Source organism: Macaca thibetana, chromosome 10 (genome assembly GCF_024542745.1).
Source record: "Macaca thibetana thibetana isolate TM-01 chromosome 10, ASM2454274v1, whole genome shotgun sequence".
NCBI lineage: Eukaryota > Metazoa > Chordata > Mammalia > Primates > Cercopithecidae > Macaca > Macaca thibetana.
The window spans coordinates 860,684-963,147 of NC_065587.1; the positions used below are offsets into that span (position 1 = coordinate 860,684).

A 102,464-nucleotide genomic window follows, 5' to 3' on the forward strand; every position below is an offset into this window, starting at 1 on the left:
TCCCTGCTTGTACATCCTTTGAATCACTGAAGAGGGGCCCATAGGTGGGACCCCTGAAACCCACCTGGTCACGTCTTTAGGTTCTCGCCCGAGGGAGGGGGAGGGGGAGGAGGAGGGGAAGGGGGAGGGGGAGGGGGAGGGGAAGGGGGAGGGCCCTCCCCTACTCCTCTCCTCCCCTCCTTCCCTCCTCCTCTCCTCCCCCAAGCGGCACGTGAGTCCTGTTCAGGGACAGCAGAGCCACCAGCCCAGGACCAGACCTGCTGCCTCTGCAGACCTCGGCAGCCCTGGTCACCTCCCGGCTCTGGCAGGACAGGTGCAAACTCAGTGGTAAAGGTCTGTCCTGATTAATGAGACAAACCCATACCCGTTCTCCTGATTACCTTCAATGGTCAATTTTATTACAAAGAACTGTATCAAAATATACAAGTCTGTTTAAGAACCACCAAGAAATGCAGCTGTTTAAGGGCCAAATGAGAATCAAACATTAGAGACCAGGCAGCTTCTCCCTCCCGCTGTCCACTGCAGGGGACACATCCTCGGGGCCACATTTTCCACAGGACGTCCTTCTGAATAATTTAAAGGGCAAGTCTAGCACGTTACAGGTCTTCGTGGGCGGGCAGCTGTGTCGGGCTTTCTTCTTCTGTGGCTTCTGTCAGAAAACAAGCACAGGTCGTCAAAGCTCGGCACGAAGGGCCCTGGGGACGAGGCCTTTCCCAGGACAGCAGCAGGTGCAGGGACTGCCTGTCCAGTCCTGGCTCAAGGCCCCAGACGCAGTGGTCCAAGGGCAGCTCGTAGACCCCCGGTTCCCCCCACAGCAGATGAGAGATGAGGCAGAACGAACGGATTTCAAAGCCGCCGCAATGCCTTGGGTGTGGAGGATGCGGAGATGGGAGCGGCAAGGGGTTCCTTGCAGCCCAGTAGAATGGGAGCCTGAGCAATGGTGGTGGGGGGAGGAGAAAGAGGGGACCCAGGGTGGTGGTAGGAGGGAGGGGCAAGAGGGGGCGGAGGGGGGGGGGGGAGGGAGGGGCAAGAGGGGACCAAGGGTGAGGGGAAGGAGGGGCAAGAGGGGACCGAGGGTGGGGGGGGGAGGGAGGGGCAAGAGGGGACCGAGGGTGGGGGGGAGGGAGGGGCAAGAGGGGACCAAGGGTGAGGGGAGGGAGGGGCAAGAGGGGACTGAAGGGGTGGCAGACAGCCTTGTCCTCTTGCCTGTCTGTCTCTGCCGACCCCTCAGTTCTCCTGTCTTGCTGTTGCTGTTTACTACGATGCTTCTAGAGGTGGAATTGCTTTTATTTGTCCTGCTCAGGAAACAGCTTCTGGAATCTGAATCCTGCCTTATTCATTCTGAAAAACCGTTAGCCAACATCTCCTTGAATGCTGCTTCTTTCCCACACTCTGTATTCTAGACTTCTGTGAGGACTGTTGTGGGCAGAGCTGTGCCCCCCAAAAGATGCTGAAGTCTTTACTCCCAGCACCTGGGATTGTGACCTTGTTTGGAAATAGGGTCTTTAGAGATGGCTAAGTTAACACGAGGGCATTAGTGACGAAGAGGGGAGGTTTGTAGACACTGCATGGGACTATGTGAAGACATGGGGAGCAGGTGGCGTCCCCAGGCAAGGACAGAGGCCCGGAACAGATGTGCCTGCCCAGCCTCCCAAGGAAGCAGCCTGCTTGCATCTGGGCCTCTGACTTCTGGCTCCAGATCTGTGAGAGGCACATTTCTGTTGCTGGAGCCCGAGTCCCTGGTTCTTGGTAAGGCAGCTCCAGGAAACAGGCATGGGGGACCTGCTTGCCCTTCACCACTTCCTGCCAGTCCCTGTCTCTGTGGCACCCTGGGCAGCTTCCCCAGATGACTTTTCCAGATCCTCAGCTGCCTCTTCTGTCTGCTCCTCCTTGCCTGCTGAGGTTTGAGGTTCAGAGACTTCCCTTTTCATCGCCTTAACTTCCGTGTGAGCTGTGAACCTGGGGGCTTCATCCTCAGGAAGCCGGTACCTCTCTGTGCAAGTGTGCCCACACAGAGGTGTTATGCACCTGTCTTCCGGGAACCCCCCTCTCACTATCCCAAGGCCACTGTCTGTGTGGATTTCAGACCAAGCAGCCAGTCTACCTGCAAGCCCTGAGGTCCAGGGGAGGCAGCCCATGTTGGGGGAGCTCATGTGGAGAGAGCCTGTGTGGAGGGAGCCTGTGTAGGGGTCAGTCTGTGTAGGGGGAGCCTGTGTGGGGGGCAGTCTGTGTGGAGGGAGCCTGTGTGGGGGGAGCCCGTGTGGAGGCGGCCCGTGTCGGGGGAGCCCGTGTGGGGGGAGCCCGTGTGGAGGGTAGTCTGTGTGGAGGGAGCCCGTGTGGAGAGAGCTCGTGTGGAGGCGGCCCGTGTGGAGGGTAGTCTGTGTGGAGGGAGCCCGTGTGGAGGGGGCCCGTGTGGAGGGTAGTCTGTGTCGGGGGAGCCCGTGTGGAGGGGGCCCGTGTGGGGGGGGGGGGGGGCCGTGTGGAGGGTAGTCTGTGTCGGGGGAGCCCGTGTGGAGGGGGCGCGTGTGGGGAGAGCCCGTGCGGAGGGGGCCCGTGCGGAGGAGGCCCGTGCGGGGGGAGCCCGTGTGGAGGGAGCCCGTGTGGAGGGGGCCCGTGTGGGGGGGGCCCGTGGTGGGGGAGCCCGTGGTGGGGGAGCCCATGGGGGGGGGCCGTGTGGTGGGGGGCCCGTGCGGGGGGAGCCCGTGTGTGGGGAGCCCGTGTGGAGGGGGCCCGTGTGGGGGGGGGCCCGTGTGGAGGGTAGTCTGTGTCGGGGGAGCCCGTGTGGAGGGGGCGCGTGTGGGGGGAGCCCATGTGGAGGGGGCCCGTGCGGAGGGGGCCCGTGCGGAGGGGGCCCGTGCGGGGGGAGCCCGTGTGGAGGGGGCCCGTGTGGGGGGAGCCCGTGTGGGGGGAGCCCGTGTGGAGGGGGCCCGTGTGGAGGGGGCCTGTGTAGGGGGAGCCCGTGTGGGGGGGGCCCGTGTGGGGGGGGCCCGTGTGGGGGAGCCCATGAGGGGGGGCCGTGTGGTGGGGGGCCCGTGCGGGGGGGGGCCAGTGCGGGGGGAGCCCGTGTGGAGGGAGCCCGTGTGGAGGGGGTCCGTGTGGAGGGGGCCGTGTGTGGGGAGCCCGTGTGGAGGGAGCCCGTGTGGGGGGAGCCCGTGTGGAGGGAGCCCGTGTGGAGGGGGCCGTGTGGAGGGGGCCGTGTGTGGGGAGCCCGTGTGGGGGGAGCCCGTGTGGGGGGAGCCCGTGTGGAGGGGGCCGTGTGGAGGGGGCCGTGTGGGGGGAGCCCGTGCGGGGGGAGCCCGTGTGGGGGGAGCCGTGTGGGGGGGCCCGTGTGGAGGGGGCCCGTGTGGAGGGGGCCCGTGTGGAGGGGGCCCGTGTGGAGGGGGCCGTGTGTGGGGAGCCCGTGTGGAGGGAGCCCGTGTGGAGGGGGCCCGTGTGGAGGGGGCCCGTGTGGAGGGGGCCGTGTGGAGGGGCCCGTGTGTGGGGAGCCCGTGTGGAGGGGGCCGTGTGTGGGGAGCCCGTGTGGAGGGAGCCCGTGTGGAGGGGGCCCGTGTGGAGGGGGCCCGTGTGAGGGGGGCCGTGTGGAGGGGGCCGTGTGGAGGGGCCCGTGTGGAGGGGGCCCGTGTGTGGGGAGCCCGTGTGGAGGGGCCCGTGTGGAGGGGGCCCGTGTGGAGGGGGCCCGTGTGGAGGGGGCCCGTGTGGAGGGGGCCGTGTGGAGGGGCCCGTGTGGAGGGGGCCGTGTGTGGGGAGCCCGTGTGGAGGGGGCCGTGTGTGGGGAGCCCGTGTGGAGGGAGCCCGTGTGGAGGGGGCCCGTGTGGAGGGGACCCGTGTGGAGGGGGCCGTGTGGAGGGGCCCGTGTGTGGGAGCCCGTGTGTGAGGAGCCCGTGTGGAGGGAGCCGTGTGTGGGGAGCCCGTGTGTGGGGAGCCCGTGTGTGGGAGCCCGTGTGGAGGGAGCCCGTGTGGAGGGAGCCCGTGTGGGGGGAGCCCGTGTGTGGGGAGCCCGTGTGTGGGGAGCCCGTGTGTGGGAGCCCGTGTGGAGGGAGCCCGTGTGGAGGGAGCCCGTGTGGGGGGAGCCCGTGTGTGGGGAGCCCGTGTGGGAGCCCGTGTGTGGGAGCCCGTGTGGAGGGAGCCGTGTGTGGGAACCCGTGTGTGAGGAGCCCGTGTGGAGGGAGCCCGTGTGGAGGGAGCCGTGTGTGAGGAGCCCGTGTGGAGGGAGCCCGTGTGTGGGAGCCCGTGTGGAGGGAGCCCGTGTGGAGGGAGCCGCGCCACTCACCAGCCTCTGCCGGCGGCACACAGGCATCTTCAGTTTCTTCGAAGCCGTCAGGACACACGCAGACGTAGCTCCCTGGAGTATTGTAGCAGTTTTCGTTTTTCCTCACACAGGCTTTTTCTGCTAGTGAGCACTCATCTACATCTAAAATTAAAAGACTCCGTTTTAATAATTACTCCACTTAGCAGATGTGCAGCAGACTGTGAAACTCATTCATTCAGATTCACTCACATAAAGAAAGCACAACAATGACAAACGTCATGTTACAGAAAGGAGCAAAGGTCAGGAAAGGCTTCAAGAGGGCAGAATTTCATGTCTCAAAGTTGGGCCCTCAACTGGTAGAAAATGCAGAGAAGAGACCTCCAGGTGAGGCCAGAAGGCTGGCATGTGCCCAAGAAGCCCACTTTCTTTTCTTTTTTTTTGGAGACGGAGTCTCACTCTCGCCCAGGCTGGAGTGCAGTGGCGTGGTCTCAGCTCACTGCAAGCTCCGCCTCCCGGGTTCACGCCATTCTCCTGCCTCAGCCTCCCAAGTAGCTGGGACTACAGGTGCCCGCCACCACGCCCGGCTAAGTTTTTGTATTTTTAGTAGAGACGGGGTTTCACCGTGTTAGCCAGGATGGTCTCGATCTCCTGACCTCGTGATCCACCCGCCTCGGCCTCCCAAAGTGCTGGGATTACAGGCATGAGCCACCGCGCCTGGTCAGGAAGCCCAGTTTCTCCACCTGGATTCCAGCCACGCCCAGGCTCACCCAGGCAGCCCACAACCATGGCAGGCCTGGCCTTAAGCCTCGAGGCAAGCACCACCCAGGAGCTGGAGAGAAAGCAGAGGCTCTGGACCTGGGGAACGAGGCCACTGGGGAGAGGCTGGTGCAGCAGTGCCATCTACACCAGGATCGGCCATGCAGAGCTCATCCCCCACTCCCACTGCTTCTGCATCTTGTGGACCTCAGGGTGAGTGCGCAGTGACCCTGGGGAGCTGCGTCTGCAGGACGGGTCTCAGCTGCTTCCCATCCCTGGCAGCACCTCCTGGGGCCATTCACATCATGGTCCCTTGGGAAGGGTCCACCTGCGTCCAGCACAGACCCCGTCACTGACCTGCACACTGTCCATGCTCCCTCGCGTAGCCGGGGATACACTCTTTACAGTTTCCTGGGCCTTCCCCTGTGCAGCCCACACAGCTGGAGTCACACTCTGCAACAGGGAGCCAGCGTCAGACCCCCACACGCCGGGGAGCTGGTGTCAGACCCCCACATGCCGGGGAGCCTCTAGCATGGGACCCCCACATGCTGGTGAGCCTCTAGCATGGGACCCCCACATGCCGGGGAGCCGGCATCGGACCCCCACACGCCGGGGAGCCGGTGTCGGACCCCCACATGCTGGGGAGCCTCTAGCATGGGACCCCCACACGCCGGGGAGCCTCTAGCATGGGACCCCCACATGCCGGGGAGCTGGCATCGGACCCCCACACGCCGGGGAGCCGGTGTCAGACCCCCACATGCTGGGGAGCCTCTAGCATGGGACCCCCACACGCCGGGGAGCCGGCGTTGGACCCCCACACGCCGGGGAGCCTCTAGCATGGCTTCCAGTGTAGTGGCTCAATGAGGGTCCTGCTGTCTGCACTCCCAACAGTGAAAACTGCCCGGGGCTGTCACAGAGGCTCCTTCCTACTGCTGGGACTGGGGATCGGCACAACTCTTCTGGGGCACTATGGCCCTAAAAGACACATTTCCTTGACTGAACGATTTGGAAATTAATCCAAAGAAAATCATAAGGAATGTGAAAAGTTTTACCTTCAAGAGTATTCACAGTTGATAACAGTTGAAAAATTGTTATGACGTAAATGTCCAGCAATAGACATTGTTTTAAACGTATGAAACAATGGCATGCTCCAAAATCATGAACATGATGGAGAAACCACAGGACACAGGACAAGCTGCTGGGTGGAAAACACCGATAGGTGCTGTGGAAAATCACACAGGGCACGTTGTGGGGGCGCTGGGGGGCACGAGCAGGGTGCGCTCTCCAGGGAACTCGTGGGTTTTTAATTTTCTTTAACTTACTTAAATTTTCTGATTTTCCTACAGCAAATACCTATGACTTATTTTGCCACACTAAGTGTTCTCAGAGCAGGCAGGAGGTATATAAGTGATGCTAAGAAGTCATAAATGAATGTTTACAAAGACAGCAATGAAACCCAGGAGGGACCCGGAGTGCAGGCCCGCCCGCTGGACCCACCTTCGCATGTGTAGGAGCCGTTGGCATTCTTACAGAACTGTGCAGCGCTGCAGGGCGGCGTCTCGGCCGCACACTCGTCCACGTCTGGAACAGAATGGCACAGCTGTGAGCGGCCCAGGACGGCCTGGCCAGGGAGCAGGAGGAATGATCATGGCCTGATACAGCCCACGGCCAGGACCGGCTGGGGAAGGGCAGGGAGGAGGGCAGCCCCTGGGGGGATCATCTCAAATGTCCTCCTCGGAGGTCCCACGTGGCAGGGGAGGGGATAAGGCGATGGCCAGGCCCTGTCCTTACAGAGTCAGTGCCAACTGTGGCAGGGGCCCCGTGAGGATGGTGACGCATCGCGTGAGGGTGAGACAGTGAGAGCCTCCACACCTCACGCCCCCATATCCCTCTCCCTTCTCCCCAGAGCTGTGGAACCTGCCAGGGGCTGAGCTCCAATTTTTTTTTTTTTTTTTTGAGATAGAGTCTCGCTCTTTTGACCGGGCTGGAGTTCAGTGGTGCGACCTTGGCTCACTGCAAGCTCTGCCTCCCAGGTTCACGCCATTCTCCTGCCCCAGCCTCCCGAGTGGCTGGGACTACAGGTGCCCGCCACCACGCCCGGCTAAGTTTTTGTATTTTTAGTAGAGATGGGGTTTCACTGTGTTAGCCAGGAGTGTCTCGATCTCCTGACCTCGTGATCCACCTGCCTCAGCCTCCCAAAGTGCTGGGATTACAAGCGTGAGCCACCACACCCACTCGGCACCTGGACTGCGGGAAAGCCACAGCTAGTCCCAGACCCTCCCCATGAAGCCAGAGCCTTTGGCTTCTCCAGAGCTCAGAGGCGCTGCAGGGCTGGCTTTGTAAGTGCTGTGCCCATAGCCAGGCTGGCGGGAAGAGACACAGCTGAAGCAGGTGATGCCCACCATGTGGGGGACAGGGTGGGGTGAGCATAGCACAATGCTGGAGACGTCCAGACCTGGCACCACTTAAAACCTGGAGGCCTGTGTTAGGAGGTGACGTCCCCCTCCTGGCTGAGCACTGCCAGGCACGGAGCTGGCTTGTCACACTGGTGTGAGTAGGGGGCCGTACCCCTCGGACGGCAGGAGCTCGTGGGCAGCCCCCTGCCACCCTGAGCTTGCCGTCTGCGGGAAAAGGCAGTTTCCATTGCACATGCCAGCAGCACGGCCCTGCCCTTCTGCCTGCTCCCAGACCTGGCTGTGCCACTGTGCCCTGCCCTTTCCCACATCCCCCGGGACCCACCAGCCTCTGCCACCATGGGTGCAGCCAGGACCACCCTGATATGCCCCATCCGTGTGTCTTCTGAAACCCGCACAGAGGGATACAGCTGGCCCCTGCCGGCGGCCTCCCACCCAGGAACACACTCGGATGAGTTCCCAGGAGCTGTCAGCCGACTCGGGGCAGCTGGCACCACAGGTCCACAGCCCCAGGGCCACCTGACAGCAAGGACACTGTGGCCCCGATGCCTGCCCAGTCCAGAAGGTACGAAGGAAGTCCCATGATCCTTCCTGACCCGTGCGTGGTGGGATCACAGGTGTGGGAGCCTAGGGGTCCCCTCAACGATCCCCTTCCCATGACCCAGAATGAGCAGAGATGGGGAGGGCCGTGAACCAGGAGCAGCTGGCGGGACGGGGACGCAGAGGCTGGGCAGAAGCGGACCTTGGGGAGCCCCCACCCCCGGACCCCTCCTCACCCACGCAGGCGCCCTCCTCCAACCCCGGACCCCTCCTCACCCACGCGGGCGCCCTCGTCCACCCCCGGACCCCTCCTCACCCACGCGGGCTCCCTCGTCCACCCCCGGACCCCTCCTCACCCCCTCACCCACGCGGGCGCCCTCCTCCACCCCCGGACCCCTCCTCACCCACGCGGGCGCCCTCGTCCACCCCCGGACCCCTCCTCACCCACGGGGGCGCCCTCCTCCACCCCCGGGCCGCTCCTCACCCACGCAGGCGCCCTCCTCCACCCCCGGGCCGCTCCTCACCCACGCAGGCGCCCTCCTCCACCCCCGGACCCCTCCTCACCCACGCAGGCGCCCCTCGTCCACCCCCGGACCCCTCCTCACCCACGCGGGCTCCCTCGTCCACCCCCGGACCCCTCCTCACCCCCTCACCCACGCGGGCGCCCTCCTCCACCCCCGGACCCCTCCTCACCCACGCGGGCGCCCTCGTCCACCCCCGGACCCCTCCTCACCCACGCGGGCGCCCCCTCCTCCACCCCCGGACCCCTCCTCACCCACGCGGGCGCCCTCGTCCACCCCCGGACCCCTCCTCACCCCCCCTCACCCACGCGGGCGCCCTCCTCCACCCCCGGACCCCTCCTCACCCACGCGGGCGCCCCCCTCCCACCCCCGGACCCCCTCCTCACCCACGCGGGCGCCCTCCTCCACCCCCGGACCCCTCCTCACCCACGCGGGCGCCCTCCTCCACCCCCGGACCCCTCCTCACCCACGCGGGCGCCCTCGTCCACCCCCGGACCCCTCCTCACCCCCTCACCCACGCGGGAGCCCTCCTCCACCCCCGGACCCCTCCTCACCCACGCGGGGCGCCCTCGTCCACCCCCGGGCCCCTCCTCACCCACGCGGGGCCCCCTCCTCCACCCCCGGGCCGCTCCTCACCCACGCGGGCGCCCTCCTCCACCCCCGGGCCGCTCCTCACCCACGCGGGCGCCCTCCTCCACCCCCGGGCCCCTCCTCACCCACGCGGGCGCCCTCCTCCACCCCCGGACCCCTCCTCACCCACGCGGGCGCCCTCGTCCACCCCCGGACCCCTCCTCACCCACGCGGGCGCCCTCCTCCACCCCCGGGCCGCTCCTCACCCACGCGGGCGCCCTCCTCCACCCCCGGCCGCTCCTCACCCACGCGGGCGCCCCTCCTCCACCCCCGGGCCGCTCCTCACCCACGCGGGCGCCCTCCTCCACCCCCGGGCCGCTCCTCACCCACGCAGGCGCCCTCGTCCAGCACCCAGCCCACTTCGCACTCGCCGCAGTCTCTGTTGGTCGGGCCCGAGCACGTCTTGCAGGACTCGTCGCAGGCTGGAAGGCAAAGGCGGGCCTGGGTACGAACCCCCCTCTCAGGTACCAGCTTGTTTAAAAGTGAGGAATTTAAGGGGAAAAAGCAACATGGGGTTTTCAGTGCCCATGAATTTAAAATTCTCAGCAAATCAGGACTCCAAGGAATTTTTAATAACCTGGAGAAGGCAGCTATCCGTACTCTGGAGCTGTAGCCTGGCTGGGTGTGCGTGTTCCGGATCCACACGTGCCCCATGCCATGCCAACATCCAAGAGACAGACGGCAAGGGGTGTAAGAACCAGAGAGGCCGGTCCTGACTGGCGATCCACAGGTCTGTCTGCCCAGAATAGCCTAGGGGGCTACCGGCCAACCATGCACTCATGTCCAAGATGTCAACACACCCAGAGTTTTCCTACGTATCAGTGACAACCAGGGAGAAAACGTCCTTTAGAAAGATGCCACTCATAATGGCCTGCAGGGATTTGACAGGTGCTGCTCTCTGGGCCGGTGCACGGCCCACATGGTACCTCCAGGACCTGTGCACTGTGTGGCCCATCACAACTCAAGGTCGGGGCAGACCTCGAACTAGAGAGGAAGGTGAGTAGCTTCTCCCTTCTAGGGGCTGTTATGGGACAGGAAGCGCCCCTAACAACCCCTGCCTCTATCTTCTGACGTTTTAATTCATCCTTCTGGGCCCCCGAAGCTTCCCTGGACATCCGGGGTTAGGATATCAGCAGGCCCCTGTTCCCATCTAGGCAGGCAGCTCCAGCAAGCGGCTGTTGTCATCCTGCCTCACCCCGGGGCCGGCCCAGGCGTAGCCCGTACCTGTGCAGACGCTGTGGGTCTCGTTCCGGAGTGAGCTGAAGTAGCCGTCCATGCAGTCAGTGCACAGTGGGCCCTGGTACCCCACGTGGCACCGGCAGGACCCGTCACCCTGTCTGCTGCCGTCTCCGCTGCAGTGGCCATTCCCGCTGCAGGGCCTCTGGGACCCACCCTGGCACGCTTTGGGGGACACAAAACCATGCTCAGAGTACACCTGGTGGTGACTGGTGGGGTATTCTCACACAGAGAGAACACACTGCACCCAAACCCTGTACAATTCTGAGGACGTACATGAGCCTGCAGGCTTGTAGTGGGTGTTGGGGGAAACTGATTTCCTGGGCTCTGCAGGGCTGGCGGTGGATGGCCTGAGTGGAGCAAACCACAGGCTCCTGGACTTCACTACGGCCACGTGCTGCATGATGACGTTTAGGTCAACAAGGGACCCTGCATGGCACAGCTGTCCCCTAAGATGATAATAAAGCTGAGCAGCTCCTATTGCCTAGTGACATCACGATACGCCTTATTACCTGTTCTATGTTTAGATGTATTCAGGTGACACATTCTTACCACATGTCGCAATGGCCCACAGTACTCAGGACCCTCACGTGCCACGCGGGTGTACGGCCTGGGAGCAGTAGGCCCTGCCAGGCAGCCTAGGTGCGGAGCGGCTGCACCACCTAGGCGTGTGGAGTGCACTCTGCCATGTTGGCACCATGACAAAGTCGCCTAATGATGCATTTCTCAGAACATGCCTGGTCGTTATGCATGACTGCACTTTGTGTGGCTTTGGGCAGCCTCAGCTGAAACATGGTGATGGGGACACAGATGCATCAGGGGCGGAGACTGCAGGGAGAGTGGGAACATCAGCTGCAGCCTCCAGTGTTCGCCAGGGATAGACGCAGAGGCTGGCAGGAGGCTGACGGGGGGCAGGTCGGGGGTCTAAACCTGAAACTTCTGCTACCTGATCCTGCTTGACCACGTGATTGCCTTTTATAAACGTTAAACCGTGGCTTCAGTTTCTGCACACTTCTTCACAGAAGAGCCCTGTCCTGCAGCACCCATTAAGGCTCAAGGCCGTGCACCCAGCCTGATAGACACCTACTGCCCTGGGCTCTCTGCAGTGGCAGCCACAGAAGCCGTGGTGTGGTCCCCTCTGTGCACACAGGGAGAAGCCCCTGGACAGGTCAGTCAGGACAGACTCTCAGGTGAGTGGACTCAGCTGTGAACAACCTGAGTCAGTGAACCCCTGAGTTAACAGCACAGCTGGGATGACATACTCTGTTTTACACTAAAGCGTGAGGTGAGTGGTGAGGCTGCAGCGGGAGGGTGTGAAGTGCTCCAAGTTGGGTTGGGGATGGGGGAGGCAGCCGTCCGGCAGGGTCCCAGACCCTACAGAAAGCTGAGGTCCCCCAGGTCCCCTCTGTGCTTTCATCCCCCAAGAATTGTGAGAGGAAGAGGGGAAGTGACGTAGGAGATGGGATTTCCCTAAGCAGAAACGCACCGAGACAGTCAGGACCGTAGGTTCCTGGAGAGCAGCACAGTTTCAGCGTCTTCACACAAAACCACTCGAATAAGTCAGGATACTCGTTCTTCCTGAGGATGGAGGAAAACATTCACTGAATCCCACCAGACACAGCTCTTTAAAACAAACATGCAGCTGAACATAACATAGGCTCTAGAGTATTGCAAGATCCAGGAAACAAGAGTCTAGGTGTGGACAGAGTCTTCTCGTTAATTTCCTGGTTTTGATCACTGACCCTGGTGATAAAAAACAGTAATGCAGGGGTAAGGTGGGTGCGAGGCAGGTGGGAGCTCCATACTGTTCCCGTATCTTTCTAAGTCTGAGGTTATTTCAAATTCTAAGTTGGAAAATAAAAGTATCTTCTAAGAGGTTTTAAGGCACTCACAGCTGCAGCCACCAGGCCTCCAGGTGTTCCTCCTGTGCCTCCAGCATCTGGTTGCATTCGAAGTCGCTGCTCTCGCACAGCCCCTCCAGAATCTCCAGCAGGCGAATCTCGCTGAAACACAGGCCCACGCGGGCCCACGGTCAGCGCCACAAGCCAGTGAAGAAAAATCCGAACCAACACACCAGCCCGGGTGCAGGGGAGGGGGCCGGGATTCCAGGCAGAGAGAGTAAGGGGACCCCACTGTCAGGGGGCCAGGAGCGGTTCACACAAGTGGGGCTGGTGTTCCAGTTTACATTTTAAAAAGCCACTGTCTGTTGAGGGGGTAGGGACCAGAGCAGAAGCTGGAAGGCCAGAGAGGATCCAGCCATTAGTCCTCAGGCAGAAGCCAAGGCAACTCAGACAGGTGACTGGTGCCTCGGGGGCTGTTCTGTCTCCCTGTTATTAACACAGGCACCAAAGGCAGGACACGGCTTCCCAGGACAGGGTCAGGCCAAGACCCACAGGGCTGCTCCAGAGCGCCCACCTGGACTCATACTTGGACAGCGTCTTTTCCTCCCAAGCCGTGTTCCCGCCGCCAAAGTTCTTCTTTGCGGTATCCACCAACCCCTGCGAGGAGACAGTGCCCATAGGGCTTGGTACCACCTGACCCCCCGCCCAGGGTGAGGGCGACCCCAGGTCGAGGGTGAGGGGACCCCAGGCCCACGGTGGGGTCAACCCTGGGTCCACGGCGGGGGTGGATCCTGGGTCGAGGGTGAGGGGGACTCCAGGACTACGGAGTGGCGGCTCTGGATCGACGGTGGGGGGACCCCAGGCCCACGGTGGGGGCGACCCCGGATCCAGGGTGAGGGGGGCCCCAGGTCTAGGGTGAGGGGGACTTCGAATCCAGGGTGAGGGCGACCCTGGCTCCAGGGTGAGGGGGACCCCGGGCCCAAGGTGGGGCAACCCCGGATCCAGGGTGAGGTGGACCCCGGGCCCACGGTGGACGACCCCGCCCGGCCCCTGCCCACCTGGTTAAACTTGTCCACCAGCCCCCGGCACCGCTGGCAGGGCGTCGGCTTCTTGGCGGCCTCCGGCGCGGGCAGCAGCAGCAGCAGAAGCGACAAGAGCCCCAGCGCGGCCCGGCGAGGCAGGCGCATGGCGGGTAGCACTGCGGGCAGACGCAGCCGGAGCTCCAGGTCCTGCGGCCGCGCGGCTCCGGCCTCTCGGCCGCCCACCCGCTCCCAGCCGCGCCGGCCGGTCCCCCTGGCTACTTGACGGTGCCGGCGAGGCCCCGCCCCGCTCGCCAGCCCCGAGCCGCTATTGGTCGATGGGACCCGCCCCGGCCTGATGTGGACCAATCCGAGCTCGCCACGAGAGGCAACCAATGGGAAGGCCCCGGGTCAGCGTCCGCGGGGAAGCCGGGGGCGGGGCGTGCATGTCCAACCCCGCCTCCCGCGCCCCGCCCCTTGCGCGCAGCCCGCGGCGGCCATGTTTACTCAGGGCACAGAGGGTCCTCGCGGCCGCAGCGGCCAGGGTTGCGGTGGCCACTTTAGATTCGGGCAAAGGCTTCGCTCTGTTCTGTTTCCGCCGTCCCGCTTCCTGCCGAGGCCGGCCTAGGCAGCCGCGTTCCGAAGGACGCCGCCGGCAGCTGCGGAGGTCAGTGCGCGCTGCCGCGACCGGGGCCCTCAGGCGGGCGCGCGGCGAGACCAGGGAGGAGGCGGGCGGGGGCGCGACCCGAGCTGGCGCTGGCGTTGGATTCCTGAGACCTCACCGCGTATGTCCACGCGTCACAGCCCGGTGCTCCTGGGGCTGCACCCCTCACTTGGGGCCGGGCTCCTCACCTGGGGCCGAACCTGTCACCCGGGGGCTGGACCCCTCACCTGAGGCCGGGCTCCTCACCTGGGGCTGGACCTGTTACCTGGGGGCCGGGCCTCTCACCTGGAGCTGGACTTGTCACCTGGGGGCTGGACCCCTCACCTGGGACTGGGCTCCCCACCTGGGGCCGGACCTCTCACCTGGGGCTGGACCCCTCACCTGGGGTCGGGCTCCCCACCTGGGGTCGGACTCCCCACCTGGGGCTGGACCTCTCACCCGGAGGCTGGACCTCTCACCTGGGGCTGGACCCCTCACCTGGGGTCGGGCTCCCCACCTGGGGCTGGACCTCTCACCCGGGGGTCGGACCTCTCACCCGGAGGCTGGACCTCTCACCTGGGGCTGGACCTCCCACCTGGGGGATGGGTTTTTCACCTGGGGGCTGGACTTTCCACCTGGGGCTGGGGTCCACTCAGTGTCTTTGGGGGCTGGGGATCTGCATTTCTACAGGCGCTTGAGGTGATGAACACTCGCTAATGTTCAGGAACCCCTGGTTTAAATTAGGGGAAATGTGCAGTGTCTGGATTTCACAGAACTCCTGTCTGGAAGGAAGGAGTGCAGATAACATGGCTTTTTCTGGTCTTTGATGGGCAGCAGCTGTGATTTGCATCAGATCATTTGTGTTTCCTGCTGAGAGGCTAATGATTATTATTAGCAATAGTAACATCTGGGCCAGGCGCAGTGGCTCATGCCTGTAATCCCAGCAATTTGGGAGGCTAAGGTGGCCGGATCACCTGAGGTTAGGAGTTCGAGACCAGCCTGGCCAATGTGGTGAAACCCTGTCTCTACTAAAAAAAATACAAAAATTAGCCGGGCGTGGTGGCACATGCCTGTAATCCCAGCTACTCTGGAGGCTGAGCCAGGAGAATCACTTGAAGCCAGAAATTGGAGGTTGCATTGAACGAGATCATGACACTGCACTCCAGCCTGGGCAACAAGAGTGAAACTCCGTCTCAATTAAAAAAAAAAAAAAAAAAAAGGTAACATCTGATTTGACCAATTTCTTTTCTTTTCTTTCTTCTTTTTTTTTTTTTTTCTTTGAGACGGAGCCTCACTCTGCCACCCAGGCTGGAGTGCAGTGGTGCAATCTCGGCTCGCTGCAACCTCTGCTTCCCAGGTTCCAGTGATTCTCCTGCCTCAGCCTCCTAAGTAGCTGGGATTACAGGCACCCACCACCAGGCCCGGCTAATTTTTGTGTTTTTAGTAGAGACAGGGTTTCACCATGTTGGCCAGGCTGGTCTCGAACTCCTGACCTCAAGCAATCCGCCTGCCTCAGCCTCCCAAAGTGCTAGGATTACAGGTGTGAGCCACCATGCCTGGCCTGATTTGATCAACTTCAGTAGAGGCCTTAAAATCTGGATTGATGGGGCAAGAGAGCCATTGCAGGTCATTCCCTAATCTGAAATGCCATTGTTCTGTAAACCACCATTTTAAAGTGTCATAGCCAGCTGGGCGTGGTGGCTCACACCTGTAATCCCAGCACTTTGGGAGGCCAAGGTGGGCGGATCACTAGGTCAGGAGATCGTGACCATCCTGTCTAACACGGTGAAACCCTGTCTCTACTAAAAAATACAAAAAAATTAGCCAGGCATGGTAGTGGGCGCCTGTAGTCCCAGCTACTCAGTAGGCTGAGGCAGGAGAATGACATGAATCCGGGAAGCGGAGCTTGCAGTGAGCTGAAATCGCGCCACTGCACTCCAGCCTGGGCGATAGAGCGAGACTCCGTCTCACAAAAAGTAGAAAATAAATAAAAAATAAAATGTCATGGCCTGGGCCTGTTTTAACCTGTAGGTGCTCCCGAGGCACCTGTCACTTAGATTAGCCACAGCTGCTGACCAGCTGCCGAGCAGAGTGGACTAGTGCAGGACAGCGTCCACTCACCCTCGCCCAGTGGGGGGGTTGGTCATGGTTTTCACGCTTGCCAGTGTCGACTTGGTCTTTCCATGTTTCTGGCAGAGAATCTAGACTCACCCTTGGTCTTCTCATGCCTTCGAAAGTTGAAATCAAAGCACGAACATATTTTTTGTTGGAGATGGAGTCTCACTCAGTCGCCAGGCTGGAGTGCAGTGGCGCAATCTCCGCTCACTACAACCTCTGCCTCCCAGGTTCAAGCAATACTCCTGCCTCAGCCTCCTGAGTAGCTGGGACCACAGGCGCACGCCACCACGCCTGGCTAATTTTTTGTATTTTTAGTAGAGACGGGGTTTCACCATGTTAGCCAGGATGGTCTCGATCTCCTGACCTTGTGATCCGCCTGCCTCGGCCTCCCAAAGTGCTGGGATTACAGGAATGAGCCACCGCTCCCGGCCGCTGGAACATATTTGTAATAAGCACGTGGGCTGGTGTGATGAGATCCCTGTGTAAGAGTTTTTACCTATTTCTTCTTCGGCAGCCTTGTTGAGTGCCTACTGTGCGGCAGGCTCTGCTGATTCAGCGGTGAGTCCACCAAACAAGCCCTGCCCACAGGATGAGTCTAGCAGGAGAGGTGGCAGAGAGGCAGCCTTCAGGCCACAGAGGCTGGCCTCTTTCCCACCAGTGCAGTGCTGAGGCTGCACTGGTGGGAAAAATAATCCAGCATCAAAAACCCCCCACCGTCATAAAGCTTGTGTCTTAGCAAGTGGGAGACAGCTGAGTGGTGCTCCCTCATCTGGTGGACAGTGACTCTTAACCTAGTTCTTCAGCCTTTCTCTTTGTTTGATACCAAGTTTATTTTTTTAAGTTTTTTATTATTTATTTATTTTCTTTTTTATTTCTGAGGCAGAGTCCTGCTCTGTGGCCCAGACTGGATTTCAGTGGCACAATCTTGGCTCACTGCAGCCTCTGCCTCCCGGACTCAAGCGATTCTCCTGCCTCAGCCTCCAGAGTAGCTGGGATTATAGGCACGCGCTACCACGCCCAGCTAATTTTCGTATTTTTAGTAGAGACAGAGTTTCACCATGTTGGCCAGGATGGTCTTGATCTCCTGACCTCGTGATCTGCCCACCTCAGCCTCCCAAAGGGCTGGGATTACAGGAATGAGCCACCACACCTGGCCCCAGGTTTTTATATTTGGCAAAGGAAAGAACTGCATACCATTTTAGTCATTGTAAAATTATTAAAACTTTCTTTTCTCTTTCTGTCCACTCCCTGCCCACCATACCAAATAGGGTTCCTCTTCCTTCTAATCTACAGATTTTCTTTTGGTTGCCATCATTGTAGACTTCTTAAGTCTCCATTTGATCAAAAGGTAGTTTTGGCTGGGCACGGTGGCCCATGCCTGTAATCCCAACGCTTCAGGAGGCCAAGGTGGGAAGATTGCTTGAAGCCAGGAATTCCATACCAGCCTGGGCTACAAAGCAAGACCCTGTCTTTATAAAAAATAAGAAAACTTAGCTGAGTGTGGTGACCCACACCTGTAGCTGCAACTACTCAGGAGGCTGGGGCAAAAGGATCCCAGGAGTCTGAGGCTACAGTGAGCCACGATCACGCCACTGCACTCCAGCTTGGGAGACAGAGTGAGACGCTGTCTCTTAAAAAAAAAAATTTTTTTTTAAGTAGTTTTAACAAACGATAAGCGCTGGGGCTCTCTCTCCCTTTGCTTCTGGCTCTTCTGGTTTGGACTGAATAAAATCAAACGTGTTTTAAAAGAATCCAGAAACGTGAAGAATTTGCCCGCTTCCCTCCCTCGGCCTTTCACGTGTAGCAGCTGGACGTGTTGCTGGCCTCTCAGGAAGCTGTGTGCCATAGGCCCCTGCAGTTGTCCTGTTAGTATTTGGGGGACCCATTGCCAGTCTCCCCAGGCTCACACACAGGCTCATGGCCGGTGCGGTGCCACCTTTGGGAAAGCCTGCCATGGCTTCTCCCAGCCCCTAGGGTGGGGTTCGGTGCAGGCATCCACAGCCGCATCTCGGCATCCACAGCCACATCCCGGCATCCACAGCCGCATCCCGCCATTCCTGGGAGTAGGGGCTTTGCTGACCACTTGAGCCCTGTGTCCCGGCAGCTGTACTGCGTTCAGCCTCCCACCCCCCTGGGGCCCCCGTCTGCCACCCTCCAGCTTTGTGCCTCCCACTCAGCTAACCAGCCCCCGTCAGCCTCCCATTCCGTCTTCCTCAGCCAGTTCCCTCGGGGCCGAGCCTGGGTTTTGCTGACTCTCCTGCCTGATTTAGACCGGAGGGCAGGGGCCATTTACCAACCTCCGTTGCCCTGGTGGCCCAGGCCTGCTCGGACTCAAGGTTCTGCTGCTGAGGTCCTTCTCCCCCAAAAAACATGCACAGAGCTGAAAGTGTCAGATCACTGGTTGCAATATGAAAGCTTCTCAAGTGTGATTTTTTTCCCCGAACTTTCCATCTTTATGCGTTTTCAGATTTGTGGTAATGCAACTAAGACAGTAGTTCAGAGAATTCCTGCTAACTCTTTACCCAGATCTCACAAACGAGCACAAGCATGACTTTCAAAACTCAGGAATCTGTTTTCACTTTTCCAGCATGCATGGAGTGGCAGTACTAACGGCTGGTGTCTCGCACCCTGCCCTGTGAAGGTACGTGAAACTGAAAGCCTGGAATGGCTGGAAAGGGGTCATCAGGCAGGCGTCCCCTGCTGCTGGGGTTGCTGGTGGCCGTAGCCACTGTCCACCTGGTCACCTGTCCCTACACCAAAGTGGAGGAGAGCTTCAACCTGCAGGCCACACATGACCTGCTGTACCACTGGCGAGACCTGGAACAGGTGAGGGGCCCCTGCTGTCCTTGGGGAAAACCTCATGTTACCAGCTGGCAGGGCCCCGGTGCACTGACCTGCCCTTCTCCTCGCAGTACGACCATCTCGAGTTCCCCGGAGTCGTCCCCAGGACGTTCCTCGGGCCAGTGGTGATCGCGGCATTCTCCAGCCCCGCCGTTTACGTGCTTTCGCTGTTAGAAATGTCCAAGTTTTACTCTCAGCTAATAGGTAAGGGGGTCTTCAACAAAGGAGGAGGGAGTGAAGACCATGGTGCAGGTTTTACTCTCAGCTAGTAGGTAAGAGAGTCTTCAACAAAGGAGGAGGGAGTGAGGGATCATGGTGTCATCAGGTGACCTCAGCGAGGCCGCGGTCCCCCCGCCCAGGAACGCTGTCTGTTACAGTCTTGCCTGCCCTCGATCACCGTGGCATGGCGGCTCAGAGCAGGCACTCAGGTCAGGCTGGGACATCTGAGCCAGCCCCTCTGTGCCTCCACACTCTTGACTGGGAAATGAGGGATGACGGCACTCACTCCCCAGGGCAGGTACAAGAGAAGTGCCGTGTGTCTGTGACGCAGCTCTCCTGAGCCTGCTGCTCCCGCCTCACCTGGCGAACCCCAATGGGGTCAACAGCCTTTATTCCTGCAGAAACAGCACCATTTGCCTTGGGGAACGTTACAAACAGAAACCTCGCATTCCCAGAGGCCGCCACTGCAGGGCCCATGTGCAAATCCTGGGTCTTTCTCTGTGCCCACATGAGGACTAAAAAAAAAACAATTTTAGGACATTTTGTACATATTACATATTGTTCTGAAAACCGATTTTTTTTTTTTTTTTTTTTTTTTTGAGACAGGGCCTTGCTGTGTCACCCAGGCTGGAGTGCAGTGGTGCAATCATAGCTCACTGCAGCTTTGAACTCCTGGGCTCAAGTGATCATCCCACCTCAGCCTCCCACAGGCGTGAGCCACCATGTCCAGTCACACAACCTGAGTTTTTAAAGTCAGCAATCACCACTTTTTCATTTCGGTACATTTTTATTGATTTAATACCCAGACATGCTTGCAGTGAGTCTGTCCAGCCTGCATGGAGAGCGTTAAGAAGCAGCACATTCCTGGGGAAGCAGCAGTTCTGCTTCTTGAAGGGCAGATTGGGAATGGAAACCCACCATGGCATGGGGACAGCTGGACAAGCCGTGCGTGTCCTGTGGAGGCATCAGGGAGCCCCAGATGGGGAGGAGTTGGGGGGCCATGAGCCAGGGAAAGGAAGTCCACAGGCAATCCCAGGGCTGAGTCCACATTCCCCTGGAAGCTTCTGCGTATTCCAGGGGTGGCAGCAAGAGGCCGGGAGGTTGGGCAGAGCTGGGCAGACTCCGGCTGGACAGAAACTCGGAGGGCTGCAGCTTCAGCCAGTGAACGGGAGCCCACCCTGGGTCCTTCCTGATCCCACTAAGATGACCTGGAATTGCTAGTGCCCCGCCCCCGCCAGCCCCTGCCACAGGCCAAAATCCTTCCTCTCTGGATGAAGAGCACGTCATCCTGGGACTGAAGGTCATCCTGGGGCCGAGGCTGATCCTGGGGCCGAGGCTGATCCTGGAGCTGAGGCTGCCCTTGTTGGGCACGGCATTGAGATTGCTGGGCATTTGGGAAGATGGAAAACCAAGAGAAGAGACGCAGGGGATGGACCTGATGGGAAAAAGGGGAAGTGGGGCTTTGCTGGGGTCTGTGAATTGTTTAAAAGCCCAGGGGGAATTCCAGCACCAAAAATGCAGCAGCTGGAGCCAGACCCACTCCTGGGTATCAGGGAAAAATGTCCTGTTGAGACATTCAGGCCAGATGCGGTGACTCACGCCTGTAATCCCAGAACTTCGGGATGCCGAGGCAGGGGCATCACCTGAGGTCAGGAGTTTGAGACCATCCTGGCCAACATGGGGAAACATTGTCTCTACTAAAAATACAAAAATTAGCTGGGCATGGCAGCGTGTGCCTGTAATCCCAGCTACTCGGGAGGCTGAAGTAGCAGAATTGCTTGAACCCGGAAGGCAGAGGTTGCAGTGAGCCGAGATTGTGCCACTGCACTCCAGCCTGAGCAACAGAGGGAAGCTCTGTCCTTAAAAAGAAAAAAGAAAAAAAAAAAAAAAAGACATTTGCAGTCTGAATCCAGCAATCAGTGAAAAGAAAATGCCCGGTGTGCTTACGGGGTGTTCTGGGAACAGCAGGTCCAGCGCTCAGACGTCTGTGGCCCCCTTGCAATGCCTGCGTATCTCAGCCTGTTGGCCCCCACAGCTGCCTGGACCCAGTTGCCTCTCACATGGGGGCTTCGAAGTCCCTCTGGCCTTCCGGAAAGGTGGCGAGAGATACCCAGGAGTTCATTTTTCTTCCTGTTTTCAGCCTCTCTTGGCAGCGGCTGACAGGCCAGTCCACGGTGAGGATGTGTGGTCGGCTGGGTACTGTCCTGGGCACACCTGCCCCCTCACCGCCTCCTCCTCAGACCACCAGCCCAGAGGTGGCTCCCGCTGTTGAATGGGGAGAGGGGTCCTGACCCCCTTCCTGCCTGGGAGCCTGTGTTCCCGCCACGTCCCACCTCCTCACGGCTGCTGGTTAGAGCAAGGTCTGAGCCCGGCCCTTGCAAACGTTGCCCCTGGAGATGCCACAGCCCGATGGGGTCTCTGGTTTAGTGTGGGGCTCAGCTTGTAGCACCCCCAAGTTCCTCCCTCATGCTTCAGAGAGCAGCCCCCACAAGAGCCCTCGTGGCACCAGGCTTGGGCGTTTCAGTTCCCGACAGGAGCGCAGGGGGCCTGGGGCCAGACGTCTGTCTTAGACATGGAGACAATGCCCTCAAGGCTGCTTTGCCTGACATGGCCGTCAGCTGGCGTTGCAGCAACATAGAAAAATCCATATAGAAAGATATGTGTAGAAGGATCCACATAGGAGGACTCACGTAGGAGGACCCACTGGATGCTCCTCCGCGACAGGCTCACGTGCTGTCACTGTCTTTGTTTAGTTAGAGGAGTGCTCGGACTCGGCGTGATTTTTGGACTCTGGACGTTACAAAAGGAAGTGAGACGGCAGTTTGGGGCCATGGTGGCCACCATGTTCTGCTGGGTGACGGCCGTGCAGTTCCACCTGATGTTCTACTGCACGCGGACACTGCCCAACGTGCTGGCCCTGCCTGTAGGTACGTAGCTGCCGGCTGTGCCTGCACGCCCACGGTGCTGGGCAGGGGCTCCCCTGAGTCAGGGGCTCCCCGGCTGATGACAGCGCCTCCCTTGTGATGGCCACTCCCCGCTGGGCTCCTCAGGATGGTCCGTGACCTGAAACCGGGCTCTTTGTTTTCCCTGCTGGGTTGGGATGCACTTCCTAGCCAACAGCGTGGGTGCGGGGGGCGGCTCTGAGCAGTTTGTTTTCTGGGATATTTGTGTGACTTTTATGATAAGAAAAGGAACAGCTGCTGGTTAGAGCAAGGTCCCTTCGCTTCCCAGGGTGTTTTCTGGGCCAGGTGGGCCCTGTGTCTGATGGGCACCCTCCCGCGCTGTCTTGCAGTCCTGCTGGCCCTGGCAGCCTGGCTGCGGCACGAGTGGGCCCGCTTCATCTGGCTGTCAGCCTTCACCATCATCGTGTTCAGGGCGGAGCTGTGCCTGTTCCTGGGCCTCCTGCTGCTGCTGGCCTTGAGCAACCGAAAGATTTCTGTAGTCAGAGCCCTTCGCCACGCCATCCCGGCGGGGATCCTCTGTTTAGGTAAGTCAGTCGCTGCGGGATGCTTCTAACTGGATTTTGTTTTGCCTTGTTTTACAAAGGTCAAGAGAAATTTGGGACGTTTTCATCCCCATGAAATAAAATGACTCTAACTTTAGCAGTGTTAAAACATTTCAGTCCTAAGCCTCCTGCCCGGGGTCTCCAGGGGGCCCCACTCTGCACCTTGGGAGCCCCCGTGCACTGGTCTGTGCCTTGTCCTTGGGCTGGGGGAGTCCACAAGAGCAGAGCGTGGCTTGTCCCTGCGCCAGGCGGTGGTTCTGGGCAGTGGTGTCCTCAACACAGCTGGCGTCTTTTTTCTATTCTTTGTTTTAGAGAGAGCTTGCTCTGTCACCCAGGATGGAGTGCAGTGGCGTGATCGTGGTCCATTGCAACCTCCAACTCCTAGGCTCCAGCAATCTTCCCACCCAGCCCAACCTCTTTGCTTTGAAAGCAGCTTGTAGTTTCTGTAGTGATGGGGGCTGCACTGTGGCGGGATGTTTACTGATGGCTGTGTTTGCAAGTAAGAAACTATTTTATTTTATCAGGACTGACGGTTGCCGTGGACTCTTATTTTTGGCGGCAGCTCACGTGGCCAGAAGGAAAGGTGTTTTGGTACAACACTGTCCTGAACAAAAGCGCCAACTGGGGGGTATCCTTCAGTGTCCGTGCAGGAGGGCGATGGGTGGGACCCCCAGCCACACCTCCTGGGCCTCCTTGGGTGGTGGAAGCAGCTGCTTCTCCCTTCTGTGCAGCCTGGCCGCAGGGTCAGGATGGAGCCCCTCCCTCCCACTTGCTCCTGGGAAATGCTGACCATGGGCGGTGAGGTCCGGGCTTCCCTCTCTCAGTCCTGTGGAAACAGCCCCGCCCCAGATTAACCCAGCCTCTCTTCTGCTCCTTGGACAATCTGCCCTTTTTTTTTTTTTCTTTTTTTTGAGACCGAGTCTGGCTCTGTCGCCCAGGCTGGAGTACAGTGGTGTGATCTCAGCTCACTGCAGCCTCTGCATCCCTGGTTCAAGCAATTCTCTTGCCTCAGCCTCACGAGTAGCTGGGACTATAGGCGCGCGCCAGCATGCCTGGCTAATTTTTGTATTTTTAGTAGAGATGGGGTTTTACCATGTTGGTCAGGCTGGTCTTGAACTTCTGACCTCAAGTGATCTGCCCACCTCGGCCTCCCAAAGTGCTGGGATTACAGGTGTGAACCACCACACCTGGCCTGGACAATCTGCATTTAAAAAGCACTTTCTTAGGAAGTATGTCAAATGTACATGCGTAGATGGAATAGTATAACAAATCCCCAACATGTGTGTCACCCGTGACCATCTGTTTTTGTTTGTTTGTTTGTTTTTTGAGACAGAGTCTCACCCTGTTGCCAGGTTGGAGTGCAATGGCACGATCTCGGCTCACTGCAACCTCCAACTCCCTGGTTCAAGTGATTCTCCTGCCTCAGCCTCCTGAGTAGCTGGGATTACAGGCACTTGCCACCACGCCTAGCTAATTTTTGTATTTGTATCGGAGATGGGGTTTAACCATGTTGGCCAGGATGGTCTTGATTCCTTGACCTCGTGATCCGCCCACCTTGGCCTCCCAAAGTGCTGGGATTACATACGTGAGCCACTGCGCCTGGCTGACCATCTGTTTTTAACAGTGAAGAAAAGGGTGCAGAGACCGAACATCCTGCGGCCCTTTCTGCCTTGGTCCTGCCTGGAGGGGGCCCGAAGCCCAAGTGGTATGTGTGCACCCATGCCGTGGCCTGGGTGTATCTTTCAGGAGGGGGCCTGGGGTCTGAGTGGTGTCTGTGCACGCGAGCCATGGCCCAGGCTGCATCTCTCAGCACAACTGTCTTCAGGCATCTTCTCTGCCTTGACCCCGCCACCCAGCCCGTGGGCTCATGTGTGGACAGGTGCATGGCCTCCTTAACCCAGCCCGCAGACCTCCCCACTGCTGTGGTACTTCTACTCAGCCCTGCCCCGCGGCCTGGGCTGCAGCCTGCTCTTCGTCCCCCTGGGCTTGGTGGACAGAAGGACGCACGCACTGACGGTGCTGGCACTGGGTTTCGTGGCGCTCTACTCCCTCCTGCCGCACAAGGAGCTACGCTTCATCATCTATGCCTTCCCTGCTCTCAACATCACAGCTGCCAGAGGCTGCTCCTACCTGTGAGCACTCTTTTTGTGACATGCATTTTTAGTTTCATTGGAAACAGGTTCACTGATTTACTGTGTGGGGGGTGTATGTGTGTGTTTAAGTTTTGAAACAGGGTCTTGCTCTGTCACCCAGGCTAGAGTGCAGCAGAGCGATCATGGCTCACTGCACCCCTCAACTCCTAGGGAGTCAAGCCATCCTCCTGCCTCCTCTCAAAGTGCTGGGATTACAGGTGTGAGCCACCGGGGCGGTTTTTTTTTTTTTTTTTTTTTTTGAGACGGAGTCTTGCTCTGTCGCCCAGGCTGGAGTGCAGTGGCCGGATCTCAGCTCACTGCAAGCTCCGCCTACCGGGTTTACGCCATTCTCCTGCCTCAGCCTCCCGAGTAGCTGGGACTATCTCAGCTCACTGGCGCCCGCGCCACCTCGCCTGGCTAGTTTTTTTGTATTTTTAGTAGAGATGGGGTTTCACCATGTTAGCCAGGATGGTCTCGATCTCCTGACCTTGTGATCCGCCCGTCTCGGCCTCCCAAAGTGCTGGGATTACAGGCTTGAGCCACCGCGCCCGGCCTACCAACTATTTTTTAAGATAAACACAGGGCGTGTTGAATTAGGTGCTTATGTCAAAAGAGGGTGGCCCCAGTCCTCTCTCCTCCCTGAGGTCTGCATGGGATGGGCCGGCCTGGCGACCTGCTGACAGAGGGCTTTGCTCAGGTGGTCTCTGTCTTGGGTTAATTTGGTGACTGGTCTACATATGGTGATGCACCAGCGGTCCCCATCTCTGTCACAGGGGAGGGACACTCACACAGGTATCGACGGCAGAGGGCAGGGGCAGCCAGGCCTGGGAGGCTCTGAGGGCGACAGGTTAGGTGGAGGAAGGACGTTCATGGCCATCCTGACAGGGCCTCAGGGTTGAGGGCATTTGTCAAGGCAGGTCATCTGGCTGGAAGAGGGGGATGGTCAGGGAGGTGCCTGTGGCTGGGTACAGAGGGCCCAGTGTGGCCCAGGCTCGGGGTCCTGTGGAGGGTGGGCAGGCTTCCTGGGGGGAGGGACTGAAGGTAGCAGGTGATGGAGGTGGAGCTGGGAGCCTGCCAGGGCCTGGGGAGGGCACTGCCTGGGCTGAGGGTGGGGTGGTCTGAGTGCAGCTGCCACTCAGTGTCGCAAGCCTCAGGGAGCCAGGCGAGTCCATCACTGCTGGGCCCTGTGGGTGCTGGGGAAGGACCTAGGGCTCAGGTCCAGGAGAGTCTATCACTGCTGGCCCTGTGGGTGCTGGGGAAGGACCCGGGGCTGAGGCTGGCCAGCTCTGTGCCCATTCAGAGCTTGCTGCCTTGATGGGAACAGAAGGCCAACTCAGGCCACACTGGACATTGAGGGGTAAAAGGGCTGCGGGCCAGGAGGGCTGGGGCCTGAGGTGCTGAGAGGTGCCCACTCTGGCTGGAGAGGACGTCCCACAGCACGGTCCCTGATCCCAGGCAGCGGTCAGGTGCTTTCCGGTGACACCTGTTACAGGGGACGGGGTGGTGCCCCTCAGCTCCCACTGCTCTGCACTGCCCTTGGGCCTGGGAGCTCCTCTGGCTGCTGTGACTGTTCCTCGCTAGGGGTTCCTCCAGCTGCCGTGGCCGTGCCTCCGTGGAGCCCCTGGGAGCTCCTCCAGCTGCCATGGCTGTTCCTCACTGGGGGTTCCTCTGGCTGCATGGCCGTGCCCAGGCTGGGGGGCTCCTCCAGCTGCCGTGGCCATGCCTCCATGGGGCCCCTGGGGATTCCTCTGGCTGCCGTGGCCGTGCTGGTTTGGGGGCTCCTCCAGCTGCCATGGCCATGCCTGGGTTGGGGGCTTTTCCAGTTGCTGTAGCCATGCCTCAGTGGGGGCTCCTGGGAGCTCTGCCTCTGCTTTTCTGTGCCTTTGGCTCCCTCTCGTCCAAGGGGTCGGCTCAGGGCTAAAGGGGGAGCAGACCCCAGCCCGAGTCATGGAAAAGAGGGTGGGAAAGACGGGGAGAGTGGCGCAGATGTATTGTATTTGGTGACAGACTTTTCTAGCAGGGAAGAAGATCCAGTGTGAACTGGACCCAGCTCTGCTGAAACCAAAGGCAGGAGTGTCCGAGGCCTGGTGTGCTGGGCGTGAGGGCTGCTCCATGCAAGGGCCCCCGCTCTGCCAGTCGGCCTTATCCGGAGGAGGACAAACTTGGGGTGTCTAAATGAGGGGGTGCAGGGTAGAGCAAGTCCCCCTCCGAAGTCAGGTCCTCAGCCCGGTCACCCTGGGAGCAAGAGCAGGCCATCCCCCCCGGCGTCAGGGCCCAGGGCCTTGCCACAGTCCTGGGGGTGCAAGCTTTCCGCAGTGACTGCCTGCTCCAGCTCTGGGCGGGAACAAAGGGCGAACGCCCTGGCAGTGCTGAGCTCTTTGGGGCAGGCACTTAGGAGGCTGGGGTCATCCTAGGAGCGGCCTCGAGCTCAGGAACGGCCCCAGAGTTTGTTCACGGGTGCACTAGTCTGCTCTCGCACTGCTGTCAAGAAACACCGGAGACCGGATAATTTATAAAGAGGAGGCTTCATTGGCTCGCGGTTCCGCAGGCCGCACAGGATTGGCTGGCGGTTCCGCAGGCCGCACAGGATTGGCTGGCGGTTCCGCAGGCCGCACAGGATTGGCTGGCGGTTCCGTAGGCCATACAGGAAGTGTGATACTGGTGTCTGCAGCTTCCGGGGAGGCCTGGGGAAACTTTCCATCATGGAGGAAGGCCAAAGGGAAGCAGGCACGTTTTGTGTGGCCAGAGCAGGAGGAAGAGGGACAGGGGAGGCATCACCCATTTTCAAACAAGCAGACATCTCGAGAACTCACTCAGTATCAGGAGAACAGCATGGAGGGGATGGCACTAATCCATTCCTGAAGGCTCTACCTCCATGGCCCAGTCACCTCCCACCAGGCCCCACCTCCAGCATTGGGGATCACAGCTGGACATGAGATTTGGTGGGGACGCAGATCCAAACCATAGCAAAGGGCAGGGCATGCAGAGAAGAGGGCTCCGAGGAGCCTGGTGGGTTTGGAAGAGAGCGAGTCTTGATCAGGGGTTCATGGCGTTTAGACCAGGGTTGGCAAGCTTTTCCGTTAAGGACCAGCTAATAAGGAACCTCATCTTCGTGGGCCACGCAGTCTCTGGCAGCTGCTAACTCTGCCGTAGGAGTCTGAGATTGGCACAGTCGATTGTGAGAGAACTAGCGGCGCCCTGTGCCACAGAGGTCACTCACCTGCTGGAAGTGGGCTTGGCCACGCGGGTGACACTCTGACCTACACAGTCACTTGGGATTGTTTGAAAATATATTTTTAGGCTGGGCGTGGTGGCTCATGCCTGTCATCCCAGCACTTTGGAAGGCTGAGGCAGGCAGATCACGAGGTCAGGAGTTCAAGACTAGCCTGGCCAACATAGTGAAAGCCTATCTCTACTAAACATACAAAAATTAGCTGGGCATGGTGGCGGGCGGCTGAGGCAGGAGAATCACTTGAACCTGGCAGGCGGAGGTTGCAGTGAGCTGAGATCATGCCACTGCACTCCAGTCTGGGTGACACAGTGAGACTGTCTCAAAAAAAAAGAAAATATATTTTTAAAAATCTCATCTAGGCCGAGTGTGGTGGCTCACGCCTGTAATCTCAGCACTTTGAGAGGCTGAGACGGGCAGATCACGAGATCAGGAGATCGAGACCATCCTGGCTAACACGGTGAAACCCCGTCTCTATTAAAAATACAAAAAATTAGCCAGGCGTGGTGGTGGGTGCCTGTAGTCCCAGCTACTCTGGAGACTGAGGCAGGAGAATGGCATGAACCTTGGAGGCAGAGCTTGCAGTGAACCGAGATTATGCCGATGCACACCAGCCTGGGGGACAAAGTGAAAAAAAAAATCTAATCTAAAGTTTAATTTGGCATCTTAAGTAGAATTTCACAGACAATTCTTGAGGCAGTATCTTAACTACTTTTACCGGTTAATCTGTTTATTTGGTGGTGAACTCTTTGTTATGACTTGGAGAAGTTGAACAGCAGGTTATGCTCCTACTATGTTTTGTAGATAGATTAACTTTATTGTCACCACGTTCTGCCTATGATGTGTAACCATTCTTTTCTCAGGCTGAATAACTATAAAAAGTCTTGGCTGTACAAAGCGGGGTCTCTGCTTGTGATCGGACACCTCGTGGTGAATGCCGCCTACTCAGCCACGGCCCTGTACGTGTCACATTTCAACTACCCGGGTGGCGTCGCGATGCAGAGGCTGCACCAGCTGGTGCCCCCCCAGACAGGTGGGTACTGGAGGCGCTGCCTGGGGACCATGTGGCTCCGACCGCAGGGCTGGGCTCTCACGGCAGGCCTGGTTTTCCTAGACGTCCTTCTGCACATTGACGTGGCAGCCGCCCAGACAGGCGTGTCTCGGTTTCTCGAAGTCAACAGTGCCTGGAGGTAGGAGTCACACATAGCACGACCCTCCTGGAAGCCATGTGAGGGCCCCTTGGCACCCGGGGTGGGGGATGGGGCGATTTGGGGCCCTGGGCAGGACCACTGGCTCTCATCCCACAGGTATGACAAGAGGGAGGATGTGCAGCCCGGGGCGGGCATGCTGGCGTACACACACATCCTCATGGAGGCGGCCCCTGGGCTCCTGGCCCTCTACAGGGACACACACTGGGTCCTGGCCAGCATCGTGGGCACCACAGGTGTGAGTCTGAACCTGACCCAACTGCCCCCCTTCAACGTCCACCTGCAGACAAAACTGGTGCTTCTGGAGAGGCTCCCCCGGCCGTCCTGAGGGGGACCAAGCAGCCCCCAGCAGCCACAGGCCTTCCAGGAGCTGAGTGTTCTGGCACAATTCCAGCACAATTATGACAATTCAGACAAGCAAGTCAAAGGACTGTGCACCTGCCTCTCACAGACACCAGAGCAGGGCCAGGGCCTCCTCCACAGCCTCACCTGGGGCTCGCAGCACCAGAGAACAAGGGGCCCAGGTCTTGTTGGCACCCCGGGAACCACTGCCCAGGGTGATGGTGGCATGCTCAGGGCTGGTGGGCGACAGTCATCTGTCATCCAGACCGGGTGCCATTCATGACTAATGAGGAGCAGCGGGCTCACCTGGGCACCTGTCTGCCCAGAGGCCACGTGTGTCGTGGCGTGCCCACCCGGGGGGAGCAGTAGTTTGGCAGCACCCCACGCCTGCTGCCAGAGGGCCTCTTGGGGCACCTAAGACAGCACCCCCTCTCAGGGGAGACCATGGTGGCCCCTGCCGCCCCCCTGACCTGCTGCCACCACTGCAACTTTTTTATTCACAGGCATCCCATCTCCATCACAGATAAAATTTTAGGAGATAAACACATTCAAAAAGGAATGAGAGAAAAAGAGTAAGACAATAAATGTTGATTGGAACCTCTCAAGATTACAGAAAATAATGAGAATGAACTTTTAAAAATGTTTCCTATGTGATAGCTTACCACAGGTGACTATTCCAGGTGTTATGGTAAAGGGACAGCTTGGTGCTGTCAGCTTCACTGACCATGCATTTATAAAGCTCCAAAGTACATGTGATGCTGCTGGGCACTGGAGACAGGGGACTAGGTGCTGCTGCACATATATGCACACATACCACACACATGCACACACAATGCACATGTGCACACACCATGCATACACACTACACACATGCACACAACATGCATACACACTACACACATGCACACACCATGCAGACACACTACACATGTATACACACACAATGCACATGCGCACACACCTTGCATACACACTACACACACATGCACACACTGCACACGTGCACACCATGCATACACACCACACATGCACACACACTGCACATATGTACACACCATGCATACACACTACACATGCACACACACTGCACATATGTACACACCATGCATACACACTACACACACATGCACACATACAATGCACACGTGCACACACCATGCGTACACACAACACATGCACACACAATGCACATGTGCACACACCATGCATACTATACATGCATGCACACACTACACACATGCACACACTGCATGTGTGCACACACTACACACATGCACACAGTGCACAGGTTCACACACCATGCGTACACACCACACATGCACACACAATGCACATGTGCACACACCATGCGTACACACTACACACATGCACACATACAGTGCACAGGTGCACACCATGCATACACCACACATGCACACACAATGCACATGTGCACACACCATGTGTACACATTACACACGCACACATACAGTGCACAGGTGCACGCCATGTGTACACACTACACTCACATGCACACATACAGTGCACATGCACACACCATGCGTACACACCACACATGCACACACAATGCACATGTGCACACACCATGTGTACACACTACACACGCACACATACAGTGCACAGGTGCACACCATGCATACACACCACACATGCACACACAATGCACATGTGCACACACCATGCGTACACACTACACACACATGCACACAGTGCACAGGTTCACACACCATGCATACACACTACACATGCACACACAATGCACACGTGCACACACCATACATACACCACACACGCACACGTACCATGCATACACACATGCATACACCATGCATACACACCACACACGTGCACACCCCCATACATACACACCACACATGCATGCACACACCACACATGTGTGTACACACACGTGCATAAAGACATTTCTTCCTGAGCTCTGAGAACTTGCGGCTGTTGGCCCAGGTACCCTGGGGCTGCCTGTCCACCTGATGCCTCCTGGTTTTCCCATTGCATCTGGCGAACATCTATGCAGACACTTCCTGACTCCCACAGAGGCCAGATGGTGAGGACTGGAGAGCAGGCTTCCCGGCCCCAGCATCCCACAGACATGGGCTCCCTCCCCCATCCATTCATCTGTGTGTCTCAGGTATTCAGTGGTTATCCATGCTCGTTCTCTTTTATCACTGGCCACATGGGGATTGCCTCCCGACTTCAGTGGTCTGTGAGTTGCTCCTGTCTTTAATTATCCTGGTGTTCAAAGTGTACGAGATTTGCTGGTGGGAACCCTACCACGCTCTGCCTGTGCGCCGCGCCTCTCCTTCAAGCACCTCCTCATGACCAGGCATGGCAGGGCATTGCTCTTTGGGGCTTGGCTCCCTTTGGTGGGGAACAGGGTTAGAGACCAGGATCTAGACACGAGGTGTGCTCGATGCCACAGGGTGCCTGAGCTTTAGGCCCTTTCTGTGGACAGCTAGGGAGAACAGACGTGCCGACATGCAGACATACAGGTACATATGTAATATGCCTGTACAGATCTGAAACAGCTCAGAGCCGTGCGCGGATTCTGTCCCACCTTGCACGGTTCTCCCCCGCCCCCATCTCCACCCTGAGGACCCTGGCTCCCAGCAGCAGCAGCATCCTCAGGCATCTGCTGGGGGGTCCGGCGTCCTCAGGCATCTGCTGGGGGGTCCGGTGTCCTCAGGCATCTGCTGGGGGGTCCGGCGTCCTCAGGCCTCTGCTGGGGGGTCCGGCGTCCTCAGGCCTCTGCTGGGGGGTCCAGCGCACGCCTGCTCGAGAGCTCCAGCGCAGCTTTGCCACAGGATTGCAAAAACAAACCCACCATGAAGAGGTCGGGATTGTGTGGAGTTCACTCCCTGCCCACAACTGCAGGTGCCGTAAGTGCTGTGCTCATGAGTTCCTTGGATAGGCTTCTCCACCATCAGTGTTGTGGTGCCTTCATTGGAAATACAGCTGGGTTCATTCTTCCCGTTTGCTTTCAGTCTTGTGCCTCCCACCACACCCCACGCCCTGTCCTGTTAGGTTTGTAGAGTGTGACCATCCTTCTAGATGTCAAAACTGCCCCTAAAGACAGATGCAGGGAGCCCTCCCGTACCTCCTCCTCACTGTTTGGTATTGAGCATAGTTGTCTCCTGGTTTTCTCGTGTGTTTTATTTTGTAAAGATGAACGTATACACATGTATTCCTCTTTCTTAGATGGAGCATTCTTTTTTTTTTTTTTTTTTTTTTGAGATGGAGTCTCGCTCTGTCGCCAAGGCTGGAGTGCAGTGACCGGATCTCAGCTCACTGCAAGCTCCGCCCCCCGGGTTCACGCCATTCTCCTGCCTCAGCCTCCCGAGTAGCTGGGACTACAGGCGCCCGCCACCTCGCCCAGCTAGTTTTTTTGTATTTTTTTAGTAGAGACGGGTGTTTCACTGTGTTAGCCAGGATGGTCTCGATCTCCTGACCTTGTGATCTGCCTGTCTCGGCCTCCCAAAGTGCTGGGATTACAGGCTTGAGCCACCGCGCCCGGCCCAGACGGAGCATTCTTTATATGCTCTTCTGCACTCTGGCTTTTTGGTTTGGTTTCAGAGACAGGGTCTTGCTCTGTTACCCAGGCTAGAGTGCAGTGGTGCAATCATAGCTCACTGTAGCCTCCATCTCCTGGGCTCAAGCCATCCTCCCATCTCAGCCTCCCGAGTAGCTGGGACTACAGGTGTGTGCCACCAAGCCCAGCTAATTTTTTTAAAGTTTTTGTTGTAGAGATGGGGTCTCGCTATGTTGCCCAGGATGGTCTTGAACTCCAAGCTTCCAGCAATCCCCCTGCCTTGGCTTCCTAAAGTGCTGGGATGACAGGCGTGAGCTTCCAGCCACACATTGTTTTTTTCACATAACACTCTCTCCTGGAAACCATGGTGTCGACGCAAGGATTTCCCTCACTGTCTTTTAGAACCACGTGGCTGGCGCTCTGCCATGTGACGGGCTGCAGTTCCCTCAGCTGCTGTCCTCTCTATAGTCGGTCAGGTTATTCCCGATATTTTGTAAATTCAGATAATGCTGCCATGAATAACCGAGTGCCTTTGTACTTTCAGATTGTTCGAGGTGTGTCTTTAGGGTGAATTCCCGCGTGTGGCAGCGCTGGGCCGCGGGGTGACTGTGCGTTGGTTGCATTGGGTATTGCCACGTTCCCTCCACAGGGTGGTCCTATTTTGCAACCCCACAGGGCCAAGTTTTTTTAATTGGCCAGTCTGAGGGGTGAGTGGTGGTTCAGTGTCGTTTCAAACATTTTTCTTTTTTTCTTTTTGTTTGAGACGGAGTCTTGCTTTGTCACCCAGGCTGGAGTGCAGTAGTGCGATCTTGGCTCACTGCAACCTCCGCCTCCCAGGCTCAAGTGATTCCTCTGCCTTAACCTCCCAAGTAGCTGGGACTACAGGGGCGCACCACCACGTCCAGCTCATTTTTTTGTATTTTTAGTAGAGACAGGATTTCACCATATTGGTCAGGCGGTCTCAAACTCCTGACCATGTGATCCACCCACCTCGGCCTCCCAAAGTGCTGGGATTACAGGTGTGAGCCACCACGCCCAGCCTTGATCATTTTTCTTATGAGTGAAGTTGAATGTCTTTTCATAGACTAATTTTTTGGTGTTTTTTTTTTTAGAGATGGGGTCTCACTGTGTTGCCCAGGCTAGTCTCCAACTCCTGGGCTCAAGTAATCCACCTGCCTTGGCCTTCCAAAGTGCTGGGATTACAGGTGTGAGCCACCGTGCCTGGCTGGGGTTAATTTTTTAATATGATGTGAGGTATGGATCAATTTTTTTTTTTTTTTTTTTTGTCTATGGATATCCAGTTGTTCTAGCCCCATTTGTTGAAAACGTTATCCTCAGTGGTGCACGCCTGTAGTTCCAGCTACTAGAGAGGCTGAGGCAGGAGGATCCCTTGAGCCCAGGGGGTTGAGACTGCAGTGAGCTGTGATTGCACCACTGTGCTCCAGCCTGGGTTACAGAGAGAGACCCCTATCTCTTAAGAAAAGAAAGAAAATACTATCTTTTCACCACTGAATTGCCTTTGCACTTTTCTCAAAAATCAATTCACTCGGCCAGGCGTGGTGGTTCACGCCTGTAATCCCAGCACTTTGGGAGGCTGAGCTGGGCGGATCACGAGGTCAGGAGTTCAAGACCAGCCTGGCCAATATGGTGAAACCTCATCTCTACTAAAAATACAAAAATTAGCTGGGCATGGTGGCAGGCCTCTGTAATCCCAGGTACTTGGGAGTCTGAGGCAAGAGAATCGCTTAAACCTGGGAGGCGGAGGTTGCAGCGAGCCGAGATCGTGTCGTTGCACTTCAGCCTAGGTGACAAGAGCAAAACTCCATCTCAAAAAAAAAAAAAAAATCAATTGACTCAAGAGAATAAGAAGACAAACCACAAACTGGGAGGAAATGTTTGATATTTGTGAAAGACATATCTGATAAAGAACTGGGTCAGGTGCGGTGGTTCACGCCTGCAATCCCAGCACTTTGGGAGGCTGAGGAAGGAAGATCGCTTGAGCCTAGGAGTTCTAAAATCAGCCTGGGCAATATAGTGATACTCCGTCTCTACAAAGAACAACAACAAAAAATTCATTCAGGTGGGATGGTGCATGCCTGTAGTCCCGGCTACTTGGGAGGCAGAGGCAGGAGGGATTGCTTGAGCCCAGGAGGTGAAGGCTGGGCAACAGAGTGAGACCCTGTCACACAAAAGAAAGAAAGAAAGAACTGGTATCCAATATATACAAAGGACTCTTAAAACTCAAAAAATAAGAAAACAATGTGATTGAGGCTGGGCGCAGTGGCTCACATCTGTAATCCCAGCACTTTGGGAGGCCAAGGCAGGCAGATCACGAGGTCAAGAGATTGAGACCATCCTGGCTAACATGGTGAAACCATGTCTGCACTAAAAAAATTACAAAGAATTATCCGGGCATGGTGGCATGCACCTGTCGTCTCAGCTAGTTGGGAGGCTGAGGCAAGAGAATAGTGTGAACCCGGGAGGCAGAGCTTGCAGTGAGCTGAGATCGCGCCATGGCACTCCAGCCTTGGCGACAGAGCAAGACTCCGTCTCAAAAAAAAGAGAAAAAAAAAGAAAACATGGGCAAAAGATCTGAACAGACCCCTCACTAAAGATACGCAGATGGCAACTGAGCATATACAAAAATGCTCCTCATTATATGGTCATTAGGGAATTGCAAATTAAAACAAAAATGAGACACCACTATGCACTTGTTAGGACAGACAAAATCCAAAATGGATAATGCCAAGTGCTGGTGGGGATGTGGAGCAACAGGAACTCATTCATTGCTGGTGTGAATGCTAACCGGTGTGGCTGCTTTGGAAGACAGTTCAGCAACTTCGTACAGAACTAAGCATAGTCTTACCCTGTGATCCAGCAATCAAGCTCCTCAGTATCTATGCAAAGGAGTTGAAAACTATGTCCACACAAAAGCTTGTACAGGGATGTTTATAGCAGCTGTATTCATAATTGCCAAACCTTGACAGCAGCCAAGATGCCCTTCAGTAGGTGAATGGGTAAACCGTGGCATATCTGTTATTCAGTACTGAAAAGAAGTGAATGACTAGCCCATGGAAAGACATGAGGGAATCTTAAATGCATATTACTGAGTGAAGCCAGTCTGAAAAGGCTACATAGTATATGATTCCAACTATTTGACATCCTGGAAAAGGAAAAATTACGGAGACATAAAAGACTGGGGTTGGCAGGGAGGATAGGATGAGTAGGTGGAGCATTGAGGAATTTGTGTGTGTGTGTGTGTGACGGAGTCTCACTCTGTCACCCACAGTCGAGTGCCGTGGTGCGATCTCGGCTCACTGCAAGTTCCACGTCCCAGGTTCACACCATTCTCCTGCCTCAGCCTCCCGAGTAGCTGGGACTACAGGCGCCCGCCACCACGCCTGGCTAATTTTTTGTATTTTTGGTAGAGACGGGGTTTCACCGTGTTAGCCAGGATGGTCTCCATCTCCTGACCTCGTGATCTGCCCGCCTTAGCCTCCCAAAGTGCTGGGATTACAGGTGTGAGCCACCGCGCCTGGCAGAGGATTTTAAGAGCAGAGAAACTCCTCTGCAAGATACCGTTAATGGGCTAGGTGCGGTGGTTCACACCTGTAATCTCAGCACTTCAGGAGGCTGAAGCAGGCAGATGACCTGAGGTTAAGAGTTTGAGACTATCCTGGCCAACATGACAAGACCTTGTCTCTACTAAAAATACAAAAATTAGCCAGGCATGGTGGCATGTCTGTAATCTCAGCTACTCGGGAGGCTGAGGCAAAAGAATTGCTTGAACCCAGGAAGCGGAGATTGCAGTGAGCCGAGATCAAGCCACTGCACTCCAGCCTGGGCAACAAGAGCCAAACTCCATCTCAAAAAATAATAATAATAATAAATAATAATATTACTATAATGGTGGATACATGTCATTGAACATTTGTTAAAAACCATAGGCCGGGCGTGGTAGCTCATGCCTATAATCCCAGCACTTTGGGAGGCCAAGGTGGGCAGATCACCTGCAGTTGGGAGTTTGAGTCCAGCCTGACCAACATGGAGAAACCTCGTCTCTACTAAAAATACAAAACTAGCTGGGCGTGGTGGTGGATGCCTGTAATCCCAGCTACTCAGGAGGCTGAGGCAGGAGAATCGCTTGAACCCAGGAGGCAGAGGTTGTGGTGAGCCGAGATTGCAGCACGGCACTCCAGCCTAGGCAACAAGAGCGAGACTCCCTCTCAAAAAAAAAAAAAAAAAAAAAAAAGAAAAGAAAAAAAAGAAATACGGAGACACGTGTGTGTGTACCAAGAGTCCTGAGGGGCAGCAACAGTTATACCAGCACCCAGAGCTCGGCCTCTGGACACCATGCTTCAGGGAAGGGAAGGAGGGCTCCTTGGAGAAAGGAAGATTCTGCAATTCCAGGGCAAGGGCAGAGAAGACGGAGGATGAGCGTGGGGGATCTTTTCCCCCAGAAAAGAAGGAAATGTTACGAATGATGACGACCTATCGAAATGACACGGAAGGCAGACGGAGGCCTCCCCCGCCCAAATCTGGAGGACCGGGCAAAACGACAGAACTGTTCATTCGTAAGTAATACAGGAAGCCCTGAGTCCACACCGATAGGAATCAGTAAATACGAAGTCTCTGGAGGGATGATGTGTACACTGCCTCAGAGCCTCCACACACAGTTTTTAGTGGAAAATAACTTCCCAGTGAGAAGCCTGGCAGACGCGGCCTTCACCAAGGGAACACGGTGGTTACAGCAGACGGCAACCCTGGCATAACACAGAGGAGAATGCAGTCCCTTTGGTGACGTTCTGCCAACACGCATGCCCCAGTCTAACTGTGAGGTGACTCCCCTCTTCTCAGCACGAGCGCCAAGCTCACGGAAACCAGGGGGGCGCTGGAAACCAAGGACACATGTCCACTAATGAGACACAAGCTTCGGAACTGAGGCTGTGCTAGAAGCCTGTGGCCAGGGCAGCCCATGCCATAGGCTCTGTGGACCAGGGCCTGGGACGGTCGGGATGTGCCGGCCTGGCCCTCTGCTGGGGGAGGTAGAAGTGCCCACATCCCGCAGCGGCGCCCCCTGGGTCCAGGGCCTGGGTGTTTCTGCCCCTTGGGCGTCTGAGGCTCCCCCACCCCTCCTCCTTCCTCTCCAAACTCCTCTCGCCCTCCTAACTCTGCCCCGGCGTCCGCTGGCATGACGCAGGTGCCCAGGTGCGGAGGACTCGGGCCGTGGGCATCAGGTTGGCTACTTTCCAATGGCTCCAGGGAAAAAGGTGATTTGTATTGTGCTTTCAACGTTCCTACAAGATAGAGATAAATATAAAATTATTTTTAAAAGCTAGTTTGAATATATATTTTATTAAAACTAGCTGCAGATGGGCATTTCCATTAAAATAGCCTGAACACAATGGCTCTTTTAAAATGAAAAGATGGCGATCAGGGGTCCTGGCGGCAGCGCTCACCCTCCTGGCGCTGCACCGTTCTTAACTCCTTGCTGTCTGGTCGGTTTCCGATGCTTTTGAGCTGCCTCCTCCTGGGGACAGGTCCTAATGACTTGCTCCCGCGAGTGCCACTTTGTGGAGCTTGGTATTAAAACTGGACAGTGCATTACTGAAGCATCCATATGCTCATAAAACTGCCCCAAACTGAGCTATAAATTCAGTGCCGTTTCCATCAAAATACTGTCAGGGTTTCTCATGGATCCTGATTTTAGAAATTTAAGAGAACAGGTGGGACACGGTGGCTCACGCCTGTAATCCCAGCACTTTGGGAGGCCAAGGAGGGAGGATCACCTGAGGTCAACAGTTCAAGACCAGTCTGGCAAACATGGCGAAACCCCGCCTCTACTAAAAATACAAAAATTAGACAGGCGTGGTGGCAGGTACCTGTAATCCCAGCTACTGGGGAGGCTGAGGCAGGAGAATTGCTTGAACCCGGGAGGCGGATGTTGCAGTGAGCTGAGATCATGCCATTGTACTCCAGCCTGGTCAACAAAGCGAGACTTCGTCTCAAAATAAATAAATAATAAAAATTAAGAGGACAAAGTACCAGGTAAATGTTGACAGGAAAAGAGGAAAGATATTAAGACTTCACTGATGCTGTGAGACCGAGGGCACTGTGGTGGAGACACAATGGGCTGGACCATGCCAGAGAGGAGCAGGGGACCAGGACAGGCCTGCACGAGGGCTCATGTGGCCTTGGGACCATAGACCTGGCAGAGGCTGGGGGTAGGTGGCCATGTGGCCCCTCCTCCCTCGCCAACCTCCTTAGGAGGATACTGGAGAGGTCCCCCAGGACCCGCTCTAGCCAAACGAGGTCTGCTGGGATGTTTCTGGAAAAATCTTTATTTCCTGAAGAAAAAGAGCCTCTCACGGGGAGAGCTTTAGCCACAGACGTTCCTGAGCATGAGGATGACGCCTGGGTGACAACTGAGGCCCAGGGCCCTGTCATCAGCGCCCCAGAACTCTCATGCAAGAGACAAGTGCATATTTAAGAATTGTTGAGCCACACCAGTGGGTTTCCTCTGGTCTGTTAACAGACTGTGCAGGAAGGTGCAGCAAGTCACTGAAAGGCTGACATGGACATCAGGACCAGCTCACTGGGAAGAGACGGCGGGTGGAGACCCAGCAGGGACACGGGCCCTTCCCTGGGGCACAATGCCGAGCAGAGGAGCTGCTCACAGGAGACCCCAGGAGACCCAGTGTTTGCCCTTCCCAGAACTCAACCAAGACTGCCAAGTGGACTGATGGCAGTTAAATGATGGCCCATTTAACTGCAGCTGATCAAATATTAATCAAGACTCCTTTAGAGTGATTGGTCCTATTCAATTAAAATCCACTACATTTATAAATAGAGGACATTTCTTTAAATGCTTAAAGAAAACCTGGTATTTTAATTAGTAGCCTCAATAAACTAAATGTTAATTGTAAAGCCCTAAGTAACCATAAATGGTTTTCCCTCAAGGATACAAACTCTCCTCACACCACTTTATTTATTTATTTATTTGTTTGTTTGTTTATTTTTGAGATGGAGTCTTGCTCTGTTGTCCAGGCTGGAGTGTAGTGGTGTGATCTCAGCTCACTGCAACCTCTGCCTCCCAGGTTCAAGCGATTCTCCCGCCTCAGCCTCCTGAGTAGCTGGGACTACAGGTGCCCACTACCACGCCCGGCTAATTTTTGTATTTTTAGTAGAACTGGGGTTTCGCCGTGGGCCAGGCTAGTCTCAAACTCCTGACTTCAGATGATCCGCCCACCTTGGCCTCCCAAAGTGCTGGGATTACAGGCGTGAGCCACCACACCTGGCCCACTTTTAAAATGAAGCAGAATAAAACTCCCAGTCACAAATTCAACCAAAATTACAAAATCCCTACAAAGGACCCTAACGAGAAACGAGGACCAGAATGAAGCGAATGGATGTCAGAGCAGGAGGATGGGAAGACTCACCCCTGCAAATGCCTCTGCCTCTTAAAAGCTCCAATGAGAATTTTTATGGTGATAAAATACTGAATACAGCCACAGAGCCCTATACAATAATGAAGTGGTTTTACTAACATAGAAAGATGGGCTGTAAAACAATGTATACAGCACGGTGTCACCTGGGGCTCAGTCTCCCCTCTCCCTCCATCAGCCTGTCTTGTCTGTGTCTGCCCCCAGCAGCAATGCTCCTGCCCCTCCTCCTCCTCCTGCGTTTCACTCCCACACGTGACTCCCTCCAACTCTCTCCTCCCTGCCTCAAGGGTGTCTCCCTCTCTCAGCTGTCCCCCAGGGCAGTGCCTTTGGGGCGGGTGGACATGAGAGGCCTCTGGCCTCCACACTCTGCCCACTGCTACCCTTGCTCAAGACTGCTCCACCAGGGAGGAGACGGCCGTCTGGCAGGATGGTCACTGGGGCCAGAGGGAGTGGTCAGTCAGGACACATTCTGGAACAACACTCGCTTTATTTGCTGCCGAGGCAAGTGTTCAGATTTCTCACTGTGACTGTCTATTTCTCCTCTTAGTTCTTTCTGTTCCAGCAGCATTTTGGAGCTGTGTTCTTTGGTGCTTTTATGTATAGCATTGTTGTGTCATCCTGTTAACCTCACCATTTGGTCACTGAGCTGTCCCTCCATCTCTAATGAATCCTTCTGCCTGAGGCTGTGCTGTCTGATGTGAACAGCTGTAGCACACATGTGGATGGTGCCCTGGCTTGTGGCCTCTCCATTCACTCCGCATCCTTGGACTTGATGTGTGAATCCTGTGAATGAACACAGCTGGGTTTTGTCACTGTATCCCATCTCACACACTTAATCAGAGTTCGCAATCCACTTACCTTTAACATGCTTGCTGACACATTTGGTTTAAGGCTACCATTTGCCTCTCGGTTGCCTATGTGTCCCATCTGGTTATTTTTCCTTTCTTATCTTCTTTGGGATTAGTGAAAGTAGTTATTAATCCAATTTCCTCAACATGTTTATTGCTTTTAGTGGTTACCCTAAAGATCATGTCTGATGTCAGAATCTACTTTATTTTTTTGAGATGAAGTCTTGCTCTGTCACCCAGGCTGGAATGCAGTGGTGCCATCTCAGCTCACTGCAACCTCTGCCTCCAGGGTTCAAGCAATTCTCATGCCTCAACCTCCCGAGTAGCTGGGATTACAGGCATCACCAGGCCCAGTTAATTTTTTTTTTTTTTTTTTTTTTTTTTTTTAACTAAAGACGGGGTTTCATCATGTTGACCAGGGTGGTCTCAAATTCCTGGCCTCAGGTGATCCACCTGCCTTGGCCTCCCAAGGTGCTGGGATTACAGGCACGAGCCACTGTGCCTGGCCCAGAATCTACTTTAAATCCATACTTTCACCCCTTGCAGGATGGTGCAAGCCCTTATTTCCCTCCCACCTTTTGCACTTACTGTCCATGTATCTTAAGTCTACCTGTATTTTAAACTCTAAGAGAGTTTTAGGCAGAGTCTATTATTTAACTTTCCCATTTCCGCTCCTTTCAGGAGCATTCCTCATTCCTTCCCACATCAAGTGTCCACCTGGAGAATTCCCTCCAGGATATGTTTTAGGGCTGGTTGGCTGGTGACAAATTTCTGCAATTTTCTGTTTTGTCCAAAAAATTAAGATCACCCTCACTTTTGAGGAATCTTCTCACAGAATATATAAATCTAGATTGGTAATTATTTCCTCTCAGCATTTAAAAAAAGCCACTCCAGCCGGGCGCGGTGGCTCAACCCTGTAATCTCAGCACTTTGGGAGGCCGAGGCAGGTGGATCATGAGGTCAGGAGATCGAGACCATCCTGGCTAATACGGTGAAACCCCGTCTCTACTAAAAAAAAAAAATACAAAAAACTAGCCGGGCGAGGTGGCGGGCGCCTGTAGTCCCAGCTACTCGGGAGGCTGAGGCAGGAGAATGGCGTGAACTCGGGAGGCGGAGCTTGCAGTGAGCCGAGATCTGGCCACTGCACTCTGGCCTGGGCGGCAGAGCGAGACTCCGTCTCAAAAAAAAAAAAAAAGCCACTCCACCATTCCAGCTATTTGTTTTAGAGAGTCAGCTGCCAGCTTTATTGCTCCTCTGAAGGTAAAAGTGTCTCTTCTCCCTCCCTCTGCTTAAGATTCTCTTTCTCCCCAGGTTTCAGTACTTTGCCATGATGTGCCTAGGTGCAGGTTATTACTTTCAATGTATCCACATTGGGGTTCAAAGATATTGACATCTATGGCTGATATCCCAACAGTTCTGGAAAGTCCTCAGCTGTGATCTCATCCAAATGGCGCTCCACCCTTTCTCTCTCCTCTTGTGGGACTCCCATCAGCTGTGTGCTAGTCCTTTCCCTTGCACTGTCTCTCTCAGGCACTTTTCATCTCTCTGTAATCTGCATGTTTTCTACCAGCTTGTCTTCCAATTCAGTAATCCCTTCATCTATATGTCTAATTTGGTATTAACTACATCTACGGAACTCTTCATTCATTGTTGTGTTTTTCAGCATTAGCATGTTTATAGATTCTCTCTGGTGCCATTCTCCACCTTCTCATCCATATTACTGAATGGATAAATCATAAAGCCCATGTCTGAAAACCCAGTATTTGGATCACGTGTGAGACTATTTTCTTATGATTCTCTTACTTTTCAGTCACTTGGTCTATTTTTTCAGTGCGTCTCAATTTTTTATGAGAGTCAAACTGTTTATCTGTAAAGTTATAGGAGCTCTGATCTTTTCACTGAAAGAAAATTTAGTTTTCCTCTGGCAGAAGGTGAAGCAGATCGCCTGGATGCAATCAAGGCTGAGATGGCTCAAGCCATGTCCAGACTTGGTGAGGGCTGGTCCCTCTCCAGTTTGCCCTTCAGGAGTCTCACCTGGAAACCTGAGTTTTCTCAATGGCAGGCACTGAAGTCCCAAGTTTTGTCTCCCTTGCCCAAAGATGTCTCAGCTTTCCAGGCTTTTGCTGCTGTATTTGGGTTTCCAAGCCTCTTGCCTTGAGCACAAGCAACAACCAGGAATAGGCACCTGCTGCAGGGGAAGATGGACACAGGGAATTGGACCACTTCTCTGAGGCTCCTGGCATCCCGGCCAACACGACAGCTTGTGTGTTGCTGCTGGTCTCCCAGCCCAGTGACACCGCACCAGCTCTGGTTGCCACCTTCTGTCAGGCCTTAGAGCAGGACACCAGCAAATGGCTCAACAGGAAAAAATGTTGTGAATGCAGGACTCACCTTTATGCAAGTCTCATCTCGCTAGAATTTTGTTTCCTCAAATCCTGGCTGTCTTAATTGCTCTCTGATGTCTTCAAAAAGCTCTTTTTAAAAACATATTTTATATGGCCTTGATGGTTCTTGGGAAAGGTTTGGTCTGATACCAGTTGCTGCCTCATAGTCAGAAGTGGAAGGGAAGGGAATTTTAGCTTTAAATGAAGTTCAATGTTTTATTATTGCAGGAATGGTCTTCAAAAAGTTCATGGAAAATGCATACTATGACAAAACTATGCATGGATTTCAAAATTATTTTGCACCAAAATAAACTCATACCAACTTGTTATAACATGCCTGAATAGATCTGGTTTGAGGCAGTAAGAATAAGACATCAGTTTGAAAAGGGCTCCTATCAGAACAACATGAATTCTGCAAAAACTGAAGCATCAAATCTATAGTGAACCTTGGGTGGAAGAATGGTGAAAATCACTGATGCTTTACAAAAAGTGTATGAGGACAGTGCCCTAAAGAAATCAGCAGGGTATATACATAGATACCTCATTTTAAGAAGTGACAAGATAACGCTGAAGATGACGACCACAGTGGCGACCATCCACATCAATTTGCAAGGAAAAAATCCATCTTGTTCATGCTCTGATTAAATAGGACTGATAATGAACAGAACAAACAATAGCCAAGACCATAGACATCTCAACTGGTTCAAAATTGAAGTCGAGCAAGCTTTCCATTACATGGGCACCAAAACCGTTGTGCCCAGATCAGCTGCAGACAAGAGCAGAACTTTCAATGGAAATTTTAGACGAGCAGCATCAAGACCCTGAAGCATTTCCTTGAATTATAACAGGAGATGGAACAGGGCTTTACCAGTACCATCCTGAAGACAAACCACAATCAAAGCAATGGCTACCAAGAGGTAGAAATGGCCCAGTCAAGGCAAATGTGGACAAGTCAAAGTAAGGTCATGGCAACAGTTTCTTAGGATGCTCAATGCATTTTGCTTGTTGACTTTCTGGAGGGCCAAAGAACAGTAACATCTTTTTTTTTCTTTTTTTTTTGAGATGGAGTCTCGCTCTGTTACCCAGGCTGGAGTGCAGTGGCGCAATCTCAGCTCACTGCAAGCTCTGCCTCCCAGGTTCACGTCATTCTCCTGCCTCAGCCTCCCGAGTAGCTGGGACTACAGGTGCTCGCCACCACGCCTGGCTAATTTTTTGTATTTTTAGTGGAGATGGGGTTTCACCGTGTTAGCCAGGATGTCTTGATCTCCTGACCTCATGATCCGCCCACCTCGGCCTCCCAAAGTGCTGGGATTACGGGCATGAGCCACCACGCTTGGCCACAGTAACATCTTATTATGAGAGTGTTTTGAGAAAGTTAGCCAAAGCTTTAGCAAAAAAACACCCAGGAAAGCGTCACCAGAGTCTTTCTCCACGATGACAATGCTCCTGGCTTATTCTCATCAAATAAGGGCAATTCTTCAAGAGTTTTGTTGGGAAATCATGAGGCATCCACCTTTCGCTCCTTCTGACTCTGTTTCCTCGTTTTAAAAAATCTTTAAAGGCACTCATTTTTTCTTCAGTTAATAATGTTAAACAGGCTGCATTGACATGTTTAAATTCCTAGTGCCCTCAGTTCTTCAGGGATGGACTAAATGGCTGGTGTCACAGCTTACAAAAGTATCTTGACCTTGATGGAGCTTACATTGAGAAATAAAAATGTTGCTTTGTTGTTGTTGTTGTCATTGTTGGTGGTTTTAAGAGACAGGATCTTGCTCTGTTGCCCAGGCTGGAGTGCAGTGGTGTGATCACAGCTCATTGCAACCTCGAACTCCTGGGCTCAAGTGATCCTCCTGCCTCTGCCTCCCAAGTAGCTGGGACTACAGGCATGCACTACTATACCTGGCTAATTTCTTGAACTCCTGGTCTCAAGCAGTCCTCCCACTTCAGCCTCCCAAAGTACTGGGATTACAAACATAAGCCACTGTGCCCAACCAAGAAATAAAGTTTTTATTTTTTATGTTTTACTTCAATATTTCCACAAATCTTTTGAAGTCCCTTCATATAATGACTGGTAATTTCATTCACTGAAGAGACAGTTCTGAGGCTCATATGAAGAGCTTTTTATTATCTGAGACAGACCTGAGAAATTAAGAACCTGCCTAAAACATCATTTCCAGGCAGGGAAACAAACAGCTCGCAGCTGGGGTTTTGAATGGAGAGGCAAAGTGGGAATGGCTAAGAATTAACATATTTTCTAGTTGCACCCACAGTCCCCTCATTCAAGTACAGTGAGAGTCGTGTGACTGTCAGCACTGGGCCTCTTGTCCATCTTCTTGCAGGACTGTCAGCAACTGGAGGGCACAGACGGTTTGACCATTGAGTGCCTAGTTTCAACAAACGTCCACCAACCAAATAAAGGGAATGTACAAGATAAAACGACTCTCCCAGTGTCACTCAAGAAGGGCCATATTTTCTGTTGAGTAAAGCAAGCCCTCATTTTTTCCTGCAATCCCCTTTTATACACTCACTGTTACTCAGAACACTTCAACTAAAAACACAGCAGCATGAAGATGAAAGCTTAAAACAAAACAAAACATAAAGGCAGGCTAGCTCAAGGACCAGCAAACTTGCTGTTCTGGAAAGGGCCAAACAGTGAGTGTTTTCAGCCCTGTTTGGCCCTTTCAGTGGGCCTGTGGCCTCTATCACAACTACTCAATTATCCTGTCGCAGCCTGAAAGTAGCCAAGACAACATGTTAAAAAACAGCTGTGACTGTATTCCAAGAAAGTTTCACTTAGAAAATCGGGCAGAGTGCCGGACTGGGTCCGTGGCTGCAGCTTGCCAATCCTGGATTAGACTATATGCTCTATGAGACCAGAGACTGTGTCCATGGAAATCTCTGTTGCATCCCAGGAACTAGCCCAACCCCTGGAGAAGGGAGAACACTTCGTCCCAGTCCAGTGAACGAGTGGGTACGATTCTGCTACAGTTAGTTGTGCTGGCTTGTTTTGGAGAGAAAATCCATGAAGCTCAATATCCCAAAATTCTAAGGATATTACCATTCCAAATACAATCTTAAGAAACACAGGACTGCAAGCTGGCCGTGGGCACAACTGAGCAAGAACTGTGGCTCCCTCCTATCCTGTCTGTGCACAACCCTTTCTACACCAGGATGACACTGTCCAGAGCTGCTGGCTACGGAGAGATGGGTGGGCCATGGACCCCACCTCCTCTGCAGCCTCATGGGCACTGTCCCTGACCAGCACTCCTGGGCATTCTGGAAGCAGGCTGTTCTCATAGGAACGAGTGCACAGCTACCAGGTGAGAGGGCACCAGGAAGGGCATGCACAGAGGCTGCGGCCAAGGCAACCCCTCGGAGTGCCCACTGGCTACTGCATTCTGGCACCACTTGAACAGGAGACCTGGAAAGTCATCACCATGACCGTGATCAGAACTGCTGTTGTAAGAATTACATCTCCACTTCCCCGGAGCCCTGTCTGGGGTTAAGGTGAAATTTCAAATGCTGCCCAAGTATGGGCTCTAGATGATGGACCACAAAGAATATGCCTATTTTCTTATCCTAAAAATAAAAAGCCAGTGTCTGCCAGCACTAGAAAATTGCAAATAAAAAGTTTAATTTCAGAAACTGAGTTCACCATTTATAAATACACTAAAACATAGTCAATGCAAATTTAGATTAAGCGTAGGTACAGTATTTCAACAAAACAACTTTTCTAAAAGGTCGTAGGCAAATGAGTGATCTGTCTCACCCAGAATATTTAATTGGTTTAAAATGAGAAAATGAATCTTTTTTTCTCTGAAGACATAATTGTTAAAAGAATCTGACAACTGATACTTCATTCTGATGTCCTTGGGATTCTAAAATATCCCAGTGATGGCTGCATCTTCCCTATCGTAAAAAAAAAAAAATTCTAAACACCTAAGGCTATTCTTACAACTGTAATATAACAAGCTTCTTCCCTGTTAATAAGCCATCGCTTCTAAAAAAACTTTACACAAATGTGATCAAACAAGGGACTCAGTGCACACATTTCGAAAGACAGCTTCAGAGTGTGGAGATGCTAAAGCAGAGGCGTGGGGGTTTCAGCAGGGACCACCTGCCGTCAGCGTGTCATCGAACGCACTGGCGAAGTGATGAGCACAGTTACAAACGGATCACATTTCAGAGGAGCTGATGATAAACAGTTGGGGTATCTCTGAGTTAACTGACCATGTAAAGCCTGAATGCAGAAACCTGAAATGGGAAAGTTCTCAAAATAAGCTCCATGAAACATCTAAGTTTCGTTTCCAAATGCCACGTCTCTGTCGTAGTAAACAGTTACCTTCCAGAATATTATCTGTACTCCGCGGGACACTTTAGAACCTGCGGTTAAAAACTGCTCAGTCAGGATGGCTTGCCCTCCACCTCCTATTTACAGATTTCATTTGATAGCCACAAAAGCTATTCTGTTGCAATTAAAGCAATACTTAACTAAAATACAGTACCTGATTCGTGGTTTGTACATAATTGAGTAAAAAGCCTACAGAATAAAATTGTTTACATCTTCTTTGTCATTCTAGTAAAACAAATTACTAGCCCAAAATTTTAAAAAACTTTACAGTTATGAATTAAAATCTAGTCACCATATTTCATAGTTGACAGGACAAGCTATTTCTAGTGGATGTCTTAATAGAACACCCCGCAAAACCTGGCCTGAAGGAAAAGGGGTAAGGCACGTGGAGACACTGGTGAGCTGGAGGGCGGCCCTGAGAGTGCCTGGTCTGATGTCGTGCACGGCCCTGGGCGGAGCGGGTCACAGACCCGGTACAGGCTGCTAACGCTGGGGCAGCCACGCCTCTGGCCTGGTGGTGCCGTTGTGAGTTTCAATACTGAAAGTATATTAAGGGAAGATTCACTTTCAAAAAGATAAGTTTTTCAAAATGTTCCATCATGAGCCTGGATTGGCCAAGGCTGCCGTTCTCAGTGGGCGTGTTGAACAGCTTTTCTGAAGGGACGATGCTTGGGGGGCAGCCCAAAAATCTGACGGCCAGCGCGGACAGCCCAGGCCAGGACGCCTTCTTCAGGTTCCAGTAGGTGAGCGGGTCACAGCTGTGTTCAAGCACTTCCTCCTCCAGATACGCGAGCACCATGTCTTCAGGCAGCTTTTCTCTTGGGTCTTTCTTCTTCACCTTGGCCACAAGCGACCACAGGCTCTCCTCTGCGGCAGAGTCTTTCGACGGGGAGCCAGCATCACACCTGTGGGAGGCAGCCGCGTCCTCTGAGGTAGAATTCATGAGTTCGAGTTCCCTGATTAAATCCTGCTTGTACTGCTCCGTCTCCTCCTCCGTAAACAGGGAGGCCTTGTAGCGAGGGTCCAGCAGCGTGGCGAAGACGTACCGCGGGTCGTGGAGGGTGGCAGACAGGCGGCTCACCATGGCCTCTTTCAGAGAGCGCAGCATGGTGTCAATGCCCATCGTCTCCTCGAAAAGCATCTCCACCTTCCTGTTGAGGATGTGCACCATGGGGATGACCTGGCTGAGGGTGGACATCTGCGTGCTCATCTCCCGGCTCGCGGCCTCAAAGGGCTTCAGCGCACAGCACACAGACTGCATGACCTCCCACTGGTCACAGCTGATCAGCTCTCGGAAGTTACACTCGACGGACATCTCGTTAATGGCCCTTTTCTGCTCGATGAGCCGCTCGAGCATGTGGAAGGACGTGCTCCACTTGGACGGGACGTCCTGGATGAGGTGGTGCTGGGGCAGCGCATACTCCCTCTGCAGCTCGGCCAGTTTCTCCTTCGCCTTGGGCGACCGGTGCACCCGCTCGCAGATCTTCCGGGCGAGGCTCAGCAGGTTCTGCACCATCCGCTGGCTCTTAATGGCCTCGCTGACGATCAGGTTCACCGTGTGGCTGAAGCACTGCACGCTCGAGTGCTCCCCCTCGCTCAGCGTCTTCCCGATGCTGGGGTTGTCGGTGACGGTGATGCCCACCTGAAGGCCAGTGGAGGTCACCCACGCTTCCCACCAGCACTCCAGCTGCTTCTGAATGCTGTTGCCACTGTAGTCACAGTCCACCTGCGACACGTCCAAGAGCGCCGAGCAGTGGTGGTCGTCGCAGCGCGGCCGGGCCGATGACTCGAAGGAAACCCAGTGGGCCGTGAGGGTCAGGTACTCACGGGTCTGGTTACTCATCCATATTCCAGACGTGAAGTGGATCACACCACTCTCAGCTTCCTTCAGGTGGGACATAATTATCTGCTTCACATTATCATACATACCTGGGATAGCTGTCCTGGAGAAGTAGGAAGGGGCAGGGAGGGAGTACTGAGGTTTCAAGTATTCGAGCAGCCTGTTAAAGCCAACATTGTCTACAAAAGAATATGGCTGGAGGTCAAGTGCAATCATTTCAGCTATGAGACTTGTGATTTTTTTGGCAACTGGGTGAGAATCATAAAACTTCTCATTGGTGTCATCGAAGGAGGAAGCGCCTGATAATTCTGTGCCCCGCGGCACCCGGATGTCCGGAGAGGAAGGCCGTGCCGTCTCTGAGACCTCGGTTTTCAGCACGTTGCTATGGAACCGCTGTAAATGTCTCAGAAGACAGCTGGTGCCCAAGTTAGTCGGCTTCTTCCCCCGGCTGATGGTCCGGCCACAGTGCAAGCACACGACTTTTGTGGAGTCTGCGGAGCAAATAGAAAAATGATTCCACAGTTTTGAGGTCTTTTTACTATTAACAGGAAACATAACTTGATTGTTTTTTGTGACCACTGTTGGCAAGTCAGTCAGTTTGGAAGAGGAACTTTCTGCAGAGGCCAAAGTGGCATACGGAGAGTTTGCCAGACTGGCACCCAGAAAGCCCTTCTGGCTCCCGACAACTTCTGGGTGGCGTCGGTAGAGATGTCTCATCAGGCAACTGGTGCCCACGTCACCCTTCTTCCCCCGGCTGATGGCGCAGCCGCAGTACCGACACTCGGCCTTGAGGCTGTCCGTGGGCGCCAGGGAGAAGTGATGCCAGACCTCCGACTTCAGTCTCTTCATGACCTTTTTATTCTGCTGGAAGACGGCGCCAGATTCAAACAATCTAGGACTCAGCCCGTCAGCCTGCTGCTTCTCGGGAGAGGACGCCGAGGCCTCCCCCACGTCGTCGGAAGACGAGAGGGCCGCCGCGTCTTCCATCAGCCCATCTCCAGGGTTCAAGTGAGACTGCAGGTCCTCAGTCAGCCTGTCAGGGGAGGAGGAGGCCGAAGGGGACTCTCTGACCAGCTTTACCGGAGACGAGGACACAGAGCTGAGCTCCCCCTCTGGCGGCAGCAAGGAAGGCAGCAGGGTGGGAGGCGTGGAGTACAGAGGCGGGATGCCCGTGCCCCCGTTCTCCTGCAGCACGATGGCGCGGTGTGCTCTCCACATGTGCCTGATGAGGCAGCTTGTGCCCAGGTCCTTCCCGTTCTTCCCCCGGCTGAACTCGTTCATGCAGTGAATGCAGACGGCTTTGGAGTTGTCCAGTGGTGACAGGTAGAAGTGCTTCCAGACAGCGGACCTTCTCCTAGACCCGGAGGCGCTCTTTGGAAGTGGAAGGCTCTTCTCCGCTAAGTTCTCTGCAGTTTCATCGTAATGGAGAGCAGGGAGGTGGGGAGACGCCCCTACCAGGGCTTCTTCTCTGCCGCACTTCTCTGAAACGGACATGTCAGAGGAGATTTCTTCAGAAGAAACTACAGACACAGACTCCTCTGTTATTCGATCGGGGGACGGGATCTTAGATGTCACTTTCTGGACAAGTTTGATGGGTGAGAGGATGGTGCTGAGGTCGCCCGTGTCCGCAGGCTGCGGTGGAAGCAGGAGGGAGGGAGAGGGGAACGAGGACACGGCAGACACGCTGCCGTTTTCCTGAATGAGCACGGTCGGGTGTGCGCGCCTCACGTGCCTCATGAGACAACTGGTACTCAAGTCTTTCTCGTTTTTGCCTCTGCTGAACTCTTTCACGCAGTACATGCATATTGCTTTAGTGCTGTCTCGGGGAGAGATAAAAAAATGCTTCCAGGCTGGAGACTTCTTCCTGGAGCTCATGTTCCGGCTGGAAAGGAGGCTCTGGGTCACGGCCTCCATGGCCACGTCGTAGAGGGTGCTGCTGTACTGGGAGAACAGCGCGCCATAGTCGTCCTCACTCTCTGCAGACAAGTACTTCCCTGGGGGCTTGCAGCTGCAGCCCGTCCCGCCGAGGCCCACTCGCTCCCCACCGCTGTCCGTCTGCTTCATGTCCTGCTGCTCACTTTTAAAGTCCATTCTTTCCAAACTATCAGGAGGAATTCCATCATCATCTTCCTCTTCTATTTTAAACTTTATTTTATCAGAAACGAAATCACCGTCCTCTTTGGGACAAGTTTTCAAGTTATTCTCCATGACTGACCATAACTACTCTGGCTGTGTCTTAGGTTCGTAAAAAACTGATCCAAATGCTCATTTGTGCCCCCGAATGTAGATTATCTTCACTTTTTCATCATAATTCCATCTTTCAGGATGTTCCTATAAATATGGCTAATCATAAATAGTACTGAAAAAAAGAATCTGTGACTCATGGTCTTTGAGCATAGATCACTGCTTTCCAGGAGTCCTGCTACTAAATCCTCATGGTGTAGACGACGATGTGTGCAGCAGAGACGGGCTTCTGGTCCTGAGGACAGGATCTGCCTGGTCATCTTGAGAGCATACACGTGACCCTTGTGCGTTACCTGTAAGAGATGAAATCAAATTAAGCACGGAACTAAATCACACATTTTAATCTCTATCATCATGGCTACATCAGCCTAAATATGTGTAGAAAAAAACTGTACAATGGAAAACTGGAATAGAAAAACTTGTTCCTTGACTTCCTGCAATCCATTTACGCAGTGAAAATACTCCCAAATTGTAAAATAAGCAAAAAACAGAGACATGAAAAATATGCAAGTGGCCTATTAATAAAGGATTGGGGAACATGAACTAAAACCTAGAATGGTATAAAGAGGTTGCTTCATCTAGAATTTATACCCTCATCCTTCAAACAGTTCACGAGAGGTACTCACAGCTGTTACAATCAGCAAAGCTGAATTCCTTGAAAGCAATTCATCCTACCTTGCTAGAAGACCTGATACATGAAATACGAATTAGAAAAACTCCAGCTAACGTATGAAATCATCAACCCGGACGAAAAGCTGAATATAAAATGGACTATGGTGGTTCCTGCATCTAAGAATGGAAAGATGTCCTCTGGGTATAAACCGCTTCCAGCCTGTCCTTCTGTCACCCATTCAATGCCCCGTCCCCAAGTGACGCTGCGTCGTGCTGGAAAACGCGGCTGAGAGGAGACAGTCACGGGACCCGACAGCCAAGAACCACAAGATTCCAGCTATGGTAAATGCTGGAAGTGAAGGAACATGGTGTTACAAAGACAGGAGAGAACAGGGGCAGGAGCTGTAAGGGTGTAACTGAGCTGAAGCTCAGAGGACAATGGAGTCACCTGGGGTAGAACCCAGTTTAATAAGGAACTAAAACCAAGTAGCAACAAAAACGTGTTTTCAGTAATATGGCAGCATAAATATCCTGTAATAAAGCCAGACTCTAGAAAACCTCCAACAAACTTTTTTTGAAGAGACGGAGTCTCACTGTCACCCAGGTTGGACTTCCTGGGCATGAGCCCTCCTCCCGACTCAGCCTCCCAAAGTGCTGGAGTTACAGGCGTGAGCCAATGCGCCCACCACAAACTTACTTTATAAGGTATTACTGGGCATGCCAGAAAGTGGGAGAATTCTTCAAGGGAGTGGCAAATGGGCAGGAGAGGTGCGCCATCCCCAGCCTGGCCAGCATGGGTCACCCCCACAGGGAGGAGCTGAACCTGACATTCCTCCACCATGCAGGAACCAAGAACTGAAGTCACCACATCATGTATTTTCTAAACCAGGGCATTTCTGAGAGTGAAAGGGAGCTATTAATAATACTGCTGGGGGCCGGGCGCGGTGGCTCATGCCTGTAATCCCAGCACTTTGGGAGGCCGAGGTGGGTGGATCATGAGGTCAGGAGATTGAGACCATCCTGGCTAACACAGTGAAACCCCGTCTCTACTAAAAATGCAAAAAGTTAGCCGGGTGTGGCGGCGGGCACCTGTAGTCCCAGCTGCTCAGGAGGCTGAGGCAGGAGAATGGCGTGAACCCGGGAGGCGGAGCTTGCAGTGAACGGAGATCACACCACTGCACTCCAGCCTGGGCGACTGAGCGAGACTCCGTCTCAAAAAAAAAAAATAATAATAATACTGCTGGGGAAACAGGCTTAAGCCAAACCTATCTGTGGCAAAGCAAGATGTATGGTCGCCCTAAAAAGTGTTCCAAGGTTAATAAAAACTGCTAGCTTCCACCAGAAATAAATGCAGGTTCTTTCTGAAAAGCATTCCCAATAATAAGTTCTACAAAGTATAGCCAGATAGAAAAGAAAAATAAAAGATTAACACAGGCCAGGCATGGTGGCTCATGCCTGTAACCCTAGTACTTGGGAGGCTGAGGTGGGAAGATCGCTTGAAATCACGAGTTTGAGATCCGCCTGGGCAAAAACACAAGACCCTCTTCTCTACAAAAAAAAAAAAAAAAAAAAAAAAGCCGAGTATGGTGAGCCTGTAGTCCCAAGCTACTCCAGAACTCAGGAGGCTGAGGTCGGAGGATCACTTGAGGGCAGGAGTTTGAAGACTAGCCTGAGTAATAGTGAAACTCTGTCTTTACAAACAAAACAAAATTAGCCAGGTACAGTGGTGTGTGCCTGTATCTCAGCTACTTCGAAAACTGAGGAGGCATGATGATTTCAACCCCAAAATTTGACGCTATGGTGAGCTATGATTGTGCCACTGCACTCCAGCCTGGCCAACAGTGAGATCCTGTCTCAAAAAAAACAGCAACTGTCTTTTTTTTTGAGACAGAGTCTCGCTGTGTCCCCCAGGCTGGAGTGCAGTGGCGCGATCTCAGCTCACTGCAAGCTCCACCTCCCAGGTTCACGCCATTCTCCTGCCTCAGCCTCCCAAGTAGCTGGGACTACAGGAGCCCGCCACCTCGCCCGGCTAATTTTTTGTATTTTTAGTAGAGACAGGGTTTCACCATGTTAGCCAGGATGGTCTCGATCTCCTGACCTCATGATCTGCCCACCTCGGCCTCCCAAAGTGCTGGGATTACAGGCGTGAGCCACTGCGCCCAGCCAACAGCAACTGTATTTCTATAGATTAATTAGAAAATGACAAAAAAAAAATTTGTTTGAGATGGATCACTCTGTCGCCCAGGCTGCAGTGTGCAGCAGCACAATCTCAGCTCACTGCGACCTCCGCTTCCTGGGTTCGAGTGATTCTCCTGCCTCAGCCTCCCACGTATGTGTGTGCCATGACACCCGGCTAATTCCTTTTGTATTTTTAGTAGAGACGGGGTTTCCCCATGTTGGCCAGGCTAGTCTTGAACTCCTGACCTCAAGTGATCCACCCACTTCAGCCTCCCAAAGTGTTGGGTTTACAGGCGTGAGCCACTGTGCCTGGCCAGAAAATGAAACATTTTAAAATTCCACATATAATGTCCAAAAGCATGAAAGCATGAAATAAGAGGTGAATTTTTAAAAATATGTACAAGACCTGTATACTGAAAGCTGCAAAACACTGCCGAGAGAAATTAAAGGCTTAAATAGATGGGAAAATATACCAAGTTCATGGATTAGAAAACTCAATGTTGATATCAGTATTTTCCCAAATTGACCTATAAATTCAGTATGCTCCCAGTCAAAATTCCCAAATGCTTTTTGCAGTAGCTGATAAACAGAAGTCTAAAATTGACACGGAAATACGAAGAGTCGGGAATAAATAAAATTATTTTGGAAAGAAAGAACAAAGCTGGACTCACAGTCACGTCCACTTCTAGCCATGATGAATAAAACAAGGAAACCAGGTTTACCTCAGACAACTCATAAGCCAGGCGCCGTGCACGAAGCGACGTTTTCAGACACTGGAGAAGAGAACGCACAGGACGGCGATCACAGAAGTGCGAAAGCTGAAGAGGGAGCCGCCGGCCCTCGCTCGCGGCGGGGCCTCCTGGCTTCCAGGCTGCGGGGCGGGGAGTGGAGCTCGGCAGAGCCCGCGGTCTGGAGCACGTCCCGAGCGCCGGGAGGAGGGAGCCCCGCAGACCTGCGGAGGATGCTCGTGTCTTTGGCTCAATACTGATCTGCATCGGCATTCGAGGAAACCACCTCAGAGAACCAACGGGAAAAAGAACCACCAGGGCTCCCTGGAGGCTGGGAACAGCCGGCGTTTCCACCACCGGGAGTGGACGACAGCAGGCTCAGACGGGTCCGGACTGAACAGGGGTTCACAACAACGGCCCCTCTTTTTTAGGAGCCACCCGAACACGGCTTAAACGCCAGCCTCAAGAGGAGGAAATGGTCTATGACCAACTTTACTGCAACCTAAAACAAGTCTCAACAGCATTTAAAGGGATATAACAAAATCCTGCATCCAGTAAAGTAAAATCCAAGATGGCTGACAAAACCAACTAGACATGCAATGAAGCGGGAAACACAACCTCTGACCAGAAGAAAAACCAACCAATAGAAACAGGCCCAGACACTACGCCGCAGAAAAACCAACCAATAGAAACAGGCCCAGACAGAGCCAGAGAAAAACCAACCAATAGAAACAGGCCCAGACACTGACCAGGAGAAAAACCAACCAATAGAAACAGGCCCAGACATAAGACATTAAAACAGCTATTGTAAGAGTGGATATAGTGGTATGTGCCTGGGCAATATGGCAAAACACTGTCTCTGCAAAAAAAAAAAAAAAAAAAAAAAAAAAAAAAAAACAAAAATTAGGCTGGGTTTGCTGGCTCACGCCTGTAATCCCAGCACTTTGGGAGGCTGAGGCAGATGGATCAACTGAGTTCAGGAGTTTGAGACCAGCCTGGCCAATATGGCGAAACTGGTCTCTACTAAAAATACAAAAATTAGCTGGGCGTGATGGTGGGTGCCTGTAATCCCAGGTACTTGGGAGGCTGAGGCAGGAGAATCACTTGAACTCAGAAGGTGGAGGCTGCAGTGAGCCGAGATCGCTCCACTGCACTCCCGTTTTTTTTTTTTTTTTTGAGATGGAGTCTCCCTCTGTGGCCAGGCTGGAGTGCAGTGGCACAATCTCCGCTCACTGCAACCTCCACCTCCCGAGTTCAAGTGATTCTCCTGCCTCAGCCTTCCAAGTAGCTGGGAGTACAGGCACCCACCACCATGCTCAGCTAATTTTTTTGTATTATGAGTAGAGATGGGGTTTTACAATGTTGGCCACGATGGTCTCGATCTCTTGACCTTGTGATCTGCCCGCCTCCCAAAGTGCTGGGATTACAGGTGTGAGCCACCATGCCCAGCCCACTCCGGGCTCATTTTTGTTTTTTTTTTGTTTTGTTTTGAGACGGAGTCTCGCTCTGTCGCCCAGGCTGGAGTGCGGTGGCGCAATCTCGGCTCACTGCAAGCTCCGCCTCCCGGGTTCACGCCATTCTCCTGCCTCAGCCTCCCGAGTGGCTGGGACTACAGACACCCGCCACCTCGCCCGGCTGATTTTTTGTATTTTTAGTAGAGACGGGGTTTCACCGCATTAGCCAAGATGGTCTCGATCTCCTGACCTCGTGATCCGCCCATCTCGGCCTCCCAAAGTGCTGGGATTACAGGTGTGAGCCACTGCACCCGGCCCATTTTTGTATTTTTAGTAGAGATAGGGTTTCAGCATGTTTGCCAGGCTGGTCTCAAACTCCTGACCTCAGGTGATCCACCCACCTCGTCTTCTAATTCTCTTACTAATGTATTTTGAAGAGGACAAGTTTTTACTTTTGATGAAGTCCACTTCACTCATTTTTTTATGGATTGTGCTGTTGGGCTTGTACCCAAAGAAATCTTTGCCTAATTCAAAGATTTTCTTCTGTGTTGTCTTTTAGAAGTTTTACAGTTTTATATTTAGATCTTTGAGGGATTCATTTTTTTGCACACGGATGTCTAACTGTTCCAACACAATTTGTTGAAAGAACAATCCTTTCGCCATTAAGTGCCCATGTAACTCTGTTAAGAATTGGTTGCTTGCATATGTATGGATCTATTTCTGGATTCTCTATTCGTTCCTCCAATCTCTTCTTCAGTGATTATACTGACCACATAATCCAGCTGTTCCACCCCTAGTTATTATTACTCCTAGAGAAATGAAAACCTATCTCTGTATGAAGAAATTTTTTTTTCTTTTGAGACAGAGGCTCACTCTGTCACCCAGGCTGGAGTGCAGTGGTGCGTTGGCTCACTGCAACCTCCGCCTCCCGGGTTCAAATGATTCTCCTGCATCAGCCTCCCGAGTAGCTGGAATTACAGATGCCTGTCACCACACCCGCTAATTTTTGTATTTTTAGTAGAGACAGTGTTTCACCATGTTGGTCAGGATGGTCTTGAATTCCTGACCTCAGGTGATCTGCCCATCTCGGCCTCCCAAAGTGCTGGGATTACAGGCGTGAGCCAACACGCCCAGCCTCTTCATGAAGACTTACATATAAAATTCACAGCAGCTTTATATGTAATATCTAAAAACTAGAAGACAAATTGTGATATATCCCTACAATGGATCATTACGCAGCAACAACAAAAGAATGAATGGATACATGCAACACGGATGAATCTGGAAACAATCATGCAGAGTGCGGAAAGCGAACGGGCAAATCTGTGATTGGGGGAGGAGGGGCCCCGAGGGGCACAAGACACAGTCAGTGTGTCCATGCTGCATGCAGGATGGGTTTATGGATGAGCAAGCATAACGTTCACAGCAGCTGTTTATGCATAATATATGGATATGGATATATATTTATCAGATTATGCACTGTAAATATGTGTGGTTTATTGTATATCAATTATATCCAAATAAAGCTGTTTTTTAGGCCAGGAGCGGTGGCTCACACCTGTAATCCCAGCACTTTGGGAGGCCAAGGCGGGGTGGGGATCATATGAGGTCAGGAGTTCAAGACCAGCCTGGCCAACATGGTGAAACCCCGTCTCTACTAAAAATACAAAAATTAGCCAGGCGTGGTGGTACATATCTGTAATACTAGCTACCTGGGAGGCTGAGGCAGGAGAATCATTTGAGCCTGGGAGGTGGAGGTTGCAGTGAGCTGAGATCGAGCCACTGCACTCCAGCCTGGGCGACAGAGCAAGACTCCGTCTCAAAATAAATAAATAAATAAATAATAAAGCTGTGTTTTTAGAGAGACAGGGATTGTCAGACTGAATAAAAAAGCAAGACTTCCTATATGCTGCCTACAAGAAACACGCTTTAAACATAAAGACACATAGCTTAATCCTCCTCTCGTTTAGGAAAAAAAATTGCAGCTCACTGCCAGCGCTCATTTACTTTTACATAAACACACTCTTTGAGGCTGAAGTAAATCTGACTGATTTTCAATGTGAAAATAAAACATAAAAACTGTTCTTGGAATTATTTCTAAACAGAACTAACATCAGAGTCATCTGAATCATCAGAATCATCTATTTTGGAAAAACTGGATTCATCAAAGGAATCTTTGGCCAGCAACTGAGAATGATGTTAACACCATGCGTGGGAACGCTGTGTCTTCCGGGATTTGACGCTTTCAGCAACTGAGAATCCCTATATTTTGTAAATGGAAATACCACGACTAAAAACAGAATGCCGTAAATAGAATGAGGTCTTTTGTTTCCAAAGTCGACATACTTGAGCAACGCAGAAGTCATCAGGAAAACGAGAGATTTCGTGGCAAACTTATCTCGGGGTAAACGCTGCAGCTGCAAGCACTCCCAGTGAGTGTTCTCGGGGCAAACAGGAGAAGAGTTTAAAACAAATGGATGGGAAAAGGTACACCACGTTAATACAAACCGAGAGAAAGCTGGAGTGGCGATATTAACACCGGGCAAAGATTCAAGAATAACATACTAAATACAATAAACAACATCACAAAATTACAAGGGGGTCAATTCATTCAGAGCGCATTCTCCCAAAGGGGCATCTACCTGCAAAGAGACCTTCAAAACACATGAAGCAAAGCTGACGGAACTAAAGGGAGACAAGATAAGTCACCATCACAGATGGAGATTTCCACAGAACTATTCAGTAAGTAACTGAACAAGTACATAAAAATCAGTAAAGACATGGAAGATTCAAATCAACACTATTATCCAAGTTAACCTAACGGACGTTTATTGAGCAGACCAACAACAACAGAATACACATTATTTACAAGTGTACACAAAACCTCCACCAAGACAGACTCTTCTCTAGACAATAAAGCAAACCTCAATACATTTAAAAGAACCAAAATCAGAGAACGGTTTCTGACAAGGGAACTGAATAAAAACTCAGCAATAGAATAACATCTGAAAAAACCCAAAATATTTTCAAATAAATAACACATTATGCACAGTATCAAAGAAAAAAAATCACAAAAGTAAAGCAAATTTAATCCCACAGTAAGCAGCAAGAAAAAAATAATAAAGATGTGAAATCAATGAAATTTTTAAAAAAGAAAAAAAATCAATGAAACCAAACTCTGGTTCTTGGGAAAGAGCAATAAAATGGGTAAGCTTCTACAAATATTGATTAGGGAAAAAATGGAGAAGATAGAATTTACCACTACTAGGAATAAGAGAGGGGGTATCATTACAGATCCTACAGGTATAAAAGGATAGTAAGGAAACATATAAAAAATTTTATAAAAATAAATTCTGCAACTCAGATGAAATGGACAAGCCAGGCGTGGTGGCTCATGCCTGTAATCCCAGCTCTTTGGGAGGCCGAGGTGGGCAGATCACCTGAGGTCAGGAGTTCGAGACCAGCCTGGCCAACATGGTGAAACCCTGTCTATACTAAAAATACAAAAATTAGCTGGGGTGCACCTGTAATCCCACCTACCTGAAAGGCTGAGGCAGGAGAATCCCTGGAACCTGGGAGGCAGAGGCTGCAGTGAGCCAAGATGGTGCCACTGCACTCCAGCCTGGGTGAGAGAGCAAGACTCTGTCCCAAAACAAAAAAAGAAAAGAAATTCTGCGACTCAGATGAAATGGACAAATTACTTGAAAGACAAAAACCACAGAAACTCAAGAATAAGCTGATTAGCCTTTTATTTACAAATTGAATTTATAGTTGAAAAACCTTCGGCCGGGCACAGTGGCTCAAGCCTGTAATCCCAGCACTTTGGGAGGCCAAGACGGGCGGATCACGAGGTCAGGAGATCGAGACCATCCTGGCTAACCCGGTGAAACCCCGTCTCTACTAAAAAATACAAAAAACTAGCCGGGCGAGGCGGCGGGCGCCTGTTGTCCCAGCTACTCGGGAGGCTGAGGCAGGAGAATGGCGTAAACCCGGGAGGCGGAGCTTGCAGTGAGCTGAGATCCGGCCACTGCACTCCAGCCTGGGCGACAGAACGAGACTCCGTCTCAAAAAAAAAAAAAAGAAAAGAAAAACCTTCCCACAGAGAAACTTCCAGGCCCAGATGGCTTCAGTGGTGAATTCTACCAAACATTACAGAAAGAAAACATACAAATTCTTCCAGAAAATAAAGGAAGAAACATCTCCCAATTCTTTATATAAGCAGCATTACTGATACCAAAACCAGCAGACATTACAATAAAAGAAACAGCTTGATATCCCCATGAACATAGAAAAAAAATCCTTAACAAAAATGTAACAAATTAAATTAAGCACTGTTTATCAAAGATAATATGTCATGATTTATCACAGGAATAAAAGGTGGGTTTAATAATCAAAAAATTAAAACAGGCCGGGCGCGGTGGCTCACACCTGTAATCCCAGCACTTTGGGAGGCCGAGGCGGGCAGATGTCCTGAGGTCCGGCGTTCAAGACCAGCCTGGCCAACATGGTGAAACCCCATCTCTACTAAAAATACAAAAATGAACTGGGCATGGTGGCGCACGCCTGTTTTCCCAGCAACTCAGGAGGCTGAGGCAGAAGAATCGCTTGAACCTGGGAGGTGGAGGGTGCAGTGAGCTGAGATCCAGCCATTGCCCTCCAGCCTGGCGACAGAGTAAGACTCTGTCTCAAAAAAAAATAAATAAATAAAAAAGGCTGGGCGTGGTGGTTCATGCCTGTAATCCCAGTACTTTGGGAGGCCGAGGCAGCTGGATCACGAGGTCAGGAGATCGAGACCATCCTGGCCAAAATGGTGAAATCCCGTCTCTACTAAAAATACAAAAATTGTGGTGGGCACCTGTAGTCCCAGCTACTTGGGAGGCTGAGGCAGGAGAACCGCTTGAACCTGGGAGGCAGAGGTTACAGTGAGCCGAGATTGCACCACTGTACTCCAGCCTGGGAGACAGAGCAAGACTCCATCTCAGAGGAAAAAAAAAAAATTAAAACAATACATTAGCGAAAGGAGGAAAACCATATGGTCATGTCATTCGACATAGAAAAACATTTGCCAACACTTCCACCTCTATTCACAGCAAAAACTCTGAGCAAACCAGGAATAGAAGGAAATGTCTTCAGCCTTATAAGAGGCATCCAGGAAACAGTGGGGCTCCCATCATCCTCATCAGGGAAAGAGTGAGTGCTTCCCCTCAGCATATTCTACCCAGCACTGGATGGGAGCCTGCCCAGGCAGGAGGCGGCTGTCAGAGAAAATCACAACTGCCTTGATGGGCAGACGACAGGGCCATCGATGCCCTAAAGGTTGTAAGGCCTCCACAAAACAGTACTAGAGCTAAACAGTAAGAGAGTTCAGAGGGTCACAGGACTCAAGCTCATTCTTGCTCTCGGCACGGGCCAGCTCCCCCGGGATGTCCTTTCTAATTTCAGGCACCTCTCCTCCCTGGCGGCAGCGCTGCCCCGTTCACCAGCCCTTATTTTCTCATTCCAGGATGACCTTGTCCTCCACGCTCCCTGCTCCAACCTACAGGTGGGCCGTGCACCTCTGCGGGTGGAAAAGAACCCAGCCGTTCTCTCTTCAAAACAGACATCTCGTTCTAGGTTGGTCTTGACTCTCTCTGAGCCTTTCTTGGGGCTGCAGGGTGGGGGTGAGGAGGTGGGAAGACCCGAGGCAGCACACCTCCTATCACCGCGCCTCGCTCTACTGCAACCTCCACCTCCCACGTTCAAGCAATTCTGCTGCCTCAGCCTCCCGAGTAGCTGAGACTACAGGTGCACGCCACCATGCCTGGCTAATTTTTGTATTTTTAGTAGAAACGGGGTTTCACCGTGTTAGCCAGGATGGTCTTGATCTCCTGAACTCATGATCCGCCTGCTGCGGCCTCCCAAAGTGCTGGGATTACAGGCGTGAGCCACCACGCCCAGCCAACTATATACTTTTTTTTTTTTGAGATGGAGTCTCGCTCTGTCGCCCAGGCTGGAGTGCAGTGGTGCAATCTTGCCTCACTGCAAGCGCCACCTCCCAGGTTCATGCCATTCTCCTGCCTCAGCTTCCCAAGTAGCTGGGACTACAGGCGCCCGCCACCACACCCAGCTAATTTTTGGTATTTTTAGTAAACATGGGGTTTCACCATGTTAGCCAGGATGGTCCCAATCTCCTGACCTCATGATCCGCCTGCCTTGGCCTCCCAAAGTGCTGATGAATATAAAAGAATTCTAAGCCAGGCACGGTGACTCACGCCTGTAGTCCTAGCACTTTGGGAGGCTGAGGCAGATGGATTATTTGAGCCCAGGAGCTTGAGACCAGCCTCCTGGCCAACATGGTGAAACCCTATCTCTACTAAAAAAATATATATATATGCGCCAGGCATCGTGGCACACACCTGTAATCCCAGCTGCTTGAGAGGCTGAGGCGGGAGAATTGCTTGGACCCTAGAGGTGGAGGTTGCAGTCAACCAAGCTTGCACCACTGCACTCCAGCCTGGATGACAGAGTGAGACTCCGTCTCAAAAAAAAAAAAAAATCTATCTTTTAAAAATACTTACTGAAATGTAGCTACGTGAATTATGATTTCAGGTATTTGCTTCCAAATAATTGAGTGGATTGTAACAGAAACCAAAATTGACAAGCGGGAGCTAACTAAAGAGCCTCTGCATAGCTGAACCTATCACGGCAAAGGAGACTATGGACAGAATAAACAGAAAACCCACTGAATAAGAGAAGATATCTGCAAACTATGCATCTGACAAAGGTCTGAAATTCACAATCTATAAGAAGCTTAAAAAGAAATAAAATAACCCCATTAAAAAGCGAGCAAAGGACATGAACAGATTCTTCTCAAAAGGAGACATAAAAGTGGCCAACAGACGTGAAAAAAGGCTCGACATCAACAGTCATCAGAGAAGTGCAAATCAAAACCACAACAAGATACCATCTCACACCTGTCACAATGGCTTTCATTTAAAAGAGAAAAAAATAACAGATGCTGGAGAGGCTACAGAGAAAAGGGAAACTCAAGCACTGCTGGCAGGGATGCCCATGAGTTCAGCCACTGCGGAGAGCAGTGTGGAGTTTTCTCGAAGAACTAAGAACAGAGCTACCATCTGACCCAGTGATGCCACTACCAGGTGTGTACCCAAAGAAATAAATCATTCTACAAAAAAACCCCACGTACACATGTAGATTCATCACGGCACTATTTACAATAGCAAAGACATGGAATCAACCTACGGGCCTGGCAGTGGTGGACTGGATAAGGAAAATGCGGTATATCCACGCCATGGAGTATTATACAGCCACAGAAAAGAACAAAATAACGTCCCTTGCAGCAACATGCATGCAGCTGGCGACCATCGTCCTAAGTGAACGAACACAGAAACACAAAACCAGATACCACATGTTCTCACCCATCAGTGGGAGCTAAGCACATGGTACACAGGGACATAAAGACGAGAACCACAGGCGCTGGGACTGAGAGTGAGGAGCGAGGGAGCGGAGAGGAGGGGCACGGCTGAAAAACAACCTATTGAGTGCCACGCTCACTATCTGGGTGATAGGATCATTCTTATCCCAAACTCAGCGTCACGCAATACACCATGTTGTGAACCTGCACATGTGCCTGATGAATCTAAAACCAAAGTTGAAATTATTTTTAAAAATAAATTTTTTTAAGAAGGGAGTGGAGGACACAGATGAAATGGGAATGGCTGTGAACTGGTAACTTCTGAAGCCGGGGATGCGTGCACAGGGTTTGTTATGCTACTCCTTCCACATTTCTGTATATCAGATTATTTCCACGAGAGCTATTTTGAGAAAAAAACCAATTAGATACACTGCTTACTTTTCAAGAGAAACAATGTAAACCAGGAAACAAAGGAACGACATCTTCAAAGCTGTGAAAAATGAGAACCAAACCAGAATTCAGTAAGCAGCACAAATATCCCCTGAGGAATAAACAGGAACTAAAAACACCGTCAGATAAACCACACACAGACCGTGTCTCCAAGTGACCCACATTAAAGGCCACACAAGAGTGTTCTCCAGCAGAGATGAAATAATCTGGTCTGGAGGAAGAGCGCTGCCAAAAAGGCCCGAGGCAGATAACCGCCACGCGGGTCCGAGGCAGATAACCGCCACGCGGGTCCGAGGCAGATAACCGCCACGCGGGTCCGAGGCAGATAACCGCCACGCGGGTCCGAGGCAGATAACCGCCACGCGGGTCCGAGGCAGGCAGCCGTGCACTCACTGTTACGGGTGCCTCTGCCTTTCAGCCCTTCCAGTAGAAGCGGTGGAACCCGGAAACACCGACATGCACACATGTATGTGAATCAAACCCACAAGTTCACACTGATGCCGCCAACTCTGCCCTGAGATCACGAGACCGAGCCTCCCTCTTTCCACAACCGTGATTTTTCCTCTTTTCTTTTTTTTTCTTTTTTGAGACAGTTTCACTCTTGTTGTCCAGGCTGGAGTGCAGGGGTGCGATCTTGGCTCACTCACCCCAACCTCCACCTTCTGGGTTCAAGTGATTCTCCTGCCTCAGCTTCCCGAGTAGCTGGGATTACAGGCATACACCACCACACCTGGGTTTTTTTTTTTTTTTTTTTTTTTTGTATTTTTAATAGAGACAGGGTTTCTCCACGTCAGTCAGGCTGGTCTCGAACTCCTAACCTCAGGTGATCCGCTCGCCTTGGCCTCCCAAAGTGCTGGGATTACAGGTGTGAGTCACCGCGCCCGGCCTGCATCCGTGACATTTCAGTCCACCTCTGGGAGGCTGGGCTCCCACTCTCCCAGCAGATTTCCTCATTTGCTTAACCCTACAACACGCGCACGAAGTCGCTGCAGAATTAACCCATGCCACCAAGAACACAAGCCTTCTAGCTGGAGATTACAATTAGTTTATAATTTTTATCTTTATACTTGAAGGTTTATCGTGTCCAGGAGTTTCTTGGGTCAGTTTTCTTTTCATTTTTCTTTTTTGTTGGAGGACACAGTCTCGCTCTGGTGCCCAGGCTGGAGTGCAGTGGCACAATCTTGGCTCACTGCAACCTCTGCCTCATGAACTCAAGTAATCCTCCCACCTCAGCCTCCTGAGTAGCTGGGACGACAGGTGTGTGCCACCACCCAGTTAATTTTTTGCATTTTTTTTAGAGATGGGGTTTCACCATGTTGCCCAGAATGGTCTTGAACTCCTCATCTTGGGTGATCCACCTGCCTCGGCCAGCTTTCTTCCTTAAGTGTACTTATTCACTTGAAATATAGTAAGTTCATTTGTTTGCTTGTAACACCACCTGCATTTTATTTTTTAGTTTCTCCAAATTTCTCAATAAAAGGAAAACTAGAACAGTGAAACCACAATCCTCTGATGTTATCAACAACAACAAAGACGGACACGGTATTTCCGTTAACCACCAAATGTAAGTGGAAGGGACAAACCATGAATATGGGTAAGTGGGTCCCTGACTTAATGATGGTTCAACCTATGAATCTGCAACTTTACGATGGTGTGGAAGCTACTGGCATTCAGCAGAAACTGTACTTTGAATTCTGAATGTTGATCTTTTCCTAGGCTAGCAACATATGGTGTGACACTCTTACATGAGATATTCAACACTTTATTACAAAACAGGCTTTGTGTCAGGTGATTCTGCCCAAATCTGGGTTGATGTACGTGTTCCAAGCATATTTAAGGGTAGCAACATACGGTGTGACACTCTTGCATGAGATATTCAACACTTTATTACAAAACATGCTTTATGTCAGGTGATTCTGTCCAACTCTGGGCTAATACAAGTGTCAGAGCACATTTAAGGGAGGCTAGACGAAGCTATGATGTTTGGCAGATTAGGTGTGTTCAATGCATTTTCAACTGAGGATATTTTTAATTGATGATGGGTAGATCAGGATGGAAGCCCTCAAAATCAGTATTCCAAGGCCTAGATGGTTCTGTTCAGCTGGAAAAGAAAGATGTCACCAAGCGTGTGATACACCGATAATCCCCAAGTAGCTGACAGGTACCACTGGGCGGCCCACAGAACCAAGCTGCTCAAGTGGGTGACTTTCCGCACATCTGCAAAGCAGAGGAGGGTCAGGGTCCGAGGTCCAATCTGGGGCAAAACAAAACAGCCGACACTTCTTTCCGGGGCAAAAATTCGCACAAAGAGAAGCTGCTGGGCCTACCAGGCCACCCAGAACTAGACAGAAAGTCAGCAAGAACAGAGAAGACTTGAGAACACCGTCAGCCAGCTGACCCAGCAGACCCGGCGGGGCACCGCCCCCACAGCCGCCGGCACACACGCTTCTTCAGGGGCCCGGGGAATGTCCCCCAGTACAGACCACATGCCGGCCCGTAACGTACGCATTGGGCATTTCAAAAGGACTGAAACTACACAAGTCCTTTAAACACAATGGAGTTAAATTATAAAGCAAAAGAAAGAAATCTGGGAAGTAAGCAATTATTTGGAAATGAAATACGATTCTAAATAACTCATGGGTGAAAAAGAAACTGTGAGGGAAGGCTGGGCGCGGTGGCTCAAGCCTGTAATCCCAGCACTTTGGGAGGCCGAGACGGGCGGATCACGAGGTCGGGAGATCGAGACCATCCTGGCTAACATGGTGAAACCCCGTCTCTACTAAAAGTACAAAAAAACTAGCCGGGCGAGGTGGCGGGCGCCTGTAGTCCCGGCTACTCAGGAGGCTGAGGCAGGAGAATGGCGCAAACCCGGGAGGCGGAGCTTGCAGTGAGCTGAGATCCGGCCACTGCACTCCAGCCTGGGCGACAGAGCGAGACTCCGTCTCAAAAAAAAAAAAAAAAAAAGAAACTGTGAGGGAAACTGGAAAATATTTTCAACTGAATGACAATAAAAATACAACCCACCAAATGTATGAGATGCAGCTAAAGTGGTGGTTGGCAAGAAACTGAAAGCTCTACATACCTGTTAGAAAAGATGACCTCCAGTCAATAAAGTACTCACCTAAAACAAAACACTAGAAAAAACCAGCAACCCAAACTGATGCAAGCCAAGGAACACAGGTGACCTCCTGCAGGCACAAGAGGTAAGAACGTGCATTTGCCCTGAGAGCAGCATTCGGCAGCAGGCCAGCATCTTCATTTAGCCCAGTGAGACCCAGCTCAGATTTCAGACTCCTAATGTCCGTTTGTGTGAAGCCACTTGGTTTGTGGTAATTTGTTAAAGCAGCACTAGAAAACTAATATAGTAGGCAGCAGAAAAGAATTCTGTCAAATCTCACAGAAGGGTATGAGAAAAATAAAGAGCAGAAAAACATCACTGCAGATAATGAAATATGCTCACAGAAAAATGTGACCTCAAATTAAATGAAAACAGTAACCTCCTATTACAAAGACACTAAAGAAATTAAGAGGCCGGGCTAGGTGGCTCAAGCCTGTAATCCCAGCACTTGGGGAGGCCAAGGCGGGTGGATCACGAGGTCAGGAGATCGAGACTATCCTGGCTAACATGGTGAAACCCCGTCTCTACTAAAAATACAAAAAACTAGCCGGGCGAGGTGGCGGGCGCCTGTAGTCCCAGCTACTCGGAGGCTGAGGCGGGAGAATGGCGTGAACCCGGGAGGCGGAGCTTGCAGTGAGCTGAGATCCGGCCACTGCACTCCAGCCTGGGAGACACAGCGAGACTCTGTCTCAAAAAAAAAAAAAAGAAATTAAGAAAATGATATAAAGAAACAACATAAATCAGGATAGAAAAATTCTTTTTTTTTTTTTTTTTTTTTTTTTTTTTTGAGACGGAGTCTCGCTCTGTCGCCCAGGCTGGAGTGCAATGGCCGGATCTCAGCTCACTGCAAGCTCCGCCTCCCGGGTTCACGCCATTCTCCTGCCTCAGCCTCCCGAGTAGCTGGGACTACAGGCGCCCGCCACCTCACCCGGCTAGTTTTTTGTATTTTTTTAAGTAGAGACGAGGTTTCACCGGGTTAGCCAGGATAGAGGATAGAAAAATTCTGATGTGAGATTATAGATCCCACAAAAACATTAAAAATAAAAGTAAAATATGACTTCAAGAATGAAGACCTAAAAAAGAAGAAACATGAGAACAAACTCCACAGATGACAACCTAAGACAAATGAAGGCGAATCACAATTTTTTTAATGAAACAGAAATGAGGGGATTAAAAAAGACTCAAGAGAAACAGACCAATTTAAAAGACAGGTAAAGAAGATCCAACATATGTACAATCAGAACAGCCACCCCAGAAACAGGAGGGGACAGGGCCAGAGAACAGAATACTAAACACTTAAAAACCTTTCCTGAATTAGAAATTGTCAAGCCACACAGTGAAAGGGACTGAGAAAATCCATCCTCAACTAATAACACTAATATATTTTCTAACAAAATTACTAGACTTAAAAGAAATCCTTTGGGCTCTCGGGCAAAGTACAAAGTCACTTGGAAAGAAAAAACTGTCATGATTTTGACAGCAATGCTTTATTCTAGAAGACCATAGAATAACATATTTAAGATATTTAAGGGGCCAGGCGCCGTGGCTCATGCCTGTAATCCCAGCACTTTGGGAGGCCGAGGCAGGCAGATCACAAGGTCAGGAGATCAAGACTATCCTGGCTAACACAGTGAAACCCCGTCTCTACCAAAAAATACAAAAAATTAGCCAGGCGTGGTGGTGGGCGCCTGTAGTCCCAGCTACTTGGGAGACTGAGGAAGGAGAATGGCATAAACCCGGCAGGTGCAGCTTGCAGTGAGCCAAGATCACACCACTGTACTCCAGCCTGGGCAACAGAGTGAAACTCCATCTCAAAAAAAAAAAAAAAAAAAAAGATATTCAAGAAAAAAGTGAACTAGCCAGGCACAGTGGCCCACGCCTATAATCCCAGCATTGGGAGGTAGAGGCAAGAGGGCTGCTTGAAGCTGGGAGTTTGAGACCAGCCTAGGCAATACAGTGAGACCTACAGCTCTACAAAAATTTAAGAACAACAACAAAAAAAAAGGGCAGGGTGCGTGGAAGAAAATGTGAATCAAGGATTTTATACGAAGCCAAACTGACCTTCGAGCACAATGAATGCAGAAAAAAAGATTTCAAGATGCAGGAAGCCGGGAAATCTTGTTCCATGAGTCCCCCCTGAGAAATCTACTGGAGAGCAAACCTCAACCAAAGACAACAGGAACACGAGGACCCAGTGTGAGAATTTATTTTTATTTTTGGAGACAGAGTCTCGCTCAGTTGCCCAGGCTGGAATGAGTGGCACGATCTCTGCTCACTGCAGCCTCCACCTCCCAGGTTCAAGCGATTCTCCTGCCTCAGCCTCCTGAGTAGCTGGGACTACAGGCGCCTGCCACCACGCCTATATTTTAATAGACGAGTTTTTTGGGGTTTTTTTTGTATTTTAATAGAGACGGGGTTTCACCACATTGGCCAGGCTGAGCTCGGGTGATCCACCCGCCTTGGTCCTTGGTCTCCCCCCGTGCTGGGATTAGAGGTGTGAGCCACCACGACCAGCCCCAGTGTGAGCATTTAACACACAGTCATGCGCTGCACAGCAACGCCTCAATCAGCAAAGAGCAGCACACCCCACGGTGGCTACGCAAGGTAAGAACACCGTCTGTTTACTGTGCCTTTTCTGTTTGGACACACAAATACTTACCATGGTGTTACAAATGCCTACAGGGTTCAGTGCAGTAACTGCTGTGCAGATTTGCAGCCTCGGAGTGACAGGCTATACCATCTGGGTTTGTGCACGTACGTGCACTCTATGAGGTTCACACAACACAACGTCGCTGAGTAACACATTCCTCAGATCACACCCCTGCCCTTAGTGAGACCGGGGCTGCCGTCGCTTGCAGAGCTAGGACTGAACAAGGGTTTGGGGGGAGAAACACAGCACCATAGCTGGACTCCGCGGTTTCTGACTTCACGGGGGCTTTGCTGGGATAGAACCCCACGGTCAGTCAAGGAGCATCTGAACTTAATGATGGTTTGACTCGCAGTTTTTCAGCTCCACGACGGTTTAATCAGGGTTTTTTTTTTTTTTTGAGACAGGGTCTCACTCTGACACGCAGGCTGGAGTGCAGCACACAATCTCAGCTCACTGTAGCCTCAATCTCCTGGGCCCAAGCGATCCTCCTGCCTCAGTCTCCTGAATAGTTGGAACTATACCTGAGTGTCACCACGCCTGGCTAATATTTTTAAACATTTTTTGTAGACAGGGGGTCTCACTCTGTTGCCGAGGCTGGTCTCAAACTCCCAGGCTCATGTGATCCTCCCACCTCAACCTCCCAAAGTGCTGGGACTATAGGCGTGAGCCACCATGCCCAGGCTCCAGTCAGGTATTAAGTGCATTTTCGACTTTGATGGGTTTATCAGACGTGGCCGTGTCCTGAGCTGCGGGGCATCGTAGCATGTAATGGCTGCACGCTCTGCAGCTGAGACAGTGCATAACTACACCGAATGGGAAGACTGGCCGGGCGCGGTGGCTCAGCCTGGAATCCCAGCACTTTGGGAGGATGAGGCGGGCGGATCACACGGTCAGGAGATCAAGACCACAGTGAAACCCCGTCTCTACTAAAAATACAAAAAATTAGCCAGGCGCGGAGGCGGGTGCCTGTAGTCCCAGCTACTCGGGAGGCTGGGGCAGGAGAACGGCGTGAACCCAAGGGGGCGGAGCTTGCAGTGAGCCGAGGTTGCGCCACTGCACTCCAGCCTGGGTGACAGAGCAAGACTCCATCTCAAAAAAATAAAAAAAGAATGGGAAGACTGAGGCAAAAACCATCTTCACTGTTTTCGGTAAGGATATAGGTGGTAGTTGTACTGCCATTGTTGAGACTGTGATGTTTGTAGCAAGAGATAAGACAGATGAGACATGATGCAATATTCCAATTCTCTCATCTCCACTGTCCTTGAGACCAAGACTCTCAGTGGAAAAAGAGGACGGAGACATAAGACTAAAGCACAGCCAAGCGAACGCCCTGCTGTCAGAAAGCAGCCCACACACTCCAGCAGAGGCCTAGAACCAGCGGCCAATCCGACAGCAGTAAGCACCTGTCACACTGTCACATGCAGACCGTGGTTTTGAAACATCACTTCCAAGCCATTAAAAGAAACCAAAGCTGAAGAAATGGCTTATTTTGGGTCTGGAGCAGGAAAACTACAAGACAAGCGCAGAACACACCAGACAGCCAGAAACCTCAGAGAGTTCAGGGATGATGTCAAAAGGATCCAGGAGCCAGCTTGTAAAGGCTCCCAGTGTCCAAAGAGGACAGAATTTAACACCCCAAATATGTTTAAATTCATTAGTTCATCAATATCAACATCAAATCCCTAACTGGTCACCTCTGGAGGCTGATAGGAAAATGATTAATCATTGTGAAAACTGATGAATTTAAAAAAAGAATCAGGCATTTATCTTCAGTTTTCTCCATGAACTATAACACCAGAGAGTATGGATAAGAAAAGGTTTCTCTTTACTAGTTCATCTACTACATAAAGAAGCAATAACTCAGCCAGAACATCACACTTTTTTTTTTTTTCTTTTGAGACGGAGTCTTGGTCTGTCCCCAGACTGGAGTGCAGTGGCGCGATCTCAGCTTACTGCAACCTCCGCCTCCCGGGTTCAAGCGATTCTCCTGCCTCAGACTCCCAAGTAGCTGGGATTACAGGCACCCACCACCACGCCCAGCTAATTTTTGTGTTTTTAGTAGAGGTGTGGTTTCACCATGTTGGCCAGGATGGTCTCAATCTCTTGACCTCGTGATCTGCCCGCCTCAGCCTCCCAAAGTGTTGGGATTACAGGCATAAGCCACCGCACCCGGCCTACAAAAAATTGTTTAAAACTTAGCTGGGGATGGTGATGTGCGCCTGCGGTCCCAGTTATCAGGGAGGCTGAGGTGGGAAAACCACCTGAGCCCAGGAGTGCCACTGCACCGAATTCTGGGCCACGAAGCGAGACCCTGACTCAAAACCAACCACAATCTACAGGAAACCAAAGGATAGAGGAACACACTGGGCTTCTCCAGAAGAATGCAGCAAAATCTAGTCCAACCACCAAGTTACCTCCGAAAATACTTCCACAGGAGGTGGGGTGGATAATGTAACCTGTAGATTCAGACTGAAAGGTCAGCTGGGCGTGGACACCTGTAATCCCAGCATTTTGGGAGGTCAAGGAGGGTGGATTACCTGAGGTCAGGAGTTCGAGACCAGCCTGGCAGCAGGTGAAACCCCATCTCTACTAAAACCACAAAAATTAGCCAGGTATGGTGGTGGCACCTGTAATCCCAGCTACGCAGGAGACTGAGGCAGGAGAACTGCTTGACCCCGAGAGGCAGGGGTTCCACTGAGCCAAGATTGCAACACTGCACTCCAGACTGGGCAACAGAGCGAGACTCAGTCTAAAAAAAAAAGGAAAAACTTAACTAATATTTAGAGGTACTCAATTCAGTCAAAACAACAAAGAATAAGGAAGTAGCTGCTGTAACAGTAAGATCGAGGCAGCCTCTGCTGGGAGGGAGGGGCTGGGGCGATATGCACAGGGGCTCTGGAAGCTGGCAAGCACCTCTTGACCCAAGCATCAGTTACAACTGTGTTCATCTCATCATATTACGCTGGACGTTGATTTTATTCCATTTCTGTTTCTGTATCTATGCCACACTTTAAAATAAAAAAGGTTTAAAAACACACTTATAAAGCTATACCAGGCTGGGTGCAGTGACTCACGCCCGTAGTCCCAGCTACCTTGGAGGCCAAGGTGAGAGGATCGCTTGAGCACAGGAGCTCAAGTCCAGTCCCAGCAAAAAAGCAAGGCCTCCGCTGTACAAAAAATAAAGAAGAGAAACCACCTTCCAAGTGACTTTGCAGCAGAAACATCCGGGCCGCTGCATACAGGTCCCATGCACAGGGCCAACCGCCCTCAGGGACTTACCAACAAAATGAGCCACGTGCATTCAATGATCTCAAGCGCTCCATGCTACATCCAATTTAGTAAAGCACATTTTTTTCATTTTTCACATTCAGATTGAAGCAAATTAAATGAAAACCAGTTCAAGATACCCCTTCTCACCCTATCATCCTGGCAAAAATCCAAATGCTTAGTAACGCCCTCTGTGGGTCAGGCCGTCTCCCCCAGTGCTGACGGGGCGCAGGCCTGTGCAGGGGAATCTGGCGTCTCCCCCAGTGCTGACGGGGCGCAGGCCTGTGCGGGAGAATCTGGCAGCACTCACCAAAATTACACGTATCCTCCTACCCAGCAACCGCACGCTAGGAACAGACCTGAAGACAGCCCTCACCAGACACAATGCAACACACAGCAACGTCTGTCACAGCAGCATCCGACGGCAAAGGATCAGAGTCCGTCAACAGGACCCACACATTCATACATGTGCTCAGCAGAAAAACCAGACACGCAGGGGCCAGCCACGGCGGCTCACGCCTGTAATCCCAGCACTTTGGGAGGCCAAGGCAGGTAAATCTTTTGAGCTCAAGAGTTCAAGACCAGCCTGGGCAACATAGTGAGACCCCATCTCTACAAAAAATTTGAAAAAATCAGCCAGCATGGTGGCATGTGCCTGTAGTCCCAGCTACTCGGGAGGATGCAGTGGGAAAATCACTTGAGGCCGGAGGTCAAGGCTGTGGGGAGCCAAGATCAGGCCACTGCACGCCAGCCTGGGCAACAGAGCCAGACGGTGTCTCAAAACAAACAGGTTAGGTGCAAGTGGCTCACACCTGTAATCCCAGCACTTTGGGAGGCTGAGGCTGGCAGATCATTTGCGGCCAAGAGCTCGACGCCAGCCTGGCCAACATGGTGAAACCCCATCTCTACTAAAAATATAAACATCAGCCAGGCGTGGCGGCGGGTGCCTGTAGTCCCAGCTACTCAGGAGGCTGAGGCAGGAGAATCGCTTGAATCCAGTGCGAGACTCCATCTCAAAACAAACAAGAAAGGCCAGGGCGCGGTGGCAACAGCCTGTAATCCCACACTTTGGGAGGGAAATGGTTGATCACGAGGTCAGGAGATCGAGACCATCCTGGCTAACACGGTGAAACCCCGTCTCTACAAAAAATACAAAAAAGGGTTGCCTAGCCGGGCGAGGTGGCTCATGCCTGTTAGTCCCAGCTACTTCAGGAGGCTGAGGCAGGAGTGGTAAACCCGGGAGGTGGAGCTTGCAGTGAGCTGAGATCGGCCACTGACCCCAGCCTGGGCGAAGAGCAAGACCCGTCTCAAAAAAAAAAAAAAATTAGCTGGGCGTGGTGGTGCGTGCCTGTAGTGCCAAACTAGAAAAACCTGAGACACACACAGTGTGAACCCGGAAGGCCATGGTAACTTTTGTGAAAGACAGGTGGGGAAGCCATGACTTGCCTGGGCAACATAGCAAGACTTTGTATTTTTACAACGTAGCAAAAAAAAGGGTTGCCTAGGCCGGGCACGGTGGCTCCTGCCTGTTATCCCAGCACTTTGGGAGGCCGAGGCAGGTGGAACGTCTGAGCTCGAGTTCGAGACCAGCCTGGGCGAACGGTGAAACCCCATCTCTACTAAAGTACAAAAAATTAGCTGGGCGTGGTGGCGGGCGCCTGTAGTGCCAGCTACTCGGGAGGCTGAGGCAGGAGAATTGCTTGAACCCGGAAGGCCAAGGTTGCAGTGAGCCGAGACTGAGCCACTGCACTCCAGCCTGGGCAACACAGCAAGACTTTGTCTCAAAAAAAAAAAAAAAAGTTGCTTACAAGAGTGGTGGGGATAGGAAAGGTAGCTTTTATGCAGCTCTGACCTTTATAACAGGTAATTATTTTGTACATAAAATTTTTAAAAAATCTTAAATCTAAAAATGATCTGAAACAAATGGGCAACATAACCAGAGAAAAGAATATTTGTCTTATTTCTTTCTTGGGAAAAATAAATAAAATAAAAAATAGAACAAGAGTATTTGTTAAGGAACTTTAAAACACAGCACTTTATTCATCCAAAGTGGAAGATAACTAAGGACAAAAAGAACTCAACAAAAAACCTACAAACTTAACGAAGCAGTTTTCTTCGTAGTAGTAGTATTGTAATTCCACAACCTATTTTATGTACATTTTAGCAAAAAACAAGTAATTATACAAATGGTATTAAGATTTTTCAGAATATATAATTTAAGATTCAAAGAAATTATGCAAAACTATATATATATATATATATATATATATTTTTTTTTTTTTTTTTTTTTTTTTTTTTTTGAGACAGGGTGTCACTCTGTCACCCCGGCTGCAGTGCAGTGACATGATTGCGGCTTCACACAGCCTCAACCTCCCAGGCTCAAGTGATCCTCCCACCTCAGCCTCCTGAGCAGCTGGAACTACAGGCACATTGTCATCTTGCCCAGCTGATTTCTGTATGTTTTTGTGAAGATGGGGTTTTGCCATGTTGCCCAGACTGGTCTGGAACTCCTGAGCTCAAGTGGTCTCCCCACTTCAGTCTCCTGAAGTGCTGGAATTACAGGTGTGAGCCACCACACCCAGCAAAACTACCTCCCAAAGTGCTGGGATTACAGGTGTGAGCCAGCACACCCAGCAAAACTACACAATTTTAATGAAAATTAATTGTAATTGTAATTCATATTGAGAATACCAGAATGAACTCACAACATTTTAAATACGTATTTTCTAGCTGTGTCCATGAAGAGGGCATTAAGCAATAACAAACACAGTGACCACGTCTACGGCCCGGACGTTGGTGTCCAGATGCCTTTCTGCACGAAAAGGAGCCCAGACACTCCGGAGAAGCAGCTGACACAGGCCAGGGAAAGCCGTCACCGTGGGCCTGGGACGCTGGGCCAGAAAGGATGCACTCCCAGGACCATGTGCTGAGTGAAAAGGACACAGGGGCCAGCCTGGAAGGCGCTCCCAACTGGTCACATTTATAGCCATTTGAGCATCACAAAACAAAAGGCTTTACTAGATTATGACATGTGAATAAATAAATAAAAGTCCACTAGTCCACCTTGATACTCAAAGACGACAAAGGAAAAGTAAAAACATTTGCCCCCACGGAGGTGTCTACTAGACCACCTTCCGCTAAACATTGGTAATAAAGGGAAAGAACTCAGCATTTTCTAAGAGGCAGCAAAGAAGGAAAACATAAAGATAAAGAAAAAAAGGAACAACAGCATATGAAAGTCAAGGTGTTGCTGCCCACGGGTTCTGGGGAGACCAGCAAACAGTATGTGGAAGTCTGATGGGGGGAGGGCGTCCACACACCCTGAGATACCCCCTCATCTAACTTGCCAACTGCGGGGGGCGGGCACACAATTTAAAGGGCCAGCGAGCAAAGATGCATCCGTCCTCATGGGACAGCCTCCGCCCACAGTGCAGCACACAGCATTACCTGCGCCCCAAACATGCCCCCTGCATCAAATCAAGTCTCCCATTGCCAGATCACAGGGGGTGCTCCGGGGGCTCCACACGAAGACAGACATCACAGTCACTGTGACGTGTGGCCCTGCACTCGATTCTGGTTGGGAAAAACAGCTAGTAAGGACGCTGGGGGACAACTGGGGAAGTCGGACCATGGACTGGCTACTGGATGACGCCAAGGGACACAGCTTCGTAGACGCCATCGATCGCGACTGTCGTTAGACAGAAGAATGTCCTTTTCCCTTTCTCAGGAGAAAGAACACTTAGAGAAGTGTCCTGATATCTCCAATTTCCTTCCAGACAGTCCAGCAAGTGCCAGGTGGCAGCGGGTGGCAGTCACAGTAGCTCCAGCTGGGGGCAAGGGACACAGGAGTGCCAACTCCATAAGTTAGAAACTTTACAATAACCTTCAAACAACGGAAGTATATTCGTTTTCAGCTCAGAGCACACGCACTCTCAACAGGCTGTCGAGTACACCCAGGGAGTCAAAGAGCTACATATCAGACTCCGGGCCTGGTTCAGACGGGCATATGGCAGTTTCTCCTCCTGAGGACATAAATTACCATCCGGGCTACACCTGAGAGTAGCCTTCACCTATTCTGAGGGTGCACAGCAGCATCACTGCCACAGATTCCAGCAGGAGCCACGGGCTCACAACAGCTGCTCACACAGAAGCCAACATCCAGGTCTGGGCTAAACTGAGAAGGGGGCTAGGTGCAGTGGCTCATGCCTGTAATCCCAGCACTCTGAGAGGCCAAGGCGGGTGGGTCACCTAAGGTCAGGAGTTTGAGACCAGCCTGGCCAACATGGTGACACTACTAAAAATCCAAACACTGGCTGAGCGCAGTGGCTCACGCCTGTAGTCCTGGCACTTTGAGAGGCCGAGGTGGGCAGACCACGAGATCTAGAGTTCAAGACCAGCCTGGCCAACATGGTAAAACCCCGTCTCTACTAAAAATACAAAAAAAAAAAAAAATTAACCAGGCATGGTGGCACATGCCTGTAATCCCAGGAGACTGAGGCAGAAGAACTGCTTTAACCTAGGAGGCAGAGGTTGCAGGGAGCTGAGATTGCGCCATTGCACTCCAGCCTGGGTGACAGAGCAAGATTCCATCTCAAAACACAAACAAACAAAAATTAGCTGAGTGTGTGCGGTGGCTGGCGCCTGTAATTCCAGCTACTCGGGGGGCTGAGGCAGGAGAATCACTTGAACCCAGGAGGCAGAGGCTGCAGTGAGCCGAGACTGCACCACTACACTCCAGCCTGGGCGACAGAGTGAGAAGAAATAAAAACAAACAGAGAAGGGGAACCCAAAGCTAAAGGTCAAAGACAGTGGCAAGGGGTCTGACTCCAGAAGTCCAGAGTCAGAGCTGCTCTGTCAGACCTGCTCAGGAACCCAGGCAAGGCCGTCTTGGAAACAGGGCACCTTCCAAAGCAAGCCAGCAACACACTAAGGTCAGCCGGTCTGAGTTCTGTCCCTGAAATGCTCTGGGTCACACGACAGGGTCATGTGGATTGTTCTGCTGGCAGTTTTGTGGGTCCCCTGTATTTAACACCAGCACCCTCGCCGTGTACCCGTACCATGGGGGTCCGGGCAGTCCCACTAGTGACAGGCCTGACATCGCAACTGTGGCTGAACACTGCTTGGGAGCCTCTCACTTACAGGATGTGGAGCGTGGCTTCTGTGACGGAGTAACCAGAGCTCTAACAAATGCACATGCTCCCAACCCTGCTCTCTGCAGCAAACACGTAGAGCAGACACCACCAGGTGGGCCTCGATGAGGGGCAGCTTTGGAGGAACTCAGCCCCTCAGGGTTTGTCTGTGGAGGTGACGAGGTGGGTGGTGAGGCAGGAAGGGCTGGGGGCCAGGTCCTCCTGACCCTTATCAGGGAGGGGGCTGCATCAGTCACAGCCCCACCCCCAGGGCCAGGCCAGCATCAGCTGTTTCTATTGCACACAGACTTTGCTGGGAAAGAACTGGGCCATGGCTGCTGAAAAGGCTTCATGAGAGGTGGGAAGCTGGCCGGGATTCCAGCGCGGCCTTCACCTAGAATGAGGGATGGGAAGCTGGCCGGGATTCCAGCGCCGCCTTCACCTAGAATGAGAGGAGGGAAGCTGGCCGGGATTCCAGCGCGGCCTTCACAGAATGAGGGATGGGAAGCTGGCCGGGATTCCAGCGCGGCCTTCACCTCGAATGAGGGATGGGAAGCTGGCCGGCATTCCAGCGCGGCCTTCACAGAATGAGGGATGGGAAGCTGGCCGGCATTCCAGCGCGGGTCATTTAGACTGCATGTCCCCTGAATCCCCAAACAACCTGGGGGAGCTGGGAGGTGGCTTCAGCAGCAGGCCCTTGGGCCAGGCAGGAGGCGCGCACTGGGATGCTGCAAGGCTGCCTCTGCACCTCATGGATGATGCTCTCCTGGGGCTTCTGCCATCGCCCCCAGACCCTTCAGGGCTGGACTCTAACCTCCTCTCCCCATGAGGTCTCCGGAGCACACTTTCCCGAGAAACCGGGATTACCCCTGCTCTCACCTGCCGGTGTTTCTCCTTGAAGCACCTACTGAGCCTTTTTCTCTGGTTTATGCTGCTCCTCACCACCACCATGTTCCCTGAGGCCAGGGCCTTCTTTTAAAACCACCATGGCCCCAGCAGGCAGAGAGGCAAGCACCTCTGTCTCTCTCTCCCCTCCGCCTCAGAAACAGCAAAGAGCTTATTTTATTCCCAACGATACCTCCCAGAATCTGAACTACCAAAAGCACATATCCAATGATTAGCAAGGAAGCGATCTGAGGTACTGCAGAAGGAGGACAAACCTAGATGCTGAAAAGTGGGGAGCAGGAGAAGGGCCTGGAAGGCTGGGATACAGAGAGGGCCGAACCCCCGAAAGGGGCTGAAGCCACAGAGCAGCTGGTATCCACAGACACTGAAACGGAAAGACAAAACCAAAACGCTAAGGGGTGTCACGAGCTAAACCCACACTGACTTTCTTACACAGCCAAATGTAAATAAGAGGGATTCCTACAGGTACATTCTCAGGTCCTGAGATTTAAACAGTGAAGGAAACAACGTTGGTAAGGAAGGGTCAGCTTGGCCTCTACCCCAGGGCTGGGCAGAGCCACACCCAGCAGTTTCACCTGCTCCCTCCTCTCAAAAGACAACCACCACACCAAAGAGAACCAGACCAGAAGCTAAAGCCAGGCAAAGAAAAAATGCAAAACAAAGCGAAGGGCGGCACTGACCATGGTCACTTACTGCCCGTCATGCCCCCAGCGTTCCACTCCCCAGGGATCCTCACCAGGAATCTGAGACACACACACACCTTTCACTAAAAAAGCTGCTTCTCAGCTCCTTTGCACACACAGAAGTCAGTCCGCTCCCCTAGTCATTTTCTTAGTCTTTCTCCAAGGTGTTATGGGCATACTTTGCACAGCTGAGTCACTCACTGTGTGGGGGGGAGGGGGGAGGAGGCAACCTTAAAGAGTAGCAGTTTTACACCCGAAACATCGACCACCTTATTCAGGAATTAACTGGATGAGGGTGTGTTGGGGGAGACTGTAACCACCTGTCAAGTGGACCAAAAGTCTTAGGTTTCTTTCCATATAGATTAACTGTGTCCTCACCTCAAAAACTGGGCCCCGTGAAGCTTTTTCAAGATTCACAGAATCTCTCTTAACCTGTGCAAGATCTTTTCTTGAAAAAAAGCCAGTCATGACAAGCAGATATAATCCGTTTAAGGACTACGGGAAGTGTGCATCCTTGTATGGACGTCCCATTGGAAACCCTATGGAATCGAACTCCTGTAAACTTTTCTCTTGCAAGATAACTTTGGTTTTGTTTTTTGTTGTTGTTTTTGAGATGGAGTCTCGCTCTGTCCCCCAGGCTGGAGTGCGGTGGCGCGATCTCGGCTCACTGCAAGCTCCTCCTTCCGGGTCACGCCATTCTCCTGCCTCAGCCTCCCAAGTAGCTGGGACTACAGGCGCCCGACACCACGCCTGGCTAATTTTTTGTATTTTTAGGAGAGACGGGGGTTTCACCGTGTTAGCCAGGATGGTCTCGATCTCCTGACCTCGTGATCCGCCCGCCTCAGCCTCCCAAAGTGCTGGGATTACAGGCGTGAGCCACCGCGCCCGGCCAAGATAACTTTGTTTAGTAACTGAAATTAATTGATAATCAAAATGTGGCTTATTCATGGCAGTTAAAAAAAAATCCCAACCAAATCCTTCCTAGTCTCAATTTTGTCACCATGACATACACAGAAAAAAATAAAAAATATTTCTATGTAAAAAGTCGCAGGTGCCCTTGCTTTACCAAACTGGCCTCATTATAAGGTCTGAATGGATTTCTAAAAACTATGCACATAATCTGATCAGGGCTAACTTCAAAACAAATAACTTCCCTTTTGACCAACACCAGAACAACAGAATCTTCTGACGGCTCAGCTTGGCCGGGACGTTTCCACAGCGGTGCCCGGGTCTGCCAGGGCCACCCGGAATACGAAGGCGCAGAAGGGAGCCCGAGGGGCTGCGATTCTCTTAGCAATGAAGACCGTGTGGGTCACACAACGGGACAAAAGAAGAAACAAAACTGACTGCGAGCTCATTTGGGTGTAGGAAAACCACTGCAGTCGAAAAACATTTGAAATTATGGTTCGCAAGGCAAGTTATGTTTTTATTCATTCAATGTGAACGGTCATCCCCAGAACCACGTACAATAACCTGCCTCGGGGCGCGTCGCAAGGACCCATCTGGGCTGAGACATGAAGCAGGGCCCGGGTGGCCCTTCCTGGAGCTGGGACGGGAATGACACATCCAGAGAAGTCCCAGGGACCGGGCTCGCGGGGCAACTCGACGTGGCCGGGACAGCGCGCTCCCGGCGGACCCGGGCGGCGCCCCGAGCCCCGTCCCGTCCGCCCCGTCCCGTCCCGTCCGCCCGGAAGCAGCGGCGCGGGCACGTGGGCCAGGCCGGGCGCCGACCCCGGGCACTCGGCCGCTCAGTCGGCGCCGCCCCCGCGCCAGCTGTCAGGGCCGGGGTCCGCGCGGGGGCGGGTCCGGGGCGGCGCCAGGCGGGGACCCCGAGGCCACGGAGCCGCGCCCCCGCCCGCCTGGCCCCGGCCCCGGCCCGGCGCGGCGCAGACAATGGCGCGGCCCGGCCCGGCCCCGGCGCGGTCCGCGGGGGACGGGGCTCGCGGCGGGCGGCGGGGCGGCGGCGCCCGCGCACTCACCTCGGCCCGGCCTCTGGGGCGGCTCCCGGCCGGCTGCGGACGACGGCGGCGCGGGCGGACGCTCCATTCATTACCGCGGCTTTGTCTGCCCCCGCGCCCCTCCCGCGGCCCCGCCGCCCGCCGCCCGCGACGCCGCCGGACGCTGCGCCCCTCCCAGGGCCCCGCGCGGCGCGGGGCGGGGCTGGCCGGGGGCGGGGCCGACTTGGGGGCGGGGTCTACGCGCGCAGGCGCAATGTCCGCGTACCCGCCCCGCCTCGTCCCTGTCCGGGTGAGAGGACGAAGCGGCTGGGGCACTGCCGCTGGGGCGGGGCCGGGCGGAAGACGCAGACACAGTGCGCGCTGCGGCTCCGCCTCCGGGTCTGGGTGGGCAAACTACGCAGGCGCAGTGCGAGCTCTGGCGCGGGGGGGCGACGGGCAGGGCCCAGGCGCCTTGGCGGGGCGGGGTGCGGCCGCCGCGGTTTGTTCCGGTGGCTTGGCCGTTGGCGGCGGCTCGGCGCGCACTCAACGGCCCACCGCGGGTTTCCGGGATGACCGGCAGCGCGGGTCCCGGTTCCGCCCCGAATCCCCTTACCTGGCGCGGAGGCCGCTCAGTGCGGTGCGGTTGGGCCCCGTGGGCTGGGACCTAAGCCCTTGAGCCTAAGGCGATCGGGCTCCCGGCGCGGCCCCCCGGGGGCGGGATTAACGCCTAAGCCGCGAGCCGGGTCGGCGGGAGGAGGGCGGCCCTCTGGGCGGGCGCGGGACCGGGACTGGCGGTGCGGAGCGCGCGGGACTCGTCCGCTCTCAGGGTCTGAAGAAAATGTGTACTTTTAATGTGTTATTTCCTAACACAAATGTCTGAGCCGACCAAATAAACTCTGCAGGCTGAATGTGGCCCCGAGGTCCTCCGTTGGTGACACGGCTTTCGGCGTTTTCTCGGCCTGAGTGTGTGAGTGAGACGAGCCCGCGTGGCGGTCACCGGCTAGAGCGGGAGCGTGGAGTTAGCCCGGCCGCCTCTGCCCGGAGCCTGCCCCTGCCCCGGGATGTCCCCCTTCACCCACACGCCGACTGTTCCAAAGTCCATGTCCAGCCTGCAGCCGGGTTCTGTATGGTGCCTGAGCTAAGAATGCTTTTCTCGTTTTTAAGAAGTTGGGGGAGAATTAAAACAGTATTTCAGGATATATGAAAAGTATATGAAATTCAAATATCGGCCGGGCACAGTGGCTTACGCCTGTCATCCCAGCACTTTGGGAGGCCGATGCGGGTGTATCACCTGAGATCAGGAGTTCGAGACCAGCCTGGCCAACATGGAGAAACCCTGTCTCTACTGAAAATTTAAAAAATAATAATAATTAGCCAGACGTGGTGGTGGGCGCCTGTAATCGCAGATACTCGGGAGGCTGTGGCAGAAGAATTACTTGAACCCAGGAGGCAGTGAGCCGAGATTGCGCCATTGCACTCCAGTCTGGGTGACAGCCAGACTCCGTCTCAAAAAAATAAAATAAAATGTCAGCTTCCTAAGGAGTTCAATTGGAACACCGCCATGCCTGTTCATATAGTTAAAAGGTAAACTGCTTTTACCTTCCACCATAGCTGAGGAACTGAGACAGGGCACTGACACCCAAAAGGGGCTCCCTGTTTCTTTTTGTTTTTTTTTTTTTACTTTTTCTTTCTTTTTTTTTTTTTTCTGAGACGGAGTCTTGCTCTGTCCCCAGGTTGGAGTGCAATGGGGCAATCTCGGCTCACTGCAACCTCCGCCTCCCGGGTTCAAGCGATTGTCCTGCCTCAGCCTCCCGAGTAGCTGGGACTACAGGCGTGCACCACCACGCCCAACTAATTTGTGTATTTTTAGTAGAGATGGAGCTTCACCATGTTGGCCAGGATGGTCTCCATCTCCTGACCTCGTGATCTGCTTGCCCCGGCCTCCCCCAAAGCGCTGGGATTACAGGCGTGAGCCACTGTGCCTGGCCCGGGGATCATCCCTGTTTCATTCAGAGTGGAGGCCAGTGTTCTCAGGCCTGCTCTGCCCCTGCCATCCCCTCATCAGCTCTGCAGCAGCCCCCAGCCTCCTTGGTGCTTGCTTTGGGGTATTTGCACTGAGTCTTGTCTGCCTGGAATGCTCTTCCCGTCTGCCAGTGTCAAACTCCCAGACGGCTGCCCATATGTCAGCATAGTGGGAGGCTCTCCGGGGCCATGCTCTATGAAGTAACACTTTGCTGTCCTCATCCCCTCTCCGGGCTCTGACACACTATATATGCCTGTGTCATGACTGCCCCTGACAGCCTCCTGCTAGAATCAGAGGGAAGGGGGGCTTCTTTGTTGTATGTGCTGAGGGAGTCTGGCCAGTGCGGAGAGCAAGCCCTCCTACGCTTTGTGGAGTAGGTTAATGGGGCCCCACAATTGCCTGGCACTCAGGTGCAGAATTAGAAGATTCCTGGGGCCAAAGAGCAACAGCTCTTCCCAGAGGGACCCGCCAGTGAGTGACTGAGTGCAGGTTGACAGGTCCCTCCTAGTGCCTTCCAACTTGTGCAGGGCAGCTGGTGTGGCCTATTCTCTGGCCCCTCACAGGAAGATACTGTTTTGTGTGTTGGGTGGTCCTTGGACTAAGTGCCCACATGGGACACCCTGGAGCACGGAAGGGCACACTACACGTCATGGGTCCAGGACCCAGCATCAACTGGGACTGTTCCAGCAAGCCAGGACCCCACACCCCCACCAGCTGCAGTCCATTCATTTAATCTTTGATGGGCACTTTCTGTGTGCCCAAAATACAGTATCTTATTTTTTCTTTTCTTTTTTTTTTTTTTTTTTTTTTTTTTTTTTGAGACGGAGTCTCGCTCTGTCGCCCAGGCTGGAGTGCAGTGGCCGGATCTCAGCTCACTGCAAGCTCCGCCTCCCGGGTTCACGCCATTCTCCGGCCTCAGCCTCCCGAGTAGCTGGGACTACAGGCGCCCGCCACCTCGCCCGGCTAGTTTTTTGTATTTCTTAATAGAGACGGGGTTTCACCGTGTTAGCCAGGATGGTTTCGATCTCCTGACCTCGTGATCCGCCCGTCTCGGCCTCCCAAAGTGCTGGGATTACAGGCTTGAGCCACCGCGCCCGGCCTCTTTTTTTTTTTTTTAAGTCTGCAAGTGCTTGGTACATGCACAGATGGTATTTATTTGCTGTTTGTCTTAAATTGCATTTTTATGCATCTTATAGAGAGATAAGGAGAAAAAAAAATATTTTCTACAGGACCATCCAAACATGTAAGTGGCTTTTCATGGGACAGTTTCCCATTATGGGAAAGACATAAGTCGATTCTCAGTCATCCAGAGTGTCAGTATCTTACTTTTTCATTCATCTGAACCAAAGTGTGACATCCCAGGACCAGGTGTTTTATCTGAGTTCCGTGCACAGACTCTGAGCCCTACCTGTACAGGGCAGTGCGAGTCAGGGGTGCTCAGCACTGAGACAGAAGAGCAGCTGGTGCCCTGGTTCTCTGTCCACTAAGGCTGCAGGTGGACCCACAGCATCTTCTGAAGGCAGGGAGCCCTCCGTACTTGGAGCACTGTGGCCCTGGGGGGTTCGCCCTCATGTGATGTGACCTTGGTTGAGTTTCTTAGCTGTGAATTAAGGTTATGAGCCCAGCTTGGGGGTAAGGCATGGAGCTGATGGTGTCGCATGTGGAAGCAGCTGGGTGACCCCGAGCCCGGTGACCATTGGTCACTGGGGAGGCACAGACCTCGTTGTGGCAGGGTCCTGAGGGCCAGGGCCTCAAAGGAGGGTAGCTGTGTCCCTGGGCCCCGCAGGAGTGAGGGTGTACACCTGCCAGTCCCCTGCCTACAGTGGTGGTGGAGTGGAGCCCCATGGTCCCTTCTGTCTGGAATCTCAGACCTGGCACCCCTCTGCCTTCCTGTGCCTCCCGCCTGCCTTTCAGGGCAGCAAGAATGCTGTGTGCCCCACTGGGGAGGGAGGTGGGGAGGACTCCAGAGCGGCCAGGCAGGGGCTGCTGCAGAGGGGATGGCTGCTCTTGGGTGCAGACAAGGGTCCGGTCCTGGGCACCTACTGGTCACTCTCCACCATGATGGGGACCTCACCACGTTGTCCCTCATCCATCTCACCCGACCAACCCAGGCGGAGTGTCCTGAGGGCTTCACCACGCAGCCTGGAAGGGGCAGAGCTGAGGTCACACAGGTCTCGGAAGCCCACGCTGTGGTCCCAGGAGAAGGTTCTGGATGTGGCTCCGGTAAGTGAAAGGTGGACTCACAGCGCTGCGGGAATAAAGGGAAACCACAGGCAGGAGGGAGGCGCGTCCAGGATCCGCGGCCACCGGCCTCTCAGACTGTCCTCTGGGGCTGGGTCAGGAGGCTCATCTGAACCCGCGCGTTCATTGGGCCACACCGACCCCAAACCCCTGCATGCCGGCAGGACCCCTGGCTCTCCTGCGCCCACCCCAGCCCTGCTGGCCGCTGGGGCATTTGAGGGATGGTTGCGGGGGTTCGGAGGGTGGAAGGGGCGTTGGGCAACCTCGGTGGGGAGGGGAAGAGGCTTCCCGAGCTCCGTGGACTCCCGCATTAGGGTGGGGAGGCGCTCCGGGTTGGGGAGGGAGGAAAGGAGCCGGGCGCAGGGGCGGCTGTGATCGGGGAGGGGGCAGCTAGACCCCGCTCGGGCTACAGGTTGCGGGATGGAGCGGACGGAAGGAAGGAGCCCTGAGGATGCCGCGGACCCCACGCCTGCCGACCGTCCCCTTCCTTCCTTCCTTCCTTCCTTCCTTCCTTCCTTCCTTCCTTCCTTCCTTCCTTCCTTCCTTCCTTCCTTCCTTCCTTCCTTCCACCCTCTCTACAGAGGCAGCGCGGGGACCCGGCCGGGGTGGGGCTAGGGCGGTGCGCCCCGGAGCCTCCAACCTGGACCCCACCCCGGAGGCGCCGCGACCGCGCTCCCGCCGCCTCCAGGAAGCTGCCCGGATCGCGCCTGCGGCCCGAGGACTCTGTGCCCCGCCGCCTCCCGCCCTGTCCCGCCCCACCGTCTCCCGCCCTGTCCCGCCCTGTCCCGCCCTGCAGCTGTCCGCGACCCCGCGGCGCCCGTCCCGGTCTCCACCTGCAGTCCCGGACACGCCGCCCATGAGGGAAGCGGGGAGCTGGGATCCCCGAGCCCGGGCGCGGGACACCTCATGGCCCGCACGAACCTTGGTGGTCCGGGCCCCGGCTCCCCCAGAACAACGCCCAGGGCTCGGAGAAACCCCCTGAAGCCGTGGACCCAGACGCTCCCGGGGGACCTCGGTGGGACGGGCAGGGCGGGCGCAGTGGGCTGGGGGACGCGCACTGACCCCGGGCGAACCAGAAACACCCCCCACCGGGCACCTCCCCCAGGAATCGCCTACCCACCCCCATTGTTCCCCACGAGGTTTCACCCTCTCACCCTCCCCCCAGGCATCTCCCCCGCTGCATCGCCCCGACGTAGGCATCGCTCCCGACCGGGCATCTCGGCTCTGTCCTGCCCCGGGGGGCCGCAGTCCGCGGGGAAGAAGCGCAGCGAGGCGCCCACACCGGGAAAGTGTTTCCGTGACTCTGCGCGGTTACACTCCGGATGCGTCCGCGCGGGCTCGTGGGCTCGTGGGCTGCAGCCCCCAGCTCCTGTCGGGTGGACTAGCCCCGGGCCCGCGTGGAGCCGCTCCGGCAAGCCCGGCCCGGGAGGGGCGCGGCGCAAGGCGGGGCGGGGCAGGGTCCTAGGTAAGCGCCCAGCCCCAGGCCTAGCCCCCACCGTGCCTCTGTTTCCCCATTCCTGAGAAATCGGAACGCCGGCGGCACCCCCTTCTCCCGGCCGGAGCGTGCGCCCTCCGGATTTCGCCCCTCCGTCCAGGCGGAGGCCCGGGGGTGGGAGCGCGCCGCGGGCCAACTTCCCTAAAGGGGACGGTCTGGAGGGCGCCCAGAAGGGAAGGACCAGGAAGCGCTGGGCTGGAGTCTGGCCCCTTCCTGCGGGGTCGGGGAGGGGGCTGAAGGTGGGGAGAAGACCGGCGGGGCTGCTGGGGGACACCGAGGGAGCGTCTAAGAGGAGAACTCAGGGTGGGCGACGCCGCAGGGGAGTTGCCTGGCAGGGGCGACGGCCTCGGGGAAGTGGAGCTTCTGGCCGAGATCTGCATCTGTGGCCGGGGAGGGAAAGGGTCACAAGGGCAGTGCGCGCCGGGAGGGAAACTCAGACCGGGGGGAAGGGGCTGCGCGGCGGGGCCAGGTGCGTCGGGTGCTGGACAGTGAGCTCCAGGAGCCCGCCGGTGCTCAGGTCAGGCCTTAAGGTTCTGGAGCCGGGGGAGCCGGAACGCGAGGGGGCTAAGGGAACGCGCTGGGAGGGGTGGGGCGGCAGCGGCTCCGGGCTGCGGTGGCCTTGGTTCTGTCTGGGCGCCCACAGGTGGAAAGGGATTTGGAGCTTGTAATCATAGCTGGGACTGCCAGATTTAGTGGATAAAAATACAAAATTGCATGGGACGGGACGGGCGCGGTGGCTCACACCTGTAATTCCAACACTTTGGGAGGCCGAGGTGGGCGGATCACTTGAGGTCGGGAGTTCGAGACCAGCCTAACCAGCATGGTGAAACCCCCGTCTCTACTAAAAATACAGAATTAGCGGGGTGTGGTGGTGAGCGCCTGTAATCCCAGCTACTCGGGAGGCTGAGGCAGGAGAATCGCTTGAACCCGGGAGGCGGAGGTTGCAGTGAGTCAAGATTGAGCCATCCAGGCTGGATGATGAAAGCGAATCTCTGTCTAAAAAAAAAAAAAAAGGCCGGGCGCGGTGGCTCAAGCCTGTAATCCCAGCACTTTGAGAGGCCGAGACGGGCGGATCACGAGGTCAGGAAATCGAGACCATCCTGGCTAAGCCGGTGAAACACCGTCTCTACTAAAAAATACAAAAAACTAGCCGGGCAAGGTGGCGGGCGCCTGTAGTCTCAGCTACTCGGGAGGCTGAGGCAGGAGAATGGCGTAAACCCGGGAGGCGGAGCTTGCAGTGAGCTGAGATGGGGCCACTGCACCCCAGCCTGGGCGACAGAGCGAGACTCCATCTCAAAAAAAAAAAAAAAAATTGCCCAGCACATACTATAGTAAAAAATTATTATCTGGAATTAAAATGTACCTGATTGTACTGTATTTTATCTGGCAACCCTAATCATAACAGGAATGTTGTTCTCTGTACATAGTCCAGTCAACAGCAAAAGTATTTAAAAAGGTGAAAAAACTATTTATGACCACATCCCTAGAAGAATAACTTTAAGAACAATTAGGTGTATATTGCCCAGGGTTTGTGTTTTTTGTTTGTTGTCTTGAGTCAGGGTATTGCTCTGTTGTCCACCCTGGAATGCAGTGGTGTAATCATAGCTCACTGCAGCCTCCACTTCCCAGGCTCAAGCAGTCCTCCCACCTCAGCCTCCTGAGTAGCTGGGAGTACAGGCACCTGGCTAATTTTTGTATTTTTAGTAGAGATGGGGTTTCACCATGTTGCCCAGGCTGGTCTTGAACTTATAGGCTCAAACAGCCTGCCTGCCTTGGGCTCCCAAAGTGCTGGGATTACAGGCATGAGACACTGCACCTGACATTGCCTAGTCGTTTTTGTTTGTTTGTTTGTTTGTTTGTTTTGAGACGGATTCTTGCTCTGTTGCCCAGCCTGGAGCACAGTGGCACTATCTCTGCTCACTGCAAGCTCCGCCTCCCGGGTTCATATCATTCTCCTGCCTCGGCCTCCCGAGTAGCTGGGACTACAGGCGCCCGCCACTACATCCAGCTAATTTTTATATTTTCAGTAGAGATGGGGCTTCACCATATTGGCCAGGCTGGTTTCAAACTCCTGATCTCATGATCCACTCACCTTGGCCTTCCAAAGTGCTGGGATTACAGGCGTGAGTCACGGCGCCCAGCCGCCTAGGTGTTTTGTTTTGTTTTGTTTTGTTTTCTGATGGAGTCTTGCTCTATCATCCAGGCTGGAGTGCAGTGGTGCTGTCTCAGCTCCCTGCAAGCTCCCAGGTTCACACCATCTTCCTTCCTCAGCCTCCTGAGTAGCTGGGACTACAGGCGCCTGCCACCACGCCCAGCTGATTTTTTGTATTTTTAGTAGAAACAGGGTTTCACCGTGTTAGCCAAGATGGTCTCAATCGCCTGATCTCGTGATCCACCCACCTCGGCCTCCCAAAGTGCTGGAATGACAGGCATGAGCCACTGTACCCGCCCGACATTGCCTAGGTTTTATATATGACCATAGATTTAAAAAAGAAGGCCAACATGGTGGCTCACACCTGTACTTCCAACACTGGGAGACTGAGATGGGAAGATCACTTGAACCCAGGAGTTTGAGGCTACAGTGTCCATGTCGGCTGTAGTGAGCCAAGATCGTGCCACTGCACTCCAGCCTGGGCAAAAGAATAGTGTACATATATATATATATATATATATATATATATATTTTTTTTTTTTAGAGACAGAGTCTTGCTGTGTCCCCCAGGCTGGAGTGCAGTGGCTCAGCGTGGGCTCACTACAGCCTGAATCTCCTAGGCTCAAGGGGTCCTCCCACCTCGGCCTCTGGAGTAGCTGGGATTATAGGTTCGAGCCACTGTGCCTGGCCTAAATGTGTGTCATCTGTATTTCAAACACTTGTTAAAATGCCATTGCTATTCTTCAGGACAACAGCAAAATTCACACCCTGCAGAAACTTAGGAACTACTTACAGAACTTTACAGAGCAGAGGTAGCACCATGGCTGAGGCCTGACTGCTGACCAGGGCGTGGAGTTCTGAGTGCACTCAAGGAACGCAAGGAAGCCAGGCAGGGAGGAAGGGGCCGGCGGAGTCCGACTTCAGCTGCCATCTTGTCTGGTGGCACATCTCGTGATCACAGGTTGTAGGCTCTGTTTCTGGAAGGTTCAGGTACAGCACGAGATTCCACTTGTCTACTTGGCTACGTCCGTGCCTACGGTGCCATGAGGCCAACGGGCGTCACTTAAATTCATGGTCAGCCAAACTCCCACAGCAAAGAATCCTGAACTGAGAATCGAGTTCCTATCCATGGCAAAGCTGCGGACACCCTGAAACTAATCTCTGACCTCATCTGGAATTTCGGGGGCTTCGTTTGCTGAGCCAGTGCACTCGTGGCCACCCTGCAGAAAGCCGTGTGGCACCTCTGGGCTTTGCGCCGTGTCTGTTCTCTTCTCTAAACTGCTGATTTTGCTTAGCAAAGAGCCTCGCCTGCCACTGGTGATGGTGGTGTGGGGTCATTTTGAATGGCTGCCTGACACTGCACAGCACATTCACGCACACAGTCCTGTGGGATTGTGACATAATAAGAAATCGATATTTCGTCTTTGCCCCTGGCTCCTGACACAGAGCTCCTGAAACCAATGCAATTTCCTGGATAATAGGAGCTTCTTCTGTTCTAATGGGGTGACTCTTGGTGGGTTCCTGGATGGGGGCTGGTCACCAGCGAGACCATACCATGATGAGAAGCCTGGAGCTTCAGCCCCACCCCCACCTCTGAGCAGGGGAGAGGGGCTAGCTAGAGGCACCATTTCTAATGCGTCATGCCTTTGCGATGACGTCTCCATGGAAGTCCCTCAACAGTGGGGGTTTGGAGAGCTCCCAGGCTGGTGAACGCATCTCTTTGTGGGGGGAGTGGAGCACCCCAGCTCCCTGGGGCTGGCAGCTCCTGCGCTGAGAACCCTTCTGGACTTCACCTTATGGACCCTTCATCTGACTCCTCATCCCTATCCTTTATCATATCTTTTATAATAAACATGTTTCTCTGAGTTCCATGAACCATTCTATTCATAGCAAAGTGTCCAACCCAAAGAAGGGGTTGTAGGAACCCCTGAATCGCACTTGCCTGATCAGAAGTACCAGCGACACAGACCTTCCACCGGCACCTGAAGTGGGGGCAGGCTGTGGGACGGAGCCCCTAACCTGTGGGACGGAGCCCCTAACCTGTGGGACGGAGCCCCTAACCTGTGGGACGGAGCCCCTAACCTGTGGGATCTGCCTCGAACTGCAGGTGGAGAGCGTCAGAGAGAATCGTTGGACTCGCAGTTGGTGTCCAGGGAATAGAAGTTGCTGATGTGGGAACCCTCTGCCCCCGTTTGGTGTTGGAAGCGGTGTTCTATGTGAGAGAGGAGAGGAAAACAGTTTTTTTCCTTTCAGCAAGGATCTGAAGTGTGTTCCTTCCCCTATCAAAAACAATTCCTAGAGGACCATGATCATTTTTGTTCCTTTGTGGATCCTCTGGGTATTTTCTTAGAAAACGTTCCTGGCGGCCAGGCGCAGTGGCTCACGCCTGTAATCCCAGCACTCTGGGAGGCCGAAGTGGGCGGATCACGAGGTCAGGAGATGGAGACCATCCTGGCTAACATAGTGAAACCCCATCTCTACTAAAAATATAAAAAATTAGCCAGACGTGGTGGCGGGTGCCTGTAGTCCCAGCTACTCGGGAGGCTGAGGCAGGAGAATGGCGGGAACCCTGGAGGCGGAGCTGGTAGTGAGCCGAGATGGCGCCACTGCACTCCAGCGTGGGGGATAGAGCAAGACTCCGTCTCAAAAAAAAAAAAAAAAAAGAAAAGAAAACGTTCCTGGCAGGGAAACATTAAATATTTATTTTAAAATCTTTATATTTTTTTTGAGACAGGGTTTTGCCCTGTCCCCCAGGCTGGAGTGCAGTGGCACCATCCTAGCTCACTGCAGCTTTGAACTCCTGGGCTCAAGTGATCCTCTCTCCTTGGCCTTCCAAATGGCTGGGATTATGAGTGTGAGCTGCAGTGCTTGGCTGCAGTGCAAAATTGTATTGAGATAATTGTAGATTCACATGAAGTTGTAAGAAATAATAGCATAGAGAGATCTCTTGCATGGTTTGCTCAGTGTTTCCCAAGGGTACCATTTTACAAAACTAGAGTGGAACGTCACAACCAGGGTATGGATGTCAATACGACCCACGGATCTTATTCAGAGTCCCTCAGTTCTACATTTACTCATTTCTATGTGTATATTAAATTCTGCATGATTTTATCAGCAGGCGAGGCTTGTGCATCCACAGTCACGATGCGGAAGGGCTCCAGAACCATGGGATTACTCATGTCGTCCATTTATAGTCACACCCACCTCCCTCCTGTCCCCAGCCTGACACGAATCTCTGGCAAACACAAATCTGTTCTTTTCTAAAACTGTGTCATTTAAAAATCACATAGTAGGCTGGGTGCGGTGGCTCACGCCTGTAATCCCAGCACTTTGGGAGGCTGAGGCAGGTGGATCACCTGAGGTCAGGAGTTTGTGACCAGCCTGGCCAACATGGTGAAACCCCATCTCTACTAAAAATACAAAAAATTAGCCAGGCGTGGTGGTGGGTGCCTGTAATCCCAGCTACTTGGGAGGCTGAGGCAGGAGAATCACTTGAACCCGGGAGGCGGAGGTTGCAATGAGCTGACATTGCACCACTGCACTCCAGCCTAGGCAACAAGAACAAAACTCTGTCTCAAAAAAAAAAAAAATCACATAGTAAGTAACATTTTTGGATGGGATATTTTTGCTCGGTATAATTCCTTGGCAATGCTTCATCCCAGTTGCATGTGTCAATGGCCTGTTCCTTTTCCATGCTGAGTAGAACTGCGTGGACTGGGAGCACCATGGTGTGTTTAGCCATTCACCTGCTGGAGGACATCTGGGCTGATTCCAGTTCTGGTCTGTTACAAATATAGCTGCTATGAACATTTGTGTGAACAAAATGTTCACACAAAGTTTTGGTGTGAACAAAAGCCTTTATTTCTTGGGCACAGTGGCTCACGTCTGTAATCCCAGCACTTTGGAAGGCCGAGGTGAGCAGATCACGAGGTCAGGAGTTTGAGACCAGCTTGGCCAACACGGTGAAACCCCACCTCTACTAAAAATACAAAAAATTTAGCCAGGTGTGGTGGTGGGCGCCTGTAATCCCAGCTACTCTGGAGGCTAAGCCAGGAGAATCGCTTAAACCTGGGAGGCAGAGGTTGCAGTGAGCTGAGATCGCGCCACTGCACTCCAGCCTGGGCAACAAGAGCGAAACTCTGTCTCAAAAAAAAAAAAAGTCTTTATTTCTCGGGGATGAATGCCCAGGAGCACAACTGCTGGGTCCCATGGTAGTTGGATGGTTAGTTCTTGAAGGAACTGCCAAGCTGTTTTCCAGAATGGCTGTACCATGTTACATTCCCACTAGCAATGCACGAGTGGCCCAGCTTCTCCAGGTCTTTGGCAGCGTTTGGTGGTGGTACTGCTCTTCATATGAGTCATTTTCACAGGTGTGATGTCTCGTTGCACTTTTAGTTTGCACCTGCATGATGGCTAAGGATGACGGACATCTTTGTGTGTGTTTATTCTGTATATCCCCTTCATGGAAATGTCTCTTCATATCTTTTGCTGACTTTTCTATTGGATTGCTTTTTTATTTTTATTTTTTACTGTTGAGTTTTGAGAGCTTTTCTACATTATACACGCCAGTTCTTTGTCAGACGGGGGTGTGCAAATGCTTTTTCTCAGGCTGTAGCTTGTCTTTTCATCCTCTGAGCAGGGTGTTTCACAGAGCAAAAGTTTTTCGTTTCAATGAGGTCCCATTTATCAATATTTTATTTTATGGCTCATGCTTTTGTTATCAAATCTAAGAACTTTTTGCCTAGCCCAAGATCCCAAAGATTTTCTCCTATGTTTTTCCTAAAAGTTTTATAGTTTCACGTTTAGATCTATGGTCAATTTTTGGTGATTTTTTTTTTTAGACAGAGTCGTGTTCCATCGCCCAGGCTGGAGTGCAGTGGCATGATCTCGGCTCACTCAACCTCTGCCTCCTGGGATCAAGGGATTCTCCTGCCTCAGCCTCCTGAATAGCTGAGATTACAGGCGCCTGCCACCATGCCCAGCTCATTTTTGTGTTTTTAGTAGAGACGGGGTTTCACCATGGTGGCCAGGCTAGTCTCGAACTCCTGACCTCAGGTGATCCACCCGCCTCAGCTTCCCAAAGTGCTGGGATTACAGGCGCGAGCCACCGCGCCTGGCCTAGATTTTTAAACATAGTCCCGCAGGTCTCTGAGGCTGTGTTCCATCAGTTTTTTTCAGTCTATTTTCCGTCTTTTATTCAGATTGGGTCACTTTTATTGCTCTGTCTTCCAGTTCACGGATTCTTTCCCCGTGGTATTCATGCTGCTATCGAGCCCATTCAGTGAGCTTTTTATTTTGGCTTACTGTGCTTTTCAACTCTATAATTTCCATCTGGTTCTTTTTTCTTTTCTTTTATTTATTTATTATTATTATTATTTTTTGAGACGGAGTCTCTCGCTGTCACCCAGGCGATCATGACTCACTGCAGCGTCAGCCTCCCAGGCTCAAGCGATCCTCTTGCCTCAGCCGCCTACCCGCCCCCATTCCCCACACCCCGGTTTTATTTAAAAAAAAAAAAAAAAAAAAAAGAAGCTTTTTTTCCTCTATTTTTTCAGTTGTTTCAGGATAGTTTGTAATTGCTTGTTGAAGCATTTTTGTGATGGCTGCTTTACAATCATTTTCGGATAATCCAATATCTGATTGATCTCAGTGTTGGCATGTGTTTGTCTTTTCTTAGTCAAGTTATGAGTTTCCTGGCTCTTGGTGTGATGCGTGATTGTTGAATTGTAATCCGGACAGTTTGCGTATTAGCAGACTCTGAATCCTACTTAAACCTGCTATTTTAGCAGACAGTCACCCTGTGGAGGTGCAGCACGTCCTGGCCTACTTTTGTGGGTTGTGGTTCCTACCATAATTTAGTTTATCTACTAAATCTGCTATTTAGGCGTCTACGTGATTAGGCTGGTGCTGCCGGTGGGGACAGAGGCGCCTCTCCAGGCTTCTCCGAGCTGTTAGGCGGGGAGTAGGCGGACCTGGTGCCAGCAGGTTCCGGCTCCGCCTCTGCTGATTCCCCCATGGGAGGGCTGTGGGGCTTCCCCCAGCTGCTGGGGAGGCGTGGTGGGAGGCGAGGAGGCCCTAGGCCTGGACCCCCTTACGCCACTTTGGGTCAGGAGATGCTGGGCCTGGACTGCCTTCCACTGCCGGGCGGGGATGGGAGGCTCCAGGCGGCCGCGCTTTTCCCAGTCCGCGGTCCCCACCGGCCGACTCCCCTCTTCCCACCACTTCGAGGCCTGCAATTGTCTCCTGTACTGGCTCCCAGTGCTGAAAGGTGTACGTAGCTGGAGGAGCACGGAGAGATGAGTCCCTTCCATCTCCTCTTTTTTTTTTTTTTTTTTTGAGACGGAGTCTCACTCTGTCGCCCAGGCTGGAGTGCAGTGGCCGGATCTCAGCTCACTGCAAGCTCCGCCTCCCGGGTTCACGCCATTCTCCTGCCTGAGCCTCCCGAGTAGCTGGGACTACAGGCGCCGCCACCTCGCCCGGCTAGTTTTTTGTATTTTTTTAGTAGAGACGGGGTTTCACCGTGTTAGCCAGGATGGTCTCGATCTCCTGACCTCGTGATCCGCCCGTCTCGGCCTCCCAAAGTGCTGGGATTACAGGCTTGAGCCACCGCACCCGGCCTCCTCTTTTTTTTTTTTTTTTTTGAGAAGGTCTCGCTCTGTCCCCCAGGCTGGAGTGTAGTGGTCGGATCTCGGCTCACTGCAAGCTCCGCCTCCCGGGTTCCCGCCATTCTCCTGCCTCAGCCTCCTGAGTAGCTGGGACTACAGGCGCCGCCACCGCGCCCGGCTAATTTTTTCTGTTTTTTAGTAGAGACGGGGTTTCACTGTATTAGCCAGGATGGTCTCGATCTTCTGACCTCGTGATCCGCCGGCCTCAGCCTCCCAAAGTGCTGGGATTACAGGCGTGAGCCACCACGCGCGGCCTATTTATGTAATTATTTATTCTATGGATTTTAAAATAGCTTCACTGATACAGAAGTCACAGACATACCATGTGGTTTACTGTGTATTTAAAACGGACAAACCAGGCGCAGTGGCCCGAGCCTATAATCTCAGCACTTTGGGAGGCTGAGGAGACAGAAGTGCTTGAGTCCAGGAGTTTCAGACCAGCCTGGGCAGCACAGCGATTTTTTTTTTAATTAAAAAAAAACCACAATTTTTTTTTAAAATTTAGCCGGGTGTGGTGTGCGCATCTTTAGTCCCAGCTACTCAGGAGGCTGATGTGGGAGGGTCCCTCGAGCCCAGGATTTCAAGCTTTCAGTGAGCTGTGATTGCACCAGCTGTGATTTACTCCAGCCTGGGTAACAGAGCGAGTCCTTGTCTCGAAAACAAGTTCAGTGAAATGTTTTTAGTATATTCACAGGGCTGTGCAATCCTAACCACAGTCAATTTTAGAACATTTTCATCATCCCCCAAAGGAACCTCATACCCGTTAGCACTCACTCCCTATTTCCCCTCCCGGAGACCCCTGACGGCCTATTTGCTCATTCCCAACTTTTCATGTAAGTGGAATCAATACGATATGTGATCTTTTGTGTCTGCATCATGTTTTCTTTTTTCTTTTTTTTTTTTTTTTTTTGAGACGGAGTCTCGCTCTGTCGCCCAGGCTGGAGTGCAGTGGCCGGATCTCAGTTCACTGCAAGCTCCGCCTCCTGGGTTCACGCCATTCTCCCGCCTCAGCCTCCCGAGTAGCTGGGACCACAGGCGCCCGCCACCTCGCCCGGCTAATTTTTTGTATTTTTTAGTAGAGACGGGGTTTCACCGTGTTAGCCAGCATGGTCTCGATCTCCTGACCTCGTGATCCGCCCGTCTCGGCCTCCCAAAGTGCTGGGATTACAGGCTTGAGCCACCGCGCCCCGCCTGCATCATGTTTTCAAGGGTTCTTCATGATGCAGCGTGTGTCAATACTTGGTTTCTACTGCCAAATTATATACCATTTATGTATATGCCAGATTTATCCATTCACGACCTGTTTTCACTTTTTAGCTATTATGAAAAATACCACTGTGACAAACCTTCACATACAAGTTTCCATGTGGACACATATTTTCATTTCTTGGGGATACGACTCGGAGTGGACTTGCTGGGACCTATGGCTGCTCTGTGTTCAGCATTTTGAGGAACTGCGCGACCATTTTCTTTTTTTTTTTTTTTTTTTTTTGAGACGGAGTCTCGTTGTGTCTCCCAGGCTGGAGTGCAGTGGCCGGATCTCGGCTCACTGCAAGCTCCGCCTCCCGGGTTCACGCCATTCTCCCGCCTCAGCCTCCCAAGTAGCTGGGACTACAGGCGCCCGCCACCACGCCCGGCTAGTTTTTTTTTTTTTTTGTATTTTTAGTAGAGACGGGGTTTCACCGTGTTAGCCAGGATAGTCTCCATCTCCTGACCTCGTGATCCACCCGCCTCGGCCTCCCAAAGTGCTGGGATTACAGGCTTGAGCCACCGCGCCCGGCCTGCGCGACCATTTTCTAAAGCAGGTGCACCGTTTGACATTCCCACCAGCAGCATGAGAGAGTTCTGGCGTCTCCACATCCTCGTCAACACTCACTACCTGACTTTTTGGGTCTAGCTCTCCAGGTGGGTGCACAGTAGGATGTCATTGTGGTTTTGATTGGCAGTTCCCTGAGAGCTAATGATGATCATTTTCGATGTGCTTATTGGCTATTTGTAGTTGTCTGTTCAAGTCCTTTGTCCATTTTAAAATCAGGTTCTAGCTGAGCGCGGTGGCTCACACCTGTAATACTAGCACTTTGGGAGGCCGAGGCAGGCGGATCATCTGAGGTCAGAGGTTCGAGACCAGCCTGGCCAACATGGTGAAACCCCATCTCTACTAAAAATACAGAAATTAACCAGGCGTGATGGTGTGTGCCTGTAATCCCAGCTACTTGGGAGGCTGAGGCAGGAGAATCACTTGAAGCCAAGAGGCAGAGGTTGCAGTGAGCCAAGATCGCACCACTGCACTCCAGCCTGGGCGACAGAGCAAGACTCTGTCTCAAAAAAAAAAAAAAAAAAAAAATCAGGTTCTGTGTTTTTTGTTGTGGAGTTGAGGACTGTGGCTTTTCTTCCGAGGGAGATGGGAAGTCAGCAGAAGGCATTAAACACAGGAGATGCTGTCACTTGGGCTGCTGTAGAGAGGAAGAAGCAGAAGGGTACAAGGGTGAAGCAGAGAGGTGGGTCAGGCTACTGGGATAATCCAGGTGAGAGGTGTTGGCCACTGTCCCTGGGAGGGAACAGAGGAGGCGGTGACACAGGGCTGCCTCTGGACTTATTTTGAAAGGGAAGCTGACAGGTTTTTTTTTTTTTTTTTTTTTTTTTTTTTGAGACGGAGTCTCGCTCTGTCACCCAGGCTGGAGTGCAGTGGCGTGATCTCGGCTCACTGCAAGCTCCGCCTCCCGGGTTCACGCCATTCTCCCGCCTCAGCCTCCCAAGTAGCTGAGACTACAGGCGCCCGCCACCACGCCCGGCTAGTTTTTTGTATTTTTAGTAGAGACGGGGTTTCACCATGTTAGCCAGGATAGTCTCGATCTCCTGACCTCGTGATCCACCCGCCTCGGCCTCCCAAAGTGCTGGGATTACAGGCTTGAGCCACCGCGCCCGGCCAAGCTGACAGGTTTTGCCAGCGAGTCAGACATGAGAAGGGAGGGACTGCCTCTCACCTAGGAAGCCTGGAGTTGCCTTAGCTGAGAAAGTGGATTCATGTCCTGTAGCCGCTATGACAAAGCGCCACAGCCTGGGGGGTGCTGAGAATGGCAGCATCTCACTCTCCCACAGTTCTGGAGGTCGGAAGCCTGAAGTCCAGGCATCAACAGGACTGTGTTCCCTCTGAAGCCCAGAAAGAGGGGTCTTTCCTGCCTGTTTCAGCTTCTGGTGGCCATCAGTGCTTCGCATTCCTTGGCTTGTGGCCACATCACTCCACTCTCTGTCTCCATTGTCACACAGCGGTCTTTGCTTGGGTGTCTGCGTCCCACTTTCTCTTCTTATAAGAATACCGTGTGCCTGCGTTAGCAGCACATATACTAAAATTGGAATGATACAGAGAAGGTTAGCAGATTGTAGTTTAGAAAAGGATACCAGTCATTGGATTAGGGCCCAACTCAATGACCTCATCCTAACTTTATTATTATTATTATTATCATCATCATTTATTCTTTTTTTTCTTATGTCTTTTTTTTTTTTTTTTTTTTTGAGATGGAGTCTCTCTCTGTCCCCCAGGCTAGAGTGCAGTGGTGCCATCTCCGCTCACTGCAAGCTCCGCCTCCTGGGTTCACGCCGTTCTCCTGCCTCAGCCTCCCGAGTAGCTGGGACTACAGGCGCCCGCCACCACACCTGGCTATATTTTTGTATTTTTAGTAGAGACAGGTTTTCACCGTGTTAGCCAGGATGGTCTCCATCTCCTGATCTCGTGATCTGCCTGCCTTGGTCTCCCAAAGTGCTGGGATTACAGGCGTGAGCCACCGCATCCGGCTTATTATTTATTCTTATTTATTTATTGAGATGCAGTCTTACTCTATTGCCCAGGCTAGAGTGCAGTGGTGCAATCTCTGCTCACTGCAACCTCTGCTTCCCAGGTTCAAAGCGATCCTCCTGCCTCAGCCTTGCGAGTAGCTGGGACTACAGGCACGCGCCACCATGCCCAGCTAATTTTTGTATTTTTAGTAGAGACAGGGTTTCACCACATTGGTTAGGCTGGTCTTGAACTCCTGACCTCAGGTGATCCGCCTGCCTCGGCCTCCCAAAGTGCTGGGATTACAGGTGTGAGCCACTGTGCTTGGCCTCATCCTAACTTAATTATATCTGCAAAGACCCCATTTCCAAATTAGGTCATGTTCACAGGTACTGTGGCTTAGGACTTCACCATACCTTTTGGAGGGGTACACAATTCAACCCCTAACAGAGGAGGGAGACAGCGGAGAAGTTTGGGGATGAATGCCAAAAGCTGAGTGCCAGACACGTTGAGTTCGAGATGCCTACAGGACATCCTGGAGGAGAGGCTGAGAAGGCAGCTAGATGTTGGAGCTGTCAAAGCATACTTCTTAAAAAGTTAAAAACAGGGCTGGCGCAGTGGCTCACGCCTGTAATCCTAGCATTTTGGGAGGCTGAGGCAGGCGGATCATGAGGTCAGGAGATCGAGACCATTCTCGCTAACACGGTGAAACCCCGTCTGTACTAAAAATACAAAAAACAAACAAACAAACAAACAAACAAAAAAACTAGCCGGGCGTGGTGGCGGTGCCTGTAATCCCAGCTACTCAGGAGGCTGAGGCAGGAGAATGGCGTGAACCCGGGAGGCGGAGCTTGCAGTGAGCCGAGATCGCGCCACCGCACTCCAGCCTGGGCGACAGAGTGAGACTCCGTCTCAAAAAAAAAAGTTAAAAACATGACTCATCCATCCTGGCTAACACGATGAAACCCCGTCTCTACTAAAAAACAGAAAAAATTAGCCGGGCGCGGTGGCGGCGCTTGTAGTCCCAGCTACTCGGGAGGCTGAGGCAGGAGAATGGCGAGAACCCGGAGGCGGAGCTTGCAGTGAGCAGAGATCCGGCCACTGCACTCCAGCCTGGGGCACAGAGCGAGACTCCGTCTCAAAAAAAAAAAAAAAAAAAGGATTTATTTAAGTCATTAATGAGGGAACCAGCACGATGGTGAGGCTGGTTCAAAATGTTGGAGAGAGGGAAATATTTGTAGTGACTTAAAAAAAGTTTGAGTAATTCTGCTTATTTAGATTTTTTTAAAAACTGGTTAATGTTCTACAAGTCATAAACCACAACCTTTTCTTTTTTTCTTTTTCTTTTTTTTTTTTTTTTTGAGACGGAGTCTCGCTCTGTCTCCCAGGCTGGAGTGCAGTGGTCGGATCTCAGCTCACTGCAAGCTCCGCCTCCCGGGTTCCCGTCATTCTCCTGCCTCAGCCTCCAGAGTAGCTGGGACTACAGGCGCC

At 52.9% G+C, this 102,464-nt stretch overlaps 4 protein-coding genes and 1 long non-coding RNA gene across 7 annotated transcripts; 3 read left to right on the forward strand and 2 right to left on the reverse strand.

The window, feature by feature from the left end:
* Positions 1 to 376: 376 nt before the first annotated feature.
* On the reverse strand, positions 377 to 13,528 carry CRELD2 (cysteine rich with EGF like domains 2). Of its 3 annotated transcripts, none has more exons than XM_050745844.1 (10): positions 13,246 to 13,528; positions 12,762 to 12,844; positions 12,239 to 12,349; positions 11,833 to 11,924; positions 10,335 to 10,511; positions 9,437 to 9,532; positions 6,503 to 6,586; positions 5,363 to 5,458; positions 4,271 to 4,411; positions 377 to 646 (listed from the first exon to the last, which is right to left on the reverse strand). In XM_050745844.1, the coding sequence occupies exons 1-10, from the start codon at positions 13,372 to 13,374 to the stop codon at positions 597 to 599; spliced, it is 1,059 nt and encodes a 352-aa protein (XP_050601801.1). In that variant the 5' UTR covers positions 13,375 to 13,528; the 3' UTR covers positions 377 to 596. The 3 variants fall into 3 exon arrangements, with proteins under 3 accessions (XP_050601801.1, XP_050601800.1, XP_050601802.1); XM_050745843.1 differs by having other exon boundaries at positions 377 to 649; XM_050745845.1 differs by having other exon boundaries at positions 377 to 649; positions 9,437 to 9,826.
* LOC126929468 (uncharacterized) lies at positions 6,583 to 11,340 on the forward strand. Its single transcript, XR_007717184.1, has 3 exons — positions 6,583 to 7,984; positions 9,445 to 10,106; positions 10,265 to 11,340. It is a non-coding gene; the product is annotated as an uncharacterized LOC126929468 (long non-coding RNA).
* Positions 13,529 to 13,680: 152 nt separating the features above from the next.
* Positions 13,681 to 37,260, forward strand: ALG12 (ALG12 alpha-1,6-mannosyltransferase). The gene is made up of 10 exons (XM_050745831.1): positions 13,681 to 13,873; positions 18,555 to 18,793; positions 18,880 to 19,012; positions 21,781 to 21,954; positions 22,320 to 22,514; positions 23,057 to 23,160; positions 24,441 to 24,664; positions 28,757 to 28,926; positions 29,008 to 29,083; positions 29,201 to 37,260. Exons 2-10 carry the CDS (start codon positions 18,632 to 18,634, stop codon positions 29,427 to 29,429), a joined length of 1,467 nt encoding a protein of 488 aa, XP_050601788.1. The 5' UTR covers positions 13,681 to 13,873; positions 18,555 to 18,631; the 3' UTR covers positions 29,430 to 37,260.
* Positions 30,199 to 37,260, forward strand: LOC126929464 (histidine-rich glycoprotein-like). The gene is made up of 2 exons (XM_050745847.1): positions 30,199 to 30,829; positions 31,067 to 37,260. The coding sequence occupies exons 1-2, from the start codon at positions 30,199 to 30,201 to the stop codon at positions 31,381 to 31,383; spliced, it is 948 nt and encodes a 315-aa protein (XP_050601804.1). The 3' UTR covers positions 31,384 to 37,260.
* Positions 37,261 to 45,650: 8,390 nt separating this feature from the next.
* Positions 45,651 to 82,813, reverse strand: ZBED4 (zinc finger BED-type containing 4). The gene is made up of 2 exons (XM_050745825.1): positions 82,668 to 82,813; positions 45,651 to 52,392 (listed from the first exon to the last, which is right to left on the reverse strand). The coding sequence occupies exon 2, from the start codon at positions 52,061 to 52,063 to the stop codon at positions 48,548 to 48,550; it is 3,516 nt and encodes a 1,171-aa protein (XP_050601782.1). The 5' UTR covers positions 52,064 to 52,392; positions 82,668 to 82,813; the 3' UTR covers positions 45,651 to 48,547.
* Positions 82,814 to 102,464: the final 19,651 nt, after the last annotated feature.

Coding starts and splice junctions, on each gene's coding strand:
- CRELD2 (XM_050745845.1), bottom strand. CDS start 13,374: ATGCGCCTGCCTCGCCGGGCCGCGCTGGGGCTCTTGTCGCTTCTGCTG. Junction 10,512..11,832: donor CTACGGTCCTGACTGTCTCG/GTGCGTTTCTGC, acceptor TGTCCCCCAAAG/CGTGCCAGGGTGGGTCCCAG. Junction 9,827..10,334: donor GACCCACAGCGTCTGCACAG/GTACGGGCTACG, acceptor GTGGATCGCCAG/TCAGGACCGGCCTCTCTGGT.
- ALG12 (XM_050745831.1), top strand. CDS start 18,632: ATGGCTGGAAAGGGGTCATCAGGCAGGCGTCCCCTGCTGCTGGGGTTG. Junction 23,161..24,440: donor ACAAAAGCGCCAACTGGGGG/GTATCCTTCAGT, acceptor CCCAGCCCGCAG/ACCTCCCCACTGCTGTGGTA. Junction 24,665..28,756: donor GCCAGAGGCTGCTCCTACCT/GTGAGCACTCTT, acceptor TTCTTTTCTCAG/GCTGAATAACTATAAAAAGT.
- LOC126929464 (XM_050745847.1), top strand. CDS start 30,199: ATGCTGCTGGGCACTGGAGACAGGGGACTAGGTGCTGCTGCACATATA. Junction 30,830..31,066: donor TGCACACATACAGTGCACAG/GTGCACACCATG, acceptor TACAGTGCACAG/GTGCACACCATGCATACACA.
- ZBED4 (XM_050745825.1), bottom strand. CDS start 52,063: ATGGAGAATAACTTGAAAACTTGTCCCAAAGAGGACGGTGATTTCGTT.